A 144,179-nucleotide genomic window follows, 5' to 3' on the forward strand; every position below is an offset into this window, starting at 1 on the left:
TGAATGAATGAATGAATATACGATGCTCTTTTGCTTACATTTAGTGCAGTTCCTCCCTCTTGTCTTTTAAAATTGATACCTCCTGTTATGCTTACAACGTTGACTATTGGCTCATACTATTGTGGGACACCGTTGCCATAGTTGCAGCCTTGCCTTCCCTTATGTTTCTTTCTCCTCATGAGGAAGCCGTCACCTGATGCTGCTATAACGGTGTTTTTGTTCTTCAGTATCGTGGTAATGTTATCGTCTTCCTGCCATTTGTGAGGGGGTTGTTGTGTGGTTTCTTTTCATGTTTTATTTTATTTAGTATTTTCTATGGGAGTGATTACAATCTGGGTTAGTGTTCAGTATAATCTGTTTACCTCCTTTGTTTTTCCTTATTTGGTGTATTGTTTTCTTTAGTTGTGACTGGAGTAGTAAGTTATATATTTGCTGATTAATCTTTTATTTGTTTTAGTGGCTGGAGGCTCCCACAGGTGGAAGGATCTTTTCTCCCTTTTGAGGTGGTGGTTTCTTCAGTGTGTGTTGCGTACACTGGGTGTGCTGGCTTGATGTGAGTGCACAGGGACCTGTGGGTTGTGCTTTTGGCAAACTTAAGTAACCAGGTGATCATTTCTCTCCTTTCAGGAGACCCTGAATCGCTATGTCTTTGTGTACCTGTACAGGTCCGCCGAGTCTTGCAGCTTCTCCTTGAGCATGGCCTATATGTGAATCTCAAGAAATCGTAGTTCCATGTAAATACCATCTCTTTCCTGGGCTTTGTGGTCTCTCAGGACGGCTTGAGCATGGATTCCCTCTGGATCAAGGTGGTCAAGGAATGACCTCAGCCCTTCTCAGTCTGGGCGGTCCAATGCTTTCTGGGCTTCACAAAATTTTTCTGCCGCATTGTGCGCAATTTTTGCACCTTGGCCAGCCCACTTTGTGCAAGAAGGGGAGTTTTGTATGGACTGAGAGGCTGATTTCGGCCCATAGGAATAAGGGCCGTTCTGTCCCAGCGGTCAGGAACAAAGGAAGAGCTGCACCCCTGCGTATATTTCTCTCGCCGTCTGACGGCGCCAGAGAGAAATTATGATGTAGGGGATTGTGAGATCTTGGCCATTAAATTGGCTCTGGAGGAGTGGAGGCATTGGCTGGAAGGTGCCAAGCACCCATTCCTTATCCAGACAGACCACAAGAACCTGACCTACATCCAGCAGGCCAAGAGATTGAACCCATGACAGGCCAGGTTCTTCGCTTGGTTTGATTTTACCCTCTCTTTCAAACCTTTGGCTCCAAAACGCCAAACCAGATGCCCTCTCCCGCCAGTTGGATCACCCGGCAGAGGACCCCAAGCCCCAATCCATAATTCCACCTTCAAGGATAGTGGCACCTTTGCATTGGGGCCTGGAAGAAGCGGTCCACCGGTACTCCGGCAGGAGCCCAACCCACGCGGCGGTCCTTCCAATAGGCTGTATTTCGCAACTCCAGTCTGACCACAGGTTCTTGCCTCACCTTTCATGGATCACCCAGGAGCCATGAGAACCTTGGAGTCCCTGCGGTGCTGTTTCTGGTGGCCTTCTATTGATCGAGACATTTGAGCTTTTGAACCCACAGGGGTTGCCTATACTGGGGTTGCCTATACTGTCCTGCCCATGGTCACACCTTTTCCTGGACTTCATCACTGGCCTGCCTCGTTCCCAGGGAATGACTGTGATCCTGGTGGTAGTGGAATGAGTCTCTAAGGCAGGCAAATTTGTACCTCTGCCAGGGAGATGACAGAAGTTGTGTTACAACACCTCATTCGGACACACGGCTTCCCCTCTGACTTAGTCTCTGATGGGGCCACAATTTGCTAGCCAGTTTTTGGGGTGCTTTCTGCCGCCTAATAGGTGCCACTGCCAGCCTCTCATTGGGGTTCCACCCTGAGTCAAACGGTCAGACAGAGAGGGTAAACCAGGACTTCGTACGCTCCCTCCATTGTCTGGGTACCTCCAACCCGGCAACCTGGGTCAGACGTCTGATGTGGGCCGAGTATGCCCACAACACTCTTTGGCACTTCACTCTGGACATGTCACCTTTCGAATGCCAGGTCAGTGGGAGGGGTGTCCAGTATTTGGTTGATTGGGAGGATGCTCGGCGTGCGAACATAGTCTGTGCCAGAGTTAGAGTGGTATACTTTTCAGGGTGAGTAGTGCACTGAGTAGTAATATATATTCATGGGAATTAGGAAAAGAGTTTTCATTTGAGTTTCAGTACGATAATCTGTATCAGAGCACATGTCGATCCGAGAGGTATTTTCCCATAGAGTGAGGAGTTGACACTTCTGTGCTCTGTTGACTGTTTCTTCTGTGCCTGCCAAGTTTAGCCCCCATGGATCGATGTGCAGTTCATTTGTGCAGTTCATTTGGTGTAGGGGCAGTGGGGGTGAGGGAGTAAGAGAGAGAGAGTAAGTGAGAGAGAGAGAGATATGGAGCAGCACTCAGCAAAAATTGCCCAGGTGGCCTTAGGAAGGTGTGGAAGGTGCAGCCAGCAGTGGGGTGAGGGGGAAAATGTGGTCCCAGGAGCATGGCTTGGGCTCAGCAAGCAGGTGGTCTGTCCTTCAGCATGAAGAATCTGGAAACACAAAGAGTAGGGGAGACAGCACATTAGATCCTTCAGGGTTTTTTCGCTTTCCTCCTTTTCTCTGCTAGCCTAGGCCTCTGCTGTGTTTGGCAGGCGGAGGGTGAGTGCCACAGTGGTGATCCTGATTGGCTCCCTGCTTTTTGGTGGGAGTTAGGCCACCCCGCCTTGCACTCTGGGGAGTTGGCACCCTGGCCGTTTCCCTCCACTTTTATCTTGTCAGTGCAAGAAGTGGTTTTTCTGTTGCATCGGGCGGCGGTGCAAGCTCTGCCATCACAGGGGCCCTTTTAGCTCTAAGCCTCCACCTTTCAGTCGTCATCCCGAGGGAGTAACGCCTGGAGAGGCCATCTGCATTCCCGTGCTGGGTTCCGGCTTAGTGCTGGACCTGGAATGAGAAGTCCTGCAATGAGAGAAACCACCAAGTAACCCTGGCATTGGTGTTTTTCACATTTGCCATCCACAGCAGGGGAGCATGGTCACTGACCAGGGTGAAGTGTCACCCTGCCAGGTAGTAGCGGAGTTCCTCTATGGCCTACATAAGCGAGATGGCTTCCCGTTCCACTGCGGCTTAGTTCTTCTCGGCAGGGGTCAGCTTCCTTGATATGAACAGGACTTATCAGGAGATACCAGGATGAACAGGACATATCAGGAGCACCTGATATGATCAGGTGCTCCTCCTCTCTTAACTCCTGGGAGAGGTTTGCTCCTAAGCCTGTCTTGGATGCGTCCGTTTGCAGGTTGAAAGGGAGGCTGAAGTCAGGGCTTCTCAGTATGGGGTGGGAGGTAGGGGCCTTTTTGTGGAGGAGGAACGCCTGCTCAGTATCGCTTGTCCACTGCACCCGGTCTGGTTGACCCTTTTGCGTCAAATCTGAGAGGGGAGAAGCTACAGAGAAGAAATTAGGGACAAATCTTTTGTAGTATCCTGCCAAACCCAGAAAGGCACATACCTCTATTTTCGTTAAAGGTCGGGGGCATTCTTTGATGGCTTTAATCGTTTTTGCTTGTTGTTTTAGTAACGCCCGACAGATGCAGTAGCCCAGGTATTTGGTTAGTTCATCCATTTGGTACCTGGGACTGCTTCTGGAATCATATCCGCACTTTTGAAACTTGTCAGCCGCGTTTATGGGAGACCAACTGCAGCGGATGAGGACTTCATGTTCAACACAGCTTAAAGGGTTTGGTAAGCAGAAACACTATGCTAAATTAAAATAATTTACTTCCTAACTTTCTCAATGTTCCTTACCTTTCTGTCTTGCTTGGCATGTTTTAAAACTGATCGCCATGGTAACACCAAAACAGGCATTTTAATAAGGTTTATAACATATGGTTGGAAATCTCACGATATCCAATACATACAAAATGTATATACTGCAGGCAAAGATTTTAGTCATCACCTTCAATGGTAATAAACATTTTGAAACAACCTGAATAGCAACGTACGGAGCTCTTTATTAGGAACAAAATCATGCAGAGGCCAACAGCTTCATATAACATACAATCTGGGATTTTCACTTACAACAGTCTCTAGAGTTTACTCAAAATGGTGCAATGAAGAAAAGACATCAAATAAGCACCAGTTCTGCACATGTACAGTATATGCCTTGTTGATAAGAGTAGTACCCAGAGATTATGCAGGTTTGAGGAGACAAAGAGTACAAGGTTATAGTTAGATAACCACTCAGAACTTAGATAATCACTCTGTACATTTGTGGTGAGCGGAAAAGCATCTTAGAATGCACAATACATCAAATCTTGATGTGGATGTGCTACAACAGCAAAATAGCACACTGGGTTCCACTTCTGTCATCCAAGAACAGGAAGCCGTCATGGACATGGTCTCAATAAATCTGCACAGATGAAGACTGGTAAAATGCAGCCTGGTCTGATTAATCTCGATTTCTGCTGAGTCATACAGATGTTAGGGTTCGAATTTGGCACCAACAGCATGAATCCATGAACCTAACCTGCCTTGTGTCAATTTGAGTTCATTGTTCTTCGGTGGCCAGATCTGAACCTAGTAAAACGCCTGTGGATGTGGCAGAAAGGGAGATGTGCGATATCTGCAGGAATTGTCATGCCATCTTGTCAACATGGACCAGAATCCCAAAGGAATGTTTCCAACATTTTGTGGTATCCATGCCACAAAGAATGGAAGCTGTATAGAGAGCAAACAGAGGCCCTCAAAGCGTAATCACATTTGTGACTGTTATGTTTATTTAAATTTCTCATGTTGTATGTTAAACTTTATCCAAAGACATTTCCATAGCCTGCTGTTAGAGTGAATGACCACAGAGGCATCTGTACAGCACAAGTCACATCTTTACAAAAGGTCGAAAGGTTCAGAAGACTTTTTGCTTTAAATGAATGCTTACAGTCATGGTGTCAGGCTCAGAATTTACTCTTTATTGACAACTGGAATGTTTTCTGGGAGCGTGCTAGGCTGTTCCTGCTGATGGCCTGCACCCCAGCAGAGTTGGAGCGGAGATCCTCTTGGACCACATCTCCAGGGCGCTGCACACCTTCTGAATGGTAAACTATGATCTAAATCTAAATTTTAATAGCCATCCTTCACCTCGTCACATTGATACAAATACACACATAGCTCATCCTATAGAAACTGTGTCTGTTCCCCAAGTAGTGAGATCAAAAAGTAAATGCATGAGAAGTTCTCAAAATAATCTTACTGTAATTAGACCAGAAAAATGGCAAAGAAACAAACACAAACAGTTCCTAAAGTTTGGGCTTCTGAACATTAGATCACTTGCACCCAAAGCACTTATTGTAAATGAAATCATCTCAGAAAATATCCTTACTGCACTCTGTCTTACTGAAACTTGGATTAAACCAAATGAATTAATCGGTCTAAATGAGTCTACACCATCAGGATATATCTATAACTACACAAACAAACAAAAGAAAATAGAGAAAACAAAAATGAAAATAAAATACACAAAAGAAATTGAAATTGGGGAAAGGGAGGAAGAGACTGGAGAAGAAGAAATTAGAAAGGAAGGAAAGGAATGGCAAGCTTAGACTCCAAAATTAATCACACCCTGACTGGGAAATCGTCACAGAAACTTAAGTTTACCTTACGATTCAATGCGAGATTCCTACTTGAAATACGCATCTAAATTGATTGGTAGAGGAAACGGTTACTTGCATTGGCTTGCGGCACAAGAGTCTGGATGCAACGGAGAAATCTCAGTCAGGATGGGGTCAGACGTTTTTCCTGAGGATGGTTCTGGGAAGTGGAGCTTGCCGGAAGTTCTCTGAAGGAAAATGGAGTTGTCTCTAAGCTGTTCCGAAAATCTGACCACGGATTGGTGGTCTTTGTGACAATTTAAAGGTCCCGAACTCCACCCATCTTTGGGGAGATGGCCAATACTACGACCCGGATTTCGGAGGGAAAAACTCTTTGTTTCAGGTGTCTGTGGGCGTGGTTTAGCTATCAAAATTTTAGATGACTTTAAAGTTTTTATCCAAGGTGTATTAAGATGGTATAGCGCCTTTCGTGCTCAAATAAAATACACCATTGATTGAAAAATGAGTAACTGATAATTTTGTGGTCATTTGGATACTAAACATGAAGGGGAATGACGGTATAAAGGCATCGGTACATTATATACACAGATCAGTAATCAAAGTGTAACTGATGTTACTACGATATTGTGTTCTGATAAAGGAGAAAGAAACAAAAATGAAACATTCATTCATTCATTCATTCATTCATCTTCTACCGCTTATCCGAACTACCTCGGGTCACGGGGAGCCTGTGCCTATCTCAGGCGTCATCGGGCATCAAGGCAGGATACACCCTGGACGGAGTGCCAACCCATCGCAGGGCACACACACACACACTCATTCACACACTAGGGACAATTTTCCAGAGATGCCAATCAACCTACCATGCATGTCTTTGGACCGGGGGAGGAAACCGGAGTACCCGGAGGAAACCCCCGAGGCACGGGGAGAACATGCAAACTCCACACACACAAGGTGGAGGCGGGAATCGAACCCCGACCCTGGAGGTGTGAGGCGAACGTGCTAACCACTAAGCCACCGTGCCCCCCCAAAAATGAAACACAAAAACAAAATGCATTTGCATTAGGGAAGGGAAAACATAATTTTGTATACATCCTGACATCAGACCTCAAAAGGACATACAGCCTTAGAACAGGTATACATTAACATGCCAGGATCGGTAATCAAAGTATAACTGATGTTAATCCAGTGTTGTGTTCTGATACCTAAATAAAATACACCCTTTTCAGGAAAGTAAGGAGCAAGTAATTTTGAGTCAGGCAAGCCTTAACAGAAGAAGCACATTACAACAGGGTTATAAGAATAAGAATCTTAGAGTATCTTATCTACTTGTTTTATTAGTAAAAGGAATGTCCCATTGTGTTGTGTGTGTGTGTGTGCGTGTGTATGCGTTTGCAGGGGAGTGTTTGTGTGTGTGTGTGTGTGTGTGTGTGTGTGTGTGTGCGCGCGTGTGTGTGTCTGGTTGAGGTCCCTATGAGTTCAATCAGAGAAACAGCGTGGTCTTATCTGGTCTTTGTGTAGGATCCCAGACCTCTTGGAGCCAGGTGTGTGTGACACTGTGGAATGTGGCCCTCAATAAAATCGTAAAACTGGGTTGCTCATTGGTTGATTGAAGAGTAGATGCCGAAGTTTAGGGTGCCTAGGATATGAATTCTAAATGACTTGTACCAGACGCTACAACAGCTAAATCAACAACTTGTTTATTAGACCCTATTCCAACTAAATTACTGAAAGAAGTGTTACATGAAGCTGGTGAACCTCTTCTTAATATTATTAACTCCTCGCTATCTTTAGGTTACATCCCTAAACCTTTCAAGTTGGCAGTTATTAGGCCCCTCATTAAGAAACCTATTTCTATTTAGATCCCAATTAACTATCAAATTAAAGACCTAATTTCACACCTTCTGTTTATGTCTAAAATACTAGAAAAGTTTGTGTCTGTTCAACTGAGCTCCTTCAATATCTTTGAAGAGTTTCAGTCAGGTTTTAGGCCCCATTATAGCACAGAAACTGCACTTGTGAAAGTTTCAAATGACTTGTTCTTAGCTTCGGACCAAGACTGCATGTCATTATTAGTTCTACTTGACCTTAGTGCTGCATTCGACACTATAGATCACAACATTCTCCTAGATCGCATACAAAATTACACAGGTATTCATGGACAGGCTTTAAGTTGGTTTAGCTCCAACCTGTCTGATCAACACCGTTTTGTAGAATTAAATAGGAATCCTCTAGTTTATTGACAGTTAATTATGGGGTCCCTCAAGGATCAGCTCTGCTTTTCTTGATATACTTCCCTTAGGAAAATCATTAGAAGGCATGGGATTAGTTTCCACTGTTATGCTGATGATACACAGTTATATATCTCATCAAAACCAGATGAAATAGCTAAATTGTCCAAATTAACAGTGCGTTAAAGAGATAAAAGATTAGATGACCTGTACTTTTCTGTTGTTAAACTCTGATAAGACAGAAATACCACTTATCTGTCCAAAAAACAGTACACAGAAACTCTCACAATTCAACTTCCATTTAGAGGGATGTACTGTTACTAGTAGCTCGACAGTGAAAGACCTGGGTGTTCTATTAGACAGCAGCTTGTCTTTTGAAAATCACATCGCCCATACTAGAAAAACAGTCTTCTTCCACCTTAGAAATATTGCCAAGCTGAGAAACATCCTGTCTGTATCTGATCCGGAAAAGCTAGTTCATGCATTCATGACTTTTGTACTATTGTACTATTGACTTTTGGACTATTGTAATGCATTACTAGGTGGTTGTCCTGCATATTTAATAAATAGGCTACAGTTAGTCCAAAATGCAGCTGCCAGGACAAGAAAGTATAATCATATAAATTTTATCATCTCTACACTGGCTACCTGTTAAGTTTAGAATTGATTACAAACTGCTGCTACAGTACAAGGCTCTTAATGGTTAGCTCCCATGTATCTAAATAGTCTTTTAACATGTTACAATCCTTCGTGCTCTCTGAGATCACAAAACTCAGGACTTGAATTGAATTGAATTGATGCTTGCCTACAAAGCAAAAAATGGACCAGCTCCCTCTTATCTCAAAGCCCTCATCACTCCTCACACTGCACCTCGCACCCTCAGAGCCACCAGCACTGCTCGACTGGTTCCACCATCTCTCAGGGTAAGAGGTGAGTATATTACAAGTCTATTTTTTTCTGGCACTAAGGTGGTGGAATAAAGTTCCCCTAGGGGCCCGGATAGCTGAGTCACTGGCTATTTTCAAATGACGGTTGAAGACCTACTTATTCATGATACACTTCAACTAGCACTAACTTCTCTGTTTGTCATATATATATATATATGTGTGTGTGTATATATATATATATATATATATATATATATATATATATATATATATATATATATATATATATATATATACACGTATCGCTCTAGATAAGGGCGTCTGATTCTCCATGCTTGTTGCCCCCCACTTTAACATGAAAAGCTAGTGTTCATCACTTGTTGAGGGAAAAAAGGACAGACACAGTACCACATTGCCCTCTACTGTTCAACTGCAGCAATTACCACACATTCTTACTAATACTGTATTATAATATATTCTAAAATTGGCTTCTCATTCTCACATTATTATTATCTTATTGATACCTGGGAATAAAATAATAAAATACATTTAGTGCCACAATGTATCATGTGATCAAAATCAGCAGGACTGGTTTTTCTATACAACTTTACTTTTTTAAAATTGTTTTAAATCATATAAGCAAATGAAGGATGTTTCTGTTGTGTCTGTTATGCCTTTAATGTTTTAGTGAAACTCAGTCTTTGGTTACAGGATTTTATTCTAAGAAGCTATTTATTTTACTGCCATTGTCCCAGGACCAGTTAATTAACTTCCCCAGTAAATCACAGACCATATTCCCCAAAGCATAACTGGAATAAAAGACGATGTTTAATTGTGTCAGTTTTTCTGTGAAGCCATGGAGCTACAGTTAAGGTCCAACCGAAAATGGATTTTAAAGCTACTGGCTATTTGTATTATGAATATTTTCATAATCGTAAAATAGTCTTTTGAACCCATAAGTGGTAATTGGTTGCTGTCCATGAAGGAGCGCTTATAAGTTAAATGAGGCAAAGGATCGGTGGGGGTAGGTATGGGTGGGGACAGAAAACTGTGAAAACTCAAATTCAATGAGTAATAAATAAAATGGAAATTTTTACAAAAATGTCATTGTATTAACTATTGCACAACAAAGACTGATGAATAACAAGAGTGTTTTTGTTTGTTTGTTTGTGTGTTTTATTCAAAAGGTGAGAAAAGACCTCACCCTGTACAAATCCAAACACTCAACCCATCATCACATACCTATCCATTCATCCCAACAAAAATTTGTAAACATACTGAGAAAATATTACAATTGTAGACATTAAGGCCTATTCCCTCTTAATTAATACAGAATGTACAACATAGAATTTTTCAACATGCTACAGTAAAATGTAGGATTTTATTATAATCGTTTTCACTGATTTTTGTCAAACAAAGTGGGAAATATTTTGGAACATGGCCTACATTATGCTGAGTGGTTTTTCTAAAAGAAGTGTTTATACTGATCTCCTGATACAGGATTGCAAATTAATAACTGATAGTACAGTTTAACTTAAATTCACAGTATTTTTAACACAAAAGGATTAAAACTTACACTCAAAATCACCCACATCCATACATGATATAATGCAATGTACATTTTTCCTATGTGAAGAAATGTGGAAAAGTCGGTATAATGCCATTAGATGGATCCTGGAGTCTTCTGTTTAAAAGAAATGAAAAAAAAAAAAATGTGGAAAGTAGGCAGAAAATGTCAAGTGTGTCCAGGTTTACTGTGGTGTAAGTGCACACAAAGCACTAAAAAATCTGTTCTGTTGAGGACAGAAAGGTGGAAACGGTGACATCATAACTTCCAGCCGAGAGACAGTCTTTCAACTTTTATGCAGCATTTTAGTTCACTTTTTTCCATCATTCCCAGATACGTGTCCTTAAAGGGAGAATGTGTGTCATCTTCACAAGTGAGAAAGTCCTGAGTCTATGTCTGAGCAGCAATTTTGATGATAAAGCTCCAGGCTTCTTCTTCCAGTTTAAGTGTATATATTAATTTTTTCTTTTCTTTCTTTTTTTTTTTAATTGAGTTTCTTCAAAGTTCAGCTGTACAGCGTTGGTAAAAAAAATCCTTAACCCTAAAAAAATTTAAAGCATTTATGCTGCAAAAAATACAGTATGACTTTATTGAATAAAGCACCTTTACAATATTTAGTAAAGTGTAGTTTTCCTTTGTCCTCAGAGTTCTAGGGGGAAACAAAAACAAAATATTAAAACTAAGTACATCTTGTTTTATTTTGCCCCATTTAACATCCAAAAGTATTTTACTATAATCAATATCTCACCATAGGACAGAGGCAGATCTCCAGTATTCACTGTTTCCTGTGAAAAACAGCACTGCATTTATTTGGTTGCCTTGTAATGAGAGTAAGTAGCTCAAGAACAGAACAAAATGGACTTACATCTGCATGGCACAGGGCCTGTCTCTCCCATGTCTCCTTCACATAAGGAAATCTTCCTATTATTGTTAGAGGAAATATGGTTCACGTCTCCATATTTGATCTCTGCAACTACTTCTTTATGACAGAATCCTTGGACATATCCATTATAATGCTTAACAACATTACCTGCAGCAAGAGAAGTTCAGTCTGGAGCAGAATTTCACATCAAAGCAAATATTCCTTTAAAATCATAATGTCATGTTGAATACCTGAGTAACCACTGAGCTGGCGAAGATCCTCAATACATGGCAGCTTGGAACGGTGAGGAGATCTATCTCTGTCAGAGCTGCGCTGGTGCTTATGGCTCTTCCTCTCCACACCATTCCTGCCTTTCCAATCATGCCTGTCTGAGGACCGTCCCTCTCTGTGAGGTCTGTCCTCTGACTCATGCCTCCTCTTCTTCTTTTTCTTTTTTTTCTGTCGGCTGGAGCTGCTATCCTGGTTCTTAACAGACATGTCCCTTTCTGAACTCCTGCAGAATGTAAGAGGTATTAGTTACAAAAATGTAAAACTACTCTTGGGCTTGGAAAAGTATTTACATTAGGGACAGTTCTCTGTGTTGCAGGAACATGTTTACTTACCTGTGCTTGTCTTTATTTTTCTTCTTTGATTTTTTACATTTCTTGGCCCTGCGCTCCTCAGACATGCTGTCTTCACCAGACAAGCTGCGTTTTCTGGTCCCATGCCGGGGCAAAGGGCTAGTGGTACATGGAGACGAGGGCTTTGCTCTATTGCTGCTCTGCTCTCCATTGTAGTGGCACCTGTCACGACGGTCTTCCCGTGCATGGCGCAACATTAGTCCTCTATAATTGTGGCTTGATGAGCGGTGTGAATTCTGGAATCTCCTGCCCCGCTCCCAATCCTGTGACCGCTCGTCTCTGGCTCTTTTGTAGTGGCGGTCTCCGTGCTGGTAGGAATATCTATCCCAGTACCGAGCTGACTCTTTATCTCTATGACGACTGCGAGAGCGCTCCTTCTGTGGATAATACTCTCTCTCTGGCCGATGTCCATGTCGTTCTCTGCTCCTGTCCTTGAGCTCTCTGTAGTTGCGATGGTACTCCTTGTCTCTGTCCTTTGTGGCAGTAGAAACATGTGGCTGGTTTAAATCATGTTCTTGGTGCTCAACTAGTCTTTTTTGTTCACAAGCATTGGGTTTGCCTGACTGACACATTTCTCCATCTTCCTTGCTAACTGCACCCTTGACAGTCTCTGTCTCCATCCTGGGTCTTTCCAGTGATGTAAGTTCATCACTCCCTTGATGGATGAGACTGTGATTGCTTAGAGTGGACTCTGATGTTGCCTTCACTTGACTTGATACCTCTGTTAAGGTGGCCGGTGTGCTAGGTGTCAGTTCTGCTGGCTTAGCCAGTGCCTGGGTGTCTGTGCCTGGTGTGGGTACTGGGTGTGAGACATGCTGAGTGAGAGGGTCAGTGAGCGGTTTAGCGCTTTCCATGGAGTCTGATGGGGAGCGCATTCCCTCTGACTTAGAGCTGAACAGAGAGAATATAAAGTGATTGTTATTTCTTCTTCTTGCATAACGTAGTGTGCACCAGACTGAATAAAGATAAAGAGCTTGTGTGATTAGGATACATTGCTTACCTTGACACACTCTGGGAGTCTAAGTTAGTGTCACTTATGGAAGATTCAGAGACTGGACTGTCTGATGCCTTAACAAAAAAAATCATCATCCAAAGGATGTTAACATCCACACAGTCATTTCAAAATATTGTGTTTACAGCATTTAGCATATGTAGTGCAATGCATTGCTATAAATTACAACTATAACTAAAAGGCTTGTTTTCATTAAAATTGTAAATTATACAATTGAAAAGCAGACAAAGAGATGTTTCATACCTTGTCAGAATGTTTAAAGCCATTGACTTGACCGTGTCCTGACCCATTTGTACCCATGTGAGACTCGGAGAAGCTGTTAGATTCGTTTGTCTTATGCGAGTGTGAGCTTGAACTATTAAAGTGAGGACTGTGCATGCCATCATTCCCACTGGCTGCCTTGGCAACACCAGAAGGCTTAGAAGTACCATTGTCCAAAACTCTGCTCTCCTGGTCAGAGTCCTCAGATGATTCCTCATCATAGGGAACCAGGAAAGTTGAGCTGCTATACGAGGATGTGCCATTGACCTGCTTGGAGCACTGGAATTTTGAGGTAGAGGATGAAGACTGTGGGTGAGAATAGCTGGCTGATGATGAAGAGCTGCTGGATGGAGCTGTTTGGGTCCGGTTGCACCGCACCACCTTTCCATAGCTGACAGTAAAGCTCATCTTGAGCCTCTTCATGCCCGTGGGCTGGACATTCTGATTTGAAGCGGAGGATGGGGTGGAAGAGTAAGACACATTGGAGGTGGCTTTGCTCACGCTGCTGATGTCACTGCTGCTGGGCTTTGAGCTGTTGTGGTACTCCTTCGAAGAGCCGTTGCCATTGACATACGAGTTATTCTGTAAAATAAGTAAAAAAGTTACCTAAGGTAGATCTGACATTTTTTAATTTCTTGTCACTTAAAAGCTCTTAGTGCATGCTGTGGCTCTACCTTTAACATAGTAGGAGGGAGCTGTGGACCTATAATTGTTGAGGAGGTATAAGAATGCCCGTTTAGCTTAGGTGTTACTGGTCGGGGAGATGAGTGGCCTGGAGTAAAACCCTTCTGGTTAAAATCTCCATTTTTCAGATCTGTAGACCTAAAAAATAAATCAGAGTAGAACATTTTAACAAAAACAGGGACATCTCAATTAAACAGTGTATTTAACAAGCATTAATAACTCTAACATACCCTTGCTTGATGTAGAACAGCAGGTATGCTTGCTGGTTCAGCACAGATCGTATATCAGTGGGAGTCACTGATGAATCATTCATCTGATACCACTGGCCGTTACTTGCCTGAAACAAAGCACCACACATTTTCACATTAGTCCATCCATCAGCACCATTAGAAAGCTCTTGTTTAAGCTTGATCAAAGGCTGAGAGCTAAACATGTGCAGTAGGTCTCACTTTTACATAGCAGTAGTAGTGTCCGGCATAGCAGCTGAAGCCTGAGTGCACCAGCACAGCATACAGCCCGTAAATCTGCGGCTCTCCGTGAGACTGGGACATGTATGGTCGCAAGTCAAAGTACTCAGTGTATCTCACATCCTGTGTGGAGAATGAATTACAGTGCATCACATCAACAGATTTTTTTAGTGTTTATTGTACAATGATCTGTCACGATAAACAATTTTCCAAGTTTATTAAAACATTTACAGGAAATACCGACCTTGGAGATTTTGCCTCCATTAAAGTTGGCAAAGCGCTTCAGAGAGATAGTGAGCACATTGGAGTTGCGGTGAATGCTTAATCTTTTTGAGGCCTGAACAGTTTCCTTACAACTACAAGAAGAACAGAATGAATAAGACTTATATTCTAGACTTTACAGTGATAGACAGCATTATCTATTATTTTTAATGTAAAGTTCATGTCCTTATTATAGTCAAAGTTCTCATTATTATCCTATAAGTATGGGCTCAGAGATGCCATGTGACACTTACGTGCTGCACTTGTAGGCATTCTCCCAATCGAGCTGTTCAGCCTTAACAAACTGCTCAAAAGCCTTGAGAATAGTTGGGGAATTCTGTAAAACAGCACAAGGAAACATAACTTTAATTTAACACTGTGTTAAACAAAGTCCTATAGATGCTACACGAGGCCTGTATTGATCATGTAAGGACAAACATCTTTTCTGAAATAGATGGTCTATACAGTTCACTATAGTTCCAGCAGTAGTGCAGTAAACATTCGATAAGGGTATCAATTTTATTTCCCGTACCTTGATGTCCAGTGCAATATCCAAATAAGGATCAAATGTGTCTGATACTGCTTTGCAGTTCATACACTTCACTGTGGAAAAATAATTCAATTAGTCACTCAGTCAATAAAGTTCTCAGCTTTACCACATTTACAAACAGTGATACTAATAAAAAGTATATGCATATGATATGATTTTTAAAATCTAGCAGTTATCTCCATCATATAAAAACTAGTAGATAAATATATAAGTACATAATTGCCAACTCACCTCTGGACCTCAAAAATCCTCCAAATATCTGATGGATCAGAGTAGTAGCCTGCGTTTGCCTGTCCAATCTGAAAATTTTCATAAAACGCAATCAGATATAATGAAATTTTTGTAAACATCAAGTGACAGATTGTATGAGAGTTTTTAATTCAGTTTGGTGTCTTAGTGATTGATTACTGTGTAGTTACTAACAGAGATGAACAGGTTAAAGGCTAAACAGGTTTAAGTGGATCTACAATTTTAGTCTATTTTAACTGATATGTCGTATTTACTTTATGCCAGCTCTCTAAACTTGTCAGGTGCCAGGGCAGACACGTAATCATTAAAATACTGGGTATCCAATTGGTCTACATATCACATAAAACATACCACTGAATAGTCACTAATAATAAATCTTGCACCACACTGATTTAATTATTTTTTAAGCAGACTCACTTATTGTTAGGCAGACAGGACTTTTGCATAGCATCCACTGTGTACCGCAAGAACTCATGGGCATCTTCTTGATTCCCACACCGGAAATGCTTTGCTATCCCTACACCATGTAAAAGCAAATACATTAAAAATGCTCAAATCCAAACAGAAATAGTGTATTATTTTCATCTATCAGGAGGTGTATACTCACGTTTTAGTTCATGCAACACACCAAGGGGCTTGATGGCATTCCCCGAATTAGCAAACACCTGAATGGTGTGATTCTGCATGATACACAGCATGCAAAATTCAGGCTCATGACCTTTAAGGGAAAATACAGCAGTGATCAGAAACCCAGTATGCCAAATACATCAGAAATTGATGTAGCAAAATGTGTGATGACCCACATGTTTTGGAATGTTCTCTGGACAGCATGTAGTTAGCAAGTGGTGCAGTGTATGAAAGACACTGAAGAGCTGAATTCAGAAAACATGTGTTGCCCAGGTTCTGGAGACCTGCTCCAATACGATGGACTTGAGTCCATTTCAAGCTGAGGCGCTCTGGTGGAAACAGGATCTTTTGTGGCAGACTGATGCCATCGCCACAGCTCACGGCCACTGCATGACAAAGCAGACATAAGATGAGTTATATGCTTACCCTAAATAAAAGACAGATAAGTAGATATCCCTTGGTAGATGAAGTAAACCCTGAAGTATTTGCCTTGCTCATTTGGTCTCTCAGCAGGAAGTGTTGTGCTGCCTCCATACAAAGCAACATCAAGGCTGGGGGCCACACAGGTAGCCATGCTCCTGGAAAGCTCGGCTGTAGTAGAGTCGACACCCCAGCTGGAGCTGCCGTTGTCCAGGCCTCCAGAGGAGACAGGATTCAGGGAGCTGGAGTGCTTACACAGCGCTGACTCAAAGTCAGATTTCTCTGAAGCTTTGTCAACTATAGTCATCGTTCATTCTGCACATAAAGTCACATATGCACTTTATTCATACGTTATTCAAAACAGCCATACAATATCCATACCATTCATATGTATTTCATAAGTAACTGTACTTTTTTTTATATATATTTTGTTCATTGATTTTTCCACTGGTCATTTTGGATTTTGTTTTATTGTACTTTATTTTACCCTTTCTATTGCACCGACAGTCGTAAGTTATTCGTAAGTTATTCAAAATATTCATATGTATTTCATAAGTAACTGTACATTTTTAGTTTTATTTTTATAATATTTTGTTTATTAATTTTTCCACTGGTCATTGTACAGCTAATAACACGTATTTGATTTGTTTCTCTACTTTGCACAGCTATTTCGATTTTGTTTTATTGTATCTCATTTTATTGTATTTAATTTGAATTTTTCACTCCCCTTTCTATTTGATTCCTTTTTATTTACACCGACAGTAATAAAAAGCATCTCATTGCATGTCATATTTTGTATGACTGTCCATGTGATCAATAAAATTTGAAATGCATGGCATACATTCACTTTTCATAGAATATGATTTACACTAAATGAAATATGATGATTTTATTTCTTGGGCTTATGCAATACAGTTTTTGACGTTGTAAATCATGAGGCCAGCATTTAACGGATTAACAGAATGCTTCCTGAAAACGGGGATATGTGCACGTGCTTTCAGAGAGCCCTGTTGCAGACACAGCGTGTACACTGCTACGCTACCGGGGCACCACGTGACTTGCAGGAAACGCAGAAGGAATGTCGACATTTCCAAAACCTTGAACTTCAAACCACCAAACCGATGTTGTAGTTTACAAACAAAAAAATCGGGCCAACACTGGGAGATGTTCTTGAATCTACTGTATAACATACGGATAATTTGTGACCCACGAACTGTGAGGCTTTAGCTATGTTACAGAGAACAGGCAGCCTTACATCATCAACATGACTATGAACTGGCGCTAGTTCTGTCACAAGCTCATCATATAACGAGGGCACAGCATAGTATATGTCTGTGTACAGGTTCATTTGTTAAGTCCATTTTCACATGAAGACTTGATGTGTGCCTACGCAGGGTAGAGTTGTGGGAGAAGTGAAACCCTGGAGCTGCACCGCTGCCCTCCTCCAATTACAACTAGCATGTTATTGCCGCTAAGCTAACTCCGGCTTCCTGGGGACGGCACAGGCCTCGTGCTTATCACTACTAACATTTTGTTTTATTGACGAAACGCGGAAAAAAGAAAATAAAGAAAATTGCATTATACGTTGTCTCTGTCCTCTCGGCACTCAAATCTGCTCGTTTTTTCATTGTGCGGCCAACACCATGGTAAGGCACAAAAGTGTAACTGTTATACAAACCCAAATGTATACTACAGTACTATCATAGTACACAGCTTAATCTCGGCACTGCTGTACTTAACAGTAGGTCAAAATCAGTACGCCATCTGGTGGCTCATTATTTTTGACACAGTATCCAGTACTGTATTACGTTGCTTTGGACGTGTGGAATAGTACGAATGTGCGAGACAACTACCCCGCGCCGTGCTGCATAAAACCGAGTGACCCGTACATACAAATGCACGCTTTAAAAAGCGGAGGTTACATTACTGTGGTGTTCAGAAAGTGTGCGCTTTCTGAACACCTAGTGGACACCAGGATAGGAGGGGCACGAGGTTTAAAATTCGCCGGTGCGCTTTAGCACAGAAACATTAGCTTAGCTTAGCGTACACACTCCGCACCGACATCACAAACTCGCCGCACTAACCGGCCCTTTCTCCTCACCAGCAGGCACGCGAAAGAGCTACGCGGCGCCAACAGCTGTACCAACAACGACGGTGTATGATATTAAAATGAAATAACGAACATACCTGTGATTTTATTAATAATTATCTAGTTGTGTTTGTCCATTATAATATCCATAGAGCGTCCGGCGGTGAACAATGACGTAGTTACCCAACTGCTACATCCGGGTAACAGGCAGCAGGTTTCAACCAACCAGCACTAGGCCTGCGGTTTGCGTGTAGGAGTCTATCCGCCAAAATGTCCGACTATAGTATCCAGTGTTTTACTCTAGATGGACTCGTTGTTGTTTCTTTGATGACGGCATTTAATTTCTAAACACTATTCTTTCTGTGTGTGTGTGTGTGTGTGTAAGCCTGGGCAGTGAGTGATAGTGGGTTTACATGTGTTTACACAAACTGAGAAATCAGTGGTGTGTTATTCATTCATCCGGTCTGTGTATAAAACAGTGGTCTCATCAAGGTTTTAATGAACTTCATCCTAGGACAACTGAAATGCACTGCTCTCGTTTAAACAGGATGCTGACAGATGCATACGTTTAACAATTAAACTTAGATTTAAAAATTCTATTACATACACTTTAATAAAGAAAAGTTTAATAATATTTTGACACTATACTATCACTAATGCCAAAGCAGACCATCATAAATAGGCTGGTAGCCAAAATGAGTAAATTATAACTATGTTTGAACCTGCTGACACGGACTAAAGAAGACGCGTCTTCACTCTAAGAAAAAAAAAATTAAGACAGCTTGCATAGCACATGATGTCTGTAGCAGAATGTTTCTGGTTATGTTCTGGTTCATCATCTATTATTTACCACATAAGACCATAAAAGATCAATGACTTGAACTGATGTAGTGATATCACAAACTAAATGCTCTGTAACTGTGAAATGAATAACAGATTTGACCCAATCTGGTTTTGACCCAAATTTAGGGTTAGATACAGATTATCCTACAATTGTGGTGATCAGAAAAGCATCTCAGAATGCACAATACATCAAATCTTGATGTGCTACAACAGCAGAAGAGCACAATGGGCACACTGGCTTCTTCTAGCATGATAACACCATGTCAAAGTAAAATAATCTCAAAATTATTTCATGACCATAACAATAAGTACAGGGGGCACGGTGGCTTAGTGGTTAGCACGTTCGCCTCACACCTCCAGGGTTGGGGTTCGATGCCCGCCTCCACCTTGTGTGTGTGGAGTTTGCATGTTCTCCCCGTGCCTCGGGGGGTTTCCTCCGGGTACTCCGGTTTCCTCCCCCGGTCTAAAGACATGCATGGTAGGTTGATTGGCATCTCTGGAAAATTGTCCGTAGTGTGTGATTGCGTGAGTGAATGAGAGAGTGTGTGTGTGTGCCCTGCGATGGGTTGGCACTCCGTCCAGGGTGTATCCTGCCTTGATGCCCGATAACGCCTGAGATAGGCACAGGCTCCCCGTGACCCGAGGTAATTCGGATAAGCGATAGTAAATCAATGAATGAACAATAACTACACTGTTCTTCAGTGGCCAGATCTGAATCCAGTAGTACACCTGTGGATGTGGCAGAATGGGAGATGTGCGATATCTGTAGGAATTGTCATGCAATCTTGTCAACATGGACTAGAATCCCAAAGGAATGTTTTTGTAATTTTGTAGTATCCATGCCACAAAGAATAGAGAGCAAACAGAGGCCATCAAAGCGTGATCACATTTGTGACCGTTTTGTTTAATTAATTCTCATGTTGTAGTTTAAACTTTTGCCAAAGACATTTCCCTAGCCTGCTGGTTAGACCGAATGACCAAGACTATAGTCACACTGGCCCAGAGCTCAGGAAGTTTAACATTGCACAAATACCCATTTCCCACAATGAGCAAACCAAAAATATCCATCCATCACTGAAATATAAAATACTTTAATGTTTTAAAAGACAAAAGAAAAATTGTTCCCAGAAGTACATGCGGTCTTCATACATGCTGACAAATTTGACTAATGTTGGGACACAGGGACATTCCCAAAAATGAATAAAGGAAAACTATACACATAATATGCCAAAGTCACATAATTACTGGATAGTCAGTAGTTATTATAGTGATGACCTCTTTGGTGAAGTTTGCAGCTCACTGATCTGTCTTCTGAGTTGAATGATTTCCTCTTCTTGCTCAGAAATACTCAGTTGTAAATTATGGATTACCTGGAAATTGGAGCACATGTGCATGTTATTTTAAGTTATTACAAGTTATCATTTTATGGTAATTCTCAGTGCAGCAGGACTTTGCACAGTCAACAGACCTTTCTTCACCTTCCCTACAGCTGATTAAAACTGGAAATGGATATCCAACTTGTAAACAAAGCTTTACAAACAGAACAAACAGGAAAGGGTCCACACACCCTTGTTTATACACAATTTCCAAAGGCCCAAGCAGAATAAGAAAAACATTCACAGCCTGTCACTGAAGAAAGGTTTCCATCATCACGGAACATCTAAATAAAATACACCGGCCATCGTTAATCAAACTGGATGCAGTTGAGTTTTGTTGTAAATCATTCGCAGGAGCATTTACAACAGAAATTTGGTAATCATGAAAATGTAGTTTGTAGAAAACATTTCATAGTCTTGGAGAAACCTGTTGTATGTGTAAATTTAGGCAAATGCAGATTCAACATCCTCAATTAATTGGCTTTGAAATACAGATTACACCAAGTTAAAATTGCTTATTTTTCATTTTCACACAATTTAGCAAAAAACATTTGTGAACCTGGAGATGCATCCCAAATCATGTACTTAATCACTGCCATATTATAAATAGCATGTTCGTAATGACGATTTATCTTAAAAATGCACCTATTCAACCAAAAAAAACTGAAATTTGACACTTCATGTACTCAACACTTGCATCTTTGTGTACATGGTGTCAGATGTGCATGGCTAAAAGGAACAGATGTTTTCAAGATTACTGATGACACTTTGGTGGACATCTTACAAATGTCTTAAATTAGCGCACAGGTTGGGCTAATGCTACTAAAGCTAGCAGCTTCACATTATGTGCATTTTACAATATAAAAAAACGTTAGTGTCCTATTTGAAATGAGAATACTCTTAAAATACATATGCTAGACAGAGGAATAGTAGCTTAGGAACGATATTAATGACTTCAAAGAAATTAAAGAAATACAAATCAAGCTATAGTAATAATTAAAGAGGAGCTAGTCAGTCATGATGCACACTGTAGGCAAGAATATACTCTTACACAGGCTCTGTTCATACATTTAAATTTCCTATCTGGCATCAATAAAGTCTTATATTCGCTATCCATTCAGACTGCAGCTACTAAAAGAATCCTCATGCTTGACTGTTACCTTGACCTTTAATGTGGTGGTGTGTTTTCAGTGAAGCAAAACATGATGAACCATGTCAAATTTAATTTTATTACATCATATGCAAAATGTAGAAGCCCTTGCAGGCACACGTACCATGTCTTTGTTGTTAAAGCGATCACTTTGCAGTAGTTGGGATGCAATTGGTCACAGTGTGGGGTCCAGGTTGGTCAGCAATTTAATTCTCAGACAGGAGCATTCAGATCTTCCAGAAAATTCCCCCCTCTCAGACCTCCAAGTGTTTGCACACACTCCATCTCTGTCCCAAAGGGCTGGAACAACTTGACACGATCACCCAACACTGTACATATCTGACAGCGAACAAAGGAAAGATTCTTCGAGTTTAGAGAAAACAGCATATTCTGGTGTCTACTACATGGCAGTTCAATGATCCATTCCATATAAGAGTGTATTAGTATAACCAAGTTTAATCATTTCAATATGTACAAGAAAGTAGTTTATTACCTTTGAGTCATAATGAGAACACTGCACTTGTTCTGGATAAGCATAAACAAATGTGCTCACTCCTGTAGTGTGAGAGGACTACAGGACTGTGAACAACAAGAACATAAACTCAGACTACAATACACAAGCTGAGATGACAAGACAATAAAAAAAAAAATGAAATAGAAATTCAAATCTCATCGGTGTTTACATTTATATGAGAATTGGAAGGTAGCTGTTCGTTTTCATTCACCACAATATCAGTAAGTCAATCCAAAGTCACCTATTTTTACATGGCACTCATGCTCTTGCAGGAAAATATTCCTTGGCTGTAGTACAAAAATAATAAACATTTTAATTAATTTGCTGTTGCAGCACTGTGACATCATTACACTTTCAAATAGATTAAAATTTTCCTAAAAGAATAAATATTTACATGCATTGGTAAGTTTAGCAAGTTCTCTTACAGCACATGTTGGCTAACGGAAACATGAAATTTTAAGAGATCTCTTGCAGTCCGTCCTGCTTCCATGCCTTCCTGTCAGTTTGAAACATTCTTCACTGAACTCTCTGGCCAATGTGGTGTTTATCCACAGAACTGCAGCACTTGACTTTGTTTTTAATTTTCATACCATTCTATGTCAACTCTACAGACTGTTGTCCATAAAAATAGCCAGCAGTTTCTCTAATACTCAAACCAGTCTGTCCGGCACCATCAACCATGACAGAGTCAACATCAATGACATTTTTTTTATCGATTCTCACACGAACATTGAAGCCCTTGGCCTGCATTTGCAGGACTTTGTGCATTGTACTGCTGCCACATGACAGCTGACTGGGTAACTGCATTATTCCGTTTTTCCACCTCACATACCCACAATTCTACATGAATGTATAGTGCTGCTCTTTACTACAGGAAATGTAGTTATGTGCTCTTGGAGTAAAATCCAATTCAATGCATTGTACAAGTCAGGTTGCTGAGGCATAACATCTTCATCCATCTGTTCAATTCAGAAAAACCTTTGACTCTGCTGTAAGAAGTTGAAAATACAGTATGATGAAACATTTAGCTATGACACATAGATAAGAATAAGGTGCTAGTAGTGGATAAGCACCATGACGATCAGGGAGGTGTTCTGTATATGAGTAATGTTTTTATGTTATGAACCAAATAAAACTCAATATCAAGACAAATCAATTGTGTCCCATACACAATGGGCTGTTTGTATGGCACAATTATTTGACTGGCAAGTACTCTGATAGACAGGTGGTATTTTTTGAGGTGCAAGAGAAAATATAGGTCCTGTATTTGCCAAAAATACTGACGTTATTTCCTGATGCTTTTCTATACTTAACTTTGAGAGTGCAAATTCTCAAACCTCTCCTGGAATCTGGTGCTTAAATCACTGTTTTGTTTTTTTTTGCACTCTCAAACATGGAAAAGCTACTTTAAATGAATGAGGAGTCCTGAAAGTGTCTCGGATAAAAGTGCTTTCCTCACTCATTAATGAGCAGCGTGGCACAATTTGTTTCACCTCACAACTGGGCAAACAAAGCAAACATGCAAGCAGACAGAGACGGTCCTCCACCTGGAAGACCAAAAAATTGAAGTTTTGGCACAACGAGGAGTTTCCTTACATAATAAACAAGGAGGGCCATATGATATAATTGGGTCTTTTAATGACCAGATATAATAGTTTGGTTCTCCCAGTGCTGTATTTTACTGATAAAATGTTTTTGTTTTAAAACAAAGAAAAAGAAACAAAAAAAAAAACGCAGCACACCCCACATTAAAAGCTACTTAGACAGCTAGGCTACTACCGGCTTAAATGAGCAACACAGCCCACATACCTGAAAGTTCAGCAGTCGTTAAATTCACTACAAGAGCACACCGAAGGAAAACAAGCCACACAAAGGGGCAAAAAGCAAACTAGGAATGAACAAACGGATCATGGAATGTTACACACAAGAAACAAATAGCAAAACTGCTACACGCTAACTACACGAAACTGCAGCTACTGCCAGCCGACCAGTAAGGAATCAAACCGGACGTGACGCAGCCCGGAGACTGCCAGTCGGCTTTTACATAGAAAGTGCAGCCTGCTAATTGGTAAACACGACTGTCAATCATTCATCCACCTAATTCCGTTACATAAGCATGCCTGTTCGTGACATAGCTAAAGCCTCACAGTTCGTGGGTCACAAATTATCCATACGTTAAACATTAGATTCAAGAACATCTCCCAGTGTTGGCCCGATTTTTTTGTTTGTAAACTACAACATCGGTTTGGTGGATTGAAGTTCAAGGTTTTGGAAATGTCGACATTCCTTCTGCGTTTCCTGCAAGTCACGTGGTGCCCCGGTAGCGTAGCAGGGTACACGCTGTGTCTGCAACAGGGCTCTCTGAAAGCACGTGCACATATTCCCGTTTTCAGGAAGCATTCTGTTAATCCGTTAAATGCTGGCCTCATGATTTACAACGTCAAAAACCGTATTGCATAAGCCCAAGAAATAAAATCATCATATTTCATTTAGGGTAAATCATAAAATGTTATGAAAAGTGAATGTATCAAATTTTATTGATCACATGGACAATCATACACAATCATGACATGCAGTGAAATGCTTTTTACGACTGTCGGTGCAATAGAAAGGGTAAAATAAAGTACAATAAAACAAAATCCAAAATGAACAGTGGAAAAATCAATGAACAAAATATATATTAAAAAAAAGTACAGTTACTTACTTAAAGTTGCTTTGTATGGAGGTAACACAACACTTCCTGCTGAGAGGCCAAATGAGCAAGGCAAGTACTTCAGGTTCTACTTCATCTACCAAGGGTTATTTACTTATCTGTCTTTTATTTAGGGTAAGCATATAACACATCTTATGTCTGCTTTGTCATGCAGTGGCCGTGAGCTGTGGCGATGGCATCAGTCTGACGCAAAAGATCCTGTTTCCACCAGAGCGCCTCAGTATTGGAGCAGGTCTCCAGAACCTGGGCAACACATGTTTTCTGAATTCAGCTCTTCAGTGTCTTTCATACACTGCACCACTTGCTAACTACATGCTGTCCAGAGAACATTCCAAAACATGTGGGTCATCACCCATTTTGCTGCATCAATTTCTGATGTATTTGGCATACTGGGTTTCTGATCACTGCTGTATTTTCAGTTATAGGTCATAAGCCTGAATTTTACATGCTGTGTACCATGCAGTGACTAACTGAATTATGTTTCCACAATGACATGTTTAACTGCAAAGCAGTATCAGACACATGTGATCCTTATTTGGATATTGCACATGACATCAAGGTATGGGAAATAAAATTGCTACCCTTATTGAATGTTTACTGCATTACTGCTGCAACTATAATGAACTGTATAGACCATCTATTTCAGAAAAGATGTTTGTCCTTACATGATCAAAACAGGCCTCGTGTAGCATCTATAGGACTGTGTTTAACACAGTGTTAAATTAAAGTTATGTTTCCTGGTGATGTTTTACATAATGCCCCGACTATTCTCAAGGCTTTAGAGCAGTTTGTTAAGGCTGAACAGCTCGATTGGGAGAATCCCTACAAGTGCACTACGTAAGTGTCACATGGCATCTCTGAGCCCATACTTATAGGATAATAATGAGGGGGTTTTTGTTGCCAGTGTCCTGTCCCCACCCATGCCTACCCCGACTTATCCTTTGACTCATTTAACTTATAAGCGCTCTTTCATGGACCATAACCAATTACCACTTGTGGATTTAAAAGACTAGTTTACGATTATGAAAATATTCATAATTCAAATGGCCAATAGCTTTAAAATCCATTTTCAGTTGGACCTTTACTGTAGCTCCATGGCTTCACAGAAAGACCGACACAATTGTACATTGTCCTTAATTCCAGTTATGCTTTGGTGAATATGGTCTGTGATTTACTGTCAAAGTTAGAGTTAACTGGTCCTGGGACAATGCCAGTAAAATAAATAGCTTATTAGAATAAAATCCTGTAATTAAAGTTGTAATTAAAGACTGAGTTTCACTAAAACTTTAAAGGCATCACAGGTACAACAGAAACATCCTTCATTTGTTTATATGACTTAAAACAATTTTAACAAAGTATTGTTGTATGGAAAAACCTCACATAATCAGTCCTGCTGATTTTGATCACATGATACATCTGTGGTCATAAAATAATTTTAAATAATTGATTGATTAAAAAAATACTGAAAGGCCTTTTGTTTAGCGAAAATTGTGGCACTAAATGTATTTTATTACTACTTATTTTTAGGTAAATAGGTGTCAATATATCCTGTGGGCCCACCACCTGCAGGAGGAATCGTAAGGGACTGTGCAATGTGGATTGGGTGGCAGTTGAAGGCGGGGGCCTCGGCAACCCAATCCCGGACACAGAATCTGGCTCTAGGGACATGGAATGTCACCTCGCTGGGGGGAAGGAGCCTGAGCTGGTGCGGGAGGTTGAGAGATACCGACTAGAGATAGTTGGGCTTGCCTCCACGCACAGCTTGGGCTCTGGAACCCAACTCCTTGAGAGAGGCTGGACTCTCTACTACTCTGGAGTTGCCCGCGGTGAGAGGCAGCGGGCTGGTGTGGGCTTGCTCATAGCCCCCCAGTTCAGCAACCATGTGTTGGAGTTCACCCCGGTGAACGAGAGGGTCGTTTCCCTGCGCCTTCGGGTCGGGGATAGGTCTCTCACTGTTATTTGTGCTTACGGGCCAAATGGCAGTGTAGAGTACCCGACCTTCTTGGCGTCTCTGGAAGGGGTGCTGGAAAGCGCTCCGACCAGGGACTCCGTCGTTCTACTGGGGGATTTCAACGCTCACGTGGGCAGCGAGAGTGACACCTGGAGGGGCATGATTGGGAGGAACGGCCCCCCCGACCTGAACCCGAGTGGTGTTCTGTTATGGGACTTCTGTGCTAGTCACAGTTTATCCATAACGAACACCATGTTCAAGCATAAGGGTGTCCATCAGTACACATGGCACCAGGACACCCTAGGTCGGAGGTCGATGATCGACTTTGTGGTTGTTTCATCTGACCTCCGGCCGTATATCTTGGACACTTGGGTAAAGAGAGGGGCGGAGCTGTCAACTGATCACCACCTGGTGGTGAGTTGGATCCGATCACGGGGGAGGAAGTTGGACAGACTTGGCAGACCCAAACGTACTGTGAGGGTCTGCTGGGAACGTTTGACAGAGTCATCTTCAACTCCCACCTCCGGCAGAGCTTCAACCAGATCCCGAGGGAGGTTGGAGACATTGAGTCTGAGTGGACCGTGTTCTCCACCTCCATTGTCGACGCGGCCGCTCGGTGCTGTGGCCGTAAGGTCTCTGGTGCCTGTCGTGGCGGCAATCCCCGAACCCGGTGGTGGACCATGGAAGTAAGGGATGCCATCAAGCTGAAGAAGGAGTCCTATCGAGCCTGGTTGGCTCGCGGGACTCTGGAGGGCCAAGCAAGCTTCAGCCCGGGTGGTTGCGGAGGCAAAAACTCGGGTCTGGGAGGAGTTCGGTGAGGCCATGGAGAAGGACTATCGGTTGGCCTTGAAGAAATTCTGGCAAACCGTCCGGTGCCTCAGGAGGGGAAACAGTGCCCCGCGCACACTGTTTACAGTGGGAGTGGGAATCTGCTGACTTCGTCTGTTGACATCCTCGGACGGTGGAAGGAGTACTTCGAGGTTCTCCACAACCCCATCGACATGTCTTCAACTGAGGAAGCAGAGGCCAAGGGCTCAATTGTGGACTCGTCGATCCCCCAAGCTGAGGTCACTGAGGTAGTTGAGAAGCTCCTCAGTGGCAAGGCACCGGAGGGTTCATATGAGTTTGCCCAACCAGTCCACATGTGCTTTGTGGATCTGGAGAAGGCATTCGACTCGTGGTGACCTGTGGGGGTGCTCTGGGAGTATGGTATCCGGGGCCCTCTGCTAAGCGCTGTCTGGTCCCTATACGACCGGAGCAGGAGTTTAGTTCGCATTGCCGGCAGTAAGTCAGACTTGTTCCCGGTGCATGTTGGACTCTGGCAGGACTGCCCTTTGTCACCGGTCCTGTTCATTATCTATATGGACAGGATTTCTAGGCGCAGTCGGGGGCCGGAAGGAGGATTTCGTCTTGCCCCCTTCAGGTTGGTGGAGAGCTCCTGCCTCAAGTGGAAGAGTTTAAGTATCTTGGGGTCTTGTTCACGAGTGAGGGAAGGATGGAACGGGAGATCGACAGGCAGATCGGTGTATCTTCTGCAGTGATGTGGTCGATATACCGGTCTGTGTGGTAAAGAAAGAGCTGAGCCGCAAGGCGAAGCTCTCTATTTACCAGTCGATCTACATTCCTACCCTCACCTATGGTCATGAGCTTTGGGTCATGACTGAAAGGACAAGATATCGGATACAGGTGGCCAAAATGAGTTTCCTCTGCAGGGTGGCTGGGCGCTCCCTTAGAGATAGGGTGAGGAGCTCGGTCACTCAGGAGGAGCTCAGAGTAGAGCCGCTGCTCCTCCACATCGAGAGGTGGCTCGGGCATCTGTTCCGGATGTCTCCTGGACGTCTCCCTGGGGAGGTGTTCCGGGCAAGTCCAACCGGGAGGAGGCCCTGGGGAAGACCTAGGACACGCTGGAGGGACTATGTCTCTCGGCTGGCCTGGGAACGCCTCGGTATTCCCCCGGAAGAGCTGGAGGAAGTGTCTGGGGAGAGGGAAGTCTAGGCGTCCCTGCTTAGACTGCTGCCCCATGACCCGGCCCCGGATAAGCGGTAGAAATGGATGGATGGATGGATAGGTGTCAATAAGATAATAATAATAATAATAATAATAATAATAATAATAATGTGAGAATGAGCGGTCAATTTTAGAATATACTATAATACAGTATTAGTAAGAATGTGTGGTAATTGCTGCATTTGAACAGTAGAGGGCAATGTGGTACTGTGTCTGTCCTTTTTCCTTCAACAAGCGATGAACACTGCAGGTTTTCTCTAGTGATGGGAAGTCCGGTTCTTTTCCGCGAACCGGTTCTTTCGGACAGTTTGTTTTAATGAACCAGTTCAATAATCCAGTTCACCAGTTCTTTTACGTCCTGACGTAATGATGTAATTCACAATGACGTCATGACATAAATTCCTTCATCCCACCGCTGCCGGCAGATATTAATACAATCAATTTAACACATTTAAAAAGTTCTTTGTAATCATAACTTTAGTTGAATACGTTTCTTACATTTAAGTTTTGCAACTAAAACACCCAGTACAGGCATTGATGTGCAAACGTGGGTGTTTTACGTGTCTTAAAGATATAAAGTTAATAAAACTTACAAAAAAAAAGCATAATTTTGAAATGTTTCTTTCGCTCCATCAGTTGTTTCAAAAACTAATGCAATTGAGTTAAACACTCATACGTTGATAAGACATTAAATCATAACCATTTCCATTTGTTGCTGTATCAGTTCAGTGATTTACGCATGCGCAGTAACAACAGCTCATCGGTTCTCAGTATGTCGGACGCGTCAGAAAGAAACAGTTCTCAGTTCAGAGTACTGATGATTCGCTGTATCGGTTCAGTGTTTCACGCATGCGCAGTATCAACAGCTTGAGCTCACAGTTCTCTCAGCACAACGTCTCAGTTCAGTGTACAGGAGTTACATATACTCCGGGATATTAGTTTATTTAGAGTCGGGCATGACCAAAAGTGAGTAACTTTAGTAACTTGCGGATCAGCGCTGACTCGAGACGCGAACTGTTTAGAACAAATCAGTCCAATTTGGTGAGCTGGTTCATCCAGTTCACTAAAAAGAACAGGTTCAAAAGAACGATTCGTTCACGAACCGACCATCACTAGTTTTCTGCAGATTTCCGTGTTAAGTATGCACCAAAGATGGAGAGTTATACAGCTGAGAGTCTTTGATGCTCAGACTGGAGGTCTCTGTGTCCTGCAGCTAACCTCCTTTAGGATTTAATAAGCTCCCCTGTAGATGAGCAGACAATAGACTGTCTATTAGAGATCAGTACACCTGTGAAGTTCAACCTGCTGTCCACTTCTTAGTGGCGACTCGCCGCTTTCTGCTCTCCAGCATCTCGTAGAACATGTCCTTGCTGATGCTGGCCCTGTAAATCATAAGAGGTACCAATGAATATGGAAAATCCTGGTTATACGGCTGAGGAAATACAATGCTGCACTCTAGGACTATGTAATGTTTTATTCACTGCCAACATGAGATAAATACACTTTCTCTTTATTAGTAGTGAAGGGTTAAAGAGGAAAAATGGCTCACGGTTCCCAGCAGTGCCACAGGACCTGCTGATACAGCATTAACTGCACAAACCATCTGTGTGCACACTGGACCAGTCACAAATCACTGTAAAAACTGAGGCATGGGACCTTAAATACTCACATGCAGATACAGATCTGCTGTGTCTTTACAACTATAAGCTATTCTTTAAAGCTCTTTCCAGAAACACTCAATGTGAAAAAAGGATGATTGAGTTCCCACAGGAAAAGAGTGACAGAATTGGAAGAATCTGTGTAGCTTAGTTTAGTTTAACTCTCTGCAACAATCGGTGCTGTTTTATCCAGCAGAAGATCCACTATCACAGAGCTCTGGTCTGTTATGTGCCTTACTCTTATCAGTCCCACAGTGTGGGCTAGTGATGGGAGGTTCGAATCATTTTACTGATTCGGTTCTTTGAATCTCGTTCAGCAAAACGAACGAATTATTTTTCGAGTCATTTTGTTCATTTTGTTCACTTCGGCAGAATGTAATTAAAATATTACATGTTAATTCCCCAACACATCTACTTACGTACATATTGATCACGTTTCGAATAAGAAAGAACTGTAATGCAGCCAAGGTTATATTATAAGTTAAAGCTTACGTGTTTTTTGAGGCTATGCAGTCTGTCACTTCATCACCTCACCTAGGGATATTTTGGGTTGAATTTGTTCGTTCTTTTGTCATGTAACATCCTAAACTGTGATGCCGTGCCATCTTCTGTATAACCAACAGAATGATTCATCTCCAGTGCCTTCAGTCTGAGTCGTTCTTTCATCACGTGACAGCCCCACAGGCTAAGGCAAAGTAGTCTGAGCCGGACACAGAAAAGATTAGTTCACCTCACGAGTCCTCAGGTGTGTGATAGTCTGTGTAACATACACAAGTGGCTTGGATTTTGAGACTCAAAAAACAGTTTTGAGACAGTTTTGAGAGTCCATTCCACAATCAGAAAAGCAAGCATCCTTATTACAGGAGTAGATACAGACTGACAATATAAAAACGGTCACTGAGCCAAAAGGACATAAATCAAGCAGAAATTCAGCTTCTCCGGCATGGTCAATAGCAGTAATTCCAGAAAGAGATTGAGATTCTGAAAAATAATGTTCCTGTTAAGAGAGTCAGTTGTTCAAGCTTGATCCTGTACTTCAGGCTGGGATACTAATAGTGGGTGGTAGGCTTAACAAAGCAGCCATGCCAGAGGAATCTAAACATCCCGTAATCCTCTCAAAACACTCCAGGATTTCTACTCTCATTTTAAGTGATATTCATGAACGGTGTGGACACTTTGGGTGAAACTACATGCTGTCTATCCTCAGACAAATATTCTGGATCCCCCAAGCCAACTCTGCAATTCGAAAGCTTATTCACAAGTGCTCAGTTTGTCACAAACTCAAAGGAAGAGTTGGTGAGCAAAAAATTACATGTTTGCCAGAAGACCGCCTGCTACCCAACAAACCCCCATTCACGAATGTGGGTGTTGATTTCTTTGGTCCCTTCGATGTAAAACAGGGCCAGAGTACAGTAAAAAGTAAAGTAATGCGCTCAGACAACGGCACAAATTGGATGGATCTTTAACAGTCCAGCTGCTTCTCATCAAGGTGGAGTTTGGGAGCGTCAAATTCGTACACTAAGGAGGATACTCAGCGCTCTCTTAAAGGAACAGTGTATTGTGATGGCAGTCTTCACATCATCATGTGCGAAGTGGAAAGCATTGTCAACAACAGACCAATAACTAGCACCTCAGAAGACCCAAATGACCTTGAGCCTTTGACGCCCAACCATACAGTATACTGTTGTTGAAAACTCAACCCAGCCTACCACAAGGTCCAATATCTTGCTGATTTGTTCTGGGGAAGATGGACCCGGGAATACCTTCCCATTCTTTTGGAACGCAGTAAATGGTCTACACTTAAAAGAAATGCTGAGCCTGAAGATGTAGTATTAGTTGAGGACAGTTCCTCCCCTCACAATTCATGGATAATGGGAATTGAGAGTAATTCAAACCTTGCAAAACTACAGCAGAACTTTATGCTGTGTAAAGCTAAAGACCAAAACAAATATACTGGAGAGACCCGTGAATAAACAAATTTGGAGGGATTTCGTGCAACAAATCTCTGAAGTCCTCTTGTCATCAAAATGACATTGGAGGCAGTTCACATACCTATGAAAATGAACAATTGTTTGCATACAATTAATTATAACAAAGTTATAAATTAATATTACACATGCTTCTATATTAAACATAAGACTATATTTTAAAATGTGATATATACATTTGAACAACTTTAACAACAAAGACATGGAATGTGTGCCTGCAAGTGCTTCTTAATTTTGCATATGATGTAATAAAATTCAATCTGACATGGTTTATTATGTTTTGCTTCACTGAAAACAAACTTCCACAATGAAGGTCAAGGTAACAGTCAAATATGAGAATTCTTTTAGTAGCTGGAGTCTGAATGATTAGAGAATATAAGAATTTATTGATCCCAGATGAGAAATGTATATGTATGAACAAAAAGAGTCTGTAAGAGTATATTCTTGCCTACAGTTTGAGTCATGATTGACTAGCTTGTCTTTAATTAATACAATAGCTTATCTTAATTTATGGATTTCTTTTATTTCTTTCAAGCCATTAATATCCGAATATCATTCCTAAGCTACTATTTACCTGTCTAGCATATGAATTTTAAAAGAGTATTCTCATTTCAAATAGAACACTAACATTTTTTTATACTAACTGGAATTAAATGCCAGATGGCAAATGATGTAAAATGCACGTAATGTGAAGCTACTAGGTTTAGTAGCATTCAGAGTATTTTTTTTTTTTTTGTAAATGCTGAAAAATAAAGTTTGGGCTTATTTCACACACAGTTTGGGCTAATTTCAAAGGCTTTTGTAAGATGTCCTCCAACGTGTCGTCAGTAATCTTGAAATTATCTTGAAAACATCCAGTGTCAGTTCCTTTTAGCCCTGCCCATCTTACACCATGTACGCAAAGCTGCAAGTTTTGAGTACATGAAGTGTCCAACATTCCACAGTTTTTTGGTTGAATAGGTGCATTTTTAAGAGAAATCTTCATTACAAACATGCTATTTATAATATGGCAGAGAATAGTGAATAAGTACATGATTTGGGATGCATCTCCAGGTTCACAAATGTTTTCACTAAATTGTTGTGTGAAAATGAAAAATAAGCAATTTTAACTTGGGGTAATCTGTATTTCAAAAGCCAATTAATTGAGGATGTTGAATCTGTGTTTGCCTAAATTTACACATACAACAGGTTTCTCCTAGAATATGAAATGTTTTCTACAAACTACATTTCATGATTACCAAATTTCTGTTGTAAATGCTCCTGCGAATGATTTACAACAAAACTCAACTGCATCCAGTTTGATTAACGATGGCCAGTCTGTTTTATTCAGATGTGCTGTAATGATAGAAACTGTCCTTCAGTGACAGGCTGTGAATATTTTTCTTATTCTGCTTGTGCCCTTGGAATAAACAAGGGTGTGTGGACCCTTTCCTGTTTGTTCTGTTTAGAAAGCTTTGTTTACAAGTTGGATATCCATTTCCAGTTTTAATCAGCTGTAGTGAAGGTGAAGAAAGGTCTGTTGACTGTGCAAAGTCCTGCTGCACTGAGAATTACCATAAAATGATAACTGTTATAATAACTTACAATAACATGCACATGTGCTCCAATTTCCAGGTAATCCATAATATACAACAGAGGATTTCTGAGCAAGAAGAGGAAATCATTCAACTCAGAAGACAGATCAGTGAGCTGCAAACTTCAACAAAAAGGTCATCACTATAATAACTACTGACTATCCAGTAGTTATGTGACTTTGGCATATTATGTGTATAGTTTTCCTTTATTAATTTTTGAGCCCAACATTAGTCAAATTTGTCAGCATGTATGAAGACAGCATGTACGAATTGTTTTTCTGGGAACAATTTTTCTTTTGTCTTTAAAACTTTAGAGAATTTTATATTTCAGTGATGGATGGATATTTTTGGTTTGCGCATTGGGGAAATAGCTATTTGTGCAATGTTAAACTTCCTGAGCTGTTGGCCAGTGTGACCATAGTCTGGGTCATTCGGTCTAACAGAAGGCTAGGAAAATGTCTTTGGCTAGTTTAAAGTTTAAAATACAACATGAGAAAATTAAATAAACAAAACAGTCACAAATGTGATTACACTTTGAGGGCCTCTGTTTCCTGTCTCTGGGTACTTCTCTTATCAAGAAGGCACATGTGCAGAACCTATGCTAACTGGAGTCTTTTCTTCATTGCACCATTCTGAGTAAACTCTAGAGATTGTCGTGTGTGAAAATCCCAGATTGTACTTTACATGAAGCTGTTGTTCTCTATCTGCATGATTTTATTCCTAATAAAGGAAAAAAAATTTTTTTTGTTCCTAAAAGGAAAAAAATAATTTTGTTCCTAATAAATGAAAAAAATAATTTCATTCCTAATAAAGGAAAAATTAATTTAATTCCTAATAAATAGCTCAGTTCATTGCCATTCAGGTTGCTTTAAAATGTTTACCATTGGAAGTGTTGACTAAAATCCTCAGCTTTTAGTTTGACTAAAATTTTTACCTGCAGTAAATAAATAAAATGTTTTTATTTATTAGATATAATATCTTATAGATTTCCGACCCGTTGTGCGTGTTTTGTGCGCGTCGTTCAAATTTTTCAAACATGCCTCTTTTGGTGTTACCATGGCGATCAGTTATCAAAATTTTAAAACACGCAGAGCAACGGAAAGGTAAGTCACGTCGAGAAAGTTAGGAAGTAAAAATGTTAATTTAGCATAGTATTACCGCTTACCAAACCTTTTAATCTGCGTTACTAGATAACGAGTCTTTCGAGAAACTGGGAAAAGGTTTGATACTTTCGATAACGAGATGTATAGTTAATAAAAGCTTTAGCTATCTGTTTCCGTGGTTACGGATTTCCAGAGGTTTCCACACGCCGTAGCTCTTAAAAGCTTAGTATTTTCTGTTAAAAACAGAACATTGTCTTGGCTGCATTACTAGATACTGAGCCTGTGGGGAAATTTATTTAAATATTTTTGGTTTATTATTTAAATATCTCCTTCCGGCTATAATTTCGTTACGTATGTCTGCTTAGATCGGCCTTTATTCACGCGCGCCCAAACATTTCTTCCATCTTAAATCAGTGCTATGTGTAACCTTTGGTTAAAGTACCGTATTTTCCGCACTATAAGGCGCACCTAAGAGCCTTAAATTTTCTCAAAAATCGGCCGTGCGCCTTATGTGTGCACTGAGTTCCAAAAATCTGTAAAAATGTTATTGTGCGACTTTGGTAAGCGCTCCGTTTGATTGACTGTTGGATCATTTCCCGCTGACACAGGGACGTAATACATACGCTACGTACGCTCAGAGAACATGACGTAATACGTATAGTACGTATACAACTACCGGTATGTTGCAAAACAACATTTGTTTCTTCCTAACCATTATGCGCTCCACACTCCAGTCCAGTAGGTGGCGGTAAATGCACCTTAAGTTGGTTTGCCATCCACCAATAAAAATCAGAAGAAGAAGACAAAATTTGTTTGTCTAAGGACCCCCGAAAATGGCACCAGTGAAGAGACATGCTTACGAGGCACAATTCAAACTACAGGCTATTAGTTACGCGGTTGTAAATGAGAATAGAGCAGCTGCGAAAGATTTCAACATCAATGTAAGAAAATGAACTGCGCCAAGTTAAGAAAACACAGTAGATGAGGACTTTGATTGATTTGTGGGAGAAGATTGATTAAAAAAAATAATGTGTGTATTGTTAAATAGTAGAATAAAGTTCAACTAAACTCACTGTTTTGCTTCCGTTACCTTTTTTTGTAGACCGTATGTTTTAGCATGCGAGACTGCGCCTTATAATTCGGTGCACTTTATAGTGCGGAAAATATGGTAATAAAATATTTTCTGGGTTATTTATTCACCCAGGAAAATAGGTTAAACCTAAAAAGAAGAATTAAACCAAAAATAAATTACAACAGTATGAAGGACCCTGCTGGTTCGGATGGGATTAAAGACATACGTGACTTTCCAAAAATAGTACAAATTTTACAAAAATCATTTGCTCTTAAAAATACTTTAAAATATCATGTACATTTTACCAGTTATTTACCCACAATTGATAAGAGTCTAGATCAGATCCACTTAAACAGAAGGGACAAACCACACAAATCAGTGCAAAGAGGGATGAACCAAAAACAAAACAAATATACTGTCCTGAGAAATGTACATAAAAAAATTTCCCCTTTCCCAAAAAGAACCCACAATAAAGTTTCTTACCTCACAAACGAGGTTAAACTATTGTCACTATACTAACCACTATACAGGCGACTCACCAGGGGAAAGTAACAGGAAGATATAAGCCGAAAGACCTTTTCTACCCACACGGCATGCACACAGGAGAGAACTCAAAGCGCCCCAGTCAATCAGTTTCCAACTGATTCCGAAACAGAAAAAAAAGCTAAAATATATTTGATTACTCAGTGCCATAAAATCTTATATGCAGATTTCTGTGACAAATATTTCTGTATATTTCTCTAATGAGTATGTATAGTTTTATTTTTGACATGTTAATGTATCCTATAAAATGTATATTTATTTATAGCTTTAGCTATACTATTTTTGTCAGAGGCTTAATGTGCAAATGATTGTGTGTGTGTGTGTGTGTGTGTGTGTGCCTTGTTAAACAAAACAAAAAACAATAATAAAATAAAAAATCAAAACAAACTCTCTCTAATGTTATTTGAACTGAATTTACTTTGTCTCTATGCCCTCAAATTGTTATCATTTAAATGTGTGAATTTAATTATTTATTATTAAACTAGTTTGGGTCAAATCTGTTATTCATTTCAAGTCAAGTCAAGAAGCTTTTATTGTCATTTCAACCATATATAGCTGACGCAGTACATAGTGAAATGAGACAACGTTTCTCCAGGACCATGGTGCTACATAAAACAAAGAAAAACAAAGAGCTAAGGACTTTAGTAAGTCAGACCTAGACACATAAAGTGGTTCTGTGCAAACAGTGCAGGACAAAAGACAGTGCAAACAAAAAAATACAAGACATTTCACAAAAGACAACACACAAACACAGAGCTGACCAGTGTAAATACTGTATTTCCAATCAATATTGCGTGTGCAGAAATACTGGAATGGACCCTAGTATTATAGCAGCAGTTACATCAGGTAATGTAATTTATTGTAATGTATTGTGCAAAACAGCAATCAACTGAAGTTGTAGTTACAGAGCATTTATGTCATTTAGTTTGTGATATCACTACATCAGTTCAAGTCATTGATTCTTTTATGGTCTTATGTGTTAATTAATAGATGATGAACCAGAACATAACCAGAAACATTCTGCTACAGACATCATGTTCTATGCAAGCTGTCTTATATTTTTTTCCTTAGATTGAAGACGTGTCTTCTTTAGTCTGTGTCAGCAGGTTCAAACATAGTTATAATTTACTCATTTTGGCTACCAGCCAATTTATGATGGTCTGCCTTGGCATTAGTGATGGTATAGTGTCAAAATATTATTAAACTTTTCTTTATTAAAAAAGTGTATGTAATAGAATTTTTAAATCTAAGTTTAGGGGGCACGGTGGCTTAGTGGTTAGCACGTTCGCCTCACACCTCCAGGGTTGGGGGTTCGATTCCCGCCTCCACCTTGTGTGCGTGGAGTTTGCATGTTCTCCCCGTGCCTCGGGGGTTTCCTCCCCCGGTCCAAAGACATGCATGGTAGGTTGATTGGCATCTCTGGAAAATTGTCCGTAGTGTGTGAATGAGAGTGTGTGTGTGCCCTGTGATGGGTAGGCACTCCGTCCAAGGTGTATCCTGCCTTGATGCCCGATGACGCCTGAGATTGAGAATAGTTCGGATAAGCGGTAGAAAATGAATGAATGAATGAATGAATGAATGAGTGAGAATCTAATTTTAATTGTTAAACTTGTGCATCTGTCAGCATCCTGTTTAAACGAGAGCAGTGCATTTCAGTTGTCCCAGGATATCCTGGTGTCCACTAGCGTCCCCACGCACACTTTCTGAACACCACAGTAATGTAACCTCCACTTTTTAAAGCGTGCATTTGTATGTACGGGTCACTCGGTTTTATGCAGCACGGCGCGGGGTAGTTGTCTCGCACATTCGTACTATTCCACATGTCCAAAGCAACGTAATACAGTACTGGATACTGTGTCAAAAATAATGAGCCACCAGATGGCGTACTGATTTTGACCTACTGTTAAGTACAGCAGTGCCGAGATTAAACTGTGTACTATGAATTTAGTTTGTATAACAGTTACACTTTTGTGCCTTACCATGGTGTTGGCCGCACAATGAAACTTTTTTTTCCGCGTTTCGTCAAGAAAACAAATGTTAGTAGTGATAAGCACGAGGAGTGTGTCGTCTCCAGGAAGCCGGAGTTAGCTTAGCGGCAATAACATGCTAGTTGTAATTGGAGGAGGGCAGCGGTGCAGCTCCAGGATTTCACTTCTCCCACAACTCTACCCTGCGTAGGCACACATCAAGTCTTCATGTGAAAATGGACTTAACAAATGAACCTGAACACAGACATATACTATGCTGTGCCCTCGTTATATGATGAGCTTGTGACAGAACTAGCGCCAGTTCATAGTCATGTTGATGATGTAAGGCTGCCTGTTCTCTGTAACATAGCTAAAGCCTCACAGTTCGTGGGTCACAAATTATCCGTATGTTATACAGTAGATTCAAGAACATCTCCCAGTGTTGGACCGATTTTTTTTTTGTAAACTACTTGAAATTTGAATTACTTCAAACTTGGTGGTTTGAAGCTCAAGGTTTTGGAAATGTCGACATTCCTTCTGCGTTTCCTGCAAGTCACGTGGTGCCCCGGTAGCGTAGCAGGGTACACGCTGTGTCTGCAACAGGGCTCTCTGAAAGCACGTGCACATATCCCCGTTTTCAGGAAGCATTCTGTTAATCCGTTAAATGCTGGCCTCATGATTTACAACGTCAAAAACTGTATTGCATAAGCCCAAGAAATAAAATCATCATATTTCATTTAGTGTAAATCATATTCTATGAAAAGTGAATGTATGCCATGCATTTCAAATTTTATTGATCACATGGACAGTCATACAAAATATGACATGCAATGAGATGCTTTTTATTACTGTCGGTGTAAATAAAAAGGAATCAAATAGAAAGGGGAGTGAAAAAGTCAAATAAAATACAATAAAATGAGATACAATAAAACAAAATCGAAATAGCTGTGCAAAGTAGAGAAACAAATGAAATGCGTGTTATTAGCTGTACAATGACCAGTGGAAAAAATGAATAAACAAAATATAAAAATAAGAATGTACAGTTTCTTATGAAATACATATGAATGGTATGGATATTGTATGGCTGTTTTGAATAACGTACGAATAAAGTGCATATGTGACTTTATGTGCAGAATGAACTATGGCTATTGTGGTGAAATCATCAGAGAAATCTGACTTTGAGTCAGCGCTGTGTAAGCACTCCAGCTCCCTGAATCCTGTCTCCTCTGGAGGCCTGGACAACGGCAGCTCCAGCTGGAGTATCAACTATTCTACAGCTGAGCTTTCCAGGAGCATGACTACCTGTGTGGCTCTCATCGTTAAAGTTGCTTATTATGATGGCAACACAACACTTCCTGCTGAGAGGCCCAAAGAGCAAGGCAAGTATTTCAGGTTCTACTTCATCTACCAAGGGTTATTTACTTATCTGTCTTTTATTTAGGGTAAGCATATAACTCATCTTATGTCTGCTTTGTCATGCAGTGGCCGTGAGCTGTGGCGATGGCATCAGTCTGCCGCAAAAGATCCTGTTTCCACCAGAGCGCCTCAGCTTGACATGGACTCAAGTCCATCGTATTGGAGCAGGTCTCCAGAACCTGGGCAACACATGTTTTCTGAATTCAGCTCTTCAGTGTCTTTCATACACTGCACCACTTGCTAACTACATGCTGTCCAGAGAACATTCCAAAACATGTGGGTCATCACACATTTTGCTGCATCAATTTCTGATGTATTTTGCATACTGGGTTTCTGATCACTGCTGTATTTTCCCTTAAAGGTCATGAGCCCGAATTTTGCATGCTGTGTATCATGCAGAATCACACCATTCAGGTGTTTGCTAATTCGGGGAATGCCATCAAGCCCCTTGGTGTGTTGCATGAACTAAAACGTGAGTATACACCTCCTGATAGATGAAAATAATACACTATTTCTGTTTGGATTTGAGCATTTTTAATGTATTTGCTTTTACATGGTGTAGGGATTGCAAAGCATTTCCGGTGTGGGGATCAAGAAGATGCCCATGAGTTCTTGCGGTACACAGTGGATGCTATGCAAAAGTCCTGTCTGCCTAACAATGAGTGAGTCTGCTTAAAAAATAATTAAATCGGTGTGGTGCAAGATTTATTATTAGTGACTGTTCAGTCATATGTTTTATGTGATATGTAGACCAGTTGGATACCCAGTATTTTAATGATTACTTGTCTGCCCTGGCACCTGACAAGTTTAGAGGGCTGGCATAAATTAAATACGACATATCAGTTAAAATAGACTAAAATTGTAGATCCACTTAAACCTGTTTAGCCTTTAACCTGTTCATCTCTGTTAGTAACTACACAGTAATCAATCACTAAGACACCAAACTGAATTAAAAACTCTCATACAATCTGTCACTTGATGTTTACAAAATTTCATTATATCTGATTGCATTTTACACAAATTTTCAGATTGGACAGGCAAACGCAGGCTACTACTCTGATCCATCAGATATTTGGAGGATTTTTGAGGTCCAGAGGTGAGTTGGCAATTATGTACTTATATATTTATCTACTAGTTTTTATATGATGGAGATAACTGCTAGATTTTAAAAATCATATCATATGCATATACTTTTTATTAGTATCACTGTTTGTAAATGTGGTAAAGCTGAGAACTTTATTGACTGAGTGACTAATTGAATTACGTTTCCACAGTGAAGTGTATGAACTGCAAAGCAGTATCAGACACATTTGATCCTTATTTGGATATTGCACTGGACATCAAGGTATGTGAAATAAAATTGATACCCTTATCGAATGTTTACTGCACTACTGCTGGAACTATAGTGAACTGTATAGACCATCTATTTCAGAAAAGATGTTTGTCCTTACATGATCAATACAGGCCTCGTGTAGCATCTACAGGACTTTGTTTAACACAGTGTTAAATTAAAGTTATGTTTCCTTGTGCTCTTTTACAGAATTCCCCAACTATTCTCATTGCTTTTGAGCAGTTTGTTAAGGCTGAACAGCTCGATTGGGAGAATGCCTACAAGTGCAGCACGTAAGTGTCACATGGCATCTCTGAGCCCATACTTATAGGATAATAACTTTTACTGTAATATGGACATGAATTTTACATTAAAAAATAATAGATAAGGCTGACTATTAATGTAAAGTCTAAAATATAAGTCTTATTCATTCTGTTCTTCTTGTAGCTGTAAGGAAACGGTTCAGGCTTCAAAAAGATTAAGCATTCACCGCAACTCCAATGTGCTCACTGTCTCTCTGAAGCGCTTTGACGACTTCAATGGAGGCAAAATCTCCAAGGTCAGTATCTCCTGTAGATGTTTTAATAAGCTTGGAAAATTGTTTAACGTGACAGATCATTGTACAATAAATACTAAAATAATCTGTTGCTGTAATGCACTGTAATTCATTCTCCACACAGGATGTGAGATACACTGAGTACTTTGACTTGCGACCATACATGTCCCAGTCTCACGGAGAGCCGCAGATTTACGGGCTGTATGCTGTGCTGGTGCACTCAGGCTTCAGCTGCTATGCCGGACACTACTACTGCTATGTAAAAGTGAGACCTACTGCACATGTTTAGCTCTCAAGCTTTGATCAAGCTTAAACAAGAGCTTTCTAATGGTGCTGATGGATGGACTAATGTGGAAAGGTGTGGTGCTTTGTTTCAGGCAAGTAATGGCCAGTGGTATCAGATGAATGATTCATCAGTGACTCCTACTAATATACAAACTGTGCTGAACCAGCAAGCATACCTGCTGTTCTACATCAAGCAAGGGTATGTTAGAGTTATTAATGCTTGTTAAATACACTGTTTAATTGAGATGTCCCTGTTTTTGTTAAAATGTTCTACTCTGATTTATTTTTTAGGTCTACAGATCTGAAAAATGGAGATTTTAACCAGAAGGGTTTTACTCCAGGCCACTCATCTCCCCGACCAGTAACACCTAAGCTAAACGGGCATTCTTATACCTCCTCAACAATTATAGGTCCACAGCTCCCTCCTACTATGTTAAAGGTAGAGCCACGGCATGCACTGAGAGCTTTTTATTGACAAGATATTCAAAAATGTCAGATCTACCTTAGGTAACTTTTTTACATATTTTACAGAATAACTCGTATGTCAATGACAACGGCTCCTCAAAGGAGTACCACAACAGCTCAAAGCCCAGCAGCAGTGACATCAGCAGCGTGAGCAAAGCCACCTCCAATGTGTCTTACTCTTCCACCCCATCCTCGGCTTCTCATCAACCCGTCCACCCCACGGGCATGAAGAGTATCAAGATGAGATTTACTCTCAGCAATGGAAAGGTGGTCCGGTGCAGAATCTTGGACAACGGTACTCCTAAGCCTTCTGGTGTTGCCAAGGCAGCCAGTGGAAACGATGGCATGCACAGTCCTCACTTTAATAGTTCAAGCTCACACTCGCCTAAGACAAACGGATCTAACATCTTCTCCGAGTCTCACATGGGTACAAATGGGTCAGGACATGATCAAGTCAATGGCTTCAAACATTCTGACAAGGTATGAAACATCTCTTTGGCTGCTTTTCAGATATGATTTACAATTTTAATGAAATCAAGCTTTTTAGTGATGGTTATAATTTGAAATGACTGTGTGGCTGTTAACATCCTTTTTTCAGTACAATGGAGAGCGGAGCAGAAATAGAGCAAAGCCCTCATCTCCATGTACCACTAGCCCTTTGCCCCGGCATGGGACCAGAAAACGCAGCTTGTCTGGTGAAGACAGCATGTCTGAGGAGTGCAGGGCCAAGAAATATAAAAAATCAAAGGAGAAAAATAAAGACAAGCACAAGTAAGTAAACATGTTCCTTGTTTCTGTTGTCCATGATCTGCAGCACAGAGAACTGTCCCTAATGTAAATACTTTTCCAAGCCCAAGAGTAGTTTTATACCTAAACTAATACCTCTTACATTCTGCAGTAGTTCAGAAAGGGACATGTCTGTCAAGAACCAGGACAGCAGCTCCAGCCAACAGAACAAAAAGAAAAAGAAGAAGAGGAGGCATGAGTCAGAGGATAGACCTCACAGAGAGGGACGGTCCTCAGACAAGCATGATTGGAAAGGCAGGAATGATGAAGAGAGGAAGAGCCGTAAGCACCAGCGCAGCTCTGACAAAGATAGTTCTCCTCACCGTCCCAAACTGCCATGTATGAAGGATATTCGTCAGTGGTTTCTTAGGTATGCAACATGACATTATGATTTAAAAAGAATATTTTTTATGATGTAAAATTCTGCTCCAGACTGAACTTCTCTTGCTGCAGGTAATGTTGTTAAGCATTATAATGGATATGTCCAAGGATTCTGTCATAATGAAGTAGTTGCAGAGATCAAATATGGAGACGTGAACCATATTTCCTCTAACAGTAATAGGAAGATTTCCTTACGTGAAGGAGACATGGGAGAGACAGGCCCTGTGCCGTGCAGATGTAAGTCCATTTTGTACGTTTCTTTGGGAATTAATAAACTGTTCTTGAGCTACTTACTCTCATTACAAGGCAATCAAATAAATGCAGCGCTCTCTGTTTTTCACAGGAAACAGTGAATTCTGGAGATCTGCCTCTGACCTATGGTGAGATATTAATTATAGTAAAATACTTTTGGATGTTGAATGGGGTAAAATTAAACAAGATGTGCTTAGTTTTCATATTTTGGTTTTTTCCCCACCTAGGTCTCAGAGGACAAAGGAAAACTTCACTTTACAAAATATTGTAATATTGTAAATATTTTACACTTTACTAAATATTGTAATATCGAAAGCATTTTACACTTTTACTAAATATTGTAAATATTCTACATTATTAAATAAATGCTTTACACTTTTTTAGGGTTAAGGATTTTTTTACCACGCTGTACACCTGAACATTGAAGAAAAACTCAATGAAAAATGTTTAAAAAAAAAAAATTAATATATACACTTAAACCGGAAGAAGAAGCCTGGAGCTTTATCATCAAAATTGCTGCTCAGACATAGACTCAGGACTTTCTCACTTGTGAAGATGACACACATTCTCCCTTTAAGGACACGTATCTGGGAATGATGGAAAAAAGTGAACTAAAATGCTGCATAAAAGTAGAAAGACTGTCTCTCGGCTGCAAGCTACAGTATAATGTCACTGTTTCCACCTTTCTGTCCTCAACAGAACAGATTTTTTTAGTTCTTTGTGTGCACTTACACCACAGTAAACCTGGACACACTTGATATTATCTGCCTACTTTCCCCATTTGTGTCATTGCTTTTAAACACAAGACTCAATCTCCAGGATCCATCTAATGGCATTATACCGAATCTTCCACATTTCTTCACATAGGAAAAATGTAATTGCATTATATCATGTATGGATGTGGGTGATTTTGAGTGTAAGTTTTAATCATTTTGTGTTAAAAATACTGTGAATTTAAGTTAAACTGTACTATCAGTTATTAATTTCAATCCTGTATCAGGAGATCAGTATAAACACTTGTTTTAGAAAAACCACTCAGCATAATGTAGGCCATGTTCCAAAATATTTCCCACTTTGTTTGACAAAAATCAGTGAAAACGATTATAATAAAATCCTACATTTTACTGTAGCATGTTGAAAAATTCTATGTTGTACATTCTGTATTAATTAAGAGGGAATAGGCCTTAATGTCTACAATTGTAATATTTTCTCAGTATGTTTACAGATTTTTGTTGGGATGAATGGATAGGTATGTGATGATGGGTTGAGTGTTTGGATTTGTACAGGGTGAGGTCTTTTCTCACCTTTTGAATAAAACACACAAACAAACAAACAAAAACACTTTTAAGTCTTTGCTGTGTTAATACAATGACACTTTTGTAAACCTTTTTTCAAAATTTCTATTTTATTTATTACTCATTCAATTTGAGTTTTCACAGTAGACATATTCACATTTTGGGTTTTTGTTGCCAGTTTCCAGTCCCCACCCATACCTACCCCCACTGGTCCTTTGCCTCATTTAACTTATAAGCACTCATTCATGGACCATAACCAATGACCACTAATGGATTTAAAAGACTAGTTTACGTTTCTGAAAATATTCATAATTCAAATGGCCAATAGTTTTAAAATCCATTTTCAGTTGGACTTTTACTGTAGCTCCATGGCTTCACAGAAAGACCGACACAATTGAACATCGTCTCAACATTGTCGTAGATTATTAGAATAAAATCCTGTAACCAAAGACTGAGTTTCACTAAAACTTTAAAGGCATCACAGACACAACATCCTTCATTTGCTTATATGACTTAAAACAATTTTAACAAAGTATAGTTGTGTGGAAAAACCTCACATAATCAGTCCTGCTGATTTTGATCGCATGATACATCTGTAGTCATAAAATAATTTTAAATAATAGATTAATTAAAAAAATACTGAAAGGCCTTTTGTTTAATGGACACTATGGCACTACATGTTTTTTTTATTATTTATTCTCAGGTAAATAGGTGTCAATAAGATAATTATAATACTAATGTGAGAATGAGAGACCAATTTTAGAATATACTATAATACAGTATTAGTAAGAATGTGTGGTAATTGCTGCAGATGAACAGTAGAGGGCAATGTGGTACTGTGTCTGTCCTTTTTCCTTCAACAAGTGATGAACACTTCAGCTTTTCTGCAGATTCCCACGTTTAAGTATCCACCAAGCATGGAGAGTTTTACTGCTGAGAGTCTTTGATGTCTCTGTGAGTCTGAGAGTCTCTGTGTCCTGCAGCTAACCTCCTTTAGGATTTAATAAGCTCCTCTGTAGATGAGCAGACAATAGACTCTCTATTAGAGATCAGTACACCTGTAAAGGTCATCTTGCTGTCACTTCTTAGTGGCAACTCGCCGCTTTCTGCTTGCCAGCATCTCGTAGAACGGGTCCTTGCTGATGCTGGCCCTGTAAATCATAAGAGGTTCCAATGAATATAGAAAATCCTGGTTATAAGGCTAAAGAAATACAATGCTGCACTCTAGGACTATGTAATGTTTTATTCACTGCCAACATGAGATAAATACACTTTCTCTTTATTAGTAGTGAAGGGTTAAAGAGGAAAAATGGCTCACGGTTCCCAGCAGTGCCACAGGACCTGCTGATACAGCATTAACTGCACAAACCATCTGTGTGCACACTGGACCAGTCACAAATCACTGTAAAAACTGAGGCATGGGACCTTAAATACTCACATGCAGATACAGATCTGCTGTGTCTTTACAACTAAAAGCTATTCTTTAAAGCTCTTTCCAGAAACACTCAATGTGAAAAAAGGATGATTGAGTTCCCACAGGAAAAGAGTGACAGAATTGGAAGAATCTGTGTAGCTTAGTTTAGTTTAACTCTCTGCAACAATCGGTGCTGTTTTATCCAGCAGAAGATCCACTATCACAGAGCTCTGGTCTGTCATGCACTTTACTCTTATCAGTCAGACAGTGTGGACAAGTCATAGTGTACACCAGTACCTCTGACACTTAGCTGTGTTCTTCACCTAGCATTATCATTACTTGGATAAGAATGTATAAAGTTACAACAAACCACATGTTAGAAACTGTGATGAGGTGTACCTGATGGACTTGATCCACTCCTCTTTCTCCTCAGGAGTAGGGGCTGATATTCTGTACACCACATGGTTTCCCTCTACAACCCTGCCGTCTGCTTCTGTTTTACAGGCTTTGATCACCTGACCTTTATGACTTGGGTTGTAGAGCTCAAAGCAGTTCTAAAAGATGATAATCAAAGTGTTACATTTTATAATGTCATTCAAATGAGAAATCATTTTCCTTCATGACAGGATCACTAATAGCAATGCTTACTGGTTTTCTTGGCTCGTCCACCTCTCTTATGCTGAGGTTCTCCAGTGGAATAATCCCACGAGGCTCTTTGTCCTGGAAATACAGAAGCAAATTTAAGGCTTTATTCTGCAGCTTGTTTATGAGAGCGAGAGATTAAGACGGTGAAGAAACTGACTGCACACGAAGCTGCTATTATTATAACTGCTATAAATCTGGCTCATGTCACTGGAAGAAAATTTCCTGTCACTCACAAGAACTCACAGCAGGGGGTGATTGCTTTAGGATTGCCAGCTCATCTCTCCTATGTTAGTGGGCTTTGAACTTGTTTTAGTGTGAACTTTCATGTGGTACAGCTGTACTGGATTAGCTGTAATGGGCACCGAGTCAAAGCAAGTTCATGTGTATGAACATTTCATACATCATTTTCATGCTGCATAAATAAATCATTGATTTAAATCAGGTTCATTTAAAATAATATATTTTCTTAGCACAATTTTATATGCATATATTTGACCATTTAGTTAAAATTTGTACTAAAAAATGTCAATCTTTGACATATTAACTTTTTTTTTATTTCGATCAAACTAATACCGCACATTGTGAAGGATGCCAAGACCAAACCACCAGAATCATAAATTTACTTCCTCACCCCTCAACTGTAAGTAATGCCATATGATTATATTGAGGTCCAATTCACTGATTAGACCTCTTTAACGTTCCTTTTCTCCTAAATTTTTATGATTATACATATATCACCATTTGGTAGCTTTACTTACTGTTGTATATTCAAAGTAATACAAGCAGTTGTCAGTAAGAATGAACCATCTCCTTTTCCACGTCTTTACCCTTCCTCCTGTGAGAGAAATAAGCAATGATGATGTCAGTGATAACATGCTTAAAATACTTACTTCAATATGAATAATATGTCAGGCCTACAGAATTAGTAGTAATTGTAAATAGTAATTGTGGTTATAAAGCTTTGCAGTAATAATCCAGGTATTTCATAGTTAGCTGTTAAATTCAAATGAGAACTCTGAATGATAATGTTTATTTGCGTTTGAAAAAATGAGTTAACATCAAATATGTATGTTTTTATTTGACACTGAATATACGTGAGACCTTTTACCTCAAAGTACTGCTTAAACAAACACAATTATGAAACATATGGTGTTGAACATATGGCTCAATATCTTAAAATCACACTTGATCATTTAATTCCAGTTAACAGATTGAGAAAATAATCCGTAATCCCATTTAATAGGTCATTTTCTCGCTCACTATTTCATGATTTAAATTTATAATCTAATGTTCATATTGTACAGAATAATAGTTTTGTGATTGTATAGAACTTCAGGGTCATGCATTAACAAATACAACACAAAAACAAAACCCCACTTGCTGTTTCATGCTGTTGTTTGTAACAGGCTGCTTTGTCTGAAGCGTTCTGTACAAATTACTAATCCGATTCACAGAATATGATGTGCATCCTAAAGAAAATATGCTGAACGTAAAATATCATGTGTTACAACAGGGGCTAATAAAAGAGCCTGCTTTTTTTTGCACAGTGGAAACAATCAGTGAGATTGAGTCAGCAGCTCAGAACAAACGGCACAAGAGTATAATTTAACCGGGGTAAAAAAAACAGGATTTTGTTTCAGTGAAATAAAAATGGCACTTAATCTGAGTGAGGAGAAAAAGAAGAAGAGGGAAAAGTGAGAGAAGAGAATAAAGGTCCTCAGAGAGAACCCAGCAGCTGCAGTCAAAAGGCTGTGCCTCTCTCAGCTGAAGCAGTGTGTAAATCCCTGGTGTGGCCACTACAACATTTATAAATTCTTGTGTCGGTTTGGCCTTTTTCTGCTTATTTTCATTTATCATATTATTATTTTTCTCTACCTGTGAAAAAATATAATTAGAGGAATATAGCAGTGTGACTTGCCTAGCTTAAGCAGCCAACCTTCTCTGTCTGGATTGAAGAACGTGTGTGTCAGATCATTGCCGTCATCTTCAGGGATTTTGAATGGCTCATTTTTAATGCTTTCATATAAATTCTGTACGAAAATAAGACATATAGAAAGACCAGCTGAATAAAGAATACGTGTGGATTAAGATCACATTCATATTTTTTGATTCTTATCATTGTTACTCTGCGAAGCTTCACCTTGAGCAGCTCCTCAGGCAGATCACCACCTTCATTGATGCCACGGTTCATAGAGATGAATCTCTCGACAGTTGGCTTGTCTCTGACATTGGGGTTGTGCAAGCTGGTGTTGAGCATAATGATGGAGAATGACAAGATGTAGCACGTGTCTGTGGAGCAAAGACACTGTCAATATTTAATAAAGAGCTTTCTGGAAATGGCTAGAGAATTTTCCAGCGAAATCAGAAACTATCCTTGAGCTTGGCAGAGTTTTTCATCCAAACCCAAACTCTATGATGAATTTAGACACAATATACTGCTTTCCACTCCAGTTAATTAATTGTGAACCTATTTTAAAGAAACCTGTTTGGACAAAAAAAAACCCTGATGGATTTGCACAGAGCATTTCTAAATAAACGATGGCTCGTTCTTGCACGTTGGCCTTTTTCTCTTGCCAAAACTGCATTTTGTAGTGCTTCACACTGTTTCTAAGCCAACCTCAGCACTGTTGATCCCAGAGGGCTCTTTTCTCAAAGGATATGCAGTCATTAGAAATTCCTTTAATTCGTTCCTATAGAAGATGGAATGTAACTAGTGCTTGTATAAATGCTAAATTATTCAGGTCACATGTGAGCTGACTGTAAAGAGACTGTTCTTAAATAACTTTGATCATAGCTGTAATTGTGATTTGTTTGAGCTGTTCAAAGCCTGGAGAATCCTTTTCAGGTCTGTCACTAGGATTCTCACCTGAGGACTGGAAGACGCCTGGGTTGCACTGGCAATATCGTGATGCGAAAGCTTCCATCATTCTATCAATCTTCTGAGCCTCACCAGGGAGTCTGAAGCTCCACAGAAACTGCCTGACCGAGAGAGGAAATAAGACAGCATTTGATGACAGTGGAAATATTTGGCATGTTTAGTTTTTTTCTGGAAAAATATTATATGAGAAATGTGACTAAAATAGCCATATATTGTAGTCATATATTTTATATTCTGTAACGTATCTTTAACAGAACATTAGAATTACTTGTAATTACAGCTTACTGTATATTGACAAGCACTGCTCACCGTAAAGCTTGCACAAGGTTGAGGTCTGCAAACTCATGTAGTTCCACAAAGGCCTGTAGAACACTAATGTTAAAATCATCCCTGAGGAAAAAAAAATTATAAAATGATCCATTTCCAGAACCATTAAGAGTTCACACACTCACCAATTTAATCAAACAAAAAATAGAAATATGAAAATTTACACATGTACAAATGTACGTTTTTTAATAATGCTGTGAATAATCCTGCCTATAAAAGAACTAAGCATATAGAACCTCCAGAGGCGCAATAAAGCCAGTAGTTAAAAAATACAAATTTACTGACTAATTAACAGCAGTTTCATTACACAGCCTAAATGTACCTTCAGCCTCAGCGATAACAGATAAGCGAGCTATGCAAATACAAATGCATTTAGCTTTGACTTAACTGCCAAAAGTAAATAATTCATCACTGTTTACAAAATATAGCCAATGAAAAGAAAGACTTCTTTTTGAATAAATTTCGTCTGTATAAATTAATCTACCTGTACACAGACTGTTCACAGTAAAATCGTTGTATGGAAGTGGTGTTGGGATGAGGGCTGGTCAGGTCACATACAGTATGAATATTGAAGATTTACACACCACATTGGTCTATACAAACCACACATGCATTCAGAGGAGATGGCTATTGAGATTCGGCTACCAAGTTGGCCGTTCTATCTAGTGCACTGGTTTGACTAGAATTTACCCTAAACTGCATGTAACTCTTAAACCAAAAGTCAGCAAAAGTTTATTTGTTTCTATGTCAATTGGAAAAGCTTTATGTGATGAAAGATTTTCATCTATAATAAAGTATAATGTAATCCTAGTGAAGGTCGCACTGAAATGTCTCATTTAAAAAGTTTATTTATTATGTTATTTATCCTAAATACTTTAGGAAATGTTCAACATGATAGAAAGGGTTTGTCTCCATGCTTTGCTGCTAACACACACACGCTACTAACAATGTCACGCATACAAACATCTCCAACACGAGATTATTGGTTATATGGTCAAACATTTCAGTAGGAGAATATTTGGGAACATAGCCAGTTTTACATCAATCTAATGAAGCTGGAAATATGTCTTCAAGGAATAGATTCAGGCTGAAGGAAACTCTTGTATTGATATCCCAGTGGGGCTGAAAACTGAACCTCGGGCAGTATTAAAAATTCAGTTTTCTGTAGCTGTGTTACAAAATATAATATGTGTTACCATATTAAACAATCCTGTATGTTATCAGTGGATGTGCGCTGATGGGCTGAGACTATAAGAGGACACGTGATTCAGTATCAGTAATGGAGATGCATTAAAGCAATGCTGCGACTTACCTTTCGCCTAAATAGTCTCCGATGACTGTTTTATTCAAGCCCTCTCCTTTGCATAGGAACTGTGCAATGTCCTCAGGTGTGTGTTGCAGAAGATCATTATCCAAAAGAAACCGGATACCCTATAAATATAAATATATAAATACCCTAATGAAATCTTAGCATCTTTTTCTAATGAGAAAACATATCAGTACCACCTAATCCAATACCTTCTTAGGATCCATATTGAATTTCTTCCTTCCAATAGCCATCTGCTTATTCCTCTGTGTGGTCTTTCTATGGAAAAAGAAAAAATAACTTTTTATTGATGAAACGTCTGAAAGTACTAATAAACTAACAGCACAAGCAGTCATTTTAAGGGGATATCCGGTGGTTCGGCACACGTACGTCTCTCCCATGCATGTTAATTGTTCAATCTCTGTCATCACTTCAGCAATCTCAAACTTTAACCGCTGCAAGACAAAGAAGAGAGTGAGCCTTTATGGTGGTTCGATTTCTTTCTCAAGTCATGTAACTGTTATTTAAATCATGCATACTTCAATGTCATCTAGTAGTTCTTTTTTCCTCCGTCGAATGTTAGACAGTTCATCTCTTTCTGCTAGAGAAAGGTCTTCAGGGACTGTTGAAAGAAAGGAGAAAATCTAATGACATTAGGGAAAAAACAACGATAAGGTGAAGCAGTTCCTCGAAACCAGTTCCATTTGTCCATAAAGTGTCAAATGACAGTAAGTGAAATGTCAGACCGGTTGGAAAGGCTGGAAGTGACAGAATAATTTAGTTTAATGCTAGACAGTGTCTGAGGAAACTATGAGCTATTAAATGACAGGAATTAAGGAAGCACAGAGGGTCATGGTCAAATGAGGCGGAAACAAATTTGCTTGTGCCACACTTTTTACTCACCTTCAAATCTATTTATGTGCTCGTATTTAGTATTATATGAAAATACCAATCATTGTAACTTGTCACTTTTTAAAAATATACCTGAGACTATAAGTAGCTTTACATATGTAAATGTTAAATTGTAATTAATTCATATTATTTTATAAAATTATAGGAAATAATGCATCTCTGGCAGTCTGGAATGTGTTTGTATAACTAATATAGTTTATTTAAGAACATTGTGTCCATCTCTGTAACAGACAGAGATGGACACATTTTTGTAACAGACACACATTAGGAAAAAAGCTCATAAGTGAGCTAATGTGGGATTTCCTGCTGTTCTCACCATCCACCTCTTTACAATTGAGGGAAAGTAGTCAGTGAATGAAAAAAAGTTCAACATTCATCAAAGGTTTATCTCAAAGACAAAGCAATATCATTTGCTTTAACCTCCTTTTGTTTCTTTAAGAGGATTTATTTCATCATAATAAAAGCCTATTTATTCATTACATAACAGAATGTTAAGCTGTCCAACATGCATACAGTATAAAGGTGCGCCATTTCCTTCCAAAGCACTCTTTGTTCTTTTATAAAGGAAATGATGCTTACTGGATAAAACAGAAGATAAAATCATCAGATCAATTGGTCTGCCCGGCAACACATGATACCTGTCTTATGGACTGACGTATCCGATTGTAACTCAAATCTATGCTGGATGTAGAAATCAGTTTACCTTCTTCAGTGATATTTTACCATCATTCCAACATCAGATACGGAACTGAAAAGACTCTGGAGGTATAATTTCAAAATGTTTAAATGTGAAATTGAAGACAATGACTTCTGCCTGATATCCTGATGTTGTAACATGAAGCCAAAACCACAGTCAATAATGCAGACTGGTTAGAGAAATGTATACACTATCTGATAGAGTATTATAATTCATGTATTGGCTATTCTGCTTTAAACCTTCCTTGAAGATGCAACAGTAATTGTGTAATTACATAACGATGTAATTACATACCCAGTGACCTTCAAAAAAACAGCTACCCAATAAACTGTGACAAATATTGCCAACGTTTTTAACAATACAAGCAAAAAATACAGAAATGCAATGGTGACTGTTAATAAAATGCTTCACTACAATGAACAAATTAATGAATGATTTAATTACCTTCTGTGAAATGCAGAACAATGAGTAAAAGGAGTTGATTTTAGATTTGGCCATGCAAATTAAATGCAAAGTAATCTTAACAGCTTTAACCGAACAGTGAATCAGTGCCTTTAACAAACTTCACTGCATGTCCTTAGTCCCTCTATACACTTTTTCACTCTTAATCTGTATATTATTATACACTACCTTCAACTTTTATTCCCAAAAATCATATATTCGGATTAAACGCAGTTCCATGTTCCAAGAATATGGAGTAATATACTCTGTCAATTCCGGAAAGAGATACACACTGAGTGAGGTCATTCTTAGGTGACTAATGTTAGCAACGGGTTGGATAGTCTCATGGGGGGCCATTTTCATGGGCAAGATATGAGACCTGAGTAATTCAATATGATGTCAAATTGGATTGATGAAAGCAGCCGAGATGAGCGTATTTGGCTTGGAGGATTCTCCTGAGTGTCCTGACTTCATGTGATTGCTTTTCTCAAAAAAGATTTATTGCATCCTGGATTCTCAGTAAAATCACTATTATTTGCTCTGCACATATTCCAATTAATTTAGAGGTCAATGTGCAAATTAAAAGGTTTTAGCTTGTGGCAAATTTGTGTTTGTTCAGCAGCACCTGCATTAATTGCTTATGCACTGGAATAACAAGTAAAACAGATGGACATGAAAAAAGAGCTTAGCTCTCTATAAAACACTGTTACCAGTTTCTGATTTGCATTTGTCACAGCCATTCATTCATTTCACAAGCATATTAGCAAAAATACTGTGGAAATAAATACAAATATTTGCTGTGTTACATCTCATGGTATATGTGATCTGTTCTTCACATATACTGTTGTAGAATTCTCAGCATTATCGTCCTTTGTGTGTGAACAAAACAACACAAATCAAATTCAATCAAGATCAAACAGACCAGTGTAATAACTTCAAATAAACATGATTCTTTAATATTTTATAATTTGTGACTATGTTTGAAGATGAACCGTTCCTCTCAGGACATAAAATCTAACATGATACCAACCTTGACCATGACCATGTTGTGTTATACATGTTTTAATTACATAAATATTTAAAGTACCCTTTTTTCTTATAATAGTTATTATCTAGTCTATAGTAATATATAAACTAAAGAAAAAAAATAAAGAGGAGATTCTTTTCTCAATAGGAACTAATACAATGAAATGAAACTTATGCAAAAGTAGAATTAATGCGTGAAAATCTTACACATGCAATGCAAGTAGAAATATCCAGCCAATGAGATCTACTCATATATACAGTAGTAGTTGGCTAATGATTTAATCAGAAGCAAATAATTTTGTAAATAACCAATATTTACCATTAGCTTTAACTTTCTGAAATTGATTCTAATTCAACTTGCCATTAGCAAAGAAAACAGGCTAACTATTTCTATGCAATTATAAGCTTTCATAAACCCTGTAGTAGGAGCTTATTATGAAAAAAATAAAAACAGAGCATTTATTTTTTAAAAAATCTTCTGTGAGGACCCTTTTCTAAAAGAGACACAGAGAAAGGCTTATTGTACCAGCCAAAAAACTTGAACCTAGTTATATTTTTTACAATAAGAATCAAGAGCTGTTACAGAAACTCTGTTTTTCCTGTTCTACTTCTATGTCAAGAATGAAGATATTACAACCACACAAAATGCCATCACCTCACTCATCTCCCTCTCCTGCTGGGAAAACAGCTTAAAAGCCAATGTTCCTATAAAGCAGTTCCATATGTGTCACTGAGACAACAAAAAGCACTTCACATGCTCCTTTGTCTGTTTTTTCAAATGCAGGAAAAACTCTCAATGGAATTAATTCAAAAGCTTCAGCTGATACATGCAAACTATATATAGTAGACATGCAAACATTTTCTTGCTGTGCAAACACCACTCATTATTAAGTGAAGATCCTGTTATGTTTCAGATCGTTTTTGACTTTTCAAAAACAAATGTCACTGATGAAGCTGAAATTTACTGAAAGGGTCTGCATCTTTAAACAAAATACAAAACAGTCAATTGTCAGTGTGTTGGGTCAGGATTGACGCTCCATATAATTAGTATTAATGAGGTGATGACTCCTGCCTGGGTCTCATCTTGTGCCAGACAGCACCCTCAGGAGAGCCAGACAACAGTGGCATTGAGTTTTCTATAAAAGCACAGATCACTGCCAAACTTCACTAGACCGTGCATTGGTGCAAGTTACCTATTGGTAACACTAGCTACTGCTTGTACACATAGTTTATTTACACATAAAAAAAAACACCACTGAGACAGTTTGTCAGGTTGCCCATGCAGCATGGCTTTAATTCAGAGCATTTCTTTTTCAACCTTTTCAACCTCCTGCCAAAGAAAATGGAAGAAAGCTTTTCCATTTGGTCTTTTCCACAGCCAAATAAAACACACAAGCTCTTGTAGCACTGAGGAAGTCAATGAAAATGTTGGAATGAAGGAGACATTCACTTTGGCTTCACAATTCATCAGTTGCTGATACACACACACACACACACACCACAGGCATTAGAATGCTGGATACTGTAGTACAACTATATAAGTTGTATTTTTAACAAAATGCTATAACTGATGATGTTATTAAAGCAACACAAAATCCAGGGGTGACAATTTACAGGAAATAAGCATTTTTCTTTTAGTCTGCTGAAAAGGTGACAAACAGAGTAGAGTGAGAGCTATGATGGTTGAATTCAATGCTAGCCAAATAAAAATCAGATTGTTTTGTTTTATCTCTAAATGTCATCTGTTTTGAAAAGGCTTCAAAGACAGATAATGATATATTGAAATCTGTGATATTTGTCTATCATTATTATCATTTTTCATTACGTCCCAACAAATTATTCACACCTTTCATTCTGTTTGTTCAGATATTACAGCGGGCATGTGCCTACACAATATCTCATCAAATTACAATATTACCTTTATGTTCAAAGGTATGTGGACAGCTGAGTGTTGATCATCACATTCCAAAACCATTAGCATTAATATTGAGTTGCTGCTCTGCTGTTAATCCACTCTTCTTGAAAGGGTTTCCACTAGATAATGGAGCATGGCTGTGGGAATTAGTGTTCATTCAGCCACAAGAGCATTAGGGAGGTCGGGCCTGGTGCACAGCCATCATTTTAAAAGTTTCTGGAAGAACCACATATGGGTGTGATAGTCAGGTGTCCACAACGTCTTTGGCAATATATAGTAGATTTTTCTAGAAATACATAGACTTCTCCTATGCTGATGACTTGCCTAAAGAACTAAAAATGGCCACAGACTTACAGCACACTGTAATCAAATCAATGTCTTACGATTTTTGCAGCTAGAGTCCCCTGTAAAAAAACTAATTATTTTCTGAAATATTCAAATATCAGGCTCATTATTCTGTGTGTATAGTAATATTCTGGCTATTTATTTAATCTTTTTATTGATGAATTTTCCACAGAAAGAGCAGGTCCAAGTTGTCAATTGTTGTATTTATGTTTATGTTATGTTTTTGTTTTCCAATTATTTAAGGGTTTTATTAAAATGATCATGGACCTCACTTTGAGAGCCAGTGGCCCTCACAACCGACTTAATACTAGCGTTGAATAAACTTATTCAATAACTGAAACAAAAAGCAAAATTAATGAAATGAACACATGGAAAACAGATTATTTTTTATAAACTGCTCCCTCGGCATAAAGCACACCGACTACACCGAGGAAATGATATTTATGGGTTATGTATAATACACTTTATTTTGCTTGTCACCTTCTTATTGATAATAATAATAATAATAATAATAATAATAATAATAATAATAATAATAAAGAAGAAGAAGAAGAAGAAACTTTTTCAATCAGTCTGTAACCTTTTATAATGGAAGCAGTACAGGAACTACAGCTAAAGAAGCATTTACATTATATAAGACCATATTTACACGTGCTATTAATAAAAAAAACCGCTTGTTTTCCTCCCCTATAAATAAATCCGCCACAGCAATGGACATAAAATAAAACGTAGCCTTACCTCTACTGTCCTCATCCATGTTCAGGTCGGGTGAAAGATCGAAGATAAAACAGCTTATCACAAACAACAAACCCAAACACAAGGTCAGACAGTCTGTTTATTGACTTTCTCCCTCTTTCACGTTTGTCTTCAGCCAAACTGCAGGAGCAACAGTATCCTCTTAGTATCCTCTTAACGCGTCCAAAGGAAGATTTCTCGGAAAGCAAGGTCAGATTTCAGTGCACATCCAAACACTTCACTTGTTTTTTTTTTTGTTGTTTTTTTTCTCACATCCAGTGTGTGATCCACGGTGATAAGCTGAAAAAGCGACAGAGTCTCAGATACAGAACAGAGGAGGTGTGACATCACAACTCTAACCACGCCCCTAGTAGTATGGCTCAGGAAAAGATCCTTTTAAATCACGTGAGTGCTGAATGTCCCTGTTTATCATCATTCCACTGTAACGTTCACCTACACTTCTTAGACATGGTGGAATCCCGTTATTTTATATCATTTTCTTCTTTATATTTCACGTTCTATGTTATTATATATAATGGATGTAGGTTTAACAAACTCCTACATACTGTGTACTGTATCATGTTTAGTAAAACCTAACAAAAACATTTTTTCAGACTTATTGCTGAATGCTTGTGAATACTAGATCACTAAATACAGAACTTTTCTCATGTTAATCATTAACTGTGTCCTAACGGATTTCTAACTGCCTTTAAGTTATACATGTGGAATGAAATGCTTCTGTGATATAAGGTTTTCATCATTCCTGTAGGATTTTTGGGTGGTGCCCAGATTGAGAATCCCTAAACATACTGATGACCAAATAACTTACAGGAATTGGTGTAGTTAATGGACAGGTCTGACTAATTCCTGTGTAAGAGGTGTTGTGATCTCACTTACTGTATAGCAGCCTGTACTCTATGAGTCATTCAGACTCAATGTGTGCATTCACCTACCACGTGCTTTACCTAATGTACATCCTTCCAGCCGTAGGTTAAAATCGCATCTCTCTGTTTTGTTGTTTAACATTAGAACATCATATATATGTAAAATAGTTCAATACTTCAAACACCAATATTTCAAAATAAAAGGACATAAAAGAAAATGGTCACAATTCTTCTTCCCCAACTGCTAAAATCACACAGTTCATGTCCTAAGAAGTACTCCACAATAATGGGAAGTAGCTCTACACAAACCCCACCTTTCCACCCATTCAACACCCAGCAGCCAGGGAGGCACTTCTGCATATGTGATACAAAAAAGAATTCTTGAGATTACACATGAATGTGAGCATTTTTCAAAGATGTTTGCTCTGTGTCCACCTAACGGATTTTATCAGGTCCTGTGTTTCAGGAGCAAAGGAATAATACGAAGCTCACTGTCAACTGTATATTTTCAGATATGTCACCAGGGTCCCCTGGCACTTCTGGTGAACTGTGTATCTAACATTGTACTCAATATGTGTATCCTTTAATCAGGTCAAACCTTCCATGTGTTCTTGTATGTACATAGAACTTTAAGTAAAACTGAAATGGTGAACAGATCAGTCACTTTGATCTGTGTATTAGAGCAATTTTGAGAACTTCCATTTTTCTAAGAAAAAAAGAAAAGAATGAAATTAAATGATAAGAAATAAGAACAGATGATAGATTATGTTATATGGCTTGTTTAGAAACCTAAACAAACTTTTACATGAAGTCACTGTAAAGAGCAGAATGTTCATTATTTCATCAGCTGTTTGTTGTTAGGCTTGACTTTAGTTTTGGTAAGGCCACTTTAATACCAGCTTATACCGCTTACACTGCTGCCACTGAGCCCCACTCCAGCATTATATAATAAACATCTAGACATGCAGATGGTGGACTATAATCACTCTCTTGCCACTGTTGCCTCATTACTCATTTTAAGAGAATCAGACACTAATGATAGTGCATCTGGGTCTTTCTCTGTGCGTGAATCAGCTGTATGAAGCTCCTCCAAGCTCTACTCTTTATTATGCTGTTGCAATTTTCTCCTTCTAGGATCAAGCAAATGAGCTTAACTTTCTCTTCTAAGAGGCTCAGCAAATGTGTGTGCTTCACTCTGAAGATCCTCCTAAACATTTTGGGCAATATTCAACTCCACTGAGGCTTGGCAGAACAAAAACCTTGGCATTCTGCTGTAAAATGCAAAAGCATTGGAATGGTTCAACAAGTTCAACAACTCACATGTTATGGAATGGTAATTAGTTATGCTCAGAAAGAAACAGGATTAGAGCACTATATATTTGAATCTGAGAATAAGAAAGGAGGAAAATGCGACATACATTAGAGACATGTAACAGTGCCCTTTTACAGGCTAGTCACATGGGATTACAGTCATGGTCAAAAGGTGACTTTGCTCTTGATACTCTGGAAGGAAATGATCACATGGGAAAACTCCACTAGTTACAAAAGTACATAAGAAATTTAAAGAGGTAGAGCTACCCTACCTGCCTTCTTCCACGGTTAGTTTAGTTAGTTAGTTAGTTAGTTAGTTAGTTAGTTAGTTGGTTAGTGAATGCTTCAAAACAGCACAAATGTTGGACCTGGTCACTTTTTTGTACTTTGTCACTATTTTTTTAAACATGTAAAAAGTTTATTTTCTTTGGAAAAGGTTTATTTTCTAAAAAGTTCCAAATGGGAGAAAAGTTGCACTAAATAAAGTCATACATGGAGAGAAAAAGGGCAGGAAGTGTTGACTCTGCTGGTGTGTTATGTATTGGTGAAAACAGAGACTCCTGGGTGGGAATGATATCCTGCATGAGGAACAAAGAACATATCCGCTGCAGCTCAGGAAGAGCCTGTTGCTGTGAATTTTCCCTTTTTTCTCAGTCACTCACAGAGGAAAGAAAAACAAAAATAAAATGCTTTCTCTCTGCTGCTGTGATTTTTTTTTTTTTTTTAAGGAAATCCCATTAACATACCAGCATTAAACGCTCAGGGATAAGTAATTATCTTAGCGAGCCTAAACTGTGCACTGTGCTGAGCAAAAAAGTATTTTTCACAAATATATGGATTTACACACACACACACACACACACACCACATATATATATATATATATATATATATATATATATATATATATATATATATATATATATATATATATCACACACCATATATATATATATATATATATACATATATATATATATATATATATATATATATATATATATATATATATATATATCACACACCATATATATATATATATATATATGTGGTGTGTGGGTGTGTGTGTGTGTAAATCCATATATTTGTGAAAACACACACACACCCACATATATATATATATATAAAACACACACACACCCACACACCACATATATATATATATATATATATATATATATATATATATATATATATATATATATATATATATATATATATATATATATATACACACGTGTATATATATATGGTAATTATACAAAGTGAGTAACTTGTACGAGCAGCTAAATAAAAGGGTATGGGTTTATGTGAAAAGTGTTCGAGATATGCTGCTAAAATCTAAAAAAAAAAAAAAAGGACAAGAAAGCAAAGTGAAACACAATAACCACTGTCCCCGATATTAATCACACAGCTGTCAAATAAACTATTGCTTCCTATTCAAAAATAATAAATGGTGGCCTATTTGTCTAGCTTAACGTTAACTTTGATAATGCTTACGTTATCTCTCACATTGTGAGCGTTTTTTGTTTGGATTTACATACCGAATAAGACTCCCTGAGTCATTCTAGCAACAATAATGCAAAATACTGGAATACATTACATGCAGGACTCAGGTCTACATTCAGGTGCGGTCTGAAGTGATGTACAATGAAAGGAACAGTTGTCCCCTCATGCACATTTAACTAGTAATTGCATGCTATTTTTCCACATTACTGGCTTGTAAATACACATCAGGAGACTCAATGGGAAATGCTCTGTAATTTACATTGACAGTTGAATGCAAATTCAAAAGTGATTGTAAATTGGTGTGAGTGTGGTGGCCTTGTGATGTTCCTATCCAAGGTTAAACATCATTACTGAAAAAAAGAAAAGAAAAGAAAAAGGAAGAAAAAAAATCGAATCTATAGACACGTTGATATTAATCTTTCATACGTGTATATCTGCTGGTAGAAAATATTTTAGATTATTTTCACTCAGGGTTATGCACAGTTCATGAATGCTTTTTGTTACAAATCTGTACAGTTACAGTATCTGATACTACTGTATGTCAGAATAACAAATACGTTTGATCTATAAAAATTACATGACTGGACAATTCGCCATACTTGTAAACATATATACAAATAAACATAAAACAAATATAAAGTTTATTAAAAAAATCTATTTCCCTTTCTTAATTGGATAAAAAAAAAATTATGATTGCGTATTTTTTTTAAATTATTTTGCTAGTGCTATTTTATTTTAACCCTTGTATGTTGTTCGGGTTTTTGGGACCCATATTCATAAATATCAATAGTTTTGAACAACTTTGCTTCCTTGTAAATTTGTTGTTTTTTTCCACTCATAACTTGATTAAATTTGATTTTATTTTTTTTATTACATTTTATTACGTTATTTTAAAAAACAACAAAAAAACGAGTAGCCCTTAAAAAATGTGATGCTGTTTATATTGCTTGTAATTGGGATGAAGGAAACATCTGTAGAGTATTTTAATATAAAACTTTTGATTGTCTTGAATTAAAAATCCAAAAATGCAGCGGGTCGACCAGACCCACGAACACTGGCTGAGTAACAAAGATACGAACACCATACAAGGGCTAAAGATTGATTGATTGATTGATTGATTGATTGATTGATTGATTGTGTAATTTATTTATATATATTTTTTCCACCCAAAGTTTATTGTGAAAATTTTTTGCTCTAACTTGTACTTTATAGTTGTAAATTTTAGAAAGTAAGTGTCATTACTGCCATCTACTGGCAATACTAGTATCCATGTTTTAGTAATGCAGTTAGGCTTAAACGATTGAATGTTTAACTTCAACCGGATAAGCGGTAGAAAATGAGTGAGTGAGAGTTTAACTTCAACCTAATAATTAGTTAATAATTTACACATACATGTATGAGATTACTTGCTTATTTATTTCTTGTTTTACATCAACTATAATAAAATAATATTTAATGATTTTTTTTTTTAAACGATGGCATTCTGACCCGGAAGACAATTTTACCGGCTGTTGCTCGGAAAATCCAGCCTTCTGCTTGTGATTGGTTGTTTTTATATAATCAACAAAGGTCCACCTATTGAACACGTAGAAGAATGATGTATCACCCAATCGGGCGGGGCTCTCCTGTATACGGGTACGAAATAACAACAATAACAACAAGACGCTGTCGGCTTCATATCGAACAGGTATTTTAAAGATGAAATCTGCAACGTGCAGGAACAGATATTTTGTCATAGCTTTTATACATGTGATCATGTTCCATGCTTCTTGTTGTAAGCTCACAAACTCGAGCATACCAGCCATCGCTGTTTATTTCGGAACCAAAGGTCGATATGAGGAAGTGAACCCGCATTTAATAGACGATATTTTATATGTGAACAAGTCTGCAGTGCGCCCCCCAGTGGCTGACTGCCAGGCAGTGCACTTACTGGCATTGATCCGACACGGCACTCGCTTCCCTACAACCAAAAACATTAAAAAGATCCACCGCCTGTATGATGTGGTGATGACTGATGCGTCCGGAACTGAGCAGTGGCTCAGTGACATTAAAAATAAGTGGCCCATGTGGTACACTGAGGATATGGACGGCAGACTAGTAGAGAAAGGGAAAGATGACCTGAGACATTTGGCCGTGAGGTTGAGCAAGTCGTTTCCGACACTGGTTTCAGAGGAAAACCTGCACAGCCAGAGCATGGAGTTTATAACCAGCTCCAAACACAGGTGTGTGGAGAGCATCCAGGCTTTCCAAGAGGGTCTCCACAAACACTGGGGTGTAGAAGGTAAAACACCAGCATAACCTTAATTTAACTATAAAAAAAAAAAAAAATATATATATATATATATATATATATATATATATATATATAGTTAAAATATATATATTAACAGTTAAAACAATTCTGTTCAGTTTGATTTATAGAGATTTTTTTTTCAATAATCAACGATAATCATGGTCACAAAACAGGTTTACCGGAATCCAGATGCAGTCAGTGGCAAGGGAAAACTCCATGAGAAAACATGAGCAGAAACCTTTAAACAGACCTGACAGGGTGACAACAGGTAGCTGGACTTCATATCGTTGTTTCAAACAGTACTGTGTGTCGAAAGGACGTACAGAATAAAGGTCATATTTTACAGGAGCAGTTCTTCTAAAGGTAGAAATCGAACGTATCCATATGAGATTATTCACTGAGGAAGAAGTAGGACTGAGGTGTGTGGCAGGGTGTATTACATTCCATCTTTTGACTGGTTTTAATTCTTTTTACGTGTCTAGTAAGTTAAAAAAAAATCTGACACAGATACAGTACATTCAGCTTGTTCCCTTCTGTATAAGCATGAAAGACCAACACCTTCATGATCTGAGTTATCCGACACCAGCCAGTGGCTCATTGATTTGACAAATAAACACCTCAAGTCAAGTCAAGAAGCCTTTATTGTCATTTCAACCATATATAGCTGTTGCAGTACATAGTGAAATGAGACAACGTTTCTCCAGGTCAACAGACAAACAAGACAGATAAGACGGTGTGGGACAAAAGACAGTGCAAATAAAAATATTACAAGGCAATACACAAAAGACAATAAACAGAAACAGCGCCGACCAGTGTAAATACTGGTCAGCGCTGTATGTTCAACATCTACTCATGTGGTACACTGAGGATCTGGATGGGAAACAACTAGAAAAATGGAAAGATATTTAGCGATGAGGTTCAGTAAGTGGTTTCAAAAGTAATTTCTGAGTCATGTCTTTTCTTTTACACAACTCTTATCATGTCAGTTAGAGTACTAATAAATTATTCACCCGGGTTTATAATCACACATTAATTATTAAACCATTAGGACACTTTAAATTGTGAACAACCCAAATGAAGATGATGAAATGTCATTAATAACTGTTACAAGCCTTTACAAAACCAACAGAAACCTGCAATGGATTTTCAGATTTTTTTCAGTAGGGAGTATGTAGCAGTGAGTAATAATAATATTGTAGTATTGTGGTTTTTGGTTACACACCAGCACGTTCATTACCAAGTCTAAATGGTACACTGTAGTAGCTTTCATATTTATTTTTATTTTTTCTTCATGTTTTCAACCCTCTCACGCCTTTATTTTTGTAGATGTGGGGTTCAGACATTATGTGAATGATTCACTCATGCGATTCTTCGATCAGTGCAAAAGATTCGTTGAAGGCATCGAGAACAACAAGACCGCCTTGAAGGAGGTCAATCTCTTCAAGTCATCTCCGAAGATGGGTGAAGTCTGCAGGCGGATGGCCGGTCGCTTACAGATTCCTCACTCTCAGATAACACCAGGTAGGATTTTGTACGGTCTCACTATAATCTGCATGGTTTTCAGCTTGAATTGTTCTCGCTGTCATTCATTGTACATTGTACAAAAATTCTTTGCTTGTGAATTTCTAACAATTTAGTGCTTGTACAACTAAAGGTGGCCAACAACAATGTTCTGGTAGTTTCCGATAGTTTTTAATGCTCTTCTCAGATTGTGAGCACTTCAACACTACTCATCTAACAGCAACCGACAGGAGAACAGTATAGGATGATGGGACAGCTGGTGAAAAGCAAACAAAAGACTGGACAGGAAAAAGATCCTTATTATTCTTAAGCATCTCTCTTTTCTTTAGAAGCCAGAATCTCACTGATCATTTACTTTAAATGTAGGTCTATATAGTAGTAGTATGTAGTATTGCTAGAGCATCTTCATCCAAGTTTCTATTGGGACCATGGTGCACAACGTGACAAGTAATAATTCTAAAATACCACTGTAATTACACAGTATAAATCCTTATGTGTTAAGTGTTTAATATGCAGGACCCATCTGGTATCTCAGTTCTTTATTCCAGGACTGAATTCAGTAGCTAGTTGACTGTAAAACATGTAACAAGGGGATTGCAAAGAAAATGTGTTAATGATTTTTGAGCTATTGTTTTCAGTTTAGGAGCTTTGTACAACCACAATTTACTGAGAAAAACCTTGTATGTGTTTTATTATAATAATCAACTTTCTTTCCTCTGTTCCTGTTTCCAAAAACTTTCCCCATATAGCAGGAGGATGAGGAGCCTCCTATACTGTAAATAAACAGTATGTCACAGAACACTATTCTTCTTTTTAAATGATGGAGAAACCTCTTGCATACAGAGAGTCTTCAGGATTAGCTTAAAAAACTAGTTCAGGAAACAACTTTAAGTAAATTTACACAGGAACACCCTGGATTTAACAACAGACTGACCATAAAAAGTTTCTCTCTCACTCATTTTCTACCGCTTATCCGATCTACCTCGGGTCACGGGGAGCCTGTGCCTATCTCAGGCGTCATCGGGCATCAAGGCAGGATACACCCTGGATGGAGTGCCAACCCATCACAGGGCACACACACTCTCATTCACTCACGCAATCACAACTACGGACAATTTTCCAGAGATGCCAATCAACCTACCATGCATGTCTTTGGACCGGGGGAGGAAACCGGAGTACCCGGAGGAAACCCCCGAGGCACGGGGAGAACATGCAAACTCCACACACACAAGGCGGAGGCGGGAATCGAACCCCCAACTCTGGAGGTGTGAGGCGAACGTGCTAACCTCTAAGCCACCGTGCCCCCATAAAAAGTTTCTAGTTTTTTTTAATATTTACTACGTATTACTAGAAAAATGTAGTGCTTTAAAAATATCAAAAATAAAACATTTGTTTGAAAGTTTGTGCTTGTAGTTAAATAGCCTGCTTCAGAAAATCTGATAGAATACTGAGAATTATTTATCACAATATATGAGCCAATTTTGATACAGCAGCACACACCGTGTTGTATACATTCATGGATCAGAATAAAACTGCTCCTTTGTCAGATTAATTGTGAGGTAATCTTTTCACAATTCGCCATTAGAGGGAAAAAAAGAACAAAAAATACTTCCTTAAAAACTAGAGATTTAAAAAATAATAACTTAAATGTCACACACTAACACCCTAGAGTCTGAATGACATTATCTAACATTATCCAGTCACTAGCTGCTTAATACAGTCAATTAAAATGACATTTTATTTAGTTGTGTTGCCTCAACTTCTTACTATAATAATATAACAGTCAGTAGATTAGTAGAATAGTTCTAGTAATAATTATTCTGTCTTTAATCACACTTTAGAAAAGAGAAGTCTGTAACTGTGTGGTGTTATGAGGAAAACTACTTTACTTCTTTGTCTTTTTCCCCCACAGATTTGGTTGAAGCTGCTTTCTTCTTGTGCTCCTATGAGTTTGCGATCAAGTCTAGGAATTCTCCATGGTGTAATCTGCTGGATGAATCGGATGCGCAGGCAAGTATTTTAAACTCCTATTACCTCACAATCATGTTGTTCATTGGTCATTGACTTGAGTATTGAGTAGTATTTAATATGGATGCCACACTTGGGTGTGTCGTTCAAAACAATACTAATGTTCCAAGTTGTTCCAACTACCACTGAAAGTCCTTTAAAAAAATTAACTTTCAACAGCATATATTTGTAAAGGAAGAAATTCTGATGAATTTCCGCCAGTACTGTTGGGTTTCTTCTACATTTATTATGTTGTCTCAGGGAGTTTCTGCTTGTAAACTCTTGTTTACTTATCGCTCATCGCTTTTGCTTCGCTGAATTAAATTGACAGTCGTTGTTTACAAACTGCTCAAAGTCTTAGCCTAATGCATAATACAGGGCTAAGGGAGTTATTAGATTATACACCAGAGGCATATTATGTATTTATTCTGGTGTAACTGGATTCATGGGGTAATATTTATTTTAAACTGCATTATAAGCATGATCATTTAACTGCACGTGGATCTGTCATAAAGGTATTTTATTTTGAAATGAGTTGACTGTAAAATTGAGCTTCTACTACTGTCTGATATCCACTTAAAATGGATGAGTTCATCACACTTAAAACTGTACAGTTTATGTCCTTAAGCATATTTTCTAAATAAAACAAATTAACGGCTACGCCACTGGTATGAGAAGCTTGTTCTGTGTTTGTTTTTTAGGTCCTTGAATACAAAAATGACCTGAAGCAGTACTGGAAAAGGGGATACGGCCATGAAATCAACCGTAAATCAAGCTGTGTCCTGTTTCATGACCTCTTCAGAAGACTTGATCAAGCGTCCTATGACTACAGGTAGTCAGTTTCAGCGAGGCAGGGTTTAATTTTTTTTTAAATTACATATTAATAAAATTAATTCCAAACCTACAAAGTTTTTCAATTCCATAAATGTATCAAAACTATGATATTATCAGTGTAGGCTGCTGTTGGAATATATACAAGGCTATGTAGCATTGTTGTATTCAGCTGGTCAGACCAGTTTGAGAACATGCTAAAGAAGATCAGATTATTACCTATGACCTAAAGGCTATTATTTACTCATTTGTTGTTCATTTGTGATATGTGACTCTGACGTACATGCACATTTTGTCTATATTTGTACTGAACTTATATTTAAAACAGTATCAGTTAAAGTAAGTGGTATGTATTGTCTGTTCCGATCAGCCGTAACACTTCTTGAAATGCCTTATTGATTTTCTTCAAATCTAAAATCCAGATCTAAAACTCTTGACTCTTCAGTTTTGAATTTAGACTGGATGTAAATATTTCTTTTTTTAATTACCGTTACTCAGGTTTGGAGTGGTCAATAAGGCAGTTACCATCCAGGTGGGCCATGGTGAGACTCTGCTGCCTCTGCTGTCTCTGATGGGTTTCTTTAGAGACGAGACACCTCTAACTGCCAATAACTTCCCAATGCAGCACAGCCGCAAGTTCCGCAGCAGTCAAATAGTGCCTTACAGTGCAAACCTGCTCTTTGTCCTGTATGAATGCACAGACGGACTCAGGCTCCAGTTTTTCCTCAATGAGAAACCAATGACTTTTCCTAACATAAGTGACCCTTCACCACTGTATGCCACAGTCAGGAACCACTATTCTGACCTCCTGGGTGGCTGTGATTTTGAGAAAGAATGTGAATTACCTAAAGATAAAGTCAAGAACACTGAGCTATGATGTAGATAAGCAGAGTTGGGCTGATCATTAGTCTTTTTTTATTGGTTGAATTACGGGTGAGAATGCTAACCAAATGCGTGATTTTACTGGTGACCAAAAATAAGGTTTATGTATTTATGTATAAGGCTTTTTTCTTTCTTTAATTGGAAATGTTTATTATCAGAAGCCAAAACTGATTAAGAACTCTGAGACTGTAAGGTACCAAATATATTTCTAAATTTTTTTATTAAAAAAAAACAAAAAAAACGTATTTTTATTAAAGTGCACTTGTAAAGGAAGCTGCTTTGTTGTCTGTATTAATGCATACAGTGATGAAAGCTGTGTCAACATTCTCTTAATAATCAGTTTTGGATATCTTACAATGCAAACATCTGGGAAATGAGTTTGTTTTGCAATTTAAGCATTAAACAAATAATTTTGTTTGATAAATAACCCCTACATATGCTTATCATTATTTATATGTGTGTGTGTATGAATGTATTCAGATTTCTTGAAATACTGAGAGTATCATGATTATACATATAGTACAGAACCACAGAATCAGTGGGTTATACATGCAGTTATTTTAATTGTGACAAAAAAAAGCCTAATCAAGTTTACCAATTAAAGTTTGGGTAAGATAAATTGCTAAACTCTGTGTGTGTGTGAGAGAGAGAGTGTATGGGTGTCCTGCATCCCGTCCATTGTTCCCAGATCCATCCTCCCAGCTTCATAGACCCTAGGAAAGATAAAGGAGTAATGAAAGTAAGTGAATGACCTAATGCTTGAAAGCAAATTTTAAAAAAATCACACACACACACACACACACAATATATATATATATATATATATATATATATATATATATATATATATATATATATATCTTACAAGACCCCTCCACAGAAAGCTGCTCCATTACACCAGATTATAAGCCTTGGGTCTATGGACCTAGTGTGCATGGATTTTCTTTTCATGGAACCAGACTCCAAAGGGTTTAGTAATGTACTTGTAGTCACAGACCATTTTACACGGTATGCTCAGGCTTTCCCAACCAAAAGCCAAAAGGCCCAAGTTGTGGCTAAGATCCTTATGGAAGTATACTTTGTACATTATACTTTGTACATTATATATATAGATCCTTATGGAAGTATACTTTGTACATTATACTTTGTACATTATATATATATATATATATATATATATATATATATATATATATATATATATATATGTATATATATATATATATATATATATATATATATATATATATATATATATATATATACATATATATATATATATAAAGATCTTAGCCACAACTTGGGCCTTTTGGCTTTTGGTTGGGAAAGCCTGAGCATACCGTGTAAAATGGTCTGTGACTACAAGTACGTTACTAAACCCTTTGGAGTCTGGTTCCATGAAAAGAAAATCCATGCACACTAGGTCCATAGGCCCAAGGCTTATAATCTGGTGTAATGGAGCAGCTTTCTGTGGAGGGGTCTTGTAAGAAATGCACTTTCCACAATTTTTTATGTACTCCTCAACATCTACAAACATTTTTGGCCAGAAGAACCTACTCCTGAGTAGTTCTATGGTCCTTTCCTGCCCAAAGTGTCCTAAATCATCATGCATAGCCCGCATAACCATTTCTCTGAACTTTCTTGGCAAGAGAAGTTGATAGACTTCTTCTCCTGATGATTGTTTGCTGAAACGGTACAACAAGCCATCTTTCATTGACAACTTTCCAGTTTCTCTCTTCAGACATAAGAGCTCTGGGTTGGTGTTCTTGTCATCTGGCCAATTCCCATGATTGACAACCTGAATGGCTGGTCCAATGGCATCATCCTCTTCCTGAGCTCTCCTGAGATTCTGCCTAGACAGAAGTTCAAGGGACTTTAACTCCAGGTGTGTCGGGAAAGCATACAGGTTTGAGACACAATGGGGAGATGCCCCCAACTGAGTAACATAGACAGGTGAACTGGTAGGAAATGCTGGCTGAGATTAGATTAGATTCAACTTTATTGTCATTGTGCAAGGTACATGTACAGAGCCAATGAAATGCAGTTAGCATCTAACCAGAAGTGCATAGATGGCATATTTACAAGTGGCAGTGTAATAAATAAGGGTATGAGGTTATACAGAAGGTGTAGTAATATGTACATATAACTGAATAAGGGTATATATATAATTATGATACAGTATGAAGTGGTATGACAGATATAGCTGGCGTGTTTCTAGATAATAAGTCGGCATCTATATTGTGGCGGCCTGGTCGATACTAAATGTCAAACTCGTATGTCGAGAGGGCAGCTAGCCAGCGATGCCCTACAGCGCTGAGCTTTACTGTAGACAGCACATATGTAAGGGGGTTGTTATCAGTATGTACTGTAAATCTTGCTCCATACAAGTACTCATGAAACTTGTCAACTACGGCCCACTTGAGCGACAAGAATTGTAACTGATGTACAGGGTAGTTTCTTTCAGATGTGCTCAGCTTTCGGCTAGCGAACGCAACAGGTCGTAAGCCCTCAGCAGACTCTTGATATAAGACGGTGCCCAGTCCTTTTAAGCTGGCATCAACATGTAGGATGTATGGCTTTTGAGGATTTGCAAAGGCCAGTACTGGTGCATGCGTCAAACAGACGCTTCCGGGCAGATTCTTCTCTCTGGCTCTCAACGAAGGCAGTCGCATTTTCTCTCCCTCTCCTCCCCTCTACTTTCCCTGCTTTGCTTCTTTCGTCTCGTCTACTGTCTTATACTTTGAGAGACTCTCTCCGCACTGCTCTCCAAACTAAAATATCATGGATTTGATAAACTGGTCTCTCAACGCAATTGACACCATCTTCTCAACGAGAAGATTGGGTTTGGGGGAACCTGACTGCCCTGCCGGAACGTTTTTCCGTGGAGGACATTGAAGATATCTACCTATTCGGAACCATGATAACAGGAGTTCTGCTGATTGGATTAGGCATTGCCCTGGGTTATCGAGAGAATCAGAAAACGGTAACAGCTGTTCAAAATCTCCCAAAGCTGCCCGTCATGATCGATGCAGTGGGCAGAGCGGTCAGCACTGAGGCTGGGACTAATAACCACAATATGGATAACATCACGATGAAGCTCACTGCTTTGGATACTGTTTTGGTTAACATCACGGAGAAGCTCACTGCTTTGAAAGAAAAATGGATCGATATCTAGACCAGAATGGACTAAGAGAGTAGTCGTGTAAATTGGAATGTGTCTACTCGCCCCAAGACCAAACAATCCCAATCTTATCTGCTTTCGGCTCCCCTCAACCAGCACTGGCCTCGGCCAAGGCCGCTGTTGGAACAACAATTCCCCTGGAAGAGCACTGCAGCGAGATGCTCTTGCGTTCCTTTCCCCACCTCTACAGACACCTGCTGATTGTTGACTCTCTTTGGGACCTAATCAAGGTTGTCTCCATGGCAATTTGCTGTGTATCGCTATGACAATCTTGCGGACTGAGACACCAAGATTTGATGCCGGGAGCAACGACTCTCCAGGCCTACACTTACATACATACACACACACACACAGACACAAACACACACACACATACAAAGACATGCACTCACCCTCCACCCCCACCCCACGCCTTCGCCACTTTGTACCGCCAGTCTGACAAGCGGGTCTGTGACCAGCGCCGAAGATAAAGGCTGCAGGACCTGATGGCTGCTTGCCTGTGCTGGATTACCTCCACCCGCCCCACTCCCCTCCCCTGTTGCAAGTCATGTGTTTATGGCGTACTGTTTATGTGCTTATGTTGCTGAGGTGTTTTTTTCCTGTTCCCACACTGTACTCCCCACCGGAGCATAGTCTGGGGGTTGTGTTTTTTTCTCCTCCCTTCCCTCATGTTATGCTGTATTTCTTTTCAATCCCCTGTCTTCCTGTCCTGTCCCCCCCTTGTCATATTGTATGTATTGTATGTATGGGCAGGTTGATGGCTAATTTTGCTGGTACCTGTGACCAGTGACAATAAAGGCTACTACTACTACTACTAAACAGTGAATAAGCTGGTGAAATGCGTCTGTACAAGATTGATCCCATCTTTCTCCAAACGGTTCTGACTCTCTCAAGTAAACTCTTGTCACATCCAAGGCTTTTTTCTTACTCTTTTGAGTGGGAGCATAGCCCTTGGTGAGCTCAGTAAGGGGTCTAACAATTGCAGAATAATTTGCAATAAATCTGCGATAATAGCCGCAAAATCCAAGAAAAGACTGCAGTGTCTTGAGGTTCGTTGGCATAGGCCACTGTGCAACAGCATCAATTTTTTCTGGATCAGGAGCAACCCCTTCTGCAGACACAATATGCCCAAGATATTTTACCTTGGACAAGCAGATCTGACACTTATCTACAGAAAGTTTCAGCCCAACCTCTCCAAGACGGTCAAGGACCTTGAGCAACCTCTCTTCGTGCTCTTCCAGTGTTTTTCCAAAGACAATTAAGTCATCAAGATATACCAGGACTTGTAAGAGGTTAATGTCCCCAACTGCCTTCTCCATTAACCTTTGGAAAGTAGCTGGAGCCCCTGTAATGCCCTGTGGCATATGTTCAAATTGAAAAAACCCTAATGGGCATATAAATGCGGTTTTCTCTTTGTCTTCGTCAGACATTGCTATCTGGTAGTAGCCACTACGCAGATCAAGTACGGAGAACCATTGACTCCCTGACTCCCTGAGTGCATTCAGTGCATCCTCAATGCAGGGTGTAGTATACTGGTCAGGTATGGTTCGGCTATTTAGCAGTCTGTAATCTATGCACATCCTGACAGTCCCATTCTTTTTTCTAACCACTACAATCGGAGATGCATAGGGGCTTCTAGATTCAGCTATGATCCCTGCGTGCAACAGTTCCTGCAGATGCTTTCGCACATCTTCACATGCTCCACTCCTTTAGCTAATCCCACATCCCACTCATGCATAGAGAAGACATGAGACTTCTGGGCCAGTTTTCTACACAGTCTATTTTTCCATTGTTCTGAGATTGGAGAGTCGCCAAAGTTCAACAAATTTACATCAAACTCAGATGAAACTGTCTCTCGAGGAGGAATAGTAGTGAATGCATCAGCATGATAAATACATCCTATCACTGCTCCGACAGGTATAGTGGTCTCTTTCAAACATTCATTCTTGACCAGTACTCTGAAACTATTAATATCTAATGCTCCACTGGGCACAACCATAGGGTGAAGAAATACACCTGCAGGAAGATCAGCTTTTGGGGATGAGTCAATCATCAGGATCTCATGCCCCAACCGATTCTTTAACTCAACCTTGCACACTGCATGTGTTGCATCTCCTGGCTGTAAAATCAACGGGCCTGCACCTTGCCATCTGACCTGACCAACCTCTTCATCTCCTTGGACAGAAGCATTAAACTCATTGTGTGCAGGTTCATCTTCCTGTACATTAACAGAAATGCCAAGGGTTTGGGCCACATCAATACCATTCTCCCTACATTGTTTCACTAGCCGTCTGATGTGACTAGCATTTGTACCCACAATAACTGGTGTTTGGTCTTCGGCTATAGAACTGGGAAATATGAGAGCAAGAAGTGTTACGACCTGGCTGGTCCCAAGCACCTCCGCTGGATAATCCAAGTCTAACACTACATAGCCACGGTAAGGGTAGCTTGTACTAGATTCACTCAAACCCCAAAGTGACAAACCAGAAACAGGCTGTATCGGTGTATCTGACAAGTATTTTTCATGCCAATGCTCGAAAATGATTGTCACCTGTGAGCCACTGTCCAGCAACGCAGTGCAGGGCCTTCCATTTATTCTCAATGGCACTATGCTAGGTGGGCCAACCAGTCCATCAGGAACTCCTGTACCCACTGGCTTTTCAATAGTGTTGTTCTTAACTGTGCAATTGTGCGGTGGTGTCACCTGGCTGTTCTTAGACATTTTCAAAGCTTGAATGAGCTTTTTAATGACTTTTGACTGATCTTCAGGGTTTTGACACTTCGCAGCAAAATTCCCGTTTTCGCCACATCGATAACAGAAGTGTTGATCTGAACCCCTGAATGATTTTCTTGGAGAACTGGCCACTGGTTTTGAAGAATTTATGGCTGAAACTGCAGCTTGCGGTTCAACAACATTCTGTGTGAATTTCTTTTGTAGGCGCTTGATCTGTTTTTTCAATGCTAATACTTCACTGTCAGAACTGTTTTCGCTAGGTGTTGTCAGGGGAGATTTCTCTACATGGTCTGATCTAACTTGCGCTGACACCACAGCAGCAACTAACGACTTGAGCTCTTTTATCTCAGATTTCAAGTGTTGAAGTTCAGTCTACTTTACCTCCATCTCCTGTCTGATGCAGGCACTTTGCACAACAGGACCAATCTTTCTCCTTGAGGCTTCATATTCTTCCTCTTCACGTATCTCCCTCAATAATTCGAGAAATATGGGCGCTTTGCTTTCCTTTCTCTTAATCGGAGATTGACCAACATCAGATCAGAAGCTATAGCGCCTCGCAATAACTGTTCTAATCTTGCTTTATCAGCACAATCAGCAGGAAGACCACCTTTCTGGACCACCTTATTTAGTGAATGTTCAGGCCGTCTAAGGAAATCAAAGAGCTTTTCACCAGCTTGCTGCTGCAATGAACGAAATGCAAAGTACAAGTCATCTCCTAACTCTGCTGTACCAAAAGCATGCTCAAGAGCCTCTAGACAGTCTTCAGAACTCACATCTGGATTACTAGCTCGCACAGCTTTAACAAGTTCTAGTGCTGGGCCTCTAAGACTTTCCATCGGTCTCCGTTTTTGCTCTTTGAAGGAGCAGTCACATTCCTCCACCATGACTCGTGCCTGCTCCAGCCAGTGGTCAAACCGTTCTTCCCCTGCTGGAGTGGGCAACATTCCAGAGAAAAATCGTAGGCGGCGATAGCTAACGTTCACTGGAAGGCTTAGAGGTTTTATCCAAAAGATCTTACACAGCTCGCAGTATTGCCTCAGTTGGGTTAGAGGCAGGCTCTTCTCCTGGAAAGAAACTGCGAAGATCCTCCAAGGTTTTACCTTCAGCCTGCAGTAGTCCTGCTAACTTTTGATTAAACCCTGGCACCTCCGTTTGTGGGCATTCATCTGCTCTAATGATAGGCCATGGTTCACCACCAGTATCAGGAAAGATTTCGGAAGGAACACTCTCTCCTCTTACAGTTTCTTTACATTCACACAAGACCATATAATTATTGTGCTGCAGGCTAAAAGTCTGGCCTCTGACACGAACACGGCCCCAACTCTTCACCTTCTGAAGAGTATCTTCAACTTCAAGAGTATCACTTACACTCACGTCATCTGGGATGATAACCATAAGTGCATGAGTTTCATCTAAAGCTTCACCACGGCACCACTAATGCTCTAATGCTAGCTCTGCTCGGCTTGCCACGTGGTAACTTATCAATACTTGCAACTTTAAGTATTAAAAACCCACTCAATAATCCCAGCGGTGCCTCCAATTTATGTAGCGCCCCTAGCGTTACCGGCTATAATGGGGTGGCTAACCTGAGCTCTTTTAATTAATTTCTAACAATCTTAAACCTAATCAATTTGTCTTATCTTTACTTTGAGATGGGTTCTATTTATAATTAAATGTATTAGACTACCAGGTACCAAGAAATATGAAGTACAATTCTATATTGTAAATATAGACACACAACACAATTTAAACAACATGAACAGTTTACTAAATGTGATGTCAAATAAAATATTGTGCAGATCACTTTCAAAATCAAGTTCAAGTTTAAATGAAAAATATCAGTAATATACAACTTATTACTCAAACTTGGCCAAAATAAATAATAAAAGCCTGCAAAAGTAAATGAAAACTTTACTCAGTCTACCAGTTGCAGGCCTGTATGTAGCTGGGGTTCGTAGAAACCAAACAAAATGGCCACTTCACCACGAGGGAAACAAACGGAAAAATGGTACATTGATGAAGATTGTTTGCACACCTTGCTCGCGTCAGAAAGAAAAAGGTCACTGGAGAACACAAACAGAGCTTGGATGCTTCACGGGATATGGGATACGGGATACTCCTTCGCCACACGTAGTCCTTGCTATTTGAGCTAGCTATCCGCCAGTCCATTAGCCAAGTTCATGCACATGGCGCGATAATCCACAACTTAAGTTTCCATTCGTCAGAGGCAATATAATATATAGACGCTTCTCCCTCAACCAGTACATCGCATCCTGGCACACCTCAAATAGGTCTGCGGCATATTGTGGACTTGAACGAGGGACACGTTGGTCAGTGGTGTGCTGTGAAGTATGATGGAGATATTTATCCTGGCATCATACAGGATACTGATGTCTACAGTGGTGCTCTGGTTAAAACCATGAGCCGTGTTGGTCTCAATCGTTTTTTTGGCCTCTAAGGGATGACATAATCTGGTACCAAACCAAGAATATCATAGGCCTAATCCCTGAGCCTGTACCAGTGACCAAACGTCACAAGGAAATTATTGTGTCTGTAATAAGAAATATGTGAAACACTTAATTAGATGTGGCCTCGAATCACATCACACATACACGCGCACATGAGCAAACGCTCTCTCTCACACACACATGCAAACATACATACATTCACACATTCAAGATGCTCAAAATTTTTCACATTCCACATCTCTGTTGAAATGTTACAGTTTCAGGTGTTCTTTACAGTTACTCTTTACAGAAGATGAGTGCTCATTTAAGAGACCAATAAGAACATTTCAGAACATTAACCTCATAATTATCTCACATTGTTGAATTTTTTATGCATCTTTTATTGCTTGTATTTTCCCTGGCCATCAGTTGTGTCAGTTCTTTACAGTATGCACTGTAACCGCTCATCTGTGAGACAAATCAGTTTTATACATCAACCACACCTGTTTTAGTGTAGTGCTGAGTTTGTTTAATGACTCTGTGAATTGAGTTTAATGAGTGTTATGAGTTTAAGTATTTTTCTAATAAATATATCTACTGTTTCTCTACATTCATGTTCCATTCATTGTCAATTCCACCACACCCTGTCATTTCCACCACCACCCACATTTTTTAAAAATATTTAAAAAGTTCTCATCACACATTAAATATTTATCCACAATTTATGATATTGTGCTCTACTTAGTATAAATATTCAAGTTATTTATTTTCAAATAAACTCTTACCCAAACTAATATTAAATTTCAGACTGTGACAGGTGTACAGTTCAGCATTTGGTCCTTAGGGCAGTTAATTTATCTCATTAACAAAAATATAATTAATGTACATTGTGGAAAAACTGGTAAAACTATTTACAAAAATTATCTTAGACAATTCTTGAGTGGCATAAGTTATTCTATTTTTTAATAACAGTATAGTGAGATGTGGTGGAAATGACATTAGTTCATTGCAGGTTGGAAAAAATGTAAAATATTAACAGTTTCTCTTGTAATCTAAGTTTGTCGTCTAACAGACCTTAAAACTCGAGAAATTATTTAAACTTATGAGAATGTGTTACCTAACTTTTGATCAAGTTTTTTTGTTCATCTTCACAAGGCTAAAAGTGCCCCTAGTTGAAGAAAGGCCCATATGTGTGTGTGTGTGTGTGTGTGTGTGTGTGTGTGTGTGTGTGTGTGTGTGTGTGTGTATATACAGTATACAGTGTATATATATATATATATATATATATATATATATATATATACACATGTGTGTGTGTGTGTGTGTGTGTGTGTGTGTGTGTGTGTGTGTGTGTGTGCGCGTGCTGTGAATCCACCTACCTGACACACCTACTTGGAATGTATCCAGTAATTTGTACTTGCGTGTGTATGAACAAGCAGAATGTTTAACTGTGTTGAACTATGATCTATCAAGATTACAGTTTACCAACCCAGGGCAGACCTTCACATAGGCAGGATTTACTATTTGTTTATATATATTAGATGATTTGTTCTGTAGTTGCGACATAAGGATACAGCGATGCACAAATGCCTTTTATTTAGTTGGTGCCTGAATTTTAAGCATCATAATGACAGGAGTGAGATCTGTATATAATAACTTTATTATTAATACCCCAATACACCATGTAGGTGTTAAGTCTGATCTAAACACTAGGGCTTTGGCTCTTTGGCCGACACGGTTTGACAGACATTATCTTATTATTTTCCGAAATATTCAGGTTACAACATACATTTTTATTCTACCACCTTTTGTGAACTCTTCCAAGGGCAAAATACTCACTATTTAGTCCAGTCCACGCCCCGTTTCGAATAACATCCAATCACACGGCTCAACCGAGAGCATTATGCAAATACAGGCTTGGGCCACGCCCTCCTCGTGGCTGATCTGAGTGGTGATACGCAGGAGAAGGAATTTCCGGAAGAAAGTTGGATGTGCTACGTGTCCAAGCGCTTTTCCTCTCCTCCGCTCACTGCTATTTAACCCGTCCTCCGATCTTCACTGCTTTTACTCTACACACTGAAACCCAACCACCATCATGTCTGAGACCAAAAGGCTTAAACCGGTAAGTGCAGTGTGTCGGATGGTTAAACCTGTGTTTCTGTTTGTTCATGCTGTAAATCTTACTTAGATCAACACATGTGAGTAAATGATGTATGGAGTGAAGAGAACAGTGTCCAGGAAAAGTTTCTTGCTGAGTAAATCTGGTCATCTGTTGCGTATCCGGTCAGTTTCTGGACACTTTTCTCCTGATTTGGACACAGGAGAGATTAAATGTCTTCTGTTTTTTGTTTGTTTTTGTTTTAAGGATGTAGCTGCACTACAGTGAAGTTGTGAGTTTTTGCTCTGTGTTGTGCTTTTGTTTATTTTTTACATAGATTCTGTGATTTGGTCATTTCTGGGAGTTATATGCCTTGTAAAAGCTACAGACTGAAATTTCCTCTTCTGCATTATCTACAGAAAGTTCTTTATGCATTTTTAGAAAGTCATTCATTTTTTTTGGAGAGGGAATTAAATATATATATAAAGAAATCATGCCTCATATATATTATTTATTTAGAAATATATTTAGTATATATTTCTCTATATATATTTAATATATATAGATATATCTATAATTATTATTATAGAAATATATAGTTATAAAGCCCGTCAGAGGTTGGATCTGTTAGACATTCCATTCCACTGCTGATAATCTGCCAAACCAACTCAAGTCTACTTACACTGATTCAGTTACAGTCAGGGTTCTTTGTGAATAGACGAGTTTTACTGTGACTGAAAAAGTAGCTCTCTGTTTATGGGAGTCAGGGAGGCCCTGATGTACATTGGACCTGCTTGGGAGGGTGAACGGCTGAGAGAAGTGTGGCTGTGTTCCAGCCTGGCCACCTCTCCTCTCCACCAGCCTGCATGAATAGTGTTGTTTGTTTCCCTCAGTCCACCCTCCCGCTTAGTCTTCCACCTCTCTCTCTTCCTTATTTCTTTCTCTCTCTCCCTCTCTTTCTATCTCTCTTTCCCTCCTCCCTCTCATGCACGTTTTAACATTCCAACACTAAATAGATGAACATTGTGGAGATGCTGGTGAAACAAAGCAGCCAGCTTTTAGATCATTCAGACTTCAGGAGGGTGGCTGCTGCATCGCGTACTATTTAGCAGTTCCTTATGGCTTAATAAAAGTATAGCATTTGTGGAGCTACGTTCACATGACAAAGTCTTGTGTTTTGTTCAAGAAGTGCCTCGTGAAGTTAGTAAGAAATTAAATTATTTGGCTTAGAGAGTAAGTTACAGATGAATCCAAGATGGTTTAATCTTTTTTATCTTTACCGACCAGTATAATTGGATACTGTTTAACTCGTAGCATTTGATGACTGTGCAATTTTTCTGGGCTTTTTTAGGCTCTCCAAAGGGCAACCAATGTTGTTTACCAGGCACACCATGTAAGTAGGAGCAAACGAGGCCAAGTTGTGGGAACCAGAGGTGGATTTCGAGGTTGCACTGTATGGCTGACAGGTTTGATTTGCTTATAATCATTAAGGATAAATCCCTTTAACCTTCATCCTGAGTTATGCTTTAATCCAGTTCATGTTGAGATAATCATTCAATATAATGTCTGTTAAAACCTCACTCTCAGTGAGTTTATTTTCTTCATCTAGGGCTGTCTGGTGCAGGGAAGACGACTGTCGGTTTTGCTCTGGAGGAGTATCTAGTTTCCCATGGCATTCCGTGTTATTCACTTGACGGTGACAACATTCGGCATGGTCTGAACAAAAATCTGGGTTTCACCACAGCAGACAGAGAAGAAAACATCCGCCGTATTGCAGAGGTGGCCAAGCTGTTTGCTGATGCTGGCTTGGTTTGCATCACTAGCTTCATCTCTCCTTTTGCAAAGGTATGTTGCTCCTAAATATAAAAGGATGCAGTGCGTATGCAGCTGAGTAAATGTCTGGCAAAATTGTACAGAAAACTCAATGTCTTTTTACAATGATGCCCAAAGGACCGTAATGAAGCAAGAAAAGTCCACGAAGTTTCAAATCTGAAGTTCTTTGAGGTGTTTGTGAATGCACCACTGGAACTGTGCGAGAGCAGGGATGTCAAAGGGCTTTATAAAAAGGCCCGTGCTGGAGAGATTAAAGGTACACACTGAACAGGCTTTGTTGCATTTTCTTGGATGGTTTGGAAACTTTGTAAATATGTGGTTAGATGTGTTTAACTCTTACACTGGCCCTATTACTTCTTAGGCTTTACAGGGATTGATTCTGAGTATGAGAAGCCAGAGGCCCCAGAGCTTGTACTGAAAACAGGAGAGCTCACAGTGAATGAGAGCATTCAGCAAGTGGTAGATCTCCTTAAAGACCAGGTAAGGAAGTTCTGCTGGAAACTCTACAATCTCCAGAAAAAAAAATCCATAATAGTCCCTCAATGCAGATTAATTTCATGAACATAATATAACTATTCAAATATTATGCTCACTTTGAGAACACTTTGTGAAGTGTTCAGAAAATATACAGTGTGGTCCAAAACTGAAACCATATTGATTTCTATGTTTAAAATTGAAAAATAGAAATCAATATGGTCTCAGTTTTGGACCACACTGTGTGTGTGTGTGTGTGTGTATATATATATGTGTATGTGTGTGTATATATATATATATATATATATATATATATATATATATATATATATATAATATAATTTTTATTTTTTTATTTTTTTTTTTTTGTAAGTCACTATTTAAATATAAGCAAATTTGTGATCCTGACCACCACATTAAATCCTTTTTAAAACGGGTTCCTATGGCAAGCAGATGGATTTGAACGTGTGGCATCTGCATCAGCTTGAGTGGACAGTGTCATTAAATCAAAAAGAGGAAATATAAAATACTAAAATTCTTAAAAATTATTTAATACAATTAAGTGATTGCTACTGATACCATCTGCAATAAAAACTGAAATAGACTACCAAGCAGATGCATTTTCACTAGTGCTCTGAGTTTTGGGCCCCACAGTGGTATTAAGGAGTCTCTGTGTTAGTCGATTTAGTCTTTTTTTTTTCAGGGCAGTATTAGGATTATGGAGATGCAAATGGCCTTCTTTGCTTGCAGGGAATTGTGCCAAGTGGTCTGAATGAGGAGGTCAATGAGCTGTTTGTCCCTGAAAACAAGATGGATTTGGCATTGAGTGATGCCAACACCCTTCCGACCATAAACATCACCAAGGTAATGCAGCACTAACCTACGCACAATATTTACTCTGCATAACTAACATGACGTTCAAACTGTCATCATATTCTGAGCTGAAACAGTTTATTCCTAGTCATATACAGCATCTATGTCTATACAGCATCTATACATTTTTAACAGAAATACAGTCATCTGAATTGTGGTTTCTGTTGCATTAGTTGGATCTTCAGTGGGTTCAAGTGTTGGCTGAAGGATGGGCTACTCCTCTGACAGGATTTATGAGGGAAAGGGAGTTTCTGCAGGTCCTTCACTTTGACAGTCTACTTGATGGTAAAGATGCTGAACAACAACTAAAAAAACCCTCTCTTTTTACACCAATACCAGATTCTGTAACAGAAAATATTTGTGTCTGCAACTGTATTGCACAAGCAGTGATTTCCTCTTTTTTTTTTTTTTTTGGTTTCAATAAAAGTATTAGAATACTACTTGTCAAGACTAATACCTTTGTCCCTTTTTTTTTGTTCACTTCCAGATGGCATGATCAACCTTTCTGTACCAATTGTCCTACCAGTGTCCAAGGAAGACAAAGACAGGTTGGACAGTTGTTCTGCGTTTGCCTTGGTATATAAGGGCTGTAGAGTGGCCATAATGAGGAACCCAGAGTTTTATGAGCACCGTAAGGAGGAACGTTGCGCAAGACAGTGGGGCACCACATGCATCCAGCACCCTTACATCAAGGTCTGACAGCAATCATAAACACTCATACCATAATTCGTAATTATGCCTTGCCATATTTTATTGGTGGTTTTGTAGCAGTTCTTTTACTGCACGGTTTACAACCTTGCTTCTTTCTTAGATGGTTATGGAAAGTGGTGAATTCTTGGCTGGTGGAGACTTGGAGGTGTTGGAGCGAATCAAATGGAACGATGGTCTAGACCAATACCGTCTTACCCCAAAGGAGCTCAAACAAAAGTTTAAAGAAATGGGAGCAGGTAATAGAAGATGGTTCTTTTCCATATAAACCTAAGTCAGTAATTAAGTGCAACAGTAGGTTGATATTTTTTTAAATAGCCATTAATAATTGACACAAGGATTAAGTAGCATTGTTGTTGCAATTTCTAAAGACTGATGCAGAATTCAAAGAAAGTCCAGTGAAATCTTTTGTTAAATTAATGATGCTACAGTAATTGTAATGTGTGGTGATCACCATTTACAAATGATCCTTGAGGACAAAAGTACAGCTCGAAACTCTGAACTCTTTGTACTACAGGTGCAGAGGTGTGTAGTTGTAGCTAGTAACCTTAGGAGTAGTTAGGTATTAATGCAAATATACAATAAAGTATAAAGCTTTGCCACTTTATTGTAAACCATATTGTTTGTGTGGTCAAGGCTCTTGTTTGCCTAAGATTGCTGACTGCTGGTCTGTCTGAAACAATTGACAAAAAGAGTCAAGCTTCACAAGCTTTAAAACTGTCATGTTAGGATGGCTAAAAGTATTGGGGACTGGGAATGTTGCCAGAATATTTTCACTCTGCCAACAGGTTTTGTTCTCCATTTAGGTAAAACCCAGCATGTGTTTGAATGGCAGAGGTCACGTGAACATCACCTGCCATTCATACCGACATTTCTTAATAGCAACAAAATATTTATCTATAAATGGAATTATTTCTTCTGCCGCTAGAAAATAGCTGGCTATTATACTGTTATAGTTCTGTAGTTGATAAAAAGCTACCAGACAAAGATTGTCTCAAAGAAGCATAAACAATAAAGCTGGAAATTCAGTCACTCAACAATGGTTTTTCACATGCTGTTCTATGGACAAAAGGCTGCAACCCTATATCAGCTAGGCAGGAATTCCTGGTTTTTACACTGTAAATACATTACAGACTTCATAAGTTCCATATTGCAGAAAACGTTTCAGGAGTTTCCGGCTGTTCTCAGAACCCTCATGTATCTCACAAATTTTCACTTGTGGTGATCAACATCTCCCTTTCTTGCAGATGCAATCTTTGCCTTCCAGCTGCGCAACCCGGTGCACAACGGCCATGCACTCCTGATGCAGGACACCAGGAGGAGGCTGCTGGAGCGTGGTTACAAGAAGCCTGTACTGCTGTTGCACCCGCTGGGTGGCTGGACCAAAGAGGATGACGTGCCGTTGGACTGGCGCATGAAGCAGCATGCTGCTGTTCTTGAGGATGGTGTCCTGGATCCTGCCAACACCATCATAGCTATCTTCCCCTCACCCATGATGTATGCTGGTCCCACAGAGGTGAGATCCCTACAATGTTGAGACGGGATTTACTGGACATCCGCTTAAAAGTGTCTAACATTCTCTGATTAAATATCAGCTGATAACCATTGAAGTATGTCAATTTGTATTTCAACAGGTACAGTGGCACTGCAGGGCCAGAATGATCGCTGGATCCAACTTTTACATTGTGGGCCGTGACCCAGCAGGCATGCCCCATCCAGAGACTAAACAGGACTTATATGATCCCACACATGGTGGCAAAGTGCTGACTATGGCACCAGGCCTCACTTCTGTTGAAATCATTCCATTCAGAGTTGCTGCTTACAATAAAGTGAAGAAAGCGATGGACTTCTATGACAAAGACAGGTTAGCATCTTTTTCTTCAATCAGAAGATTTGAATTTTGAAATTGTCAGAAATGTGTGTTGCAAAATACCAAAGAGATATCGCACTTCCTGGAAAAAATTACAAAAACTATTTAATGTTGAACTTTTTCAGGCACAGTGACTTTGAGTTCATCTCTGGAACCAAAATGAGGAAACTGGCTCGCTGTGGAGAGAATCCTCCAGATGGTTTCATGGCACCAAAGGCATGGGAGGTCCTCATTGAGTATTATAGCTCCCTCCAAAAAGATTAACAGTACAGTTCAATGACAGCTCAAAAAAGGAAACTAGCTAAATGCTATCTATCGGTTTTTTATTAATAAATTATAGGGTTTTAGTCCAATATATTTATAATGCAACTCAAATGATTTTGTATTTCTTCTGTACAATAGTTTTTAAACAGATTATTTAAAATAGATGTTGTATGAAGCAAATTCTGAAGGGTTTGTGTCCCAACATTTCAGAGTGTTTTGTTAGGTCTTTCCATCATATTGAAGTAAAGACACAAGCTTTTTAAATTTATCATGTAATTATTACATTTTATTATGTACAAATCAGTTAGTGTGATTTTTTTGTCTAGTGTTGATCAAAGTATTACACTTGGTATAAACTGCAGCTTAATGACAGCAGATTTTACCTCAGAAAAACTCCTAATATCTCCAGTTTATACATCTACTTTCTCATGGGCCTGAAACTATTAACCAATAATCAGCTTATAGAAAAATGTAAACAAAACTATGCAAAACAAACTCAGTGATGTCTGAATAAAAAAAAAAAGATCGTAACAGCCTAAACATATTTATTACAATTCACAAAATTAATGTAGTTTAAATTATGCCTTTTATTCCTTATTATATGATTTCTTCTCTAATCGTTTTTCATCATTGGTAATACTACCAATAAACTTCTTGTACACAAAAGACTCTTTCCTGTGTGTGTCCAAACTGTTACACGTTATTCAATCACACAAAATGAAAATTTATTTAAATTGTTTACTAAGCATTATATAAACACTACAAGAGCTTACAACTCCTATGCATTGCTTTGCTTGTGGATCTTACGTTAACTTCCATTCTACTTGTCTTCTTCTGTGAAGAAAATCTTTTCAGAATCCACATGTACTGAGAGAGAAGACATCCAAACAGGTTTTAAATAGGACGGATAGCTTAGCTCACAAAGACAGTCTGTACACCCTTATTTATTGCTAGAGAAAAGATCACATTACACATCACCGCAGCTTTTCTCTGTACATTGCTCAAAACCGTGCTTTATCTTTCAGTCCAAAGAGCACTGCACTGTGGATATAAAAAGTTTACACACCCCTGCTGAAATGTCTATTTTTTGTGACATAAAAATAGTAAACAAACCTAAATCACGTCAGATTATTCCCCAGCTTTAATGTGACACAGCAACCAAAAACCTCCAAGTGAAGAACAAACATTTTTGGTAGAAAATGAAAATTCTGTAATAACCTGGCTGCACAAGTGGGCACACCCTTTTTTAAGGAACCATGTGGCATTACAGAGTGAATGAATCACATTCAGTGACTCAAGATTAACCCCAAATAAAGATTCTGTAGAAATTCTGTAGCATTTTCTTAAATTCATCTGGACTTCATCTGACCCCTGAATCCATGTATAAGGAGCTTCCAAAGCATGTACATGATCTCCTGTTAAAATGTATCAGCACGAATATACTATATATATAGTGTCATAGAGAACACCAGGAAGTTCATTAACATGTGGAGAAAACAGTGCACCACAGTGACATGAACCATGTCCATGTAAAACTGACTGCATCTGAAATCAGCATTAAAGGAAGTACAGTTATATCTGTAAATAAATACTGCTCACTCCCTGCATGTGACAATTGCTCATGATCTTCACAAGTTTTGGTATGTTTATTCTCATGGAAAATAGAGCCTGCCTACAATTTGCTATACCTACCTAAAATACATACAATCTCCTCAAACTGTGGCAAAATGCGTGATTAGACCAAGGTAGAACCTTGTGGGCATAATTGATATGTTTAGTGCATAATTGGTGAAGCATGGTGATGGCAGTACCAATACTGGCATAAAACAAATGTTGGACAAATATCACCTTCCAGCACAATAACGACCTAAAGCACACAGGAATGACACCAGAACCTATCTGGTTGGTTGCTATATCACATTAACAGAAGAAAAAAGAGCTGACATCTTAGGTACATTTTTAATATCACAAAGTATCCTGTGATCTTTACAGGAGAATGGACACTATATCCACTGCATTTGTAAATGTACTTCACTAAATGAACCAATAAAAAGAAAAATCTTTAGAACTACATAGGAATCCCAATTCCTATACGTTGTTATTTTTTACCGTCTGAAATTAATTATAATGCAGGTGCTTTATATACATGTTACTTGCTTCTGTACAATTTTATAAATATTCTAATATCTCATGCAGCAAGTGCTTTGCAAACCTAATGCCTAAAAGGCACAATGATACAGAACAAAGAGCAAAAAAAAAAAAGGGCATATTGCAAAAAGAGAGTTGATCAAATATCTTGTTTCTAGAGCACCTTCTTACACAAAACATGTGATAAACAGGTTGTGTTTATCTTCTGAGGAAAATAATTCACCCTGTCCAGTAATATCAGTCCAGAGGTGTATCCAGCATCATACTTGGTGTTCCTGCTGATTTGGACTTTTTCATCTTTTCAATGGCTTTTTGGAGGTCAGTCTGCTGGATGGGTCGGATGAAGTCTTCCTCTGAACTGTACAGAAACAAGTTTGTTGACATTTTACTTACACTGTGTCACTTAAGTTAAGCAGAAACTGGTGAGAACATAAACTTCACTGATTTTGTAGACAGACTCTAATGAGGGAACCTCATTTCTTTTATAGCAAACAAAACAGGTCTGCATTGTTCAGAATGACGTTTCAGATACTGGCTTTACTGAGAACGTGTACACACCCTGTAAAGGGTGTGCCTGGGTCTGCTGCGCTGGGTGAATGTGCCAGTCAAACCTAATGCATATAAATGTAAAAATAATGCCTGTCATAATCCTGTCCAAACTGCTGGATTGTAATATACTGCTGGTTAGTGAAGCTCAGCGGTAGAGTCAATTTACGCTTATGACAACACCACAAACACACAGAAGCTGTCTACCCTGCAGAGCACTTTTTATAGTTTACTATTAGAAAACAGTAATGAATAAACTGTAAGTGAATTAAACCACCACATGTTTACAAGAATTGGTTTAGGACACTAAATAAAGATTCTCCCATTTATGAGCTAGCTGTCTAAAGTAAACAGATGACAAAACATCTTTATAACAAAGGCTACATTATATTATTCATCAGAATAAACGGTGTAGGCAATAGTATGATGATAAAGTTTCTGGGTCTTTAAAAAAATTTTTTTTTTAATTATATATATATATATATATATATATATATACATACATATACACACACACACACACACACACTGTATATTGACCTCGGACATTGTTTCTATGAAAATCCCAATCTTTTATTCACATGACGTAAACATGCCTCATTGTATACGGCCTAGTGACACACTTTGCTTTACATCAGTCATTAATCTATGTTTACACACAGGTTACTTTAGTTTAGATAGTTTTAGCTAATTAATGTTCGCTCATTAAGTAATAAAACTTCATCCACCAAGCTACCGTACCTCAACAACATCGGTTTACTTTAATTTGGTCAGACGTTATGTGTCATTAAATATACATGTGCAGGTCTCAGCAGCTGGCTTTACACCAGTGGCAGTCGAAGCACAGATGTGTGTTATTAACATTTACAGTATATAGTGTGTACCTGATTCTTTTATATGATCCCAGTTAAACCGTGTGGATAATGAATTCTTATCTGCACTGTGTCAGGCCTGCAAATAGACACGGTCACAGTCTCTATCTTTCATCAGTGCACAGAGTACGACGAAATTGAATGTCTTTCCTCACGGTGTAAAAATCAAAGAGGATAGAAATAAATAAATAAATAAATAAATAAGTAAATAAAAGATCTGATCAGATGAGACTCTTCTATTGACCTCTCTATTTTTGTCCCTTCCTTGGTTACTTTTAATTAAATAAAAATTAATTTCTAAGCCATTCGAAAACTGTTAAATGGTTTCTGAGGCCTTGTTCATTGAATGAACTTTGAGTTTTCTTTGTGGCACATAAGCATGGATAAACACCTGTAAATTCCTTATTCACTTTAATAAAACTTGATTGAAAAGAATTTAAACATGCAGAACAAAGAAATTGACATCAGAAACGTGCATAAGTAAATGTTATGTGAACACACACAAACTAAATACAAGTACCTAACTAAAAAGACTTACCCTTCTTCAGCATGCACAAAGTCCCGTACACATAACAGAGCTGCATCTCGGCACATCTCTTTGAGGTCACTTCCTGAGAAGCCTTCAGTGTTTTTTGCTATTTCACGAAGTTCTACGCCAGCCCCGATCTTCAGAATCGGAAAATATGATTAGTGCAAATATTTCCAGCACACCGGCCGGACTCATGCTCAGTGTGTACATTTAAAACTTACATTCTCGTTCTCCAGGATGAGCTTCAGTATGGATTCCCTCTGCTTGATATTCTGTATTGGGGAAAAAGAACAGCTAATGAATTCAGCAGTGTCTTTAGTTTATTCAATTAAAACACAAACCTGTTCATATTGGGAATGTGTCGACACTTACAGGCTGATTAATGTGGAACCTAGTGGGCATTCTGCGGAGGATAGCCGAGTCCAGATCCTGAGGGCGGTTAGTGGCACCCATAATTATAACCTGAACAAAAAAATCTTAATTAAAAATTTTGCAGTTCGTTGTTTGTTTGAAAACAGGTAGAGCCAATTTCGGTTTGTACACAAAATGCTTTCAAGCAACACAATAATGCATAGTCATGCTCACGGTACCTGGCATTTGTAATCCGTGTCTAGTCCGTCCCACAAACTCATGAACTGAGCCTTCATCATGGCAGTAGCCTCATGGTCCGAGCTGGAGCGGTTTCGCAAAAAGGAGTCTATGGAAAAACAGGAAGTAATATTTATTCTCAGGTCAAGAGTCAAGAAGCTTTTATTGTCATTTCAACCATATATAGCTGTTGCAGTACACAGTGAAATGAGACAACATTTCTCCAGGACCATGATGCTACATAAAAGCAAAGACAGAGCTAAGGACTTAGTCTTAGCCACATAAAGTGCAACTGTGCAAACAGTGCAGGACAAGACAAACAAGACAGACAAGACAGCGCAGGACAAAAGACAGTGCAGACAAAAAATTACAAGACAATACACAAAAGACAATACAAAAAAGACAAAAAACAGAAACAGCGACGATCAGTGTAGTTTAGCATCTCTCTTTTTTTTATTCTAGGACAGATTTCCTTTGCATGAAAAAAACCAAAAACAAACAAACAAAAAACGCTAGACCCAGTGCACTTGTAGAATTAATCATTATAGATTTGGGGGGTTTGACTCAAATCTAAACAAAAATGCTGTCTGCAGTTTATTCTCTGTATTGGTTTGAAGGAAATCTAATTTCACAAAGAAATTTTTATTTTTTGCCATGTAGGTGCTCACCAATTTCATCAATGAAGATGATAGAGGGCTGGAGCTTGATGGCCAGGGAGAAGACGGCTGCGGCCAGTTTCTGGGACTCTCCATACCATTTATCCGTCAGACTGGAGGGCTGGAGGTTGATGAACCGGAAACCTGCCTCTTTTGCTGTGGCTTTGGCTATGAGGGTTTTTCCACAGCCCGGGGGACCGTACAGTAGCACTCCTAGTATCGACATAACAACCTGATGACGCTGAGTTTGGCATTTTCTTTGCTTTCTACATGACAATGGTTGGTAATTATGCACCATGACGTTCAAACACTTTCAGTCATGTCCTCACCTTTGGGAGGCTGAAGCAGCTTTGACCCTTCAAACAGATGCCTTTTCTGAACTGGAAGTATGACGGAGTCTTTTAGCTCAGTTATGACGTCATCGAGGCCTGCTATATCACTCCATGTAATCTGGGAACACACCAAGATTTTATAAAACAATTCTCTTCGAATAAAATCAGGCGTGTGATAGCTGACTGATTCATGTTAATGTTGATCTGTTGATTATTTTTGCCTTTCAAGTAGTTTGTTGTAGTCAGGACATTTTTCATATAATCCAATAAGTCATTTTTAACATGTAACAAAAACATATTCTTGGTGATACTGCAGAAAACCGAACCTGGCAAATTCAGCACAGACATTACAGCTAGTAATAAGAAGCTAATTACAAAAATGTTATTATTTGTGCAATGTTTTGAATTGCAATTCAAAAAGCAATCATAAATCTAGTGTGTGAATTAGCATTAATAATAGTATTATTAATCTACTATTCTGCTTATCAGACAATCGGATCGCCGTTTCGTAATTGTAACCATCAGCCAAGACAGGACCTTCTTTGAGGCAAACATCATGCCACAAACTCAGGAATAAAAACACACGCCCAAGTCTGATGCAAAACAACATCCTCACTTGCATACTTAAGGGGTCCACCAGATGGGCTGCAATGCTCATCTCATACTCAGAGAGCTTGACGTTGTGCACTCCAATCTGCTTCATGAGTTTCTCTGCCTGAAAAGAAGCAGAAAGTTTTCGTTCATCAAATGAAGTTGTTTCACCAGATCAGTATAATGTACAATTGGGTTGTGTATATGTAATAACAGGACACAGAATACTTATATGCAGCAATCATAACATGCATTAAAACTGTAAAAAAATAATATTTAATAGCAGTTGATTATTAGCGTGAGTTAACTGATTAATAAAAAATATCAGATAGTAACTATGGCTGTAATGTAAATGAGAGGCAGATTAATGCGCTCAGTCTAATAAGGCATTTCTGCTTCATGCCAAGCTGCATTTCTCCATCCCGGTGTGGATTCTTTTCAAATAAAGTAATGGACCGTAATGAGTGATGTCAAATAATCCCTGTGGCTTTGATTGTGTGACTGTTTATCAAACTGAATTAGTTCCACCAGTTCCATACAAACAATAAATGAAATCATAAAAATCTGGAAACACAAACAAACCAACCAACCAAATTAATTAATAAAAGAAAATAATAATTTACCTGCTTCTGTGCTTCAACCTTTTGTTTCCTTGTTGGATCAATAGCATCCACCATCCACTTAATTGTAAAGTAGGTGACGGCACCAAATATTGTAAGGCGGAAGAGTAAACCAATAACCTCATTGCGACCCAAAGGACGGGTGATATTTTCTGCTGGTATGTCCTTCAACACCATCGTCACACAAGTGCCTGTGGAGTCATTTCATCGAAAGCGTCAGGAAAACAAACGGCCACAGACCACACGAACATGTCTAACTGTAAATGTGTAGAGTATGTAAACTGTACACTTTAGACTATGTTCAACCTTTACTACCTTGTATCAAAGGAATACAATCAAAACAAAAGCTTGTAGAAATTAAACAGTTGTTAAACAGTCCTGCTGGTTTATTCCACTTTAATCTGCTGATGCAATTATACCATGTTTTAATATCTATGTACTGTTTTGTACAGGAGAAACTCTCCCCTCGCATCCTTTCATTCTTACTCACATTAGACATAATTTCCAGACAATCAGCATTATTTAATCCCCAAATCCTTCTGTCAGATCGAGTTCAAATGATTACACACTTCTGCAGTTACACTGAGTGTTGATTTATAACACATATAAGCTTCAGATGGTAACTTCAGAGAATCATACACAGGGTTATAGTGAAATCATTTTTATTACAATGTCTAATCCAGAAATTCCTTTGATCTTCAAGATTTACTTTTTTAAATTAATAATTGTATTCACTGCTTTGGGACGCCATTGTTTCTAAAACACAACTTCACCTAGATGATGGTTAGTCATCATCTCTGGTTTTTCCAACTGGGACAGATTACTTTATTGATTATGCCTTCAGCCATCAACCAAAATAGCTGACTACTTTACTCTAACTGCAAAAAATGCACATGAGAACAGGGTGAACCTGTGTAGCAACGCTTTCCAGGCAGCACTGCTACATCATCAACGGAAACACACATTACACACATTTTTTCTATAAATAGAAAGTTATCTATTTGGATTATTAAATGGTTGATGTTGCAGTGCACAATGCTCTGGCATCAGCTAAAAGCCAAACTTTGTGAAGGTTCTGCTACAGAACAGCATAGAATTGAGTCTCTTGTTGCATGAACAAATTTTACATTCTCATATACAGTGATGTTTATAATATTTAATAATAATAATAGAGAAACAAATGGTTTGTAGCCAATATTATTCTAAGCCTAAAGGGCATTTTATACCAAAAGCCACGATACATCCACGATGCTATTAGTATAATATGCACTTTAGGCAAAGAAAAACATTAGATGAATTGTCAAATATCACATGAACTGCCAAATATCACATCCGGCTCCATAGAAAGTTATAGCTGCAGCTGCCTGTAACGTTTTCTGACAGACCTTGTAGGTAAATAGTCATTTAAGACACCATGAACCTGACAAGGATAAAGTGCATACTGATGCATGAGGACTGAATGAAAGCAGTAAAGGTGTCATGCAGCACTACAACCAGCACACCTCCCACTGTCTGTTGTTTATTCTGCGAGCTTCATCTATTCCTGCACACAAAACACTGCCTCACCCAATTTGTTTTCTCAGAAGGGATCCAAGTCCCAATGTGACTTTCTAGATGCAGCGAGTACAGAAATACCTGCACATATGGCCTCTTGCGGTGATTCATAAAAGAACTGTTACATGTATAAACACAAGGAACGTGTACTATTTTTGCTTTTATTATATATACACCGATATGAACATTTTCAATGTCAGTCTTCATGTGTACATACTTACAGCATGTACTGTTATAACAGACTAAATGACATCCGACCTAAAACAATGCGTTGCTTTGAGTCAAATCTTAAAATAAATAATCTAAAAACTCCATAGAATTTAAGACCTAAACATGGTTTTATTAGTGTAACCACATTAAAGACTTAGCAAGGGGCTTGAAATTAGGTTCACAAATCTACAGATCTTTTAATCACATGTGTGTGAGTGAGAGAGTTAGTGTGTGTGAGAGAGAGAGAGAGAGAGAGAGAGAGAGAGAGAGAGAGAGAGAGAGAGAGAGAGAGAGAGCTAGTGAGAGAGAGAGAGAGAGAGAGAGAGAGAGACAGAGAGAGAGAGCTAGTGAGAGAGAGAGAGAGAGAGAGAGAGAGACAGAGAGAGAGAGAGGCAGACAAACAGAGAGAGAGAGAGAGACAGACAGAGAGAGGGAGATGCAGACAGACAGAGAGACAGAGAGAGAGAGAAGGAACACAAACAGAAGGTCATAATGTTTCTTTTTCTTTCGTTATCTGAATAAATGTCGCTCAGTCGAGTTAAAACGATCCCACAGGTGATAGTAGTGTATATATTTGTGTAAAGTCAGTGTGTGTGTGTGTGTGTGTGTGTGCGCGCGCGCGGACCAAAGCGACACTAAGCTATTATAGTAAAGTGAAAGTGTCGCGTTTCTATTGTGACCTTTTTATCGGCTCAGCTTCAGTCTACACGCGTAAACAGGATACTTTTTGTACCAGACAGCGGATAAACGCCACGCGTACTACAGGTTTATAGCTTGTTTACTTGCATATTAATTTAGCGTAAAATAAAGACGTTTTCGGTTCACTCCGGAGGGTGAAACCGTGGAACACACTCACCTCAACGACTCGCCGATTCTTCCGCGTTTACTTCTTCGGGTGATTTAATGACCTGAACAGATGCACAGCGCCACCTTGTGTACCGAGCGTGAACACGATACTGCACAAATAAAGCGGAGGTGTAACTGGAGATCAGACACAGATGATTCATTCTGTCTTATATGTGTGGAAAATACAGGATAACGCAAAAATAAAAACAAACACAGAACCTGGTTCTTCTTGTGTAAGACAAGCTCTAAAAAAAAAAAAACCTGGCTCCCTCTAGCGGTGTGGCGCGCACAGCCTGTCGTCTGGTTACTGAGATGACGTCATTGTCCAGTTTGTATCGCGCATGTGCAAGATACTGGGCGCCGCATGGTCTGTTAAAGAGCTGCTTTTCTATTAAATCCTCTCGTATCATAATAATTTGATATATATATATAATATATAATATATATATATATTAGTATTCTATTATATACCCTGTAAGCCACAAATTAGTAAACTGAGAATAAAGTTGGAAATTTAGATGAAACAGTAAGTTATTATATTTTTGCTATTTAGTTTGTGACGTTGTTATTTGTTCACTGAGCTCACATTAAACCTTTTTATTCTGAGTGGTGTTGAATAATCAGACAGATGGCGCTAAAGAATAAACATCTGTCTTTATGGACCACAATGAACATGAGTGCACACACGAGAGAGAGAGAGAGAGAGAGACAGACACACACACACACACACACACACACACACACACACACACACACAGAGCTGCTTACCAGTCAGCTCAAGTCAAAACACTTATATAAAAACACAGCTCTAAAAACTCTGACCTTGAACTGATAACACGTTTTTGTTTTGTTTTTATTCCCAGACTCCTACATTGCGGTTTATGCTCTGACTTACTTTAGTGCTTGCGTAAGCATTTCAGTCATTTCCTGCCCTCCTCTTGCAGAACTGCCGACCAAAGGGGGCAAAAACGCGACACTCACTGAGATTTATTCACTACACACTTTCTTCTTCTCGCACTCGCTTTGGTCTTTCGCACGGATTTATCTCATAGGAAGACAAACACGAGTCTGTCTGGAACCGGCAGAAGCTCGTTACACGGAATAGAGGCGATGTTTTAAGTAATCTGATATAAAACACTGGACACTTCCCTCGTTTCAGAAAGACACGTGACTCAGGGACAAAAATGACTTCTCTCCAGTGTCGATCCGCGTCGTATCCTTCCGCCAGCGGTGAGGGAAAATACGCGTAAAATCGACAAATAACACACCGAGCTCTGGTCCCAACCGCGTATTTATGCTTTCTACGAGAGAATTAATAGTGCTGATGGATTTGTTTTTATAATATAACTAGCGCAAATGTTGTTACTCCGGGGACTATTTTGCGCCGCGGAGCACTATTTTGCCGGATCATCACCTCTTTTCTTATTGGAAGCCATGATGGAAGTTTAACAGCAGGATAGTTTTAGCAGCAGCAGCAGCGGAGGAGCAGCAGCGAGTGAAAGGAAAAGCGGGGAGACGGAAGCTGGAATCTTCTGCAAACGGCTCCTTCTTTAAATAAAATATAACCGAGGAGGGTTTTTTTTTTTTTAATTATTATTTTTTTTAAATCGTATGGTGGAGGCTGTCAAATTTCTCTTTATGCATTGGAATACTGACAATGACGCGGATGGTTGAGTTTTGATGCGTTTTTATGTATTTTTTTTTTTTTTTTTTTTTTTTAAGATGTACGTACCAGCTAACTCGCTAGCTAGTCGGCTAGCCGCTCGTTAGAGCCGCACGCAGCCGCCTGCCTGCTGCCTGCCCGCCGCCACCGCTACTCCTGCTGCAGCTGCTCGAATTTTGCTTCAGAAACGTCGGAGAGGATTTTCTCTCCGCATTTCGGGCACAATCACGGCGACTGCGGCGGATTCAGAGACTTTGCGTGCTTCGGAAACATCTCTCTGCGAGACGTGGAGACGCGTGTACCGTCGTAGCTGGAGGATTTGTGGCCGTGTCGGAGTGGATTTGGGCGGCCGGGCCTGCTGTAGGCCCTCCTTCTGTATGAGCGAGCAGCAGCAGCCAACACACGGCCGCTAGCTAGCAGCTGAAAGCTAAAGTTAGCGCATCCGAAAGGACTGCGAAAAAAGCCCGAAGAGCTAAAAAAGCCTTAACGACGGCATTTCACCCGGAGGCCACGATACTCTCGATTACTTTAAAAACCCTAAAGACTCCTTTCACAGCGATGGCTACGATCATACAGAAGATGGTCAGCCGAAACAAAAGGAGATACCAGGAGGATGGGTTTGATTTGGACTTGACGTGTATCCTCTTTATAACACCACTTGCTTTATTGATTGTGAATATGTATATAGGAGTGAATGCGTGTGTGTGTGGTTTGACCCCTGGTCCTGTTATAGCTCGACTGAGTATCAGTGAGGAAATGAACCCACATTAACCCACTTTGTGCACAATTTGTGATCTGTTGTCATTGATCTTGTCAACCTGTCAAACCCAGCCGTGATTTCAGTGTCTCTTAGCATGACATCGCATCGTGATCCAGTGTTAAATTCTGCATTATCAGTATCCTGTCACATCTGATCACAAATGTGGGTTTAGCATTGATGTGACTAGGGTTTTAATTCCCCTGAACTGACTGATTGATGTTGGCTGCTTCAGTGTCTCTGTTCTGGCCGAGAGGTCGTAGACTAGCTGATGAATATCCTGCCATCTGTTTGCTCAGTGATCCAATATTATAATGGTTTATATATATATATATAATATACATATCTTTTTGTTGTGCTGCTGGTCGGTGTTTGTGAACGTGATCTCGATTAAAAAAAGCTTGCTGGCGTTTTGATTAGAAACAAAAGCTCAGTGCGCAGAGGATCTGCTGGCCTACATAAGGCAAGATTACACTCACTATCAGGGCTACACACAAAGGAGCATTGCATCAGCTGCTTGCAGAAAATGGCTGATGTTAAGAGCCAATTTAAACCAAACAGATTGCCAAAATCATTTGTTAGTATCAAAAAAAAAAAAAAAAAAAATCACTTTTTTTTTTTTTTTTTAAATTTTTTTATTATTCCCTGAAATAAATCAAGATTTCAGGGTTAACGAGATGACATTTTTATCTTCTCCTATTTGTTGTCTGTGTACACCGGAATATTACTTAGGATTATCTGCACAATGAGTTTAATTTCTTTTTCTTTCTTTTTTTTTCTTTTTTTTTGGTCCAGGTATATAACCAGGTTTGGTTACTGCTGTGGTGAGACCTTGTTGTGCTGATGCCCGAGCCACACTGCCTGCTCAGTGATTCAGTGAAGCGACAACCCTTTTTCCATGTTCAGCTTCTTAAAAATTAGATTGGCAGTTGTGGCAGATGTTAAAAGTCTTCTACGTATTTATTTTGTGCTGTGAAGTGGCTGGTTTTAGAAGTGTCGATACTCTACTTGTGCCCTGGCATTGAGAGGATTTAGTATTCTTAACATTTTATCCGCCCACTTCCTCATCAGCTACCAAAGCGTTTGTAGATTGGAATTTGTGTTAAGTGAGAACTCACAAATCTGAGTTACGTTCTTGTATTCATTACTTCTCCACTTGGTGAGTGACGTGTTGATTTGGTGTTTGGCTGTTAAATGGAGCTGGTGAAACATTAGTTTTATTATGGGGGAAAAAATTATTCCTTTTTACTTCATGCTGCACAGGCGTTTTCACATATTTCTGCTCTGGTCATGAACTAGGTATTTATGTAGTGGCATCTCATTCACCTCGCTTTCTAGGTGTAGTATTTCTTACAGCCTTCCAGAGTAAAGGTTGCAGTTCGTCAGCGAATTTATTAGCAGTATTATTTTCTTTCTGATCGGGCAAATTGTCATCCATTTTGCTTAGGCCAAGATTACACGATGCCTGTACTTCAAATTCCAATCCAGAACTAATTAGTTGCTTTTACATACGTACGTAAACCTATCTGCTCTCACAGACGAAGGCCAGATGGTGTTCTTGAAACTATAGGCTCTATTAGACCACATGGTGTTACTGAACCTAAAGGCTATAGTGTTTTTTTTTTGTTTGTTTTTTATAAATATATTTATATATTTCTTTTCAAAGCATATGTGCATTGTCATCCTTTTTTAAAATTTGCATTCATTTGCTATCCGCATAAAGGCTGTGTTGTATGCTTGTATGTGCCTGAAGCCGTTTAGAGGAATGCGCTGGTACGCTATTCACTGTATATGTGGCGTATACATTTCATTATTTATGACCTTCATTTTCACATTTCCCTGCACTAAACAAAATAGAAGATGCAAAGCAGAAGACATTTAAGAGTAAATTCGGCAGCTTAACAGTGTACAGTTAAAAACAGATTATGATTCGTGGGTATATCGCATGAATGCAAAGCTATAACCGTTATAGTTATAATACAACTTTTAAAGGTCAATGAGAGACTTATTTCAGCCTTAATTTTCCAACACCGTAGCAAAGTAATTCTATTGCCATTGTTAACACACACATTTAAAAATGACACATTCTTCCAGATATTTTGATGGGTCTTTGCGTAATTGTCTGATTTGCCGGCAGTAAAATGCTCTCTAGCTGTATGTTCTGACCTATGTTGAAGCTTCTGGTTAGCATCAAACATGGTCATTCTTGTAGTTTTGGTGGTTTGCATGCTGTTGTTTTAAAGACTCATTCTTTGTGTGTTGTTCAGAGCGTCTGTCTGCCTGTCTGTCTCTGCACTCATTCTCTCTTCGACTTCAGCTCAAACGTGACCTCGGCGCCCAGCATCTTGCCTGTGATGATCCGTGTGTTACGTCGCAGATAGTGTACATGTAGCTATCACGCGTGTATGATGCAGTGAAGAAACGAAGAGTAATATTTCAAGGCTTGTTAGTAAGCATTATCTTCTGATACTGCCGCAGAGCTCCCAGACCAAGGCGCGGCAGTTGGAACCCTCTGTTCCAGGATCCCGAACAACAGTCACAGTGCGAAATCCCACACAGCTGAAAAACAGCAGTGCACACTCATAGTTGCTTATTTAGCAGGTTTTTTTTAATTGTCTTTCGACTGACTCTGAGGTTCAGTATGTTTTGTGAAAATCACTCGAGCCCTACGACACACACCCTTCTTGACTTGGAATTGTGTCACGGTACAGAATCAAATCATGCCTCCCAGTCGATCTCCAGTGCATTTTAACACTTTCCCAGCAGGTTTGTAGACCTACACTACTATATTAACTAACCTGCAGAACTACTGCTCAGACAAAGTAAGTTGTGTCTATTAAAGGACTACTTTTCTAGACTTGGAGCTTTAGTTTCCAATTTGAAAAATAGAAATGTAAAAGTGCAGAGAAAAAGGCATCCGCTACAGATAGAGACCGGGTTGAGAAGGGCTGGATTATTCCTGTGTGTGTTCAGTATGAAATTCAATTTTAGCTGTTTAGACAACAGTAGGATGCTTAGAATGGCATTATGTTTGAGTTTTATATTAAAACAATTGTAATGTTGTAATGACCTGGTGATCAACAAGTGACTAACGAGTGGTTTGGAAGGTTATTTTATGTCCTGCTTGGTGAACCAAACACTTCAGCTGGGGAAGCATGTTTCTGTTCCAGCGCAGTGTGTGGGGAAACATGTTTGAGGCTAATTTAAGTTGAAATCTGTGATTTGCCCATACAGTGTCTGTGCTTGAATAAAACCCTAGCTGTAAATTTAGATCACCTGAAGGTGAAGTTAGAAAGGTTTGGTCTTCTACCTGTCTTTAAATAGCTTAATGGAGGGGAAGAAAAACTGAAGACACTTCCATATTTGATTTAATAAAAACTTTTTATTTTTTTTCCCTCCATAATAGCTAGCTGAACAGTTTCCTTTGTACTGGCTCGCAATCAAAGTGAACTGTGTAAGTTTGCTTTATATGAGGGTAAATTAGGACGTGTGGTGTAAATAAGGGACTAGTGGGTGGCAGCTTGTCCATGCAGCTGAAGCTGATTCATCATTTACACTCCGATCGTTGCTCGTTTGGATGGCGTGCGAGTTTCATGAATCAGACACAGATTTATTCCGACGTCATTTTGTACGCTCGAATCTGCAGCTTTAATGAATAAAGGCCGGAGTGTTGGCAGGATTGGATTCATTTCCAGAGCTTGTGTACTTGTTGGACAACAAGTTGAACAAGATTAAAGACGTATCAGGAAACTGCTAGAGTGGAAGTTTGAGTTGAAATTGAATGCTGTAAAGAGTTTCAGAGATCTTGGCAGTTTTCATGCAGTTGGGAAGCTGTACATATCAGCCACATGCTGTCCAGTTTCAACAGTGACTCAGATGTTGGTTTTAAGCATAGCGCTGTTCGTGTGAGAGGGAAATCACTTATTGCAGACTGGTGCAACTGAAGTCAGAAATGTGCAGTTCTGAGAGGATTAAACAGTGTCTGGGACAATGTAATGATGTAGCTATGATTTTGCTTTCTCGATCTGATAGATTTCATGAGGGATACTGGATATACCACTTGCATAAGCTGGATGTGAACAGAGAAATGCCATAGACTCAGTCTTGGTATATTTTAAAGTAGGTCTCTGGAGTGCTGAGTTTCTGTGTAGAAGGAAATCATACACATCAAGCTGTTCAGTTCAGAGACGGTCTCATAGTTGGTCCATATCACGTTAAAAAATGCTTCGCAAAAAACAGCGGCATTGGGCCATAGAAACAAACGAAGTTCTGATTTTGTGTGACTTAACATGCTATAAATGATAAAACGATATGACGTGCGAAATGTTGAAAATAATGAGGAGGATGGTGGGAGCCAGCTGCTCTGTGGGACAGAAGACTGTTAATGTAGGATTTTTATTTTGCATGCGCACTGTTATGTCTTTCTTATGAGAACTACAAACATACATTATGAATTTGTTTGTTTGGCAAAATGCTAGTTTCAGACAACGTGATCTTTTGTGAGCTCTCAAATTGGTTTCATCAATAAATATTCCCAGGCAGTCTCTGCAGTTATCTGTACAGTAATCATAAACAAATGTTTACAAAACGGTTCAGCTTTGCTCTTTGCTCTCAGTTTATTCTTGTTTATAGTGGTCTTTTAAAATGATAAACGCTTCCTCTTAGGTCTTTGCATTATCGTACATTTTATAATGAAAGGAAACGGTTCTGATATCAGACAGCTCTTTTAATAGTTTTCAGTAAGACTCTGTCACAGAACAAGCTCCACGTACACAAAATACAACCACGCAGAAGGTTTCGTTTTGTATCCGAGATCCAAGGACAGTTGAACTTATTTGGCCAGAAGAGGCGTTTTATGTTCTAAGATCACAGTAGAACAAGCTGCTAGTCTGGCTTTTAATTGGTCAAATTCTGTGAGGGGACCTACATGTGCTGAATTGTGACACAGATTCATTTCAGTGAATTGTATTGCTGAAGTTAAACATGTATTTGGAAAGTAACTTAAATTACAGAAGGCATTTCCTCTTCAGCACGTCTCTGTTTCACGAGATGTAAATGGACTTGTTGCGTTTGAAGCGTTTCCGTTCTGCCTGAGTGGAGTTGCTGACGTGACAGGGACATGACAAAAATATCACAATTCTCAAAGGCATTACTACATCGTGTGTTGTTCTACAGACGTGTAGGTTTGCTCACAAAGGCCAGTGATTATGTATAAAATCTTCTCTTACACTTTCTTATCTATATCTCCCTAGCTGTCTGTCTATGTAGTTTCTTATCTCTTTATCTCGCTTCTCCTTTGAGCTGACCCTGACGTGAGGTGCCCCTGTGGTAAGAAATGTCTCCAGCCTGCGTGTGTGCTGCTCCGTGTGAGCGCCAGGCAGCGAGGACTGATGAGCTCTCGTGGCACTTGTTATAGAAAGGTGAGGAAGGAAAGCGATTCCAGGCCGGGCTGAAGCTCAGTGTGATTTATTTAGTGCTCCTGTGTGGCCTTGTGGGTTAGAGGTCCATGCATCAGTCTCTTACAGCGCGGCCCATCTGTTGTGTATTAGCCAGGAGACTGTTCTCTGGCCTCTTGCTGAAAGTAAGATGCCACATCAGATGAGTAGTTGAAGTTGTAGTTCAGCTTATCGTCACCTTTGTGTCTTTGCTTCTCCCTGTGACCGAAACGAAGCGTTTCTGTAGAGTAACGTACCCCTTGGCTCACCCTTTTATGTTTCTACAGAGCTGAAATATGCTATTAAGCCAGAACAGGCTGAAAACGCACAGTTATGTGGTGATGGCCGTTTTTGTTGGCCTCAACGCTGTCAGCTTTCCAGAAATGTCTTTGCCGGGTTTCCTTAATTCTGCAGAACAGATATTTATCCCAACATAATTGCTATGGGCTTTCCTGCTGAGAAATTGGAGGGGGTGTACAGAAACAACATAGACGACGTCGTACGGTAAGTGGCTCACATACGATTCAACACACAATGTTAAACTCGCTGTTGCTTTGTTGCAGGAGTGACTGCTGCAAATCTTTCTCATGTCTTTAAGCTTGTTGGGATGAGGCTTGGTTTATGAGATCTGAAGGAGATGTTGACATTGTCAGCTTTAAATCAGCTTAACAAAAATCTATCCTATGACAGTAGTTACAATTTCTAAGAAACACAATGTTGTTGTACACAAGTTTCTTAGCAAACTTGGCAATTAACAATAAAATTGTGCATGTTTTTGATAATGCTCTGTTAATGTCTAGAATAAAAAAAATAATATCTCACAGAAGTGTATTGTGACCTTATTTAACGTGATCTTATTTCTTAATATTGCCCAGCCCTATCTGGACGTTCATTTAGGCTGAAGATTCTCATCTCTTTGTTCTTGATAAACTCCTCCTCCCATGTTGCACTCAGTGATTATTTTGGTGAACGAGCATGTCCATTAACATCACTTAATCTGCATGCTGAACTTAATTATCTGAAATTACAGATGATTAATCAATTAATTATGATCCAGCAGAATAAAGCACAGGAATTCATGCACACTTTTTTAAATATAGCGTTTTCTTTTCCTCAAACAGCGTAGAGGGGAGAGATTGTTTGTTTGTAGCCAGCATAGTTTATTAATGGCTTAAATGTCTGTACATTTGATCACTCTGAAATGGCGTTTGTCAGAGTGGCGCACGTGTCGTAATGGTTTGCTGCGTGCCGATTGCCACTCATCAGATGGTGGTTTGGACAGAAGTAGTGAGGCATAGAGACAGATACAACTTTCAACATAGTATGGTCTGTTTCTGGAAATGTAATTATCACTTTCTCTCCTCAGGTTTCTGGACTCAAAGCATAAAAATCATTACAAGATATATAATCTGTAAGTAAATCATATCATTTTCACTTTCATTTTCTTTTTTTTTGAGTCATTGTGCCGAATGCTTTATTAGGCAGTTTATCAGTCAGTCCGTATTTCTTTCAACCATATAGAATTATAGAAAGTGGTGGGACTAACTGTTCTCCTCAAAGATTTAATGTAATTGTATCTCCTGATTTGTCTTTTTGACCTAATTAGTTATCTAAAAATCATCTAGTAATCTAATTCATTTTGTCTTCACCTGCATGAAATGCATTTCTTTTCATCTGCTAATAGTTTTTTTTTGTTGTTGCTTTTTCAGATGTGCAGAGAGACATTATGATGCTGCCAAATTTAATTGCAGAGGTAAGATGTGAGGAATCATGTAAAGCCAATCTCCCCTGAACTTAACAAATACCCCACCACAAAATAATTAGTCTTTGTATAAGTTATAAGTCATTGACCTTTTGTGTTTGTTTACTGCAGTTGCACAATACCCGTTTGAAGATCATAATCCTCCACAGTTGGAGCTCATCAAACCGTTCTGTGAAGACTTGGATAAGTGGCTCAGTGAAAATGACAATCATGTGGCTGCCATTCATTGTAAAGCTGGAAAGGGCCGGACGGGCGTAATGATCTGCGCATACTTATTACACCGAGGCAAGTTTAGAAAAGCAAAAGAGGCTTTGGACTTCTACGGCGAGGTCAGGACCAGAGACAAGAAGGTAATTACAGAGATTTATCTTTGTGTTCATGCAGGATGAAAACTCTGTTTACATTTACCACTGCACCAGATGGTTAATCAAGTTTACACATCATTGAATCTGATAAAATACAGTGAAGGCTTAATGCTATAGGAAGACTCAGGCAGTCATTAACTTTGCTGAAGTAATGTCTGGGTTTGTTCATCAACTGAAGTTGAGACAGGTTTCCGTATTGCTGACTGTAACATGAAGCAAACTGAAGACGTTTTGGTAATTTGCTGTTTGCAGGGCGTGACGATCCCCAGTCAGAGGCGATACGTCTACTACTACAGCTATCTTCTGAAGAACCAGCTTGAGTACAAACCGGTGGCATTGCTCTTTCATAAGATGATGTTTGAGACGGTGCCCATGTTCAGTGGCGGGACCTGCAGTAAGTGCTTCATTCTCACCAGAATCTGAACTTCTCTTAGTTCTTGAATTCTCCCTTAACCTGTCAAGGCACTATTGGTGCTCTGACTAGCTTCCCACCCCCACATCCGTACATTCCGCGATCTCTGAATGATCATATTTGGTCACATTTGTACTGAAGTAGACCTCGAGGCAAAAGTGTGCTTTTTTTAAAATTTCTATTTATTCATTTATTTATTTATTTATTAAGGTGAGACTGCCAGATCAGTCCAGTTCACTTCTTGTGCTTACTTTGCTTGAGATGTACAGACAAGGGCTCCAATTTCTAATCAGTCAACTCACTCACTCAGCCGAAGATGAAGGCTCAGTTTGAAAATCATTATGATTTTTTTTTTTTTATGCAGTTTACTGAGATAATCTGCCAAGACTGTCATTAAGGGACTATGTGTTTCTGTAAGATATTCAGTTGGCTATCGAGACTCATTAGTTTGGGTTGCATTCTTTATAAAAGTGTGTGCGTGCAACCATAACATTAAAACCAGCTGATAATATTGTGTAGGTCTCCATTGTGCCAACAAGACCGCATTGAGCCATGGAATCCACGAAACCACTGAAGGTCTGCTGTGGCATCTGGCACCAAGACGTTAGCAGCAGATCCCTTAAGTGCTGTAAGTTGTGAGGTGGGGCTCCATGGAACAGACTGGTTTGTCCAGAACATCCTCACAGATGCTCATTCAGACTGAGATCTGGGGAATGTGGAGGCCAAGTCAACACCTTCACCTCTGTCATATTCCTCAAACCATTCTTGAACAATTTTTGCAGTGTGACACAGAGAATTGTCCTGTTTAAACCAGCAACTATCATTAGGGAATTCTGTTGCCATGAAGGGGGTGCACTTGGTCTGCAACAGTGCTGTGGTAAATCCCAAGACCCAGGGTGTCACAGCAGATCATTCCCTAGGGCATCACATTGCCAGCTTACCATCTTCCAAAAGTGCAGCTAGGCAACCTTCTTCCATTTCTTTATAGTCCAGTTCTAATGCTCACATGCCCATCCTTGGTTCATGTGGGTTTTTGTTTTTTTTTGCTGGTTCAGCGGTTGTTCTTTTTGGACCGCTTTTGGTAGGTACTAACAACTTGATACCAGGAACACCATAAAGATCTGCCTTTTCTGGAGATGCTCTGACCCAGTCATCTAGCCATTGCCTAATATATTGACCACTGGGCAGGTGCCACTGTTATGGGATTTCCCATTTCAGTGGTTTTAATGTCATGGCCTGTGTGTTTTGTGTGTGTGTGTGTGTTTTTATAAAAATCTCTAAATATAAACGGTTTTCTAAATGTCTTCCTTTCAGATCCACAGTTTGTAGTGTACCAGCTGAAGGTGAAGATCCACACGTCTGACCCAGGACACATGCGACGCGAGGACAAGTACGTGCGCTTTGAGTTTCCCCAACCACTGCCTGTGTGCGGAGACATCAAAGTGGAATTCTTCCACAAACAAAACGTGATGAAGAAAAAGGTATGCAGCTCTTAAATCAGCCACAGCTTCAGCACAAAGGACGTGCAGTCACATGTAGCAGATACTGCAATTAATAAATTGATTTAATTAACTAATTAATATCATGTGTAAAAGATACCACATTGTGTATTTAATATAGGACAAGATGTTTCACTTTTGGGTGAACACTTTCTTCATCCCTGGACCAGAGGTGAACTTGAAGAAGCTAGAAAACGGGAGTTTACTGAAGGATCTGGATGGGATCCAGAGCACAGAGAGGGGGGAGAATGACAGGGATTATCTAATCCTGGTTTTAACAAAGAATGACCTAGACAAGGCCAACAAAGACAAAGCCAACAGATTATTCTCCCCAAACTTCAAGGTGAGTGAAAAACAAAAAAGTGGTATTCATTACTGTCTGCGATCATTGTGTGCCTTTTAGTTATACAAATACAAACTTGTTTGCTTAGAGCTTAAACGCTGCCTTCAGATACTCAGAGCTTTGCCTTCTCTTACAGGTGAAGCTATATTTCACAAAAACAGTGGAGGAACCATCCAACTCAGAGGCCAGCACTTCAGCATGTGTAACCCCGGACGTTAGTGACAATGAACCGGACCATTATCGATATTCTGACACAACGGACTCAGACCCAGAAAATGAACAGCTGGATGATGATCAACACACACAGATAACTAAAGTTTGAACTTATTTTGTTTATGGGAAGACAAAAAAGAATCTTTACATGAACCAGAGTTGTAAAAAGGAGAAAACTTGAATATGAACTAAAAGCAAGTCCTTTTTTTTTTTGTTTGTTTGTTCTTTTTGCCTCTCCGAAAACCGTGCATAAGTGGGACACTTCTCATGTAAGATGCCTCCGTTCTAGGGACACTATTTCTGACCAATTTTTTTTATTTTTTATTTTTTAAACTTTTTTTTTCTCCCCCTTTTTAATGACAAAGTTGTTGACACCTCCATAGCTGGGAGCAGGAAGAGGGGGTGAAGTGTGCTGCTGCATCTCCTATTCATAACATGGCCAGTGCTAAAGTTGGTGTCCATCTTCTAGTGCACGATCGTCTATCCATCAGTCCTTCTGTTTAACCTACTGTGAAGCTTTCCGTACTGTCTGCAGACTAACCCAACCCCTTTAAAAAAAAAAAAAAAACGTAGGGCAGAGCAAACATTCATAGTCTGCTAGCATCATATTGCCGCTAACATAGTAATAATTATTCTTCTGGATATTAGGCTATATAATGTTTTTAACTGCCCCCTTTCTCCTACCTTTTGTCTGTTCACCTCAAATGCAGCAGAAAAACACTGTAACCCCATTATTCTGTCAGTGGTGTGATTATTTTTATGTTCAATTTACCACAGCAGGGAAACCAGTGTTGCAATAATGTTGACACACCTAGTGGACAAAGGTTTGCATGCAAATTGAATTAGTATCTATGTTGATTAATAAATGTTATACAATTTAATTTTTCTCCCTTCATATGCGACATTTCTGCTGCCATTAAGGTTCGGTTAATATTTAGTCACAAGATGATGCTCCATGTCATTCTGTCACCACTTGTATTAGTATTAATTGTTAAGCCAGTAGTGGCATTTATATTTTATATCACATGGGTGTTTTTTCCCTATTAAAAATGCTTATGTGTAATTAATCAGCTGGCCCTGAGCAGATCTCTTCAGTTCTTGTTTTAAACTGTTAAGTCAGTCAGGATTTTTGCTGTGTCACAAAGTTACCGAAATGAGACTTGTCTTGAGGTTTCTGCATGACCACAGTGGGTCGGATCACATGCTAGTCAACGTGTTCAACACGCTGGAGCTCGTGCGCTTGACAGTTTGCGTGTGGTGAGGGATTTCTTATCGTGGTTTGGCTGTGTGCAGAAATACCTGCTGAACGCGCTCTGTAACGAAAGAGACTTGAATGTAAGCTTGTGTTCCCCTGTCCTAAAAGTAACCTCATCCAGAGTTTGATGCCATAGTTTCATTTTCTTCCCCATCTGTTTTTTTTGTTGTTGTTTTTTTTTGTTTTTTTTTCCTTTTTCTTTTAGCCTTGCCTTTTTTATTTTTTGGTCAGACATCAGATTCTTGGCTCCTCAAACTGTTTGTAGCCTTATTGTGTGGTCTAATGAAACCTGGATTATTTGCTAAATCAACTCAACAGTGGTGCTTACAAACTGCCAAACTACAAACACGCAATGAACAATAATTTCAGAGCCAAGAATGTGTGTCTCTGTGGGGGTGCTTCTGTGAGATGTGCTACTTGTTCTGACTGTTAGACGTCTCCTGTCTGACTAGCTGGGTTCTCTACATTTTTAAAGCCCCCATTCTCCCTTCTTCCACTATTGAACAGGTTTTCATTCCTATTGGAATGAGGTGCAGCTACAGATTTTATGTCTTGTGCTTGCTTCAGACATATTAAAGCCCCATATGAGTATTTAATTATGTATAATTTAGCTGTTTTTTTTTTTTGTTGTTTTTTTTGTCTTTTCCGCATACCAAATTTTTAACATCTCTCACCGTGAGTTATGAGTCGGAATAAAAAGAAGAAAAAAAAATCTGTCATTTGGGCAAGAATCATCACTGAGAGGTGATGGGTAGTGAGCAAAGCTGCATTTCTCCTGCTGTTGACATCATGGCTTCACTCCTCTCACCAACTCTGCACCCGAATACGCTCCAGTAGCCAATCCAGGAAAAAAGATAACCTTACATCAGTTTTTGTTTACATCACTAAAAACCTGCCAAAATTAAGCTTGATTTTTTTTATTTGTTTTTAATCCAAAGGTAGTAGGGAGGTATTCTTTGCCTTACTTGAAGTTACTTTCTGCTCTTGCTTTTTTTTTTTACCATTCTGCCCAAGCACTGACTTAGTACTTATTTTAAGATACTATAACAGAGCAACATATTGTGCTAGACTTTTTGCACGGTTACAGGTTTTTGCAGGGTTTCAGTCAGCAGTCCACAGTATTTTTCCCCAACACATTCATTAGTCCCTCTTCAGTAAAAGCCATGTGAAATATGTAGGACAAATGATGTGGATGAAGTGTCTCGGTATAATCTGTGCATCCCCCATAGAACCATGTAGTAGCTTTTGACTGAACATGGAAAAAATTGACAGTATTCATATGACCTTCTGCAGGTATTCTGATTCCTGAATATATGCTGTTTAAATAGAATGATTATGTACAAGAACATCTCAAGCTAGCGTCTTTAGGACATCAGTACAAACTCCACAACCCTACCCACAAGCCCAAGATATTCAGACAACTTAGCTTCAGTACTGTATCCAATACAAACACCACCTGAAACCATCTGCGTCCTTTATGTGGCACGGGTTTAAAAAAAAAAAACACAAAACAATGAAAAACCTTGTGTGGCGCTCACAGGCAGCATCAAAATTGTTTCAGCTTTAATGATTTAAAAAAAAAATTATATATATATAATTTTAAGGTGCCAGTGTGTAAGTTCCATGTCATTAGTTTTAGCTGATTTGTGCAATATGCTATGATGCCTGTGGTTACCACAAAGTGCCTCGTTTACTTAAATAAAAAGAAAAAAGTGCTTGTTTTAGACCCAGTTTTAGAACATGGTGTCATGCATGTAGACTGACAGGATGGTACTGTGCACTAACTCACCTGGGCTTTACACACTGCAGAGGACCCATGGGGCTCTGGCCCCCTGCCACATCCTCATGCCCCCTTCCCCACCCCCACTTCTCTTCCGGGTTCAGTTCCACTTAGGAGTAACGTAAACTCTGGTATAATTTCAGCTGTTTGAAGAAACAGAGCCTTATTCCATTTCAGCCTGTTCAGATAATTTTGTGATGTGCAAGTTGCTCTGTGTGTAATGCTATGCACTGAGAATACACAACCAACAATGTATAAAATATTGTATAGGTTATGTACAGGTTATGATGCTCATACAAATCACATTGTTTGTAATTGTATGTGTAAACCCCTTTTATCTTAGTGTTATAAACCCCACATAAATCCAATAAAGTCTCATTTCTTGTCAACTGTTGCAGCTTTTTTAAGATCTATATGACGTGAAATATTTCGTAATACTTGAGCGAGTGAGTGTGAGTGTGTGTGTGAGGGGGAGTGAGAGTGTAAGTGTGTGTGTGTGTGGGGGGGGTAATTTTGCAGTAGAACTTCAATGCTATGCCAGAATCCTCTGTCTAATGAGCAGCTAGAGTGATGGACATGAACTTAGACATTAAGCAGCACATGAATTGAAGCTTTGTAGTAAACTGCTGCTCGACTCCATCCCCAAGCCTTGTCTCTGTTGACTTCTCTGAAAATTCCTCTTGTGCATAATTTACATTATTAGGACAGAACTGAAAAATATTTACAGCTTCTTGTAAATAATCTTCTCTTTGGATGCAGTTTCTCTCCTCATAAAAAATACACTTGTGAGAGGTTTTAAAAGTGTACCTGAGCAGAGCTTCAGCAAGCTCTTACTGCTGTCCTGCAGATGTGCTCATGCTCATGACCTCTGATTTACCATCAGGCCCTTCTGTCTCTGTAAATAACACTGTTGCTGCTGGACCTACTGGAGCCATCCAGGCTGAGTTTATGCAGGAAACACGAACGTGTTCCTCAACACGCCCCAAGAAAACCATTTGGAGTGACATCATGACTTCACTAACCTTCTGCAGTTCCACAGGATGTGTGACTGCATTTGGAAGATGAGTGCAGATAATATGGAGCTAAACAAAACTTTGGTCAAACAAACCTTGTTACAAACCTTAATTACATTCCAAAAACTACCAACAGCAAGATTGCGTGAAGCAAAAAAGACGCCTTTTTTTCTTAAAATTTTTTTTAATATACATTTGCCGTAAGCATTAGTGCTCGCTTGCATTGGACATTCAAGTGGCTGCTCTTATGTATGTTGAAATGCATTTTATAATAGGTTTTATTCTGATTAGTGATCATTCTGTATTTTCTATTTTGACTGACCTGCTACTGTGATTTTCCTGATTTGCTTCCATGGCATTCAAATAAGACTGGACAACTTCTGAATGTTGTGCTTGTTTTTATGTTGAATTTTTAATAACTAATTAAGGTAGTTGTGTGCAGGTGTGTGTAGGTGTGTGTTGGTCTCTGCCTAATGCAGTGGTCTTTGAACTGGAGGACCATGGCCCTGATGCAGACTCAGCAAAAAAATCTCAGTGCACCAAACTGACCACTAAAAAATAGTGGAACCATCATGTGCTCTGTAGCAGATCTTGTGTTGTGGAAGTTAAGTAAATTTTAAGGCACCTCAGTACAGTACAGTAAGTGTTTTCACAGCCATCCACTACTGATTAGTCTCACTGTGACTGAGTGAGGAGAGAGATGAGATGAGATGCCGTCCCTACCACTCAGACAGTACAGACACCCAATGATGACCTCCCAAAAACAAGAAACTGACAACACTGACATAATATTTCATCACTGAGTGCGACATTAATGACAAAGCGAAAGCACTGCTCTTCCACTAATCACAATTATAAGGATGCACATTAAAAAAAAAAATGGAGATTTTCTCTCTAACATTAGAGGTTGCACTAGTGGTCTGGCTAGACTTTAGCTTGTCTAATTTTTTTTTCTATTCAACTATTAGTGCCTGCTGCCGGATGAACAGGATTTCAGGCTTCTGGTCACCACATACCTCACTGCCTCATTGTGAAATGTGTGCGGTCAGTGGCTCTCATGCAACTGTATTTATTTCAGTGTCTTCCTGCATACATTGTGTATCTTTAGACTGTATATTTTGAGAGAAAACTCATAGGAGAGCCGCTTATGTCTGGCTCAATATTCACCTCCATAAATTCATGTTACTAATAAGCCTCAAAAAACAATGTGGATTAGTTCTTAATGTACATTGTGTTCATAAGTATATGATGGGGGGGGGTTGAACAGCATAGGCAGGAAAGCGAAAAAGGGAAAAAAAGATTATTACAGTGTGTGTGTGTTTAGAGAAGTATGTCCTGCTCCTGGAGATAAGTGTTTACTGCGAGACAGACAGGTGGCCAGAACAATGCCGCGTCATCACTGGCCTCACTGCAGCCAAGAGGAGGAAAAAGTAGGAGGAAAAAGGGCTTTCATAATTGGCCACATTTTAGTTTGATTGCATGCAAGGCCTAAACCACATACTACCATACTATACAGTATGTAAAAGAATAGTACACACCACAACAATTATATTATTTTGACATTTAGGGAAATACTCTGTACTCTTTTCCCCCCTCCAAGAGGACCCATGCTCTGGAACTTTCGCCAGGGTTTTAAATTTCCACCTTAAATTTTATTGAAAATAGTTTTGAAATACAAAATTCTTGAAATCACGATGACCCAAATTCATTACTGTTACAGTAATTACACAATTAAGGATGAACACATGGTGCTGCTATAGGTAGCATTGATGCCTTACAGCTCCAGGGGCTCCAGTTTAGTCCTTACCTTGGGTTGCTGTCTGTGTGGAGCTTCACATTTCTCCCAATTTCTGCACTGGTTCTCTGGTTTCCTCCCATCTCCAAAAAACACGACTGTCCTGTTCTATGCAACGTGCATTTCTGGCACGCAGTCAGCATTTTTGCGCTTGGTTCCGGATCAACTGCGACCCTGACCTGGATGAAATGTTTACTGAAGATGAAAGAACAATATTCAGATTAAGTGTAAATATGGGTGTCCTTAAAGTCCAGGATTACAAAGTTGTTTTCACTTTCTATAGTTTTACATTCATTCTTTTGCTTCATTTACGGAAGGCATGGCCTTTTGTGAACATATGTGAACATGATTTGTGAACATATTTACTATTTAAACAACCCACATCGTTGAGGGTGCAGGTACAATTCAGTGCTCATGGAGCTCTGCAGAGATTACACAGCATAATATACAGATCTATTAACAACATTATCAAAACCATCAAGATTACAAGAAAGATCTGCTTGTTTTAAATTCATGTTACTAAACTTTTAATCTGCAACTCGGTGGCTTTGTGTTATTAAACATCAAGATGATCCTCGCTATTAATAAAAAAATAAATACCTAGTTCTTCTTCTTATTATTATTATTATATGATTTGTTTATTAAAATGATTTATTTTATGAACATAATCCAGTGTAACTATTCAAATATTGTGCTCATTATTTAAATTATGGCTACTGAAACCATGCAGCTTTTTATTTCTGAACCTTCAGCTGACAAAATGTATAAAATTTCGGATCAAATATTTTTAAAAATTTTTTTTTTATTTTTTTTAGTGCCGACATTATAATTCATACATCTGTATTTTCACATGCTTTGGATTTATGGTTTGATTCTGAGCATGGCTTACTGTCTGCTGAGTTTTACAAAAAAAGGTAGTTATAGCAAATTGCCTGTAGGATTGAATGAGTCCTGATTTGCGTATAGACTGGATCCAGTACGTCCCTGACAGGATAAAGCACCTATTAAAAATAAATGAATTAATCAGTCTGACCTTAATTAATAATCCTGTACTTTTTGAAGCTTTACCACAAGCTAAATAAAGATACAAATGATGTACCACTCCAGCAGCAAATTAATGTAATGTACACTCTGGTGCTTTTATATCTAGGAGCGTAAACCTACCGTTTGTTTTGAAGGTTTTTAATAATTCAGTAGTAAAATATACCATTGATAATGTTCAGTGGTTATTTCCATCATTAAAAAAAATTATAAATAAATGACACAACCATTGGCTATGCATCATATGTGTGTGTCAATCCATGGACCCCACTTTGATCATGATTGCTTTATAACATTAAGTATTGGACGTAATGTGTGTATTCAGTATAGTGTATAGACTCAGCAGTTTAACATCACTAAGTGGCTTAAGATCAAGTCAAATCAATGCTGGAAATCACCTAACACATGTATGGATGGATCATTTCGTCTCTCAACCCTGTGGCCTTATTGACTAACTGCACTCAGCTGTTTGTTTCAGAGGGACAAGTTTGATTCAATAATTAGACGTCTGAGCTCTGTCAATCCCGATCGTTACCTCAGCCCTATTAGTCTCATTTACGATGCAGACGGAGAGCAGGCATGTCACACGACATTACAGAGGGCCATGTCCATGCCGATGGCATTTGCACCATGCATGAATGCTCGCGATTAGATTATTGATTCTGAATGGCACAAACGATTGAGGGGGAAGAACTGCAGCTCCTTTATCACAAGCAGTATCTTAACAAGGCAATAAATCTAATAAAGTTCCTCACGACATTATTTATCCCGTACAGCCCCTTTCTTGCATGCTCTTTTTTCATTTGTAGGAGGTATTAAATAATTTAACTATTGTATCCATGCTAAATTTGCATATACTGTGATTACAAAATGCTCTCTTCTTAAGCAGACTACAGTTACAGGAAGCAACAGTTCATCCACTTTTCCCCAAAGCTCCATGGCTTGCAGGCCTGTACCTCACACTACAAGCAAATTCCTCTGAAGGCTGTAGATCTGGACAATGGTGCCTGTAGTCTATGGAGCCTTGCTGGAGGGATAGATATTCTGTCTGGCCTGGCATTTTGAATCTTCACTCCAGCCTCTAAATGCACTGACCTTGCGGATGTGTCCCACTCCTCTACTCTCATCTAAAGGAAGTACCGGGACCAGAGGAAGACAAACGAAATAGTCTCCCCCGGGGAGTCCACAACCTTTTAACCTCTCTACTAAAAAAGCATATTGCCTTCTTCCTAGCCAGGAGCTGATGACACAGAGAATACAGAATAAGATTATAAACCAATGTTCCCTCTGGACTTTTCCTTCTTTTCTTTTCTGTCTCTGTGAATCAAATTGTAACCTCAAAATGTTGCACCTCAACTTTAATCATGTCTCCAAGGTATGCATTGTTATGTCATGCATGGGTCAGACATTTCATGTTCTTAGGGAGGATGTTTACTGTAAACAGTGTACACTGACTTTTTTATTGAATCTTTAAATATCCCCAGTCATGACTGACTGAATAAACATTTTACACTGAAAAAAGAGCCAGAGTTGTTCTCATGTTGCTCCGGGTCCTGCCTAGAGTCTGGGATGAACTTTGGAACAGATCGGGCCCTCTGTCCCAGCATGGAGGAGCTCAGTGTGTGTGTATGTGTGTGTGTGTGTGTGTGTGTGTGTAAGTGTGGTCAAACGGCTGGAGCCTCGTCCTGGGAACTTTAACCTTTAACACATATGTGCACACACCATGCCCTGCAGCAGGGCTTCATACTGCTCTTGTCTCTATAGATTTTTCAACCTGGAAAAACCATTGAAGCGTTTTCTCTTTTCTGTGAACACTCAGCGGTCTACCCAACCCTCTTCTTGCTACACAGCTGTCTTGCATTTGGTTTGAGCCAGGAATAAAGCAGGAAGTGGAAATTAAACAAGAAATAGAGGGGGAAAAAAATCTCAAGACCATGATGGTTCTTCAGTTCCCTTGCACTGCACTTTTTCAAATTTCCATCTACTCTGTACACCTGAATCATCCTGGAGAGTGAAGCGGATATGTTAGAACTGGGAAAAGAACATGTTAGGAAACACTCCTGTCAGTTATCAAGGATTATCAAGGTAGGCACTAAACTGGACATGAGTACTTGTGACACAACACACACTCGGTCAAGCTATGACTGAAGCTTTTCCTAATCAATCTCCAAACTAACAAAGTTTTGCTTTCACCTTCTGAAAAGGCCATTAGGAGGACAACACAGTGGACTAAGTCATTTTCTATTTGTCACTGGGCCACTGAATGAATAACTCCTTGTTCCCTGTTTAAAGAGTTAGCACACATTTAATCACTCGGAGTAAGGCATAGATGAAGCCACCTTGCTAAATTAATTATTACAGATTAGAAACACTGCTTCCTCATTTAGTCACACTAGCATCTATGAGTGGGAACAAGTGTGGCTCAATGAATGCCAGCAAAACCAGCACTAGAGTCTAAATTCTAATATTTCAGCTTTTCAACTTAAGCTTAAAAGTCTGACCATATAAGATTTAAAATAAAAAGCATCACTAACTAATAATAAAAACTGTGTACAAGAACAGCCTGATAAACAAGAACAAATGATCCCAAATATATTTTTTCTTAAAATGCAGCCTCCCTTGTGTCATTGTAGAGGATTTTATACTAATCATTCTTTCTATATACATGATACACTGTGTATCAGTGAAGAAGGATCTGGCCATTTTTTCCCCACAGGCTGAAAAATCACTCTGTACTTAGTACTTTGTGCCCAGCTTCTGCCCCATGAGATGTTGAGCAACACAACTCCTCTTGTTCTTGTTGTGTCTCAGTGCTACCGGAGGTCGCAAGATGAGATACACTTGAAAGCAATGTGGGGAAGCAGCTGCAGTAGACATTTGCAGGTGAATAAATACCACACAAAAGCAGTGTGGCACATGCGTGTGTGTCTGTATGGGAGGCTGCTTACAAGTCACAAAAGATAATCAGGAACATGGGGGCTTTGGTGGTCATGACTGTGACACGCAAGAACTTCCACTGGAATACTTGTCCAGGGTTGTTTAGAAAGTTGACTGTTGACATTTCAGAAGCAGTGTATACAATATCTGTGAGCTATTTAGACCATTTGCCTGATATTTTGATTGCCTAGAAGTGGACAGTGCCATGCTTGGACCTTAGCTCATTTACAGACAACCCGAATATGGTTATGAACACTCTATAGCTATTGGTATCTTCTTGTATTATTTATTGCAAATTTTTTCTTCTTCCAAGAAAAAGAAGACCATATTCTTAAAGGTCATATTTTCAAAACAATATGTCAACAAGTGTTAGTTTGGTAGATCTTGATCTGTAGGCCAGAGGCTTTATAAGACAAGCTGGGTCAAGCTGAGTGAGCTACCAACCCACTGAACTTTCAGCAGTCCCATGACAATTCTAACCATCTTTTCGTTCCATGTGTGGAGCACAAAGTTCACTGCAAGTGCAGCAAAAAATAGAAAGAGACACTGTGTGTGTGTGCATGTGTCTGTTCTAAAAAGCATCAGCATTAAGATCAACTATGCAAAACAGGACAGACAGGATTCTTACTTAGACAGGAAGGTTATGCCTTCAGATTCAGATAATGACAATATGAAGCTTGGAGTCTTGTGAAAGAATGAAGGTAGCTACAGTTCACTGGAGGTGCAAGTTTTCTCAAAGGTTTTATAATATCCTTGAATATGGAGGTATTTATAATACATAAAAACACAAGTGGTAATTTACATCACTTGATTTTACTGTGAAACTGAGGAAGGTTTTCTAGACCTTCTGTTGTAATCTATTCTGGTGGATATTGTAAAGTTAAAAAATGAAGGATCTTTTGGTGCAATAAACTTTATTGAGTTCAGATTCTAGGCCCATAACACTCTAATGAATAGCTAAGTATCAACCAGCCTATTAAAAACCATCTACTAGGCCCAGGAGCAGACCTCCTGACTGCAGCAGTACTTCATATCAGAATGAGCCTGGGACAGAAGCATGACGACACAAACTAAGACTTCCTGATACATATGGTTTTAAAATAATACTTTATTAATATTCTAATTCTTTTCTGCAATTCAGTGCAATTCTAACACTGAAGTACAATAATGGAGTCACTCAGGGAGAGGATGTCTGTATATGGCCACAAACTCATCTCATCCACTCAATTAGGCCAAGCAGAGGAGAACAGACAGCTCTCTCATGGAGGAGACGGAGAAAAAGGCAGGCAGACAATGTCTGTATTTAGCTCTCCGTCTGCCTCCTGATTTCTTCCACTCTGCTTGATGCTGCTTCTCTCTCTCTCTCTCTCTCTCTCTCTCTCTCTCTCTCTCTCTCTCTATGACGTGGTGGGGCTGGGCGTCTAGAGATGCCTGCAGCCCAGAGGAAGTGAGATCCGGTGGAAGGGATGAGGGGGTGGGTGAGAAAGTAAAGCTCCTGGGATGGTGAGAGTCCTTTGGGCCAGCCCCCTCATGCTTTTTGCAAAATAAACTAACAGTGTATGTCCACTGGATGTGGGAGGCCCGCCTCCACTTTAAACTTTATCATAGTCCGATCCACAGCCAGGCCGAAAAGAGAAGATGCCAGCTACAGAGGTAGTTGGGTGAGGAACTGAACATGTTGCATGTGTAAAGTAATTGGTCATATGCATTTGAATCTGCACATGTTTGGTTGAAGGCCTGTACAGTCCCATTATACAAAGGGACCAAGTGGCCAGTTAAGTGAATAACCGCTTGTCCAGACTCCTAATTCATAGCCTTTACCCTGTACCACTACGGTTCTCTTACCCATGTTTCCATCATTTCCATTCCCTTCCTCTACATCTCTCTTACCCACTCTACCAGGTTGGCAATACCTTCTACATTTAGCAACACCTGTATAAGAGACTGTATAAGTGGACGGTGAGTTCTTTTTCTCTGGAGCACCTGTGTAAAGTGAGGTCAAGCACAGTTCAGCTCTGCACCTCCTTTCCAGACTTTTTCTCCTGTGTTCTGGCTCTATTTGCTGTTTGTCGAAAGCCTCTTAAGACTTCTGTGCAGGCCCCAGTACAGGATATGAGCAAATGAGGAATTCAGCCTGCTAAAGCTTGAGCTTGATCAAAGCTGCCCCAGTCTGCAGCCTTACTCAGTGTAATTAGGACTGCAGCCATGCAAGCCTTTCTTTGCCCATAACGTCCAGCTCCTAGTTTGTTTAAGAAATAATTACTGTGCTGGTTACGAATGCCACTCTCAATACTGTAGCTTACTTTAATATTAATGTCAGTGGGACATGTGGAATCAAAGCGTAGCTGTGTTTCAGCACCACCATCAGAAAGTGGGAGTGTGAGACAAGTTGGCCTGCTTTGATGCTCTCCTTCGCTTCACAGTCCAGCGACCACATTGTTATTCCTTAACTGTTCTGCTGGTAATGAGATTTCCAGGCAAGTTGAATCCATGTTTTTCTTGTCCTGACTTATGAAACTTAAGATGTACTACTTTGTCCCCCTTCCCAAAAAAAGCAATGTAATAATAGCCCACTGCAGTCTCACTATCCCATCATTATTCATCAGCCACACCAGCATTTCAGAAATCTACATGGACCTTCTCCTGTGCTTGGACAATGTCACTCTTCTCTCAAACACAAACGGGCCAGCAACTGCAACAGCAGCAGGAGCCACTTCTGTGATCCCATACAGAGAAACCGCTCAGGGACCGGCTGCAGTTCCTGCCAAAGGCAACGGCAGTGAACACAAGTAAAAATGGAGATTGTATATTCCCTAGGCTGTAGTGAAACCATGCAGTGGGAAGTGGGTAAAAGTAAACAAGGCAACTAGTGGAAAGCAGAAAAACGATAATGCTGAAGTTGTTATCCCTTAAAAAAAAAGACTGACGAAATTTAAGTGACCTGTTGGCCTTTCCCACAGACATTACAACCCCAGGCATGAAAGCCTGCATGCAAGCTCATCTGCTTTTGTGTGCACTCACTCTTCTTCATGAAGATCCAATACTTATAGATGCTATTTATCACCAATAATCCTTCTGAGGAGCTACTCAGTTTGAAATAGATTAAGTATGGCAGATCAGGGATGGATCTAAATCTCTGAAAAAACCCAAATGCTAAGATAAGAGCTGCTGACTGCTGGTTTAGGAAGACAGTGTCTCTGACATGCTAATTTGTCACAGCATTAAAGAATCTATGAGATGTTGTAGATATCCAGTATATAACTACAGCTATAAATCCGCTGTGGCTGAAGTCAGAGACACCACAAAAATTGATGACAGCCATTAAGAAGAAGCAGGAGAAATCGACCTCTTTATGTGAAGGCTATCAGAAAGACATTTTTAGCGTATGAACAGCAATGGCCTACATTGTGGCAAAACATGACTCTGATTTGGATTTCAACTGCTCTTTACTCACAGACTGTGGAACAATCTGTGGTTAGCACCAACGGTGATACTTGACACATGACACTTCTTTCCATTGTGGGTTTTTGAAAAGGTGACGTGAAAGAGTATAGAAAATGAACACCATTACATGCTGGTTTGATTTCAGCTCCCTGGATATCAGCTGCTTTAGGTTTCTTTCTACAGTTTTCCTGTGAAGATGTGTGTTGCCTGTTAAAAAAAGAATTTTGGACATAAATATGACTGGACAGGAGTCTTAATGGGGAAACTTTTGTAGCTTTTTATTAGATGTTTTTTCCTGGGAAGCTGTTGGTGGTGTACCTTTAACTATTTTTTAGTGTAAAGCTTTGAAAATACATATTCACACACTCACTCACTCATTTTCTACCGCTTATCCGAACTACCTCGGGTCACGGGGAGCCTGTGCCTATCTCCTACGTCATTGGGCATCAAGGCAGGATACACCCTGGACGGAGTGCCAACCCATCGCAGGGTACACACACACACACTCTCATTCACTCACGCAATCACACACTATGGACAATTTTCCAGAGATGCCAATCAACCTACCATGCATGTCTTTGGACCGGGGAGGAAACCGGAGTACCCGGAGGAAACCCCCGAGGCACGGGGAGAACATGCAAACTCCACACACACAAGGCGGAGGTGGGAATCGAACCCCCAACCCTGGAGGTGTGAGGTGAACGTGCTAACCACTAAGCCACTGTGCCCCAATACATATTCATGGTATATTAAAAAAAGTACCACAGATACAGTGGATTCTCATAAATGATAATGCCACCCAGATATATTTCTCTTTTACTAATATCTCACCCTGACAAAATCCTATATAATTTAATGTAATTACTATAATATCAATGCTAACTCTTGCCAGATTTCCATTTTTTTGCCCCCTCTCGCAGTCTAAAGTTCAGAGCTGTTACAGATTTACAACTTGGAAAGAAGCTTTTGAAAGAGTATTATAGCAAGAGCTGGCTTAATCTGAGCTGAATAGGCTTTATCGAAGTGAAACACTGTCCTGCTAACTGCTATGATTATGTTCTGCGCTCTGTTCTCTCTGTTTAATACCTTGTGCTTATCAGAAAGAGAAAGAGAGAGAAACAGAGAGAGACACACACACAGAGAAACAGACATTGTAAAGAATGTTACGATTGTGACATAATGTGATAATCAAAATTTTTGAGAATTTGTTTGAGACACCTCCAAATGTAAAAAAAAAAGACTATAGTGTTCATTCAATTCAGCAAAAACAACTATACAACTTAGACAGTAGTTGATAGTGATAGTGACATTTGAAAAGTCATTTGACTACAGAATCTCCTCACAGATCCTTTGGGTCCTGTGGTGGAACCTGCTTTAAGAAGCGCACATCTGAATGTATGCTGTATCTCCATCATTGAGTATTTAAAGGCTTCAGGATGGAAGGGTTGGTGTTGAATCTATAATAAACTCAGATGATGAGGTCAAGTTCCTGGTTACACAATTCCAAATTGACTGTATATGACTCTATAAAGCACATTATATAATCCCACTTTCCTGTGTTAATAATAATTTATATTCACAATCTCTCGAGTCACCCAAATGACGATGGGTTCCCTTTTGAGTCTGGTTCCTCTCAAGGTTTCTTCCTCATACCATCCTAGGGAGGTTTTCCTTGCCACAGTTGCCTCAGGTTTGCTCATTAGGGATATAAAGGGATAAATTCAAATAAAGGAACATAAACATATTTTATGTAAAACTGCTTTAAGAAAATGTCCATTGTTAAAAGCGCTATACAAATAAAATTGAACTGAATGACCAGCAATCTGCTTGTGTTTATATATTTATTTTTAAACACTACCTGCTATAGATCAGTGCAACACATTTCTTCACTGGCTTCTCAGAAACAAGGTAATAAAAATCTACCCTATTAAAAAAACTGGTATGAGACAGGCTGTTGTCTGGCAGTGGTGAAAAGGAAGTATGTGGTGTGTCAGACCTGAGACATTAATTGTGTGTGTGTGTGTGTGTGTGTGTGTGTGTGTGCGTGTGTGTGTGCATGTCTGGAGGATGACTCGATTCCCCTGAGTGACTGAGTGTGCACATTGGGTGTGGCACACCATGTTCTGTATACGTTTAACCAGCCCTCTGCAAGTTCTCTTTCTATCTCGCTCTCACACACACGCACATTCATACACACACCTTATTGCTTAGGCTACACCCTATAACACTCCATTCAATATTGGCACAGAAACCTCAGTATGAACTATGGCTGTGGCAGTATAGTATTAAAGCAATGTAGCATGACTGAAAATTTGGAAAAACACAAACAAACCTTGAAATAACAGCATGCTATTATGTTACAGCATGGATATAATATATTTGGAGTCATTTTATTTCCTTTTTAATTTAACTACTTTTAAACTACAGAGTGAGACCTTTACAGAATTCTCACTGTAAATGCTGTAGCCTATGTAGGGTGTAGATCATTCTATGATCACGTGGAAGTGAAACACAGCCATTGTCAACTTGCTAGCAAAAATGTTAGCTGAATTTCCATTTAAATGTAAGTGAGAAACTTTTTTTTTACATCCATTTTGCCAAGTTGGCTGTGACACGGACAAACATATTGTATGTTTGATGAAAGCACAAAATTATGAGTCGCATTTGAACGTACAGATAAAAACAAAGCTAAAACAAAGCTTATTTAAAATGAAATCCTGTGCATTAAAAATTGATCTGAGTTTATTTACCTTTTTTCAAACACAAGGTTGGCACTGACATATACCAAAAAGTATGACCTGTATGGTGTTTTTATTTATTTATTTATTTATTTTTTTAGGAAAAGTCTAAACATCTACTAAAAGAGCAATGGTCTGTCTGATCATGTGACGTACACATGCCAAAAAAGCCTGACTAATCTGTCAGATCTTCATCATGAGACCGTTCTTTGCCACAACAAAAGCCACAAACTTACATGGCCTTCCCATTGCATTTAGGAAACAAACTACCATTTCAGTATTGAAACAGCTTAAAGGCTGCAGGAGGAACAATGTGAAAAGTGGGTGTGAATGGAAGCACCCAACCAGATTCTTCTGTGACACTGTGTAAATTAGGGACACGCACATCACTAACAAAGCCTACTTTGTGATGTGGTGTCATTTCATGGACTACAGATGACACAAGTTCTTGGAGGGTTGCGCAAAAGCATATGCGCTGTCAGTAACTTCTGTGCTCTCTCTCGAAAAAAATTATGAAAAAGCTAGATTTGTGCTGGTTTGGATGAATCGGGCTGAAGTCACCTTGACATCTTGGCATTTTCCAAGTATTTTGACTGGCAGGACAAAGAGCTTACTGTGTAGATGTTGAAAGAAGGCTGAAAAACGACATGCTAGTGAACAGACTTCCTTCTACTTTGTTTTAATAACCTTTGATAAAGAATTTGACAGGCATAGCTATCAGTGAGGTTGCATGGTTGAGTTGCACAGTAATAGCTATTTTGGCAGAAGCTATACTCTAGCCATGTGGCTTATGCTGACCCTCCCAGATCAATACCGGGCTTTTGGATATTGACTGTTGAGAGTACTGTGCTATTTGGACTGATACAGAGAAGGAGAGAAAGAGACGGAGAGACAAGTCGACGACATCAGCTCCCATTACCAATGGCACTGCCCCTCTAATTAAACAAGCCTGAGCTCTCCTGGGATCTAAAGGAAAGAGGAGTCTAAACATCCCAATCTCCTATCTCCTTTACACATGAACATATTCCTAAACCCAGACACTAACTTTTTATTTCCTTCCAGGAAGCATCTCCAACTCCTTATCAAATATGAGAGAGAAAAAATGTCATAAAAAATGTCATAAATAATTAGTGATGGCCTTGAATCCATCCACAGTGCTGAGTGGAAAGACAAGGCCCTTTAAGCATCTTTAGGGGGTCCACATAAAGAGGACACACATGACTGAAACCCAGGCTTGCCGGCCCCTGGGTGGGGGATGGGCCTGGTGTAACATGGTACTGGGTTTCCTGTTGACTTTTTGTGTATACATTGTGCATGTATGCATGAGCTTGGTTGGGATTAACCTATTATCATCTTCTGGTGCCATCTGCTAGGGACTCTGCAAAAATGTCAACCATCCGGAGTATACAGTAGCGTGTTTTCCATCAGAACAGCATACAAAAATGTACCATGTGCCTTGCTGTCTGTGGGGGATATGCTATGGATCATTGTCTGCGAGGAGAACTTGGTTTGGAATAGATATTTGACACATGTACTGTAGTGATGCATCTGTGTACATTAAAAAATGGGAAACCCTGCCATTCTGATATGGTGTAATATAGACGCTGGGGGAACAATTTTAAGGGAAGATAAAAGCTTTAATTTACCAATCTGTCCATGAGCCTCAAGCTTTCAACAACATTTGAGTGCTACCTAATGCCCTCAATACACTCGCTCTACTGAGCTCGTAATGTCCATCAACCACCCGAGTCAAATGACTGATGATTTCATCCCCTTCAGTGTTCAACCATAACCCGTTCTTTCTTATCGGCTGCTATAAAAAGATCAAAGAGCCAGTGCTAGTAACGTGTGCGTTAATGAAAGCGAGACGCAGCTGATGCAACACAGAGGCAAGGCTACCGCAATCCATGCTGTGGAGTTCTGTTTCTCAGAGGATGACTTGTATGAATTATGCATCCATAAGAAGTCATTTCTTTCTCTCTGTTGCCCAGTATCTTTACACAGAAGAGACAGACAGGCAAAGATATATTTACAGCAATTTCAAAGGTTGACACATGACCTTCTTTATATCAGTATACTTCAAGTCTCACTATAAGCTACAGGTCTTACAGTCTGCACACACTTTGAATCATGATCAGCATTGTCATTGTGTTTGTGCCACACAGTGAAAAGCTCGATCAGCCAATCAGAGCAAGTTAGAATCACAGCAGAGCTGGTCATAGAAGGATACTTGCTGCTTACCAGTCAAACCAACCAGTGTTGTCTGTGTTGGCTAAAGTGCTAATTAAAGCTTGTTAGGTTCCTGTCCACTCATTTGACTAGCTGAGCAGTGCTCATATGTACTATAACCGCAAGGCTGGTTTATTTGGTATAACAACAATCTTGCTCACGTGATCATATTAAACTGCCTTTTCATCACCTTTATGGTGCACATCACTAAAATACATTAGATGACATATGACATACCACTGGTGTTTAGCTTTAGTGTCATTTGCTTGGATGAGACTTAGAAAAGCTCCATTGTGGGTGTATTCTTTTAATCCGACCAAGCTGTTTTATTTGACGACTTATTTAAAAGTGTATAGATTCAGTAAATCTAGAATGACGATGGTGTCTGCTTGTATGAAACTAGTAAAGGCATGTACCCACACCAGCGCTTTCTCTATGATGATGATGCTACTTCATGATATCTCCATGTGTTTGTGTGTGTGTTGGTGGTTAGAGGAGGAGCAGTGCAAAGTGGTTTGGATGGCTTTGGAAGTCTGGTTAAAGCCACCAACAACAATTACAGTGACTTGAACAGCTGTACTGCACTGTATTCATTCACATAATACATACTGAAGCATTCAGAAAGAATACATCTCCACTTAAGTAATACACACTGATCCAGCTTCCCCAAAGCAGTGATGCAGAACAACCAGCAGAAGAGTAGAATGTAAGAGTAATATAATACTGTGTCTGACATATTAGAATGGAGTGCAGGGGGGATGGGAAAGAGAGCGAGCAAGAGACAGACAGAGAGCATGGGGTAGGCAGACCCAGCTGTGCACTGGAATTGAGGCCCACCGAGCCATAATTATGGCTGGATTAAGAGAGGCTCTTTCACCATCCTGCCTGCCAAATATTTTGTCCCAGATTAAGACCCAGCTGCAGCACCTCTAAACAGTGCATGTTGGCCAATAGCTGCTCAGCAACCTGGCAGTGTTCCCCGCAAAAAACACATCCACGCTCACCACAAGTCTGATTTGCACAAGCTTAAGTTTTTTAACAATGAAAAAAGACACAACGCAGATACAATCGGATAATGTGTTAAGGATTTTTTTTATTGTTTTCTTAAATCTCAGAACCCAAGGGCAACATTATTCAAAGACAAAAATCATTCAACATTTACATTACATATTAGGAAACCTGAATGTCTGTTTGTGTTCAACACCGCTATTATATAAAATCAATATAAGGAGTATTTTTCGAACCTGTACTTCACAGTTTATTCGATCTTCTAATTCTCTGAATCTCAAGCAGTAACGTAATTGGTTTTTCTGCCCAACAGTATCACTGTTCTTCATACAGTACATGCGTAGGAGGTGCTGTGTCTGAATCATCCCTGGTAAACCCGTTCCAGTTCCTCTGCCCCCAAAAATACCGCGTTCCCTCCCAATGGCGGCTTTAGAGAGAGGACTTCAGAACCTCAAAGAGCTTCAGGGCTGACTCGATGCAGCCGTCGAAATTGGAGTGTGTGAAGCCGTCGCCCCCGCACACCAGCAGAGGCTTGGCGAGCAGTGTCATCTGCCCCGGGCAGTCAGCCACTGATCTTGTCACCTAACGACACAATTGAGCATACGCTGCATTAGTGCTGCACTAACGATCCGGCTTCCAATAGCTGATGCAACCTTCACGTTGTGCTGCTATTGAGTGGGATTGTACGCTACTGTCCCAGATACACTGTGCCTACATACAACCTTGTAAAGCCAGTTTTATAGAGCTGACTCATATTTGACAGCATGTTTGTGTGCTTTTTACCGTGATATGGTAAATACATTTAGGGTGTACAATCATGTAGACTCAAAAATCTGACAATATGGGCATAAATGATAAAAAAGACCAGAAAGGGAAGAGGGTATTCAAGACCAGTAATACATCAATTAATTTAAAAAGCACACAAAACAATCAGTGTACAGGAACAAGATGCATATGCCCACTTACTTGTATATGGTTTGACCACATGATTACACCATACCAGCAAGACTGGTTTTAATCATAGTTTCAGTACGTCTGGGTGTAGGGTGGGTCTGGCTTAGCACGGCAGGGGCTACTCACTATGTTTTACATTGGCTTAGGAGAGCACACATATTAGCAGCCTGATTACAAACCTGGCCTGGCAGACTGAAGCAGACGGCACGTGGCTTTGCCAACACCTGGTTCATGGGTTTGACTCATGCTTACTCTGTGGAGACGTTTCAATTCATCGCTGACGTGTACGTTTATCTAACAAGGAGTCACATATAATCATATGATGGTCTTGCGATAAAAGCTTTATAACAAATGGGCTTGTTTATTAACTCATCTTATCTAATCTGCAGGTCATAGTGTTAATAAATGGGCATGATAGATTGAAAATCCAGGAAGGAAAGAAAATAAATAAAAATCTCTCACCTCCCAGGTCAAGACTCTATCATCTTGAAGCCTTTAATGCAATCTAAAGTACTTGAATCTATTATTGGTTCAAATTCACCAAACAGTTCATCCATGGTAGAGTCAAACTTGATCTGGAACCTAACCCAGGAAGTTTGGGAATGTCCAGTGAATGTGTTGACCTCCAAAAAACTGAGTGAAATGTTGGTATACCAGGATTGAAACCTGTCAATGGGAACACACTCTATGGGGAAGGCTAAACTTTCCTGTTGCCAGTGTTGTGTGCCAGATGTTATATAACATTGCAGAAACTCCCATAGAAAGCTAGGAAACGGTCCCAATTTCTCCCTATAAAACACAATCCACCCACTTGCGGATGAATCTTTACAGTGAATGACCTACCCCCCCTTTTTGTTGTAGCTTGTTGTATATTTGAATCATGTACTTCAAATAGTTGCTGTTATGTTATGGGTGTATTGGGGAAGAAGCAGTTCTCCTAAATCCTAATTTGAGACAACATCAAAGCAAACATTGCTCCAATCCATACAGGCTGGAACAGAAAGCATTTCAACTGCTCCTTCTATACAATGTTTAAATCATTATGCAAAGTGGTGAAGTAAAAAATAAAAAAAAAGTGTTCGTGAATGAGAACTGGGAGTAAGCACATATCTCCTGAGTGTACAGTCTCATTGCTGAGGCTTCTGTTGGCCCCAGAACTCTTGATAAACATCAAGGTGCAGTGCACTAAAGCCATGGAAATAATATCATTTCCTTGGGCTTTTAATAGGCATCTACAGACGACATGCTATTATCACTGCCTCCAAAAAAGAGGGTTTTTTTTTCCTGCCCCCTCTTGTAGCTCTAAACGGTAATCTGTATGTAAATCAAATGATGAATTTTCCGGCTGAAACCTGACCAAGAACAAATTGTTTGGTTTACTCAAGGAGTAAGTTGATATTAGCAGGGCTGACCTCCTCCACCTCCTCAAATGTATTTCGCTACACTCGTCGCCAGATTTCAGCAGAAGAGAGACAGATATTCAGAAATAGCTGACTTTAGGACAACTTTACAACAACCAATTATAGATTTCATAGTACAAACTATTAAAAAAAGATGTAAATATAAATGAAACCCTTCAAACATGCTGGAAATTCATCAAAAAATAGCTGACAAAAACATGAACCATGCAGCTTTCATAATCCTCAAAATATGAGGATTCCTCTGAGCAGTTTGTACACATGAATCACTCTCTGTCACATAGAGATTGTGTATACATGTCACAGCATGGAGCAAGTCACTGTGCTTGTGACATTTCCTAAACAAGTCACACGTTTGAATTGCGATTATGTAATTTTTCTCCATTCACTTCTCTCTAAACGTCTCTCGACAGCAGGCAACAGCTGAAAGAAATTCTGACATTCTGTTCCCTGCAGGAAGGGACTGCAGAAGGGACTGAATTACCATTTTCTGAAAAGCAATTAAGAGATTTTTTTCTAGCCATTAAAACCTCTAGGCAGTAGACAACCCCTCTGACACATTCATACATTGTGTGTGTGTGTCCAAGAGAGTGTGTGCAGCCCAGACAGGCCTTGGCCCATTCTCTGGCCTGTAGTGAGATGTGGGCTCCCACACAGATGTTCCATGTCCTCTGACCTTAAGCAGAGGCCCAGTGCTATGTGTGTCGCAGAGGAGCCCGGCATGGGGGTGGAGAGAGAGAGAAGGAGTGCAAAAGAGAGAGAGAGAGAAACAGAGAGAGCGTGCAGAAGTGTGTGAGAAAGGGCGCACAGTGAACTACTGTAAGTGTATGTGCGTGTGAGCCAACTGTGTGGGGGTGAGCATGTATTTGTGAATGTGTGTGTGCGTGTCAGTAAGAGCACAACTTCGCTGTACAGTATGTCTCAGAGAAAACATCTCTGTGCATCATTAAAGTATAATATAATGCATTTTTACTCCAGCCCTCACCACTCTGGCCTGTAGCCCTCCATTATGCTTCACTCTATTAAATATGAATGCTATTCAATGTATAGCGCTGCAGCTTTTCATTAGCATCATTTCAGCATGTTTGCAGGGGGGGAGCTACAAGCCAAGGCCCCCATCTTTCTTCCTTTTTTTGAACGTGACCATAAAACTCCTAGAGGATTTCTGCAAGAAAAAAAACTTCCTCTTTTTAAGAACACGTTTTACATGATGAAATTGCATGATGGACAACTATATAAACTGCACACAGCTATATAACCTGAAATAACATTTTAAGCAAAATTGATCACATCTTGCTGATATTAGTTCTTCAGTAAGCCAAAGTTATTATGAATTTTATTTAAATACAATTTTTAGGTCATTTTTGCACTTTTTCTACATTGCATTAAGAAGTGCAAAAGTATTTGAAGCTGGCTATGATCCACAGAACTGATCTCTAGTCCACTTAAATATGGGGCTCTGGGGTTCGGTTCAAGTGCAGCAACCATCTGTTTTCAGGGCCAGGCATCTGATTGGTTAAATTTGCCTTTTTGAGTGAATTACATAAACATTATTTCATAAGATTTATATAAATAGAAACAAAGGATTTGGATTTATTAGTGAACAAATTGAACAAATGTTCTGTACATACTGTATCTGTCATCCTCAAACAAATGAGCCCAAAATCCACCCAATATTTAAGTCAAGAGGATAAAATAAATCGTCTGTGATAAATTTGACCAATTTGTTATAAGACATAAACAAATACGGGATCACCTGAGAGTATCTCCATTTTTGGCACTTGATGGTCTCAGGTTCAGGGAAGCCTGGCAACACCATCTGCAGCTCTTGTAGGATTATGGCCTGAACTTCCTCTTTTGCCTGCTCCAAGTGCTTCAAGCCAAAGGGCACGCTGGTGTGCACCACCACAGAGCGACCAAACTCTTCTGACACTGAACACACATAGGACGATCAAACACAGCATACATTTATGAGCTGTTTTTAATCACGTGTATATTAGTGCAAAGGAAAACCTGTCACAAGTCAGTAAGTTTCTCAAGCAAACTCAGGCTCAACAAACAAAAGCAAGTGATTGGGGAAAAGGAGAAAAGCTCATTCATTAAACTTAGTATGGTGAAGCTACACATACCATAATGAGCTTAAAGCAAATAAGTCTAATTGCTGAGCAAAGAGTAAAAGATAGGATGAAAATACCACAATTATTTTCCTGAGTAAAAAAAAAACTCCCTTTACACAAATTTTTGTAACAGAAAGACAGGGGAACCAATTTAATGGATGACCCAGTGTTTGCATCAAGCGGCATCCTTTTTAACAAACGTCACGGTCAACATTTGTTAGACAAATACTCTAGTGAGTAGAGCAGGTTAGTGCAAGCATGGTGTTTAACAGCTGTTTATGATAGCATCCAGGCCATGGTACACAGTGATATAATCATGGGCATGAGAAAAACCACATGAGCTAATGCCTTACAGACACAGTCCCTCAGCACAGCTATGACCTGTGCCTTTTGGCCAGTCCTGATTTATTAGTTAATTGTGCCATGTAGTCATTTCTCTAATGGCACAGTTTTAAAATGCATATATAACCTGATTTGGTGGAAATAAAGCTTTATTGTGCTCAATAAACATGCCGGATGTTTGAGCAGCTGGAGATGCTGTGGCCTCTGAAGCGGGACGGGTGATGCTATTACCCACCCTTGATGACTACCTGGGGAACGACGGATGCTGCTAAATACAAACAAAATGGCTGAGCGAATCTAAATACTGAAGCCATTGGCAGTCACAGATGTTCGATTCACTGACTTTATAGTGACTCATGACAAAGTGCTTTTCATTTTATACCACCAGTTCAGTGAGACCTATTCTGTAAAAACGGAGATTTGCTCACTAAATGTTTGAGGTCGGACGTTTGCGCAGGATTCTTCGATACGAGCTGGAGAATGGCAATTAGGTTAGAGGCATGAAGGCAAAAGAGGAAGTGACTTTCTTCTGTTTTTCAAAGTCAGTTATTCTAATCTGCCGACGAACTTTATCACAGCAGTATTGGAGCTAAACCTATAATGTCATTTCCACATTAAAGCTTCGACGTGTTGGCTAAACTTGCTGCTCCAGTGAAATGGTGAATTTCAGTGAACAGGATTTAGCACAAATGAGTTTAGAGCCAAGATTGGGCACAAAAGGACTGAATCACTGACCATTTAAATAGGCTTATCACCAGTTTTAGTGTGCACACTTATCAGTATGATGGCAATTACCTCTACCTTCTGAATAAGAGAATTAATGTCAACACATTGCAGTTGCAACATAGCGGGGGAGTCACTTGCTTAGGAACTTAGTGTCAAACAACCCAGGCACGTGGCACAAAGCCAAGTAAAGAGGAGTGGAAAAGAGGGAGAGACAGAATGAAAGACAGAAGGGCAGAGGGAAAAGTTAGGGAGTGTGTATGTGTGTGTGTTAGAGAGAGAGAGAGAGAGAGAGAGAGAGAGAGAGAGAGAGAGAGAGAGAGAGGTCATGGTGCGTGGGCAGAAGGCTGGCACTATGCCTGCTGGTTGAGTCACTTATTTGTTGGAGTGGGCAGCACAGGTCACAAAGTTCACAGGGTGAGGAGAAGGCAGGCATTGCATTGCAGAAAATATCTTGCCCTGTAGAATGATAAACTGTTTCGTATGTTTCCAATGCCCAAGAAAAAAGGACAAAGAACATTTCTAAAGATTTTCCCCTAATAAAGAATTCCAAGAACATTCAAATTCAAACTGAAGTCACTCCACGTTTCATTTCTTTGAGATTTCAGTATCTCAGGGTCTCGATTTGTTCCGAGTGTTCTGAGTGTTTTATTTTAACAGTGAACAAAACGGTCCAAACCAGTACATAATGATCACTGAAAAAGACCAACATTTATCTCGAATGCTACGTCCTTAATACAATGTCGCTCTAACTTCCTGTTTCAGAAGGAAAATGAAGATATGGAATCAAATGGCAGTTAAGAAGCCATTTCATGGAGACTTTAATGACAGACTGATATATTTTTCGATGATTTTTAGTGACAAAACATAGCATCAGTATCAGGTCTCACTAATACTCTTAACTATGATATTTGTGTGTGTTTGGAACACAAATGGACTTGGGACAATTGTGAATCAGATATTTTATGAGTAATATATCACCGCTAGATTTAGAGCAGCTAAAAATTAAAGGTTTTTATTACATGTGCTGTACTTTAGTCTTTATGTGTCTCAGCAATTTGAGACATTTAAAAAAAAAGAGAGTCTACTCTGTGAACTCCTACTCCTAAGATAAATACATTACAGCGATGAAAGTGGAGATTAAAGCGTATAGCAGTAGAGAGGCAGAGGAGGATTGCAGGGAGCCGTCCAGCCTCAAAGAACACTGCACAGTCCAATGCAATATTCAACATGCCCACTAATTATGATGGTGCCTTCAGAAGCATGGAGTAAATAAGAGGTGGCAGGTGTGGCAGGCCTTGTGATGAGTAGCAGTCTTATGCACCTATACACTAATTAAACACAATTTCTCTGCACAACATACACATACACGATTTCGTACAGTATGAATTTATCAACAGTGAAGCTTAACAACGTGATCTAGTGCACATGCAGGAAGCGGGTCACAAGGCCAGTCAGCAGCTAAGCCAATCGCAAATAGAGGAAATCTCTCCTTCACTCCATCCTCACACTGTCTCCATTTTATCTATGGCGTGTTCTACTCCTGTAGTTCTTTGTACATCAAAATGCCTGACAGAAGCAGGGATGACAGGAAGAAGGATGAACCTTCAATTAGACAAAGATGGTCATGTGACACGTGTATTAAACATCTTGTGGGAAAGTATGAAGAATATCAAGGGGATGAGTATTGCAGAAAAAGGTAGGAGACACCCAAGAGAAAAGGACATACAGGATGAGGAAGACAAGGAAGTAGTGGAAGAAATTATCTAAAATGTTCAGTAAGGGAGCTAAAACATGTTACAGTGTGTCACAGAGAGAGAGAGAGAGAGAGAGAGAGAGAGAGAGAGAGAGAGAGAGGGAGGGGAGAAAGAAAAACTGAGGCACTGACCTAAATTGCTCTTTTTATCATCTATAGCGATGTAGCGAATGCAGGGATTATTGAAGACATACTTGGCCACCCAGGGGACTCCGATCTGCACGCCGGCTTTGTAGAAAAGCCCCAAGGCGTAGCGAGAGGAATAGCTGACATCCTCTAGTTTCAGCCTCTCACTCTCACTCAGCACTATATAGTCAGAGATAGAGAGAGATAGAGAGAGAGAGAGAGAGAGAGAGAGAGAGAGCACAAGATCAAGACATCTGCCAGCCTTTTCCATCACATCACTTCTCCACTTATCCTGTCAGACAGCTGTGTGCTTGAGGAGCCTCCAGGCCTTCACTAACCAAATAAGAGGAAGTGTGTGAGTTCTCTGTAAGTTGAGTCTGAAATGTGTTGCAGAAACCTTTACACAGAAATCAATATTACAGCGCCACAGGGGCACTAATTAAATTTTAAGGACTATATAGCTGTAGACTCCAGGTGCATTCGGCCACTTGAGGCTCTGACTGACGAGCTGTAGTACAAGAAGTATTTTATTCAGTGTGCTACATGGGAATCTGGAAACACTGAGGGTTATCTTTTAGATGTTTGTACTTTTCGCTTCTTCTTCTTCTTCATCTTCTTTTTTTCTTCCTCCTTTTTTTTTTTCTTTTTCAGAAAGCCTGTCCTTGTTTCCGGTCAGAAACATCTGTTGTTTATTGGTCCAAGTAACTCATGCTTGGCCTGGCTTTGGTCATCTACCCACGATTTCTGAGTATACCAAAGGTTAGAGTTTACTCCTGGAGGAGAGGATACTCAAACTCCAATGCTCCCCTCCTACCACTGGCAATGTAAAAATTTGCAGAAAGTGAACAAAGAGCCTCAGGAAAGTTTATTAACCAAAGCGCATCCTCCTCTCATGCCGACTCGCAGATGTTTCATGAGCATGCTAAAAATAGTGAAATACAGTCCAAACATATCACGAGGCTTACAAACATGTGTGAAAGTTCAAAAGAAAAAAGAAAAAAAAAATGTGTTGCTTCTACAATGAATCAATAATCATATGAAACTTTTTTATGATGTGGTTGGTGGTTTTGAACAACAAAAAAAGAAAATGCCATGCAAGCGTCTCTTGTATCTCCACTATAAGGATCCAGATGACACCAAGAACACATACCTTCATCTCCTTTCTCAGTAAGAAGAAGATGACAGCCAAAATCGACAGGACACATTCTTGTCCCTGGACCTTCTAAGATTCTTTTTTGCTATTGCATTGCATCTGTGGTGAATTATGAGCATGTAAATGTGCCCCTTGGTACAGAGAAATCTGCTGCTGCATCTGAGCATGGGGAGTTTGGAAACAATGCAAACCCTGAGGCTAGAATTCATAAGAAGCCTTTTATCTTTTCTTTTGGTGAAAGAATCTGGTTATGGAACATGTCAATTTTTGCACAAATGGCACAAAAGACCCTAAAACACAGGGTCCGGTGAGAAGAATATATCTATGTATTTCTTGTGTTGATAAGTGGTTAAGTGCCAAGGCTGAACATTGTCTGGCTGTTTTAAGTGAATCCATTCATCATAACCGATGCATCTACCTCTAAATGAATTATTACTAAATGATTATTTGTAGTTGTGAATTGTCTGTCTTCATGAAGTCAGCCTGTAGAACTGTAGCGGGACTTTCCATACTTCTTACCTGACTTTTTCATGAAGGTTTCTTCTTTACATCCTAAAAAGGATCTAACCATTTCTCACCATGGAGGCCACTCAAGTGGTTGTTCAGTCCCTGGTCACCTCTGGACTACTGCAACTCACTCCTCCCTTGAGTTGCATGAGTTGTTGCATCCAGTTGCATGAGTTGTTTTCTTTCTATCTCCATAAGTTCTCTCACACCAATCCATACTGTAGCTGCATTCCCTCCAATGCATCTCGGTAGCTGCTTACAACAAATTCGAAACACTGATGCTTGCCTTAAAAGTCTAAAATGGATCAGCTTCTACCTGCCCGAAGGCACTTATTAAAACACTGTACCACATTCCCTTCAAGCCTGAAGCACGGCTAGATTTGCCTCAAGATCCCTCAAGATACAAGGAAGACATTCATCGTGCTTCTTCTGTGTCCAGGTGGTGGAATGAACTTTCTCTGGCTGACCGAACAGCTGACTCACTGCCTGTCATCAAACAAGGACCGAAGACCTACCTCTTCACCAAATGCTTAAATTAGCATTGATTAAAAAAACATGACTCGTGTGCTACTGTTGCTGTCTAGCAGGGTTTTACCTTGATGCTATTCTTAGAGCCTGAGCTGTTTGTACTAGAGTGAGGAGGTGTCTTTGCTGGAAAATACAAAGCACTTCTGTAAGTCACTCGGGATAAGGGCAAATGCAAATCCCTAAGTTCCTAAAGATAACTGGAACAACCTAACAGACAAATTGCTTGTAAAACTGCATGGAGCACTGAAACAATTGTAAAAAGGAAATATTGATGTAATACTTATTTAGATTTGTTATTTTACTTGAAGAGGATGAAAACTCAAAGCTTAGATTTGGTTCTCAATGCATGTTCAATGCATTTTTGCAATTTTTTTTTTTTTTTTTACAACACAAGTTGGTTAAGATGCCATTTTATGAGTTTACGCTGTCTAAACAGGACCATCCACTTCATCGTGACATGATTGAATGGTGTCTAAGAGCAGGCTCAACCTGTGCTTCTTCTGCGCTGCACTTCAACCACATGCCACATTTAATACAATACAGACGCAAATGAAAACTCAAAGCAAAGGTGTCATTTCTTTTCAGTCAGATCAAGGATTACATATTTTATATTTACATTTTTAACATATCCAGATGCCCTTATCCCTAGCAGAGTGCTTTGTAGTTTCAAAAAGCTCTAAGAATACCATCAAGCTTCTCTCTCGACTTCATCAATACTTATTTTCAGATGTTTATTACATAACCAGATGTATCTGGTGTCATGTCACTGCTGAAGAAAAGCCACGGGTTGATTTATTTTAACATAGACCTCTGTAGGGTATTCACGCTTCTCTTGTAATGTCTAAGTTTAGGATTTCAATAAAAGAGTTAGTTCAATAGGAGTGTTAAAAGGCTCATGAAAAGTTTGATCCAATCCAGTGCAGTACAATTGAGAGCTGAACCACAGCTACAGAGATCTTAGTTCTGCACTCCCCCAGGGTGGTGGAAGAAATGGCGTTCCAGCAGTTTGTTGTAGGTGGACCTGATGGAATGGTTTGCATTTTTCCAGATGGATGTTCAATTGCCTTCATCTGGAGGAATATTTAGCTCTGCTGCCCGTTTCCTTACACAGCTGTCCAACAGGTGGGGAGCACAGTTCTGCACCGAGAGGAACACTACTCTCTCTGTTGGCGGTTTTTCTATACACAATCCTCATGGCTCAGAACAGTGCAGAAACACTTATATAGAGCTGTGTAATAGTTGTGTAACTGCATGTTGTGTAGTCTAGGGGAAAATGCAGGTAGGTGACTAATTTCCTCCACAGGATAAGACAATATTTCAGCTGTTTGTCCACATAGTCAAGTAGTTAAGACACTAAAGGTTTGTTGAGAAACAATGTAATTCTATGGGGCTGAAGTCTCAAAAAAGCCATGATGACACACAGAGCACAGGGAATTCTTCCAAATTTACCCAATAAGAAAGTGGAAAGAGAACTCAAATTCATTCGGGACCTCTGACAAGCTCTGAAACAGACAAAATGAGCACAGCCTAAACCTCAAGCGTATTCACATCCTGAGGTGCAGAAACTCCCTCACACACCTTATATCTTTTTCCTCTTTGCACTCTTGTCACGCCAGACCTCAGGAGTGTAGGAGCCTGCTCTGTGTCTGCCTATACTTTATAAATTCGCCTTGTACGAATGCCTTTAACACTCACACTCCTCTACACATCTTGGAGATATTCTCCATCACTGGCTGAGTGTTTACACTTCCTCTCTCACACACTTGTGCTTACACACAAGCTAACATGTGCTGCTTATGTGTTCCCCATTGGCTGACTGGCAGGGCTTCATTTCCCCAACCTGAAAACGTAAACCATCGCTGGCCCCTGCCGCAAGAACATAAGTCCTTCACATGTCTGAGGAGGAGAGTAACTACATTAGAGAATGTGTGTGTATGTGTGTGAGATGACAAGGTTAAAGTTTTCCAGTATGCAGCTCGGGTGCTGGTTCTTGTTGCCCCTGGATCTTTGATGTGGGGAACGAGTGTAGGACTTGCTTAGGCCTAGCGTGTTGACATAGCGTGGCCTGATCAATGCAGGCCATAGCATACACTCAGCTGTGCACTCCAGCATGGGGGAAGCAGCTGCTCTCTCTCTCTCTATCTTTTTGTGTCTCTCTCCCTCTCTGTCTGTTTGTCCCTGAGAGTTTTTTACCCCACAGCCAGAGTACTGCATTGCAGGAAAGCTGCACTTTTCCAAGTACAGTCAATGACAAAAGCTGTGAAGTGCACTAGTTCATAATGTATCACTGCTCAGACAATTTAGAGGAAGATGTCAGAGTTGATAACAAATGAGTCGCAATTCAAAAATGAAATCAAGAAGTTATATAGAATACAGAAGTTGCACTGCTGGTCTCATGTTATAACATGAGATATGAGATTTCCTCATAAAACTTCCTCTCCGAACACGTGCCTTTGTGTGTGTGTGTGTGTGTGTGTGTGTGTGTGTGTGTGTGTGTGTGTGAGCTTGAGTGTTAATCAGAGGTCAGTGAGGTGAGGTAAAACTGAAGGTATTAAGGTCTGTCTTCAACCAAGGTAGAAAAACACAGCTGAATTACACACACAAACAAACACACAAAAATTTGAAAAGAATAATGCTAGGCCATGTCTGGCCTATTTTTTGAAGACAATGGGTTTAAAAAATATGGCATATAAATATATATTATATTATAATTATAATAATACATCATTTGCTTCTTTACAATGGAATGAATAAGCTAGAGATTGAACTTTTTTATAAGGCCTCATATAGGTACGGTTCAGAGACTAGAGTTTTATGTTTGCATGCCAGGTTGGTAACACATTATGAACAGTGTTGTCTCCTCCCATCTGGCAGGGGCACAACTATAAAAATGTTATTGTGAAACATGCTCTATGGCTCACTGGCAAGCAATGGGGTGCAAAAGAGAGGAGAGAGAGAGAAGGGAATAACAGCACAAGGGCGTTTTCTCACAAAGTTCATCTTCTGGCTAACTACTAGGAAACCAAATTTCCCTGGTTGCTTAAATGTCCTCTGAGAGAACACTTGGGATGGGGGCGCAGGCTACAGAGTGTGTAAGTGCCTCCTACTGTAGAGCATGCTTTTCCCCAACACAGGTACCTCTCTGAATCAAATGTAACCAGAGGTCATGGTCGGATATCAAGCCATGAGTTTTACTGTGGTGTTCTACAGTATGTGGTGAGAGGGTGAAAATGTGGTGATCTACAGTATGGATCCCTGCATGCTTTTGGAGTTGTGTCTGTGGTATTATGTGGCGTGATGTAAAGATTAAAAAACACGTCATATTAAAAAAAAAAAAAATCCATGATCAATATAGTTTATGTAGTAACGACCCTCAGATCACTGGCCACAATCCCATTCCACTGGTTTGACTAAGCAAAACAAAATAAAAGGAACTTTAATCTTTCATTCATACTGAAGGTGCACAGTACACATGGTGAAATAGTGACAATTTAAAATCGCTACCCAAAACACAAAGGCAAATGATTATTTTTGAAAGCGGCTGCATGATTTATGTAGGGTCGGTGTTGTTCAAGGAAACATTGTTTTAAGGGAGCACACCAACTCCCATGTATTTTTCATTGTTCCCAGGCCAAGAGTGGCCTTTGTCGCTATCCTCAGGGACTCTGTCCACACGGCAGTGCAGCATACTGGAAATCTATTTAAATAGATTTGCTTGAGAGAACAGCACCGTTTCACAATTTATGATCTCTCTTAGCTCTTTAAAGGTTGTTTTAATAGTTGCCTAAGACGTTCTGGAATGCATCCTAAAAATTAGAAAGAATATTTATAAATAAATATATTGTGTCGGAAGTTGTTTTTCTAACTTTTAATGCACTCAGTGAACTGTGCCCAGCATTAAGTAAAGCATTGTTTGGGGCACGGTGAACTATTGCAGTGTTACATGGTTAGGCCCAGCTTAAGTCAGGGCAATGGGGGAGGAGGAAATGTGCGGGTGTGAGAGGGCTGTCATTAGCAAAGATTCCTTACGGACCCTTTTTCAACACCCATTTGATCAAATAATATTTGACAGTGATGATATACATATACGTTTGGGACAGAACCCTGAACTACTTTTCCAACTGCACATTCAGTCAGGTCAAATTACTGGCTGTGGGGCTGATGAGATCCGTTCAGCACCAAGCCAGGCTGCGATTTCAACAGCCAAACCACCTGGAAGAGAAAACACTTTATTTCATGTAGCCAATTAAACGGATGAAGACCAGCATCACAAATGCCTCCAAGCTAACCTTTGGCAAGCAGCTGCAAATCTGAAACGCTGATAAAACACTACTCTCATTTATTAGATACTGACACACATATAGCAAAAGCTGGGCTAACTTTACTTGAAAGAGGATGAAAACTCTCATACTCACATAAAAGACGCTGAAAGAAGCCCTTTACCAACTTCAGCAAGTCTTTCTCAACAATTAAGACTCTGGATTGGACAATGACTTGTCTTTCGAATGCCATCATCACATAAATGACACAGGATGAGTAACGAATTGTCCAACTGTACTGAGAAAACCGATGGTGCTTTCCGTATAAACCAAAGCAGTTAACCAACACACAGTTATTCAGTGTTTAAACACTCATACCATAAAAGTTCTGTGGACTAAATACAGAAGAGATTTCTCTTAGAATAATAAATAAAACTTTTCTTTATTCCATAATTGTGCTTGCATAATCCTACACATTTACAAGAATGTTTATTAATCTCTTCACTTCAGGGACTTTTTTTTATCCATATTTCCTCCATCCTACAAACAGGATGCCATTGTGTAGGCAGGTATAAGGAGTTGGCATGGTTCTGATGTCAGCTAAAATATCTAGATGGGTAAACATAGCTGCTCACAGGCAGGATTATTTCAAAGAAAGCTCAAGTTTAATTCAGGACCAAACAGAGACATTTAGGGCAGTGACCTGAGGGCTTCACCACTGACGTCAAGCCGCATGCTTTATTTTAAGCAGCTGGTCAAAGGTAGCCTGTTAGACAGGCCCTCTTTACAGAAATGTAACACTGACCTGAGAAATATTTACAAAACCCATATTACAGGACATCTGTCACCTTTTTAATGAATAAATCAAGAGCCCATTTTATCTAGTTGCACAGCGTGTTGACCAGTGCTGCAGTGGACATTCAGTGATTGTCTATCGGAAATCAATATGTCCCATTTCTGACTCCAGACTAATTCAGGCAGCAAATGAAATCAGTTCTACTGTGACAACAAGATCAATTTAGTTATCTAATTTACAGTAACTTCATTTAGGTGCATTGCATTGAAGACTTGCCACTCCATGCCAACTAAATCAAGCCAAATTTTAGTGTAATCACACAGCAGTTTAAAGTATTCAGTAACCTGTTTGAAAGTGAAATTGGTGGCCCAAATTTGCTGATGTGTGAGCAGTCAGGCAAAGCACACATTTATAGAGTTGACATTTACCTAAGAAAAGAACGTAGCAAAATGTGTTTCCTCAGACACATCTGACTAATTGTTGCAAAGACACACTTTGTTCCTGTATTTGAAAACCAAAGCACTCACATCTCAGAGGACCGATTTTTTGTCAGATGACTATTTTTAGGCGGTGACCATTTTATTTTCCTTGCATGCTTAAGTGAAAGAGGGAGTGCATGCTGAAAGACATTAAAAAGAGAATTGACACAAAATGTAAAAGCTGCCATTACTCATAATAAAAATCTTTTTGGCAGTGACAGCAGATCCATCACGTTATCTAAACTTTTCCTTGCCTCTCTGTCAGAGAAAAAAAAGCCTTCCTTAAGAAGGAAATCAGACACAGGTTTTTCAGAGGTCCTTTTAATTTAAAGGGTGATTCAGTGATGAATCATCTTCCATTCTAATCCCAATACAGATTAGAACCGTGTCCTGATGGAAGGCGTTTGGTTCAGGGCCTGAGATTCTGATCTGATCCTCGTTGTGCTCCAGTATAACTCCGAATCAAAGATTTTCACGAATAACACAAGAGAGGAGCAGATGACAAAGTGATTTACATTTTTTTTACTATTAATAAAACATTTGTGTGCTATCTATCTATCTATCTATCTATCTATCTATCTATCTATCTATCTATCTATCTATCTATCTATCTATCTATCTATCTATCTATCTGCCTAAAGAGAAGCATTTAATAACTATATTTAAAATGGTACTTTCTGAAACTTCATTAAGTAATAATTTCATATTAAAGACATACCTGCTGTAATTAATATTGACATTACAAACTGCTCCAAGTAATCGGTTCAATCTAAAAACAGCAGAAATAAAGAATTATGAATTTTGTTGCAAAACCTGTAGCACTGGTGCGGATTGAAATGTCACTGTCATCTCAGCCAAGCTGTCAGTTACACCGGTTCCTGACTGGCCCTTTAAACCTGTGACTTCCTGCATGCCTATTGAATGGTGTAACTAGGGCTCTAAAAGCAAAACAGTGACAAACCAGAGTTTATCTGTGCTTTTATAACGTCTCATCAGGTGAGCTATTACTCTCGCAGTGTTTGCACTGTAATGCGGTAGCCCTGTCTGCCCACAAATACGAGGTTGGACATGTACATATACTTTCATGGAATTAGATGAATCATTATGGCAGTCGTGTAGTTTTATTAGAGTTTGTACACAGACACAGTGGCAAACTGCAGAGAATAAATGGCAGGCTGCATTACCAGTCATGTAGAAGAATTTAAAAGGTCACATATCTTATTACATTTTTTATTAGCTTGTTGTGAGTGGTAGTTCTTTGGACAGAGATGTTTTGTCAGTGGGAGAGGTCCGAAGACTTGGTCAAGGTGACAGGAAGTTTACTGTAACTCAAATAAGCGCTCTTTACAAACATGATGTAGAGAAAAGCAGCTCAAAACACACAAAACTCATTGAACCTTGATGCAGATGGGCAAAAACAATAAAAAAGCACATCAGGTTCCACTCCTGTCAGACAAGAACAGCAATCTGAAGCTGGGTGTTTGGAGATAAAAAAGACCAGGCGATTTTTTTTAACCTTTCACCGTCCAGATTCAGTGAGTCTGTGCTTTAAATTTTAAATTTGACCTTTCATCAGCTTAGATTATTGCGCTCTTTAATCCTTTCTGATGGCTACCTGATCCTTTGTTCATGTAAATATGCAATCATATACATTCATTCAAAATTCATAAACCAAGGCTAAAATAATATCATCTCTTGTTCCTGTCATAAGGTCATTAGACTCTAAACTAAACATTACAGTAAAGATTGCATTGTAAAGAATACCTAGACTGTTGAGTCTTCTAAACTGCTGAGATAGAGAGCATC

At 39.3% G+C, this 144,179-nt stretch overlaps 8 protein-coding genes and 1 long non-coding RNA gene across 14 annotated transcripts in view; 4 read left to right on the forward strand and 5 right to left on the reverse strand.

Annotated features, from left to right (window-relative positions):
• Positions 1-9,919: 9,919 nt before the first annotated feature.
• On the reverse strand, positions 9,920-18,743 carry LOC132839535 (ubiquitin carboxyl-terminal hydrolase 42-like). The gene is made up of 19 exons (XM_060860569.1): positions 18,547-18,743; positions 16,429-16,674; positions 16,116-16,325; positions 15,920-16,030; positions 15,730-15,829; positions 15,295-15,362; positions 15,046-15,116; positions 14,768-14,850; positions 14,497-14,608; positions 14,235-14,375; positions 14,016-14,122; positions 13,776-13,923; positions 13,084-13,683; positions 12,829-12,896; positions 11,811-12,719; positions 11,439-11,701; positions 11,191-11,355; positions 11,074-11,110; positions 9,920-10,974 (listed from the first exon to the last, which is right to left on the reverse strand). Coding segments are annotated over exons 2-18 (3,396 nt in total). The 5' UTR covers positions 16,667-16,674; positions 18,547-18,743; the 3' UTR covers positions 9,920-10,974; positions 11,074-11,108.
• Positions 18,744-20,366: 1,623 nt separating this feature from the next.
• Positions 20,367-24,339, reverse strand: LOC132839628 (uncharacterized). The gene is made up of 4 exons (XR_009647743.1): positions 24,141-24,339; positions 22,311-22,388; positions 21,942-22,156; positions 20,367-20,661 (listed from the first exon to the last, which is right to left on the reverse strand). It is a non-coding gene; the product is annotated as an uncharacterized LOC132839628 (long non-coding RNA).
• A 14,594-nt stretch (positions 24,340-38,933) lies between these two features.
• LOC132857863 (ubiquitin carboxyl-terminal hydrolase 42-like) lies at positions 38,934-44,506 on the forward strand. Its single transcript, XM_060887970.1, is given in 17 exon segments — positions 38,934-39,249; positions 40,041-40,286; positions 40,390-40,599; positions 40,685-40,795; positions 40,886-40,985; positions 41,352-41,419; positions 41,598-41,668; positions 41,864-41,946; positions 42,101-42,212; positions 42,334-42,474; positions 42,587-42,693; positions 42,786-42,933; positions 43,026-43,439; positions 43,558-43,730; positions 43,858-44,103; positions 44,146-44,363; positions 44,470-44,506. Coding segments are annotated over 16 exon segments (2,442 nt in total). The 5' UTR covers positions 38,934-39,249; positions 40,041-40,048; the 3' UTR covers positions 44,472-44,506.
• A 1,318-nt stretch (positions 44,507-45,824) lies between these two features.
• Positions 45,825-58,640, reverse strand: cyth3a (cytohesin 3a). 2 transcript variants are annotated; one of them, XM_060860582.1, is made up of 14 exons: positions 58,318-58,640; positions 57,238-57,450; positions 52,783-52,865; positions 52,634-52,698; positions 52,456-52,522; positions 52,250-52,368; positions 50,920-51,000; positions 50,599-50,711; positions 49,873-50,021; positions 49,651-49,762; positions 48,491-48,567; positions 47,736-47,807; positions 47,487-47,641; positions 45,825-46,824 (listed from the first exon to the last, which is right to left on the reverse strand). In XM_060860582.1, the coding sequence occupies exons 4-14, from the start codon at positions 52,669-52,671 to the stop codon at positions 46,752-46,754; spliced, it is 1,056 nt and encodes a 351-aa protein (XP_060716565.1). In that variant the 5' UTR covers positions 52,672-52,698; positions 52,783-52,865; positions 57,238-57,450; positions 58,318-58,640; the 3' UTR covers positions 45,825-46,751. The 2 variants fall into 2 exon arrangements, with proteins under 2 accessions (XP_060716565.1, XP_060716562.1); XM_060860579.1 differs by lacking the exon at positions 57,238-57,450.
• A 4,985-nt stretch (positions 58,641-63,625) lies between these two features.
• minpp1b (multiple inositol-polyphosphate phosphatase 1b) lies at positions 63,626-69,793 on the forward strand. The gene is made up of 5 exons (XM_060860588.1): positions 63,626-64,299; positions 65,638-65,832; positions 67,745-67,842; positions 68,541-68,671; positions 69,169-69,793. The coding sequence occupies exons 1-5, from the start codon at positions 63,717-63,719 to the stop codon at positions 69,545-69,547; spliced, it is 1,386 nt and encodes a 461-aa protein (XP_060716571.1). The 5' UTR covers positions 63,626-63,716; the 3' UTR covers positions 69,548-69,793.
• A 10,084-nt stretch (positions 69,794-79,877) lies between these two features.
• Positions 79,878-86,702, forward strand: papss2b (3'-phosphoadenosine 5'-phosphosulfate synthase 2b). Its single transcript, XM_060860594.1, has 12 exons — positions 79,878-80,036; positions 81,364-81,478; positions 81,622-81,857; positions 81,963-82,101; positions 82,207-82,325; positions 83,070-83,183; positions 83,366-83,477; positions 83,680-83,885; positions 84,004-84,139; positions 85,148-85,416; positions 85,535-85,764; positions 85,896-86,702. The coding sequence occupies exons 1-12, from the start codon at positions 80,010-80,012 to the stop codon at positions 86,032-86,034; spliced, it is 1,842 nt and encodes a 613-aa protein (XP_060716577.1). The 5' UTR covers positions 79,878-80,009; the 3' UTR covers positions 86,035-86,702.
• A 1,272-nt stretch (positions 86,703-87,974) lies between these two features.
• atad1b (ATPase family AAA domain containing 1b) lies at positions 87,975-96,570 on the reverse strand. Of its 2 annotated transcripts, XM_060860620.1 has the most exons (11): positions 96,422-96,570; positions 95,537-95,636; positions 92,920-93,107; positions 92,322-92,420; positions 91,703-91,823; positions 91,386-91,586; positions 90,720-90,826; positions 90,502-90,591; positions 90,351-90,401; positions 90,139-90,266; positions 87,975-88,540 (listed from the first exon to the last, which is right to left on the reverse strand). In XM_060860620.1, the coding sequence occupies exons 3-11, from the start codon at positions 93,091-93,093 to the stop codon at positions 88,420-88,422; spliced, it is 1,092 nt and encodes a 363-aa protein (XP_060716603.1). In that variant the 5' UTR covers positions 93,094-93,107; positions 95,537-95,636; positions 96,422-96,570; the 3' UTR covers positions 87,975-88,419. The 2 variants fall into 2 exon arrangements, with proteins under 2 accessions (XP_060716603.1, XP_060716613.1); XM_060860630.1 differs by lacking the exon at positions 95,537-95,636 and having other exon boundaries at positions 96,422-96,564.
• A 218-nt stretch (positions 96,571-96,788) lies between these two features.
• On the forward strand, positions 96,789-111,399 carry ptenb (phosphatase and tensin homolog B). Its single transcript, XM_060860605.1, has 9 exons — positions 96,789-97,826; positions 103,801-103,885; positions 104,748-104,792; positions 105,091-105,134; positions 105,255-105,493; positions 105,761-105,902; positions 107,235-107,401; positions 107,541-107,762; positions 107,899-111,399. Exons 1-9 carry the CDS (start codon positions 97,748-97,750, stop codon positions 108,082-108,084), a joined length of 1,209 nt encoding a protein of 402 aa, XP_060716588.1. The 5' UTR covers positions 96,789-97,747; the 3' UTR covers positions 108,085-111,399.
• Positions 111,400-127,280: 15,881 nt separating this feature from the next.
• The window catches only part of rnls (renalase, FAD-dependent amine oxidase), a 26,951-nt gene continuing 10,052 nt past the window's right edge, over positions 127,281-144,179 (reverse strand). For 3 of the 4 annotated variants that reach the window (XM_060860642.1, XM_060860650.1, XM_060860660.1), the window contains 3 exons: positions 134,658-134,831; positions 131,344-131,519; positions 127,281-127,797 (listed from right to left, as the gene is read on the reverse strand). In XM_060860642.1, the coding sequence (XP_060716625.1) occupies positions 127,645-127,797; positions 131,344-131,519; positions 134,658-134,831 (503 nt within the window). In that variant the 3' untranslated portion in view covers positions 127,281-127,644. The remainder of the gene's footprint in view (positions 127,798-131,343; positions 131,520-134,657; positions 134,832-144,179) is intronic. The other variant, XM_060860669.1, reaches the window with a different exon arrangement.

The sequence above is a fragment of the Tachysurus vachellii genome, chromosome 2 (genome assembly GCF_030014155.1).
Source record: "Tachysurus vachellii isolate PV-2020 chromosome 2, HZAU_Pvac_v1, whole genome shotgun sequence".
NCBI lineage: Eukaryota > Metazoa > Chordata > Actinopteri > Siluriformes > Bagridae > Tachysurus > Tachysurus vachellii.

What these genes read in the sequence shown, in the direction of transcription:
- atad1b (XM_060860620.1), bottom strand. Translation starts at nt 93,093, where the DNA reads ATGGTGTTGAAGGACATACCAGCAGAAAATATCACCCGTCCTTTGGGT. An exon ending in TGGACCCCTTAAGTATGCAA is followed by an intron (nt 91,824 to 92,321) that starts GTGAGGATGTTG and finishes GTGTGTTCCCAG; the next exon opens with ATTACATGGAGTGATATAGC. An exon ending in TCATCCTGGAGAACGAGAAT is followed by an intron (nt 90,267 to 90,350) that starts GTAAGTTTTAAA and finishes CCGATTCTGAAG; the next exon opens with ATCGGGGCTGGCGTAGAACT.
- LOC132839535 (XM_060860569.1), bottom strand. Translation starts at nt 16,666, where the DNA reads ATGACTATAGTTGACAAAGCTTCAGAGAAATCTGACTTTGAGTCAGCG. An exon ending in CAGAGAACATTCCAAAACAT is followed by an intron (nt 16,031 to 16,115) that starts GTGGGTCATCAC and finishes TTTCCCTTAAAG; the next exon opens with GTCATGAGCCTGAATTTTGC. An exon ending in AATGCCTACAAGTGCAGCAC is followed by an intron (nt 14,609 to 14,767) that starts GTAAGTGTCACA and finishes TTCTTCTTGTAG; the next exon opens with TTGTAAGGAAACTGTTCAGG.
- cyth3a (XM_060860579.1), bottom strand. An exon ending in TGCCTGAGGAGCTGCTCAAG is followed by an intron (nt 49,763 to 49,872) that starts GTGAAGCTTCGC and finishes ATTTTCGTACAG; the next exon opens with AATTTATATGAAAGCATTAA. An exon ending in ATTACTTTGAATATACAACA is followed by an intron (nt 47,808 to 48,490) that starts GTAAGTAAAGCT and finishes CTGTATTTCCAG; the next exon opens with GACAAAGAGCCTCGTGGGAT.
- minpp1b (XM_060860588.1), top strand. Translation starts at nt 63,717, where the DNA reads ATGAAATCTGCAACGTGCAGGAACAGATATTTTGTCATAGCTTTTATA. An exon ending in TGGATGAATCGGATGCGCAG is followed by an intron (nt 67,843 to 68,540) that starts GCAAGTATTTTA and finishes TTTGTTTTTTAG; the next exon opens with GTCCTTGAATACAAAAATGA. An exon ending in CAAGCGTCCTATGACTACAG is followed by an intron (nt 68,672 to 69,168) that starts GTAGTCAGTTTC and finishes ACCGTTACTCAG; the next exon opens with GTTTGGAGTGGTCAATAAGG.
- ptenb (XM_060860605.1), top strand. Translation starts at nt 97,748, where the DNA reads ATGGCTACGATCATACAGAAGATGGTCAGCCGAAACAAAAGGAGATAC. An exon ending in AACATAGACGACGTCGTACG is followed by an intron (nt 103,886 to 104,747) that starts GTAAGTGGCTCA and finishes TTCTCTCCTCAG; the next exon opens with GTTTCTGGACTCAAAGCATA. An exon ending in TATTCTCCCCAAACTTCAAG is followed by an intron (nt 107,763 to 107,898) that starts GTGAGTGAAAAA and finishes CTTCTCTTACAG; the next exon opens with GTGAAGCTATATTTCACAAA.
- papss2b (XM_060860594.1), top strand. Translation starts at nt 80,010, where the DNA reads ATGTCTGAGACCAAAAGGCTTAAACCG. An exon ending in TTGCACTGTATGGCTGACAG is followed by an intron (nt 81,479 to 81,621) that starts GTTTGATTTGCT and finishes TTCTTCATCTAG; the next exon opens with GGCTGTCTGGTGCAGGGAAG. An exon ending in TAGATCTCCTTAAAGACCAG is followed by an intron (nt 82,326 to 83,069) that starts GTAAGGAAGTTC and finishes CTTTGCTTGCAG; the next exon opens with GGAATTGTGCCAAGTGGTCT.